A 144,179-nucleotide genomic window follows, 5' to 3' on the forward strand; every position below is an offset into this window, starting at 1 on the left:
TCTTTTATATATATGTCCTTTCTTTTGGTATGGTGATGAATAACATATCATTGGGAGTAATTGTGGTACCTTAGGTATTCGATTCCTTGTCTCCATTGACATAGCTATTTTTATATCTCTCTGTCCCTTGCCTCTCTTCCTTTATGGATGTTGTTGCCCTCTTAGTTGCCCTTACTTATTATGGCTGCCGCTGAGTCGCGCATGCGCAGTGCTGTCCTCGTCCGGCTGCGTCCTGTCGGGCTTCTGTACGCGGGGATTGTGGGTAGTGACGTCATTTTTGTGCGTCGCTGCCCGCGATCTCCCCAGGAAACTGGCCGGATGTGACGCGGTACGGGGGGACATACGTCACTCCGCATGCGCTGCAATTAACAGCGGTGTTATCAAAGGTATTTAATGGCGCCCACCCTCCCCACAGCCACGGCCCCCCGAGGAAGCAACGCGAAACGTGCGTCGGGGCTGCAGTCTGGCTGGGTGGTTACCTGTGTCCCTATGGGTAAGTCTTTTACTGCACTTACTGTCTTGATATGACCGTCTGGACTTCTATTCTTGACACTTAGGCCTCCAGTCCATAATATGTGACTTTCTTGTATTTGCACTATTGATGTGACTTATTGATTGCGCAATTCTTCATGTTAGGCTGGTCAATCCTTACCCTATGGGGGACCCATCCATAATTGCCATTTCTGCATCGTGTTTTCCCTACCCCGTCTGATCTATTGTTATACGTGATATATGTGATTTTAATTTTTCTATTAATAAAGACTATCTTATACACTTACAACTGCTTTTTGAGGGTTTTATACTCCACTTTTTGTAGGTTTAATGTTTGTTAGGGAGTACCCTGACCATTTATTATGTCATTATACTATTGTGTTCGGTCCAATTTTTTTCTATAACACCAATAATCAAGTCTACTATACATTGTTATTCCCAGCCTTGTCCTCTCTTTTCCTCCTACTGTTGCTTGTACCATCATCGTCAGAATGATCCAAAGATGGAATTAAAACCTTGACAATATTGTCTTTTTGCTTCCATGGTCACCAACCTTTCAGCACTAAGTGATGGTTGTGAGACACATTTAACATGCAGAGAAAGCATGGCATCTGGTTTATGGGGTATTTGGGTATACGTTCCTTCCATCACTTTTTGCATACTGTCTTTCAGGATGTTAAAGTAACTGAAGGGGTTATCCACTCTTTGTAAGTGCAGACTTGTGAATCCTCACAGCCCGCGCACTAAGTGCTATGAGGATTCGTCAGTGATTCCCCAGGGTCAGGTCTGGGAGCAGGCGGTATGTGACCACATGTATGTGATCTGCATACTCCCTGCCACATTCCGACTAGACTCTTTCCAGCCTTGTTCACTACACTTGCATTGGGCAAGGCTGCACCCATCTAGTCGGATTGTGGCTGGGAGTATGCTTATCACATGTCACATGAACGCCGCTCCAGACATCGGAGTATCCTCAGGGCGCATAGTGCACACAATGTGAGGATTCCCACATCTGCAGTCACATAGAGTGACTGCAAACTTTTAGTTTAGGATTGGACAACCCCTTTGAAGAAGTTGCCTCATCTGGTACATGTATGGCATATTGACAGGATGTGCCATAAATGTATTACAGCTGTGAGTACCATGGCTATCCTGAAAAGGGTTCCCTCGATGCGCACTGCCAGGGATGGAGAGATATCCATGATTGCGCCGCAGTCTCTATTCATTTCTATGAGAGGTTTAAAACTAAATGGAAAGAGACCCCTATAAGCCCGCCATACAAAATGTAATCCATGGTCACCCAAATTATATAGGGCTGAACTGCAGTACAGATACATATACAGTGCATTGTGAAAGTATTTGGCCCCCTTGAACTTTTCTACATTTTGCCACATTTCTGGCTTCAAACATAAAGATATAAAATGCTAATTTTTGGGGGAAGAATCAACAACAAGTGGGACACAATCATGAAGTGGAACAAAATTTATTGGATATTTTAAACTTTTTTAACAAATTTAAAACTGAAAAGTGGGGCGTGCAATATTATTCAGCCCCCTTGAGTTAATACTTTGTAGCGCCACCTTTTGCTGCGATTACAGCTGCAAGTCGCTTGGGGTATGTCTCTATCAGTTTTGCACATCGAGAGGCTGAAATTCTTGCCCATTCTTCCTTGCAAAACAGCTCGAGCTCAGTGAGGTTGGATGGAGGGCGTTTGTGAACAGCAGTTTTCAGCTCTTTCCACAGATTCTCGATTGGATTTAGGTTTTGACTTTGACTTGGCCATTCTAACACCTGGGTACATTTATTTTTGAACCATTCCATTGTAGATTTTGCTTTATGTTTGGGATCATTGTCTTGCTGGAAGATAAATCTCCGTCCCAGTCTCAGGTCTTTTGCAGACTCCAACAGGTTTTCTTCCAGAATGGTCCTGTATTTGGCTCCGTCCATCTTCCCATCAATTTTAACCATCTTCCCTGTCCCTGCTGAAGAAAAGCAGGCCCAAACCATGATGCTGCCACCACCATGTTTGACAGTGGGGATGGTGTTTTGAGGGTGATGAGTTGTGCTGCTTTTACGCCAAACATATCATTTTGCACTGTGGCCAAAAAGTTCGATTTTGGTTTCATCTGACCAGAGCACCTTATTCCACATGTTTGGTGTGTCTCCCAGGTGGCTTGTGGCAAACTTCAAATGAGACTTTTTATGGATATCTTTGAGAAATGGCTTTCTTCTTGCCACTCTTCCATAAAAGCCAGATTTGTGCAGTGTACGACTGATTGTTGTCCTATGGACAGACTCTCCCACCTCAGCTGTAGATCTCTGCAGTTCATCCAGAGTGATCATGGGCCTTTTGGCTGCATCTCTGATCAGTCTTCTCCTTGTTCGAGATGAAAGTTTAGAGGGACGGCCGGGTCTTGGTAGATCTGCAGTGGTCTGATACTCCTTTCATTTCAATATGATCGCTTGCACAGTGCTCCTTGAGATGTTTAAAACTTGAGAAATCTTTTTGTATCCAAATCTGGCTTTAAACTTCGCCACAACAGTATCTCGGACCTGCGAGTCTTCATGATGCCCTCTGCACTTGAAACAGAACCCTGAGACTATCACAGAGCAGGTGCATTTATACGGAGACTTGACTACACACAGGTGGATTCTATTTATCATTACCAGTCATTTAAGACAACATTGGATCATTCAGAGATCCTCACTGACCTTCTGGAGTGAGTTTGCTGCACTGAAAGTAAAGGGGCCGAATAATATTGCACGCCCCACTTTTCAGATTTTAATTTGTTAAAAAAGTTTAAAATATCCAATAAATTTCGTTCTACTTCATGATTGTGTCCCACTTGTTGTTGATTCTTCCAAAAAAAAATTGAATTTTATATCTTTATGTTTGAAGCCAGAAATGTGGCAAAAGGTAGAAAAGTTCAAGGGGGCCAAATACTTTCACAATGCACTGTAAATAGACAAAAGCAACACTGTTGAATAGAGCAGTAAAGAAGGCCACTTATTTTTATAGAATGCAGGGATACATTTGTCATCTCAGTGCGCAGTACCTATGCAGTGCGCAAGAGCTGATAACAAACTCGTCTGGACTGCTGTGCTCTGCATAGGCAGCAAAGGAGATCACGAAGGCTGAATTCTGCTCTCTCAATGCCTTCACTTGTCTTCTCACTTGTAATTGTGTAAGAGGAGAGACAGAGACCTACTGGTAGAGCTATCCCAAATGCATTCCTATTAGTGATGAGCGAGTATATTCTGTTAACCCTTTCGGCACGCATGCTCGGGTGCTCGCCGAGTATCTTCAGCGTGCTCGGGTGTTATGTTTTAGTCACGCCGTGCGCATGATTTGTGACTGTTTGACAGCTTTAATACATGTGAACAGGCATTCCTCACATGTATTAAAGCTGTCAAACAGTCACAAATCATGCGCACGGCGTGACTAAAACATAACACCCGAGCACGCTGAAGATACTCAGAAAACACCCGAGCATGCTTGTAAATCTTGAGTAACGAGCAAGTTCGTTCATCACTAATTTCTATGACTTCCCAGAGACTGACTTCATGTCTACCTAAAAAGCCCCTGTAGGATCTAAGTAGACAGATCTTGTGATATACATGTAATAAAGTGTCCTGTAAGAGAATTACCTGTATTACCTTTTACCTGCTGTACTATACAAAGGCAAAGATATCCAAGACATACATTTTTAAAATGGGCCAGCTAGTAATAACTTATACATTGAGTTGATCATTTGTATCAAAATGGAAGCCAACGCCCAATACTCATCTGCTGTAGGCTGGTCATGCCCAGAATCTATTACCATACCCATCGTACAGCGCAGTAGAGTAGTGTAAATGCAGAATATAATATCCTTCCCGGATATGCTATTCACTGGTCCTGGTGAGAACACCTTTCGTGAATTAGCTTTTGTTACTGCTCTTCGTGCTTGCACAATGCATTCGAATCAATAATTCTGGGAATGAAGTCTTCAATAAAAATGCTCTTTGGCAAGTCATCTGTTCAACCTAACGATCTCCAGTCTTCAATATACACTGGTCGGTATCTGTTTCAACAGAAATGTGAGTTTCCCAATGCCATCAGCCATTGCTTCATGCAGTTCATAGAATAGCAATGCAATTTATCACTGACTGTATCAAAAAGCCGGAAAAAGGAGAGCGGCAAAATGATAAAGCTGATGATCGAAAACCGACGAATCAATGTGGTGCATCGGGTGCCGCTGTTTCCATGTGACAGATCCGTTATTGCAATGAATGAATTCTATTATTCTGCTCCTATAACGAATAGGATTATGCAGAAGTACAACCGAGCCTAAATTCGGTAAAGCATAAAAATGTCATTTGCCGCTTTTTTTAAATTCGTTGTGCTGGATAACTTAGTTCTGCAAAAAGTAGAGAATAATTAATATATTTATGACCAATCTCTTCAATGTTTTTGAGGTGGTTTAGACACCAATCCCATGTTCTTAAGGGGTAAAATTACCCAACAGGGAGGACACAAATGAATGTCCCTGGATAAAATGCTCTATGTATCAGTAACATGTCCTTGCACTCGTACATAGTGTAACATTTTAGTAACACATATACAGGGCATATATATCTGTACAAGGATAAAAGCGAATCGCCTTCCGCCTCTCCCTCCCCCGCCTGTAGTTATCTATATCAGTCACTCCTATGAAACTGAGACCATCTGTTACATTATATTGGCTGATAAAATTTAGGGTCATTTATTAGTGAAGGAAAAATAGCAACAAATCAAATAAGACAATGAGCCATGTGCTCGTCCTATTCACTAATCATATAAATGTATATTAGTACCAAAGCTTCCCTGGCTCAATGTTTAAAGTGACTCTGTCACCAGGTTTTTGCTACCTAATCTGAGGACAGCATAATGTAGGGGCAGAGACCCTGATTCCAGCGATGTATCACTTACTGGGCTGCATAGTGTCGTTTTGATAAAATAACAGTTTTATCAGCAGGAGATTATCACTAGAGGACTAGTAAAGCTGCATCCAGGTAGTTCTCCATACTCATGAGCTCTGTATAGCCCCGCCCTCACCTCTGATTGGCAGCTTTCTGCCTATGCACAGTGTACAGAAAGCTGCCAATCAGTGGTGTGGGCGGGGTTATACAGAGCTCAGCATTCAGAGACCAGCAGATAAAACAAGGATTTTATCAAAATGACAGCAAGCAGCTCAGTAAGTGATACATCACTGGAATCAGGGTCTCTGTTTCTATATTATTCTGCTCTCAGATGTGGCAGCAAAACCTAGTGAAAGATTCCCTTTAATACATACTTGCCTGTGACCGCATAAATTGACAAAAGTAAGTACATCAGTAATCAAAGTCACTATTTGGATGGCTGAGCGGGGACTTAAAATTCTGATCTTAGAACAATTTTATTTTATTGCTAGTGCGAATTAAAGGGTTTTGAGTGACACTAGGGCTTGTTAGTAAAAAAGCTAAAGAGTGTTCACACTAGAGCGAGAATGATGAGGGAGAAGACCTAGGGACCATAAGGAACAATAATGGCTTGTGCAGATGACCATTTTAATCAGATGAGTACTATCCGTGGTTTTGACGGAAAGCACTCGCACCCATGTTATTCTATGGGGCCGTACACCGATTTTTTTCCTCAGACCGAGTGGTCCAAGGAAAAAGATCGCAGCATGCACGATTTGCCTCAGAGAATCGGATGGCACTCGCCCATTTATATCTATGGGTCTGTGAAAAAAAATCCGACTGCACTCAAATGACATCCGAGAGTTCCGATTTTTACTGACTGACTTATTGACATAATGAAGAAGGTGGAGAAACTTTTTTTCTCTCTCTACCTCTGAAAAAAATTGGATCCCACTCGGATCACACTCTGATCAGAGTCTCATTAGCATAATCAGACTGATTTTTTCGGAAGGAGAGAAAAATGTGTTGTGCACCTGCCCTATCCGTGATAATGGCCCCAAGACAAAGGTGCATGGAAACCAGTGTAAACCCCGTCCCTTATACAGCCAAGCGCTTCCTTCCTCAAACTGCTTCGCTGTCGCCTTTCTTGGTATTATAACGTCAACTGTGTATGAATTCAAATGTACAAGCTCTACATGCGCTCACAGCAGGCCACCGGTTTTATATTTAATTCATGAATTTCTCTTCCATTTTCCATACTTGTACTTGCAATCAGTAATGTCTCATTCATTTTCCATACTTGTACTTGCAATCAGTAATGTCTCATTCAGTTTGATAAGAAAAAAAGACTTTTGTATTGATCAGAGAAATTAATTTGCATTATGTTATACAATAAAATATTACGCAGGTTTTTATACTGTATATGTAGTATTATTCTTCACCTTATTCTAAGAGGAAAATAGTATTAGAAATACACTTTTACCATATAATAAGGCTTGTGCTCTTATAACGTAGGATGGTTTAAGGTGGATAGCCGGTATACTTGGAGTCATAGTGGTTTACACCTAATATTTTATAATTTTTTTAAAGGGCTCAGAGTGGTTGAAAAAAATAAAAGTGGATCCCTGAGAAGTTCCCACTTACTGTGTCCCCGCCAGCCTCGATCAGTAAAGTGAACATCACTTCTTTTCTGTTTAAATCGCTGTTTGCTCTCTGAATTTTTTTTCTATACTGGACAATTAATTTAATGGAAGTGGCCTAGGACAGTAAGGTGTATGTGTGATTTCATTGTATGTAATCTAAAGAGGTGCACAATTTCTACAATGGTTGGAGCGTTTATCAAGCACAGTTCCAGATTTCCAACTATCCACCTAAACATTAAGGGCCTGATTAATGAAGACTGACATTGTTCACACCAGTCTTGATGAGGAGATGTGCTGGAGTCAAACGCTCCTGATTCGTGAAGAAGCAGACATCTCTTAATGAATCAGGAGGGTCGGACGAGTGGCATACATCTCTTGTGCACTTCTCCACAAATCTTACTCTAGCCCCTGCTGGAGTAAGACTTGTGACATAGCGAATGCCACCTCTGAACATGAATTTGAAAGCCAGCCACCATGTCCCTATCGTGCCCCAGCTCCTCCAATTTAGTTGGAGCTGCCCAAAAATGGCATGAGAATGCCAAAAGCCGTATGATTTCAGTGCAGCGTCCAGTTGCTCAAAAATTATTTCAGTTTTCAAAGATTTTTATTCCAGAATACTGGCCTAAAAGCTTTCATGAATCGAGCACTAAATGTTTTTTTGGTTGCAGCTGCCAGTAGAGGACACTTACTTTACAAATTTCTACTGCCCACATTGAACACTTCTATAAATCAGTATGCAGCATGCTGCCTAATTAAAGCGGTTGTCCGGCCTTAGACTCCAAGACTGCAGTCACTTTATATGACTACAGACTTTTGAATCCTCACATTGCACGCACTGAGCGCTGTGAGGATAAATTTGTGCCAGGAGCAGCATGTGCATGACCACATGTATGTGATTTGCATACATGCAATCATGTGCCAACTAGACTTTCATTGAATGAGCCTGGACACAGTCTAGTTGGAATGTGGCCGGATGTATACAAATGTCATCTCATAATCTCAAATCACATGACTGTCCACTCCCAGCACTGGCACCAGAGAATCCTCAGAGCTCGCAGTGCACGCAATGTATATATATATACTTTTTTTTTTTTTTTTAACTAGTGAGAGTTACCAGGTGCTAGGACCCTCCTTTTCCGAATAGAATAATAAACAGAACAGAATAATAAAATTGAGGAATTTCTTTTAGAGGAAAGTCAATAGCAGATGAGTCATTTATCTTCCTGATATTCCGTAAATAACGCAGCCAGTTTAGGTTCAAGCTCATAACTCCCAGTATGGCAGAAGATAATGTATGCTTATTTTTACATTCACATATGCAAATTATTTTCTGCACACAGTACACAGCTTGCATCTAATACCTCCACTGACAACTTATGGATCCGACGTCTTACTTATGAAAGGTTTGAACTTTCCTATTCATGTTTACTAATGACATTTACATATTACACTAATTCATCATTTGTGTTCTGAACCATGACCATCCCAGCCTGGTACAGACATATTACTACTTCTATCACTTATTATTGCTATGTTGCATCAGAAAGGAATTCATGTTTTACATTTTCTGTGCAGATAATGACATGCAAGGAAGCGCGGTTCAGCGAAAAGATCTCTGTGGATTAATGCAAGAAGTGCACCAGCTTACATGTATTGACTACGCCATATGTGTCCTGTTAGAAGATGTCCTGTCATTTCCTCAGTGTCTGGATCGTGCCTGGTGCTTGTCTCTTTCTTGTATTACCAGCAGATTATCTCAACGCTCAGAATGTTTTAACGAACGTTTCCATAAGTAATGTTGTATATTAATGTTGCTTTTAAATAATGTTTTCCTTCATAGCAACATTGGTATTTTTACTATGTTACTCAATCGCAAAATTAATTACCAGTGGTGTAACTTGAATCTCATTGTCCCCAATGGAAAAGCTACAATGGGGCTCCCATGTCTTTAATAGTAATGGTCTTTTCATATGGACCTTTTGGGTACCTTAGGCTTCAGGGCCAGAGTGCGATTGCAACCTCTGCACTTATTATAATTACGCCCCAGTTAATTACACATAGTATTAGTATTGAGCCAGATAGATTTAGTTAAAGGGGTTGTCTAGTGAATACAAGTCATCACCTATCCATTGTTGATAGGTGGGGGGTATGATCATTGGGAGTCTGACCGCTGGAACCTGCGCCGATCGGCAGATCAGGGACTTTTATCTTCGTCAGAATGAAGCGGCAGTGCATGTGCTCAGTCACTGCTCCATTCATTCCCTATGTGGCTGAGGAACCCAGCTTTTATACAAGTGGGCTCACTAGATGAGGTGGATCCTCTAAGCCCAAGGTCCTGGTGGGCACATGGCCACAGACGTCGGTGCAGCAGGTGGGTGTAGCACACGGGAAACAGCTAGCAGAGTTACTGGAAGCCACAGGTGGACACATAGAGGTACACTGAAAGTCTTAAATGGGTCCTGAATGCTGCATGCAGACAGGAGACATCCAGAAAGCAGCAGGCGGACACGTAGAATCAAACTAAAAGTCTTAAAGGTGTCATGGAAGTCACAAGCGGACAGGGGACGTCCTGAAAGCCACAGGTGGAGACATAGAAGCAAACTGAAAGTCTTAATTGGATTCTGGAAGCTCAAACAGACAGAAGACGTTCCGAAAGCCACAGGTGGACAGGTAGAAGCAAACAAAGTCTTAAAGGTGTCCTGGAAGCCACAAGCAGACAGAGGACATCCTGACATGTAGAAGTGTAGCGCCCCGAGGGTTCGGTCGCTACAGAGGTATTGCATCTCACCCAGAGGTGTGATATCTCACTTCCAGGTAAGGATGGAGTGTGGCTCAGGACCCTAACACCCACATGCACTACACCACATTTCCAGGGGGCAGGGCGACAATGCTCCCCAGAGTGAGCACAACTGTCCCTGTCCCTGGCTGGAGTGGGGGGAGGGAACACCTAGAAAGGGGGAACCCGGTAGTGTGTGGGTGGGGAGAGTAGATCCAGGGTGCACTGTATAGGGGAGTATATATGGTGGGCACCATCTTAGAGTCAAGGGAGTAGAAAGAGGGAGCAGAGTGAGAGAAGGAGAGTGGGAGCAGGGGCTCTGTGCGGGCTCTGCTCCGCGGGCAGGCCAAGTCACAAGGCCTGGGCCTGGAAGAGAAGAAAGGAGAGGAGAGGAACGGAGGAGGCTCCAGGAGTGGAGTGAAGGGACCCCAGGGGTGCGGACCGGCCAGCCGCCACCGCACGCCCGCCGCTACCAGAGTAGGGGGGTCAGGCCAAGAAAGGGAACCGGATCCCTCATCTAGTGGAGGAGAGCAACTACCCTCAGCTAGTAACCAGAGGCCGTGGCATTGCACCTGTTACGGTCCCTCACTACACCCGTTAGGAAGGCACCATATAGGACCCAGAGAAACGGAACATACGTTTGCCCGCCAAGGCCCGAGGCAGCTGGACAGAAACATGGTCAATTGTGGGGTACGACAGGCCAGAGAAAGGACACACGAAGGGGGTCCTGAAAAGCATTTCAAAGGTACCTGGGAGTTGGCCGAGCCCCTCACCTGGTGAGCACAGTACGACGTGGACAGCCATTACCTGCAGAAGTGGCTTGGAGTGTAAAATTGTGAGTAAAGACCCTGGACTGCATCACTGGACTCTGAGTCATTACTGTTGCTGCCGCGCACCATCATCCCCACCATCTGCACTCACTGCCCTGAGGCTATACTCCTCCCGTGGGGAGTTATACTACCCCCTGCTGCGCACACAACATCAGCCTCAGCGGTCTGCCCGCAGCGGCGGTTCACAGGGACCGCAATCCACGGGTGGCGTAGTCGGACATTTAAACATTACAAAACCAAATAAACAGATCCGCCACTGGTTTGACCACCCTGAGCCATGGGACCGGGTCGCCGCCACGGAGACTACAACCCCCAGCATTGCACAGAGACCCGGCTCCAGGTATTCCCCAACACACACGGCCCAGGGGGCGCGTCAGAAGCAAACTGAAAGTGTTAAATGGGTCCTGGAAGCTGCAAGCGGACAGGAGATGTTCCGAAAGCCACAGGCGGACACGTAGAAGCAAACAAAGTCTTAAAGATGTCCTGGAAGCCACAAGCAGACAGAGGACGTCCTGACACGTAGAAGCAAACTGAAAGTCTTAAATGGGTCCTGGAAGCTGCAAGCGGACAGGAGACGTTCTGAAAGCTGCAGGTGGACATGTAGAGGCAAACTGAAAGAGTCACTAGAAAATCTTAATACACTATCAAAAGTCAGGTGTGTATCTTGGGAGACTTTATATAAGCCTAGGAAATACAACTCATGGGAGCACGATGGGCTACTTACTAAGCTTGTCATGGAGCACAAAAAAATCTAACGGACCGGGGCAGGTGCGCAACATAAGCTTTCTCCAGCAGCCCAGTACAGAATGAATGGCGTGACTTTCAGGCATTCGACTTGCCATTCCATTCTGACAGGGATAAAAGTCCCCCGTGGATCATAAAATTTCCCATTCTGTTGATCAGTGAAGGTCCCAGTAATGGAAAACTCACCAATCAAAGTTACCACCCATCCCGCAGTTAGGAGATAGCTGGTTTTCAGTTGACAATCCCTTTAATCGGTAGGTTTGCCATTGGTTTAGAATTTTAGTTCATTCGTCAACAGACCCCCTACTCATAAAGGAAGTAATTCTAAAAATACATTATATTCCAATCCTACATAATAGAATAGATTTCAATATAGATTATATTAGGGGATAAATGTATAAGAAATATGTATCACTAAAGCTAAATGGAGACTTTCAATTATGATTGTTGGATAATTGTTTTACTCTATTGAATAAGACTACGTTCACACAGGGTGGATAAGCTGCAGATTTTACAGGTATTTCCACAGCATATTACAATGCTAACCAATACTAACCGAATCTTCGCCCGCATGCTGTCCGAAATAAATATTGACCCACAGTGTGGATTTTATTATGCTGCATTTTGCTGTATTTTGTACCATGAATTTCACCCTTTTAAAAACAGCAGCTGCAAATGCGCAACAAAATGTGCATCAAACCCTTATGTAAGTCATACAGATTTTACCAAAGATTATTTGTTTATTTTATTCGATTTGGACGTACCCTGGGGGTTCATATACCCGATCAATAACTAATAATTGATTGGTGAATTATGAACATTTTACTCCTGTTCTGCAGTATTTCATTGCTAAATATTGTAGAATCTGCAACTCTTAAAATCCCTGAGCAATAAGAAGTTATGGGAGGGATGATCCTTACAGCCACGTCATTTCCGTATAGTGACCACTGCTGTAGAAATGTATTTCAGAAAATAAAACCAACCATTTAATATGCAGGATCTGCTCTTTTTTATTAGCTCTCCATGCAAAGGAGTGTCCTGAGTAGAAGACACCCTGTATACCATCCATATGTCATTTGGTTTTATCGCTTGATAAAGACACTGGTATGGCATTATGAATGAAAAAAAACCTTATTCTCATAATTGTTGAAGAATTGATTTACTCCAGCAGTGCAGCCAACCAAATGTGTTTTATCCAACTGAATCCAATGGTTCCTGGAGGATTTATCCACCAGCCACGGGGCAGCAGCAGTTGTTTTTCTTCATGCCTACATAGGCGTTGTGCCTGTCACATCTCCACCAGGTGAGCGTAACCAAGCACGTACCCACTCTCCTTCCATAGGGTGTCACCCTATTGTGCGCTCTGTTCCCCGCATTTACATTTCTTCACCCATGTGCCATATGAAGACATTTAAGAGGGGTTGAGACAAAACGTGGGTTGATCAGCCTCCAATTTTTGTTGCAAAGAACAGATTGAGTGTTTATTCCAATGGAGCAGGCCACATTACTCCCTCCTTCGTCAGAAAATTAATATTGCATAAAGGAATAGCACATCAAGAATAGGCACATAACCACATTTTTTTTTCAATGCTTTTAGTTTTCTATCCTCATATCCAAAAAATAGTTATGACTCCGCTCAGTGAAGAATAGCAACATTTTAGGTAATGTACCCTTTATCAGGACAATGGTACAACATGCAATGATTATAGTCTCACCACATTACTCTATATCCACTGCATGTTGTACCACCGGTCTGATGAAGGGTACATTACTTGAAACGTTGCTATACTTTCCTGTACGGTGTAATAACTAATTTTAGATATGAGGGTGGAAAACTAAAAGCATTCAGAAAAACATTCCTTTTTGTGCCTATTCCCCGTGTGCTATTCCTTTATATAATGTTAATTTTCTGATGTAAGAGGGGTTGTCTTAAATCTCCTTTTAATTGTATATATAAATATATACAGTACAGACCAAAAGTTTGGACACACCTTCTCATTTTAAGATTTTTCTGTATTTTCATGACTTTGAAAATTGTACATTCACACTGAAGGCATCAAAATTATGAATTAACACATGTGGAATTATATACTTAACAAAAAAGTGTGAAACAACTGAAAATATGTCTTATATTCTAGGTTCTTCAAAGTAGCTACCTTTTGCTTTGATGACCGCTTTGCACACTCTTGGCATTCTCTTGATGATCTTCAAGAGGTAGTCACCGGAAATGGTCTTCCGACAAGCTTGAAGGAGTTCCCAGAGATGCTTAGCACTTGTTGGCCCTTTTGCCTTCACTCTGCGGTCCAGCTCACCCCAAACCTTCTCGATTGGGTTCAGGTCTGGTGACGGTGGAGGCCAGGTCATCTGGCGTAGCACCCCATCACTCTCCTTCTTGGTCAAATAGCCCTTACACAGCCTGGAGGTGTGTTTGGCGTCATTGTCCTGTTGAAAAATAAATGATGGTCCAACTAAACGCAAACCGGATGGAATAGTATGCCCCTGCAAGATGCTGTGGTAGCCATACTTGTTCAGTATGCCTTCATTTTGAATAAATCCCAAACAGTGTCACCAGCAAAGCACCCTCACACCATCACACCTCTTCCTCCATGCTTCTCGGTGGGAACCAGGCATGTAGAGTCCATCCATTCACCTTTTCTGCGTCGCACAAACACACGGTGGTTGGAACCAAAGATCTCAAATTTGGACTCATCAGACCAAAGCACAGATTTCCACTGGTCTAATGTCCATTCCTTGTGTTCTTTAGCCCAGACAAGTCTCTTCTACTTGATGCCTGTCCTTAGCAGTGGTTTCCTAGTAGCTATTTTACCATGAAAGCCTGCTGCACAAAGTCTCCTCTTAACAGTTGTTGAAGAGATGTGTCTGCTGCTAGAACTCTGTGTGGCGTTGACCTGGTCTCTAATCTGAGCTGCTGCTAACCTGCGATTTCTGAGGCTAAACAACCTCAAAAGCAGAGGTGACTCTTGGTCTTCCTTTCCTGGGGCAGTCCTCATGTGAGCCAGTTTCTTTGTAGCGCTTGATGGTTTTTGCAACTGCACTTGGGGACACTTTCAAAGTTTTCCCAATTTTTTGCACTGAGTGACCTTCATTTCTTAAAGTAATGATGGCCACTCGTTTTTCTTTACTTAGCTGCTTTTTTCTTGCCATAATACAAATTCTAACAGTCTGTTCAGTAGGACTATCAGCTGTGTATCCACCTGACTTCTGCACAACACAACTGATGGTCCCAACCCCATTTATAAGGCAAGAAATCCCACTTATTAAACCTGACAGGGCACACCTGTAAAGTGCAAACCATTTCCGGTGACTACCTCTTGAAGCTCATCAAGAGAATGCCAAGAGTGTGCAAAGCAGTCATCAAAGCAAAAGGTGGCTACTTTGAAGAACCTAGAATATAATACATATTTTCAGTTGTTTCACACTTTTTTGTTAACTATGTAATTCCACTTGTGTTAATTCATAGTTTTGATGCCTTCAGTGTGAATGTACAATTTTCATAGTCATGAAAATACAGAAAAATCTTTAAATGAGAAGGTGTGTCCAAACTTTTGGTCTGTACTGTATATATATATATATATATATGTACTGTATATATGCATATACAGGTGCATCTCACTAAATTAGAATATCATCAAAAAGTTAATTTATTTCAGTTCTTCAATACAAAAAGTGAAATTCATATGTTATAAAGAGTCATTACAAACAGAGTGATCTATTTCACGTTTTATTTCTGTGAATGTGGATGATTATGGATTACAGCCAATGAAAACACAAAAGTCATTATCTCAGTGAATTAGAATAATTAACAAAAACACCTGCAAAGACTTCCTAAGTTTTTAAAAAGGTCCCTTAGTCTGTTTCAGTAGGCTTCAAATGAGGAGCTGAAATGTCACACGTTTCTGTGTAAATAAAGTCCACTTTTTTTTACTGATTTCCACTGGAGTGCTGCTTCCAATCTATTTTTTCTACATTCAGAGGCTTCTGGCTGGTTGCTTATGGAAGTATTGCACCCACAACATTAAGACTGTGCTGCTGTTTTTACATGTTATGCTATTAGAATTGTATATATATATATATATATATATATATATATATATATATATATATATACATATATACAGTACAGACCAAAAGTTTGGACACACCTTCTCATTTAAAGATTTTTCTGTATTTTCATGACTATGAAAATTGTACACTGAAGGCATCAAAACTATGAATTGACACATGTGGAATTATATACTTAACAAAAAAGTGTGAAACAACTGAAAATATGTCTTATATTCTAGATTCTTCAAAGTAGCCACCTTTTGCTTTCATGACTGCTTTGCACACTCTTGGCATTCTCTTGATGAGCTTCAAGAGGTAGTCACCGGAAATGGTTTTCACTTCACAGGCGTGCCCTGTCAGGTTTAATAAGTGGGATTTCTTGCCTTATAAATGGGTTGGGACCATCAGTTGTGTTGTGCAGAAGTCTGGTGGATACACAGCTGATAGTCCTACTGAATAGACTGTTAGAATTTGTATTATGGCAAGAAAAAAGCAGCTAAGTAAAGAAAAACGAGTGGCCATCATTACTTTAAGAAATGAAGGTCAGTCAGTCAGAAAAATTGTGCAAACTTTGAAAGTGTCCCCAAGTGCAGTTGCAAAAACCATCAAGTGCTACAAAGAAACTGGCTCACATGAGGACCGCCCCAGGAAAGGAAGACCGAGAGTCACCTCTGCTTCTGAGGATAAGTTTATCCAAGTCACCAGCCTCAGAAATCGCAGGTTAACAGCAGCTCAGATTAGAGACCAGGACAATGCCACACAGAGTTCTAGCAGCATACACATCTCTACAACAAGCAGAAGAGACTTTTTTGGGCTTAAGTACACAAGGAATGGACATTAGACCAGTGGAAATCTGTGCTTTGGTCTGATGAGTCCAAATTTGAGATCTTTGGTTCCAACCACCGTGTCTTTGTGCGACGCAGAAAAGGTGAACGGATGGACTCTACATGCCTGGTTCCCACCGTGAAGCATGGAGGAGGAGGTGTGATGATGTGGGGGTGCATTGCTGGTGACACTGTTGGGGATTTATTCAAAATTGAAGGCATACTGAACCAGCATGGCTACCACAGCATCTTGCAGCGGCATGCTATTCCATCCGGTTTGCGTTTAGTTGGACCATCATTTATTTTTCAACAGGACAATGACCCCAAACACACCTCCAGGCTGTGTAGGGGCTATTTGACCAAGAAGGAGAGTGATGGGGTGCTACGCCAGATGACCTGGCCTCCACAGTCACCAGACCTGAACCCAATCGAGATGGTTTGGGGTGAGCTGCACCGCAGAGTGAAGGCAAAAGGGCCAACAAGTGCTAAGCATCTCTGGGAACTCCTTCAAGATTGTTGGAAGACCATTTCCGGTGACTACCTCTTGAAGCTCATCAAGAGAATGCCAAGAGTGTGGAAAGCAGTCATCAAAGCAAAAGGTGGCTACTTTGAAGAACCTAGAATATAAGACATATTTTCAGTAGTTTCACACTTTTTTGTTAAGTATATAATTCCACATGTGTTAATTCATAGTTTTGATGCCTTCAGTGTGAATGTACAATTTTCATAGTGATGAAAATACAGAAAAATCTTTAAATGAGAAGGTGTGTCCAAACTTTTGGTCTGTACTGTATATATATATACAGTTTTCTTAATTCAAATTAATAAGATCACCTTGTGTTAATCTCATGCACAGTATATCGGTTTATTATAGTTTCTAATGGTTATACTCATTAGCAAAGAGCCTATAATTGCTGTATTTAAATGGCCCCTATCTGATTCCTTTAGTTACCTAAAGCCTTTCATTGAACTACTCTTAATTTCTCTATTTCCTAGTTTGCTTTGTTTTAAGCATAAACCATTCAGACAGGGAAACATGTAATTTGAGGCAACAACATCCCCTATAATCTCCATAAATCAATATACAAAAGTAAATGCAGCAGTGTGTGCTGGGGGTGTTGTAAGAAGCCATAAGGGCTAGTGACAAATTGCTTCCTACTCATAATCTTCTAGGAGCAGAGGAAGAAAACAGATAATGCAATTAGCTGTAAAAAGCCATTATAGAAACCATACATCCTGGTATAAAAGTCTGGATCCAATAATCTGCATTATACTGCAGCTGATCCGTGCAGTGTTAGAACATATATTACAGCGTTACAAAGCATTATTGGGAAAACATGGTTGTAATCTTCTTATTTTGGGGATGCAGTTTTTTTTATTATAAGATTCAGATCCACAGTGTTAATTGAAACAAATCAAAAAAAGCAAATGAAATTTTTAATTTCCCATTGAATCGCCAGAATTACTCCTGTTTTACGCTGTTTCCAGCCAGTGACAGTCCTCAATCACAGTCTGATTAGGCTTGTTGGCTGTTTACGAGTAAACGTCCATACACATAGACACATAGCATCCATCATCCCCAATATACCCAGCTTATGTTATTATCAATGTGCAAACCAGCAATATAATGTTCTGCCTGAGAACTGAGCATGTGCAGGGGTGCAGTCAGCAGCCCAAAGCTGGCAGCCATCAGAGGGATGACAGGCACACAATGCTACACGTTCCAGGGAAAAGACGGCGTCTTTTGTCTTTCCGAAGCCTGCGCCTATTATCTTTACAAGACTTGGCTTTTTGCAGCTTAATTACTGCCTTCCCTCCTGAGACGTTCCACAGAGTGCCGGAAGGGTTAATCACGCCTTTCCACACCAGCTACTGGGCATTGCCAAATGCACTGTAAATTGGTCTCCTGCTGGAAATGCAGAGTGGCAGCCGGGCTGCAAAGTGGAAGGTGGGAATAAAAGGCTCCTCTCCTGCCTGGTGGAGGAGCAGTCAGGCTCTCATTAGTGGTTCTGCACTTACAGGATATAGAAGCATCTGATCATAGAGAAGCTGGAGCTCTATACCGATATGTATCAAACCTCAGTGTTACAGAGGGGCTCTGTGCAGCTTACACTGAGGAGGCACAGGCACTGGTGGCCTTGGTGGAGGGAGCACAGAGCTGGGAGAGCAGCCCTTCAGCACCAAGGACAGAGCAGCCCTGATCCTAAGGTCACCTCTCATGGAGGATGGAGAAGACATCAGCACTGCTGACAGGAGTGTAAATACTGTAAGGAGATGACACAGATCAAGGATACAGTGTATCACTCTGAACTAGATATACACATATACTATATATTATATATACAGTGTATCACTCTGAACTAGATATACACATATAATATATATTATATATACAGTGTATCACTCTGAACTAGATATACACAAACACTATATATTATATATACAGTGTATCACGCTGAACTAGATGTACACATACATATATATATTATAAATATAGGTGGATTATAATGAGGGCAATCTGGGCTACCGCCTGGGGCTCCGGGGTGTCTATGGCCAGATTGCCCTCATTATATGTGCGGCGCCGTGGCACATACCGGCAGACAGTGGCCGGGGGCCCCCGGACCGCTCCCCCAGCAGCAGCGCACGGCCACTACTTCTTCTTCGGCCGGGCCGGCACTGCAGCTGTTAACTTCCCTGTGCTGGCCCGGCCACGTCACAGCTAGGAGACACGGCCCTGTGCGCGGCCGTGTCTCCTAGCTGTGACGTCACGCAGTGCGTGCCCAGCCTGCACTGCTGCACCGGAGAGGAGCAGGAGGACTGGAGTCGGGGGATGGTGAGTGTGTGTGTGTGTGAGTGTGTGTGTGTGTGTGTGATTGAGTGTGTGTGTGTGTGTGCAGGCAGATATCATTGTGTGATGTCTGTTTATATGTATTTTTGTGTTTCAAATGTGTTTATGCGTGTATGTATATGTCTGTATATGTTTGTGTGTGCGTGACTGCGTGCGGCCTCCCGCTGTCTCTGGGGGGGGGCGCCGTGCGGCCTCCCGCTGTGTATAGATGGCGCCATGTGGCCTCCTGCTGTGTATAGATGGCGCCGTGCGGCCTCCCGCTGTGTATAGATGGCGCCGTGCAGCCTCCCGCTGTGTATAGATGGCTACGTGCGGCCTCCTGCTGTGTATAGATAGCTACGTGTGGCCTTCCGCTGTGTATAGATGGCTAAGTGAGGCCTCCTGCTGTGTATAGATGGCTACGTGCGGTCTCCTGCTGTGTATAGATGGCCACGTGCGGCCTCCCGCTGTGTATAGATGGCTATGTGCGACCTCCTGCTGTCTATAGATGGCTACGTGCGGCCTCCTGCTGTGTATTGATGGCACTGTGCGGCCTCCCGCTGTGTATAGATGGCTATGTGCGGCCTCCTGCTGTGTATAGATGGCTACGTGCGGCCTCCCACTGTGTATAGATGGCTACGTGCGGCCTCCTGCTGTGTATTGATGGCTATGTGTGGCCTCCCGCTGTGTATAGGTGGCTACGTGCGGTCTCCTGCTGTCTATAGATGGCTACATGCGGCCTCCTGCTGTGTATTGATGGCACAGTGCGGCCTCCCGCTGTGTATAGATGGCGCCGTGCGGCATCCCGCTGTGTATAGATGGCGCCATGCGTCCTCCCGCCGTGTATAGATGGCTAAGTGTGCTCAATATTGAGCCATACAATTAATGTAAGGCTATGAGCCCACGATGCAGAAATGCTTCGGATTTTTTTTGAGCGTTTCTGCATCTCCCTGGCAGAAAAAACGCATGCGGATTGTACATGCAGATTTTACATGCGTTTTTCCTGCCAGGGACATGCGGATGTGAAGCGTTCTTCACATGCATTTCCACATGCGGGTTGACAAGCGCTTTCCAAGCGATTTTAGCATCACTTGGAAAGTACTTGACAACTTGGTCACACTATATAAATCCATGCAACTGGCATGGATTTATATAGTGTGACCGTAAAAGAATGGTAAAAAATAAAAAATAAATATATACTTACCTTCTGATGGCCTGCTGACGTCAGCGGTCACATGACCCGTCACATGACTAAATTACGTCACGGCAGGTCCTTTAGTCTACCGTGAGCTGCCGGCAAGCCAGGACGCATCGGATAAAGACACCGGGGGCCATCAGAAGGTAAGTATAATATTTATTTTTTATTTTATTCTTTTTTTACAGGTTCTATGGTACTCGGGTCCGGAGGAGAGTCTCCTCTTCTCCAAACCCGGGTACCATCCGCACATTGAAACGCATGGAATCCGCATGTACAGATGCAGTGATGCGGATTCCATGCGTTCCAATGCAAGTGAATGGCGGCGAAAACACCGCGCTTCCGCAAAATAATTGGTATTGCTGCGTTTTTTTCCACAATGATAATCCGTAGCGGAAATTCCGCAGCATGTGCACAGCACATGCGGATTATCATTGGGGAACATGGCAGGTCTTCTACCATGCGTTTTTTAAGCGTTTCTGCAGTGGAATTGCCGCTGCGGAAACGCTTAAAAAACGCATAGTGGGCACACAGCCTAAAAAAAAAAATTATAATTAATATTGTGCCAAATTAATTTCACGTGAACTATCACATGATCTATCACAGGAGATCATGTGACATGTGATACATCAGGTGTGTGTGTGTGTGTGGGGGGGGGGTGGCAAGCCTTCTAAACTGTCCGGGGCCCTTGCTACTCTTAATCCACCCCTGATTATAAATATTATATATACCGTGTATCACTCTGAACCAGATATACACATATATATTAGAAATATTATATGTACAGTGTATCACTCTGAACTAGATGTACACATTTATTATATATATATATATATATATATATACTGTATCACTCTGAACCAGATATGCGAATATATTATATATATCCACTGTATCACTCTGAACTAGATGTACGCATAGATTATACATATATACAGTGTATCACCCTGAACCAGATGTACACATAGATTATATATACACATTGTATCACTCTGAACCAGATGTACACATAGATTATATATATACAGTGTATCACTCTGAACTAGATGTACACATAGATTATATATATGCACTGTATGTAATGCACACGCCCGGACTGACTGGCGTGTGCGTGTATATGTAGTGATTCCACTGGACCGTACCGGAGAGTGAATGCCTGGAGGGGCGTAACTAAGTATCCACCCGATCCGACCAAGGTCGCACAACAGCATACGATGCCAGTGCACCAAGGAGGGACCGAGCAGAGGTACCAGGTGCTACTCCAGGTCAGACCCCGGACACGGCTGTTGACCCACACCGGGGAATACAGGAACAGGCAGGTTAGGCTGGCACACAGACTGGTGGATACAGGCAGACACGGCAGGTATGCAGACGGGTGGATGCTGGCAAGCACGACTGGTACGCAAACAGGGAGGTACTGGCAGGTACGGCCGGTATGCAGGCAGGTGGATGTTGGTAAGCACGACTGGTATGCAGGCAGGGAGGTACTGGCTGGTACGACAGGTTGGAGCACAGAGTGGATAGGAGCCAGTACAAACTGGGACTCAGGAACAGAACCGCAGATGCGGTGGACAAACACAGCAGAGTGAGGCCACCCAGAGCGGCGAGCAGGAGCAGAGCAAGACGAGACCGCCTGGAGTGGTGAGCGAGAATAGAGCAGGACGAGGACGCCTGGAGCAGTGAGCAAAGGGTCACAGCAGAGTGAGACTGCCGGAGCAGCGAGCAAAGGGTCAGACCAGAGAGAGACTGCCGGAGCAGCAAGCAAAGGGTCAGAGCAGAGCAAGACTGCCAGAGCAGCGAGCAAAGGGTCAGAGCAGAGCGAGACTGTCTGGAGTGGTGAGCAAAGGCAGAGCAGGCAAGAACCGCCGGAGCGGTGAGCAAGGCAGAGCAGGCAAGAACCGCCAGAGCGGCAAGCAAGGCAGAGCAGAGGGGACAGGGCTCTGTTCACACGGAACAGACAGGAAGGGAAAGGCAGAACCAGATACCCACAGGATACTTGCAGTGAAGTAGCGAGTGGACCACAAACTCACAAACGGAAGTACAGTGACAACGAGCAGGAGTTAGGTATGAGTTCAGACTCTGCAGAAAAAGGGAACATATGGGCGTAGAGAGAAACGGGAAACAGGCTGGAAGATGGTTAGGGCAGGAACAGACACTGGGAAAGGACACAGACAACAGATCTAGGTATGCGGCCCCTAGAGGGCGGAAGGAACAGGCTAAGAGCGTGTTCACACGGGCCTGGAATTACAGCCTCCAGGAAAGGCAGCTGGCTAGAGTACACAGACAGGACACAGTTCAGACACGGGAATTGATACCGCAAGGCAGGAAACATAGACAGGACCTGGCACATCAGTGACAAGACGCCAACTGATAGAACAAGATGCTCAGGCATGGATTCCAGGGAGAAGCTGGGTTAAATACCAGGTGACAGACAGCAATAGGCTGAGGACACATTAGGGGTGTGTCTGGAGCAGCTACAAGAAACAGGAAGTTCAGCGGGCGTCGCCCTAAGCAGCCAGAGCAGAGCAAAGCAGACCATATGGAAAGAAGCCAAAGAGATAGTCTGGACTGGAAATCAAGTGCGCGCTTTTGCACAGTGGGAGATGGACCACTATGCAAGGACGCCGCCAGGTATGTTACACTGTATCACTCTGAACCAGAAGAACACATACTGTATTACATATATATACACATTGTATCACTCTGAACTAGATGTACACATGTTATATATATATATATATATATATATATATATATATATATATATATATATATATATACAGTACAAACCAAAAGTTTGGACACACCTTCTCATTTAAAAAAATTTCTGTATTTTCATGACTATGAAAATTGTACATTCACACTGAAGGCATCAAAACTATGAATTAACACATGTGGAATTATATACTTAACAAAAAAAGTGTGAAACAACTGAAAATATGTCTTATATTCTAGGTTCTTCAAAGTAGCCACCTTTTGCTTTGATGACTGCTTTGCACACTCTTGGCATTCTCTTGATGAGCTTCAAGAGGTAGTCACCGGAAATGGTTTTCACTTCACAGGTGTGCCCTGTCAGGTTTAATAAGTGGGATTTCTTGCCTTATAAATGGGGTTGGGACCATCATTTGTGTTGTGCAGAAGTCAGGTGGATACACAGCTGATAGTCCTACTGAATAGACTGTTAGAATTTGTATTATGGAAAGAAAAAAGCAGCTAAGTAAAGAAAAACAAGTGGCCATCATTACTTTAAGAAATGAAGGTCAGTCAGTGCGAAAAATTGGGCAAACATTGAAAGTGTCCCCAAGTTCAGTTGCAAAAAGCATCAAGCGCTACAAAAAAACTGGCTCACATGAGGACCGCCCCAGGAAAGGAAGACCAAGAGTCACCTCTGCTTCTGAGGATAAGTTTATCCGAGTCTCCAGCCTCAGAAATCGCAGGTTAACAGCAGCTCAGATTAGCGACCAGGTCAATGCCACACAGAGTTCTAGTAGCAGACACATCTCTACAACAACCGTTAAGAGGAGACTTTGTGCAGCAGGCCTGAAACCACTACTAAGGACAGGCAACAAGCAGAAGAGACTTGTTTGGGCTAAAGAACACAAGGAATAGACATTAGTCCAGTGGAAATCTGTGCTTTGGTCTGATGCGTCCAAATTTGAGATCTTTGGTTCCAACCACCGTGTCTTTGTGCGACGCAGAAAAGGTGAACGGATGGACTCTACATGCCTGGTTCCCACCGTGAAGCATGGAGGAGGAGGTGTGATGGTGTGGGGATGCTTTGCTGGTGACACTGTTGGGGATTTATTCAAAATTGAAGGCATACTGAACCAGCATGGCTACCACAGCATCTTGCAGCGGCATGCTATTCCATCCGGTTTGCGTTTAGTTGGACCATCATTTATTTTTCATCAGAACAATGACCCCAAACACACCTCCAGGCTGTGTAAGGGCTATTTGACCAAGAAGGAGAGTGACGGGGTGCTACGCCAGATGACCTGGCCTCCACAGTCACCAGACCTGAACCCAATCGAGATGGTTTGGGGTGAGCTGCACCGCAGAGTGAAGGCAAAAGGGCCAACAAGTGCTAAGCATCTCTGGGAACTCCTTCAAGATTGTTGGAAGACCATTTCCGGTGACTACCTCTTGAAGCTCGTCAAGAGAATGCCAAGAGTGTGCAAAGCAGTCATCAAAGCAAAAGGTGGCTACTTTGAAGAACCTAGAATATAAGACATATTTTCAGTTGTTTCACACTTTTTTGTTAAGTATATAATTCCACATGTGTTAATTCATAGTTTTGATGCCTTCAGTGTGAATGTACAATTTTCATAGTCATGAAAATACAGAAAAATCTTTAAATGAGAAGGTGTGTCCAAACTTTTGGTCTGTACTGCATATATATATATATAAATATATATATGCATACATATATATATCAAAACAGTGTATATATATTTATTTTTCTGGTCCATACATATCAGCCCTAATATTATGATGAGCTGCACATAATATAGACTGATTTTTTCATTTCAGTTTTGATGCAACTCATTTATATGGAATGTACTAGAAATAAAAGGGGGTGTTTCTAAAATCCTCATGTCAAGCTGCATCATTGTATTTCATCTCTCTGTCGTATTGGCAGATCAATATTTCATGCTCAGAGATTGAAGCTTGAAGTGAGTCATATGAGGGGAGCAGTGGAGCCAATCTGCTGCAGCCTGGCTCTGCTAATTATTCATGGGCTCCTGCCTCTTGCTCTTTCTTCTTCTGCACAGCCCCACAGTGCTGACTCAGTGCCTTATTCAGTCTTTTCTCCCTCTCCACTGCTGTAGCTGGATCTCTGGCAATCACAACCTCTGAGTATCTCTATACATCATCATGGCTAAAACAGCAATAGGTAAGGACAGCAGCCCATTGTATCTTCACTGTGTTATCACTGTGTTAGCACTGTGTTATGTGTTGCCCATCACACAGGTTTATTTTATTACAGTGAGCAACGCTAGACGTATGCAATTTATTGTACGACACATTATACTTATATATATTCATATATACATATACAATAGGTAAGGACATCAGCCCATTGTGTTTTCACTGTGTGTTCGGCCATCATACGGGTTTATTTTATTATAGTGAATACTGCAAGATGTATGCATATGTATGTATTTATGGTACGACACATAATATATAGACATATATCTCTATATATATCTATGTATATAGATATATATGTGTGTGTATATATGTGCAATAGATGGATAGACAATATGGTATCATCATTATTGCGTAGTTATGCCATAATTGAAAAATAATAATAATTGAACGTCATTCAACCAGTTCAATTGTATTGAAAGTCTATTCTGCAGCATGACGAGCCATATATTTTTGGCATAAGGACCGTACTTCTAGAATAAAAGAATATTTTTTATCTCTTGCATCCAGACACGCCCAATACATCAGTTCCTATATAGATGAGATGTGATGAAAGAGGTTTCTTCATTTGAACTCTTTGCTTTCCTCTGCTGTAAGGCTTGTGATCTGATACATGCTCCTTGCTATGGCATTGGTCCTGGCATTAGTCAGTAGGGTGAGACAGCGATATACAAAGGATATCAGGCACCTGCACTTCTCCACGGCCAGCTCTATGGCACAATGCAGACAGACCCCACCCATCTCTCTCCTTTCTTGTTCGCAGGCTGCTCGATGTGGAAGCACTTTGCGATATCTAAATGTGTTTCTGCTGCCCTCTTGCTATTGTAAAAGACATGGAATTTAATCTAAGTAAAATCAACATGTTCCGATTCTACGTAACCTATCCCATGTCCGTTTTCAGCATCGCTGTCATTTATTTTGCTTTTTATTACTATGTCCAGATTAATAGCTGACATCGCCCCGTCATCCCTGATATATACCCCAGGCTGAAAATTACCAAAAGAATAAAGATTTTTATTCTTCATTCTTTTTATGATGAATCCATTTTATGCTGCAAAAATTAATGCAAAAAAAAAATGTTACTTTTTTTAATATATAATTCATGTTATAAATTATATCAATCTGAACCTGAGTAGGTTTAATAAAGTTACGGCTTCCTACATTTTATTTTCCCGTTGCATTCCTAAAGGTCACTGGCTGAATCGTCTACTGTAAGTGCTAGTGGATAGCCAAGGATTCAGGGCAATTAACAAGTCATTTTGACTCTCTAGCACCCCTATAGAGATTTTCAAGGGAGGGGTGAGGCCATAATGACAGTTTTCAATGGAAATGTGTTCAACCTGGATCTATGGGAGTTCGGCCAGCCCTGCGGTACTAAACATGCCACCCCTCCCTATTGCAGCAATATAGTAATCAGTATTGATGATTTTCGGTCACTTGCAGAAGGCCATGAATTCTATGGATATGTCCAGCTGTCATTGGGTGATATATGGGTTCACAGCCCGTCAGTCATAAATGTGTCTCTGGGCATCAAGAAGACGTCTCACATCATTAAAATTGTCCATCAGACTTAATGGTTCGGTTCCATAAGCATGTCCTCTAATTGGATCCCGTCTGGTAAATCGCAAATTTGTGCTTTAAAATATTGTAACAAAGATCGATTTGGTTGTCTATAAGTGATAAAACTGATATTATTGAATCATTTACTTAGAAATGCTTTATTAGCCAATAAGTTCCAGAGTGTCTAAAGACCATATATAAAAGCGATAGAAAATGTTATCTCGTTGCACGTCCCTAAAAACAGAACAATGACTGAGCCATTATCACGGTAATCATATGGAAAACAGCAGATCTAACTAAATGCAATTTCATTGATTTTCCAAAAACTAAGAAGAAACAATAGGCTTCTCCCTCTTCCTCCTGGGAGTGATTCCATGTGATCATTATCAGCAAGACAAGGAAGGAACTGCTGCCCCCTGCTGTGTGGGAGAAAAAAAATGCAATTCTCTTCTTTTTTTATATATATATATATATATATATATATATATATATATATATATATATTTATTTATTTATTTATATATTTAGTAATGTCTACCAGATTTACAGTTCATCCTCCTATCTAAGTTGCACATATTCAATTTTTGTAGTTCTTTTTTGCCATCTATATATCTTGTAGGAAGCTATTCTCTGACACTAAAAATTGGTGAGGTGAGGCCAAGACTATACGGGCTACTTAAATATTATAAAATATTATATATATTATTATATTGATATTATAAATATCGATATATTTTATAGCACTGGTATTTGAAGAATTATTAAATGTAGGCACAGGTAGCTATTTTCAGCAGCTACACTCAGGCCGTGGAGCCTGAAGAGCCCCAAATTTTCCTGTTTCCCATAGGAAGGGACCAGTACTATAAATGATGAATGACAAAGAAGGAGGATGGTCTAGATTTTACATTGGGGCCCAGGAGCTCCAAGTCACACCTCCATTTTAACAGGAACCATATGTCAAAAAGTTGTAAGGTGCGAGCAATAGTATTCTTGATGAGTACCAATGACAGTCTCCATAGGCATAGCACATATAATAAACTGCATGGAGTCAACTTTTTTCTTCCAATTGTTCCCTACCATCACATCTCCCTGAATTTATCCCCAGAGAACGACTTGGCAATGTTGTGTAACACTGCGGGGACTGATAAAGGCGACATCACAAGGAGCCAACATCATCCCAAATGACTCAGAGCTGAAAATAAAGAGATAGCTAATGTCTGCTGGCAGATGATCCCCGGGGGAGTGGTGCGATGCCCGGATCAGGTTACAACGGCAATGCCACATATCTGATCCTATAGACACACTGATTTATTAGGCAGGATAATGAAGGTTGCACATGGACAGACCAGCGAGGAGTGTTTTTCCCATAATTAGCAGCATATTCAGACGATTAATCATCAGATTGCACAGGGGTGGGCACGTGCTGCAGGAAGTCTTCTCCTGTCACTGATTTCCAAGGACGGATGAAGCAGGTGCAATGAATTGTGGCTGGAGAGGTGGATCTACTGTCAGTCTCATCACCTGCACTGTTCTTGTGATGGCTTCTAATCATTACACTTGGGCTGTTTGTTTCAAGGAACTCTGCATAAAACTCATTTTCCTGATTAGATATCATTCAATATGGGGGGTACAAAAGGGGGCAACAACAAAAATCAATATGAGTGCTATATGGTAGTGGTTCTGTGACTAAGGGCAGATTTTTCCTAGGCCACTGTCTCTATAACAGGTCCTCCTGTTTCAGAAATACCCTTTCTTTTGGCTGCAGTTTGTACTAAAAAAATAAACTGTTCTTAACTCAGTCTTCCCAGGTCCACTACTACTACTGAATTTTTGTTGCTGTTACCGGTGTCTGTTATTGTCTGCAGCGCTGACATCATGTCATGACTGTGTATGGCCAACTCGTTCCTTTCCTACCAGCCATCCGATAAGATCCTCTTCCCTCTCCCCATACCTTTCCATTTCTAGTTAATAATACACTTGAGACAGGTTTATTTGGATATAATTGGCCACAGCGGCTATTTATTAACAAACAATAACAATAATATTTAAATGCTGAACATTATGGGGAGGGAAGGTCCTTGAAGCTCCAAGATCTGGCACATTTAAAATCCAAGTGTTTTTCAATCTGATTATCCTTTACCCTTAGCCGCGACCCGAGCTCAAGGGCACCACACCACCATCAGTGGTAAAAGAACGCCTCCACTGGCTCGCAGGATACACCCCGTCCAGAGCCCGATTAAGTGCCAGATCAACCGACCATAATTCCATCCTGAAGGGAATCATTCATATAAATTCCCCCCATAACAAATTCCACCAACTCCAAGGACCCCCCCCCACTGCCAACACAAACGCACTCTGAAACCTCAAGTGCGTGCACCCCCAACCAACTCCAATGCTCATTCCATCCCCTCCTGGATAGCTAGGGCCCACAGATCTATACCCACCGCATTTAAATGAACCCCATCATTTCTCCAAAAATTTCTATCACCCGCTTCCAAATCATAATGACGCACTCCGACACCCCCATTACGCACTACAAAAGCTGAAATAGCTTTGTTCAATTTAACCCTTGCTCTATTGATTCCCTTCTCCGATCTTGCTCCCCGCCAAATTTTTCTGGGCACTATATCCGACCACACTACTATAATTTTTGGAGACACCATCCAAAAATGCAAAAGGTCAAACCGTATATCTTTAATCAGTTCCCTGACTGACCTAACCCCCAAGTCATTGCCTCCCACGTGTAACACTAGAGTGTCAGGCATCCTATCCAAACGCGCCGCCTTATGCAGTTCCAGTAAGACCCTATTCCACACCATACCTCTGAATCCGAGCCATCTAATAATCAAGTTGTCTCTATTGAAGCCTAGTTGTCTTCCTTCGGGTCTGATATCAGCACAGCGAGCCCCCCAATGCACATAGGAGTGGCCAAAAAGCCAGGCTAAATATGGACCTCCATCTGCAATAGATAACCAAATAACAAGATCATCGCAAACCAACCTGTCTAAACTTAAAACCACTACAACCAATTCGCTTTAACGACGTATGTATGACTTATAGCGATTAGAGTTCCACCTCCCTATTCGCTGTATTTCTTCTGGTCTGAAACCCCTGTTCGCGGCCTCCATTGCTGCGCCTATCCTAAAAGAGTGAGTCGCAAAACAAGAAGAGTCCAAGCCCAGTGCGTTCAAACACTTCTGCATCACAGCCATAAACTGATACCTAGAGAGGAAAGAACAATCCTCGTGTCTCAGCAATGGGCCCCTCGTCTCCTTTCCCAACCTTTTATATTCCATGAAACAATGCACCGGGCACATCACCGATCCCGCCACTGACCTCAGCACAACTCTTCTGCCCCCACCAGCCTGATCAGTTTTTGACCTCCTAATCCAAAATACCAAAGAACTATCTGAACAACAAATGTCCTCCCTCAGCAAACCACCCACTCTACTTTTACTTGGCGACACTAATTCTCCTACTCTAATTGCCCAAAGAAAGCCAAAGAAAAGGCTAACTTAAATAAATCTCTTTCAAAAGCTGAAACACAGACTAAAACCAATTGGCCCCCAAGTCTTTCCAAAATTTCAAATAATACCGGACGCCTTTTATCCTTCATTAAATGCCCTTTTCTATAACCTTTTAAACCTTGACTAACGATGAAGTCTTTTGTGACATCGTTCTGACCCTGAACCAAATGCCAATGCCGCTATAAAGCTATTAACCTTTGACACTGACCAGCGTAGCTCAGCAGCTCGACCAACAAAAAGCAACACAGCAAACATTCTGTCCTTATCCGAAGTAACATTGCCCCAATACATTAACCAGCTACACCATACTCGCCACACCGATTCGTACGACTCTCATGTACAGTCAGCCACCGAACCGCGAATCAGCCGTCCTGTTCCAAGATAACCAGTCTCCACAGGTGCCCTGGACATTCCAAACCCAACTCCTGTGCTTCCGGGACCAAGCTCCGAAACCGCTGCCACTGAAACCGAGATAAAGAATCAGCAATAGAATTCTCAATTCCCGGAACATGAACTGCCACAATACTTGCATTTCATTCCAGGCACCGCAAAACTAATACCCTAAGCAATCTTATTACCGTCGGGGATGAAGCCGTAAGACTGTTAATAATGGCTACCACCCCCATATTGTCACAATAAAACCTGATTCTATTGTTCTTGAATTCTTCTCCCCAAATGGATACTGCTACCACTATTGGAAATAACTCCAACAAAACTAAATTCTTTAACAAACCTTGTCTTCCCCATTCCTCCGGCCACTCACCTGCACACCATTGCCCCTTACAATAAGCTCCAAAGCCAGCACTACTCGCAGCATCTGTGTAAATCTCCAGATCAACCTTGTCCTGCACGTCATTTTGAATGATGGACCGACCGTTGTAATTATCCAAAAACCTGCTCCAAACCGCCAAATCCTCCCTATGGTCCTTTTTTAATCGCACATAATTGTGCGGGGCTCTCACTCCCGCTGGTGCAGCCGCCAACCTCCCACTAAAATCCTGCCCATAGGCATAATTCTACATGCAAAATTCAATTTTCCCAATAATGATTGCAATTCCTCCTCCTTGGTACTCCAAAACGTTTTGCAACCCAAAACATGGTTGCTAACAAATTCTTACACATTGACGACTCAGGTGGCCCTATGAATAAAAAGTCATCCAGATAATGAATGACTGACCGGATACTAGATACATCTTTAATTACCCATTCTAAAAATGAGCTAAACGCTTCAAACAATGAACAAGAAATTGCGCAACCCATCAACAAACACCTATCCAGGTAGAAATTCCCTTCCCAAAAACAACCCAATAAACGTATACTCTCTGGGTGAACCGGTAATAGCCGAAAAGCCGCTTCAATGTCCGCCTTAGCCAATAGTGTCCCTGGCCCATATCTCTGTACCCATTTAACCGCCTCATCAAACGATGTGTAAACTACTGAACTTAATTCAGGGTCAGTTCCATCATTCACCGACAGACTCTTCGGATACGAAAGGTGATGAATGAGACAAATTTTATTTGGCTCTTTTTTTGGGTACGACTCCCAATGATGACACAATTAAATTCCCTATTGGAGGAAATTGAAAGGGACCCACCATACGTCCTAACTGTACCTCTTTTTGAAGTTTTTCAGCCACAATCCAAGAGCATGATAAAGCAGACCTTAAATTCTTTTTTGAAAATGGAACCTGATGCTGCGGAGCTGGAATTTTAAAACTTTCCTTAAAACCTTGGAAAATACACTCTGCCCTTACTCTATCTGGGAATCTATTTAGAAAGGGGGCCATCGCGAGAAGACTCACCGGTGTCTCCTCCTTTTTTGCTATTGCAGCCACCCCTTCCCTTTCCTTTCTTGAAACACCTCGCTGCACCATGCGATGACCCATTACAATGGGAGCAGATATGGCTAAATTTACAACTTGCCCCATATTTACATTGCCCCTCATGGAACTGCTAGCATGCAAACGGACAAAACATGGATCCATACTCACCAGGCTGCGCAGTTGTTGAGACCCTGCCAGCCGTAGATCCCGCATTCAGCCGATCTCCCCTGGGTGCTCCTTGTCCCGCTGAGTCTTGACCATTCCTGTCTACCCTTCAATCCTCACCCCTCACCTCAGATGAGGACGGGGGTATTTGTGGTCCGTCTGAATTTTCTTCTTCCAGGCCAGCCGTTTGCTGCCCGCTCCTGCCTCCGTACCATTGCTGCCGACTTCTCCCTCCGGCCCATTTGTTCCCTCCGCTTCTTCCAACCTTCATCTTCTGACCCCACTTCCTGTTGTCCCAAGAAGGCCCTGCCCCTGAAAATTCAGGAACCACCGTTCTCCTGCTCACTGCCTGTCGTCCAGCTGTGCCACCAGCCGTCATTTTGCCTGCAATATCCGCGGCGTCCGCTAGATGTCGCTGTTCTTCCATACAAGCAGGCCCTGCGACAGGAACATCGCTGACTGGGCCCACCGCTGCACCTCTGACTTCCGGCCTTCTAGGAGAAGCAGGCCTTGTGGCCTGCTTCCTCCCGTGGCCCCAGGCTGGCTGGTCGGATTCCACCCAGAACACAGGCGACATCTGGATGGGAGCTTAGGGCGCCCACCTTCCGGAGGTTCCCCGGAGGGGCTCCGGAGCCTACGCCTGGAGCGTGGAGTCACGTCGGGGCTCAATCTCTCGGGCGGCCTGGTCCTTCTAGGCCGCCGACCGGCAATCTCCTGCACTGGCTGTGGCACTACTGCTCCCAGCAGTCCGGACAACTGCTCCTCCCACCACGCCTTACCTCTCAAGCCTGCAGCCATTCTCAGCTGGCCCAGGAGGGCTTCCAGGTTAGCCATCCTGTCCCTAGCAGTTGAGGGTTGATGGGGGATATACTGTTCACAATCGGATAACCCCTGTAATGGCTCCTTTTACCGCACTTTTCCCCTTTATACCCCCTTTCTTTACTCCACCCCCCCTTTTTCCATCCAGTGCCCTAACCGTAGTTCAAAATTCCTATACTCTCCTGGCTCAATCACAGTCATGCGGGCCTTTTCCTACAAGTACGGCTTCGGCCCTTTCTATTGCACTGCAGCCAATCAGTGAGCTCAGCAGCTCTGCCTGAGTATATGTCATGAGCCGCTCAGCTCCCTGATTGGTTAGGTGACATGTGACATCAAAGGAGGCAGGGGAGAGGGGGGAGTTTGGAGCTGATCACACTGGTAGTATAGAAGGATCCATTGCTGTAATTAGAAACCAGTGGGTGCCGTACCTGTAGACATGTGATATCAGCTCTACAGAAAGTAATAAACATCTGGATCAGCAGCAGAGACTCAGTGGTGGACCCGGGGAGGGGGAGTAAATAACAGTATGTTATTTTTAAAACAAACTGAGCCTGGGGACAGAGGTTTTCTAAAACCAGAAAACCTCTTTATTGGACCCCATAATACCTGCAGGGTTTTTTTTATATGATTCTACATGCTGACTATGACTATAGAGATTAAGTTTATGTTATTATACTATAAGGGATAATAATACTAAAACTACTTTTATATTTACAGTTATATGAAAAAGTTTGGGCACCCCTATTAATCTTAAGCTTATTGTTTTATAAAAATTGGTGTTTTTGCAACAGCTATTTCAGTTTGATATATGTAATAACTGTTGGACACAGTAATGTTTCTGCCTTGAAATGAGGTTTATTGTACTAACAGAAAATGTGCAATCTGCATTCAAACAAAATTTGACAGGTGCATAAGTATGGGCACCTCACCAGAAAAGTGACATTAATATTTAGTAGATCCTCCTTTTGCAAAAATAACAGCCTCTAGTCGCTTCCTGTAGCTTTTAATGAGTTCCTGGATCCTGGATGAAGGTATTTTGACCATTCCTCTTTACAAAACAATTCCAGTTCAGTTAAGTTTGATGGTCGCCGAGCATGGACGGCCCTCTTCAAATGATCCCACAGATGTTCAATGATATTCAGGTCTGGGGACTGGGATGGCCATTCCAGAACATTGTAATTGTTCCTCTGCATGAATGCCTGAGTAGATTTGGAGTGGTGTTTTGGATCATTGTCTTGCTGAAAGATCCATCCCCTGCGTAACTTCAACTTTATCACTGATTCTTGAACATTATTGTCAAGAATCTTCTGATACTGAGTGGAATCCATGCGTCCCTCAACTTTAACAAGATTCCCGGTGCTGGCATTGGCCACACAGCCCCAAAGTATGATGGAACCTCCACCAAATTTTACTGTGGGTAGCAAGTGTTTTTCTTGGAATGCTGTGTTTTTTTGCCGCCATGCATAACGCCTTTTTGTATGACCAAACAACTCAATCTTGGTTTCATCAGTCCACAGGACCTTCTTCCAAAAAGAAATTGGCTTCTCCAATTGTGCTTTTGCATACCTCAGCCGACTCTGTTTGTGGCGTGCTTTCAGAAACGGCTTCTTTCGCATCACTCTCCCATACAGCTTCTCCTTGTGCAAAGTGCATTGTATAGTTGACCGATGCACAGTGACACCATCTGCAGCAAGTTGATGCTGCAGCTCTCTGGAGGTGGTCTGAGGATTGTCCTTGACTGATCTCACCATTCTTCTTCTCTGCCTTTCTGATGTTTTTCTTGGCCTGCGACTTCTGGCCTTAACAAGAACTGTCCCTGTGTTCTTCCATTTCCTTACTATGTTCCTCACAGTGGAAACTGACAGGTTAAATCTCTGAGACAGCTTTTTATATCCTTCCCCTGAACAACTATGTTGAATAATCTTTGTTTTCAGATCATTTGACAGTTGTTTTGAGGAGCCCATGATGTCACTCTTCAGAGGAGATTCAAACAGGAGAACAACTTGCAAGTGGCCACTTTAAGTAGCTTTTCTCTTGATTGCATACACCTGGCTATGAAGTTCATAGCTCAATGAGGTTACAAAACCAAAAAAGTGCTTTAGTAAGTCAGTAAAAAGTAGGTAGGAGTATTTAAAACAAGAAAATGATAAGGGTGCCCATACTTATGCACCTGTCAAATTTTGTTTGAATGCAGATTGCACATTTTCTGTTAGTACAATAAACCTCATTTCAAGGCAGAAACATTACTGTGTCCAACAGTTATTACATATATCAAACTGAAATAGCTGTTGCAAAAACACCAATTTTTATAAAACATTAAGCTTAAGATTAATAGGGGTGCCCAAACTTTTTCTTATAACTGTATTTATAACGCAGAAAATATAGATCAAAGTTGGCACTGTTATAGCATTAAAGGAGTATTCCCATCTCCAAGATCCTATCCCAATGTGAAGTAGGTGTAATAATAATAACATCAGCAAATACTTCCAATTAGAAATTTAGTATAGTTCTCCTGATAACCTAGGTCGCTTACCTCATGTGCAGGTTTTTCAGTAACTTAGGTGTCCTTGGTTACAACCACTCATATAGTGGCAGTTAGCTAGTTAGTTGCTAGTGGTCGTAACCATGGATACCTAACCCTGCACATTAGGTAAATGACTTAGGTTATCAGGAGAACTATACTACATTTCTAATTAGAGGTGTTTGCTAATATTATTATTATTACACCTATTGCATATTGTGATAGGATCCTGGAGATGGGAATACCCCTTTAAATGAATGTGTAGGTGCACGTACGCCATGGCCAATATAGACATGAGAACAAACACGATACGTCAGCACTCTGCAATTTACATTATTGGATTCTGCCCAAATTATGGAAAATCAAGTTTAATAAAAAAAAAATCATATTGATGAATCCATCCTGTGCTGCAGAAAAGATATTCTTTGGTGGATCCAGGAACCATCAAGTTGTCTACAAGTCAAATTAATATCAATGTTCGTGCAGGAACTTTCTCAAGGGATTCGAGGTAGACTATGGTACATATAAGGGAAAAGCAAGATTGGAAGCCAGAGATCTACCTAATGCATTCATATTATTTTGGATCACATGTATAAATCTGAAGAGACTTTTCACCCAAACATAAAAAATCCATATAATGATAGATACAATGCTAGGGTAATCAACGATTGATATTTTTATTTTCTTTTTCCTTATAAAGATATTGATATTTTTCAGTTTTGCTACGACATCCATATTTTTACAAGTTATAATCTGAAATGCAGCCATATTGGTTATTGCCTTTTGAATATACTTTTTAGAAATGAATATAATTGTTGTAAATATTAATAAAAGAAAGTCCCTTACTAAGGACCATAATCAATTAGCCGGAGTGAGGAGTGGCTACAAAGAGTTTCTCTTTTTCTGGATGAATCAACATGTCCATGCATTATAGGGGCCGCCCATTGAATTCAATTAGAATTCTGTAATGCTTCATTTCTCCTGTGGGAGCACTGCAGAAAGAATGAATACTTGCTTTTGAGTTTCCTTATAAAGCCTAAGATAAAAAGAAAATGAGCAAATACCCTGTAGTAAGTAAATAAATAGTAACAGTACATGTTAATAACATAAGGTACTTAGTTAACACTATTTTGATCAAAAAATGGTAAAAGTCATTCCACCGCGACAAAGTGTACCCAATTAGGACGATCCTATTTCTGGTATTAAAACCTCACCTTGTGTCAGCCGACCTCATTATAGATAAGGGCACAGAAAGAACCAGGACCGACTGTTCAGACACCTGCCCATGGGAAGCTATATAGATGAAATGCATAGTTCAAAAAAGGAGGAGTTATGTCCTTGTTTGTACAGAGTACACGAAACTACAGCAAAACCAAAGAAATGAGCCGGAACCTAAGTTGGTATAAGTGCAATGTGTAGGAGCACGTTCACACTGTGGCCATGAGTTTCCTTATAGATTGAAGCTGTCCCTTGAAAGTGTCACCTTGTAATCAGCCTATTGGTTAGAGAATCTAATAACAAAAGGGCTCAAATTTTAGCATTACGGTAGATTTCTATAAAGAAAAAATAAAAGACTGTACCTAAAGAAATTAAAATGCAGCACATGTATGTATTGTTTCAAATAAATGGACGCTCGTATAGTGCATGGACAGCGCATCAGGAGCCACTCTTATACAGAGGGGGACTATTCTCTATGATGTCTATATGTTCTTATAGGGCATATAAACAAGGGCATCATAAGACGTAGACGAATGCATTACATGAAGGCCACTCTGTTGTTCTAACCCTAGTTGTTTCTGTTGTGCTGAATCAGCCATGAAATACAAAAAAAACAGCAGAGAACATTTATTTTATCCTGCTGTCAGAAACACAGTCATCATTCCTACTAATGTGTACTGCAATCAGATGTCAGTCTACTGGACGATCTATACTTGTCCTACTCAAAGCTTTTATGGCAGAAATGTCGTCCAGATTCTGCTAAGTCAAGAGCTAACGCTGACAGACAATTACTCCAAGTAATTACAAGCAATTACTCCTGTAGTGTATAATGTAAGTTTCTTAATGTCCACTTATGATAACCCAGCCTGCACTTACAGCTTCAGCCCCAGGTAATAGCAAGTCTGGTCATTGCACTGAATAAATAATGATGACAAACTCTAGTATTTATTAGGGCAGGTGAATAAAAAGCATGAGATATATGAGATATCCATTTAATTGTGTAAAAAAAAAAAGTTCTCCAAACGAATGTAAGAGTTTTGACATAATACATATGTCTCGCTAGGTAAGGGAAGGACCAAGTGTATGACGATGGGAAAAAGGGGAAAGCCCAACAACTAAGGAAAGGGAGAGTGAAGACCCATTAGGCAGATCTTACAACACCCTGACTCCCCTACCGTCCCTAAATAGGTTCCGCACCCATCGCCGAGCAGGATATCTAATCCCTAACTGTCCCTAGAGCTAGGCCCTAGGTAGGGAGGGGACGGAGTGAGCACTAGTCAGCCCCCACTGCAACTAAAGAAAAACAGGGAAAACAGACAAGGGGATACACTTAACTTGACAAGACACCAAAGAGAAGACAACAATAATCCACCAAGAAACTCCACAAAGAAACTAGCGGACTGCTAGTACTCCAGGCCTGAGCAGGGGAACATAGTTCTATCACCGGCGACTCTCTGGAGACACTGAGGGTTTTTAAATATCAAGCAAGGGAGTGTTATTTAGCAGCTGAAGGTAGAGATCATTGCTGGGTCCTATTGAGAGAAGGATACCACTACACTACAGAGATGAAAGGATCAAGAAGGTGTCTGCAAAGCCAAGCGCAGCGACCTTCTACAGCCGGATCCAGAACAACTGTCTGTCAAACCTGATACACTCGTGACAACATATATATTTATATTCAGCAGGAAAAACTTGTCCATTGCCTCCATTGAGCTAAAAAATGAGATGGGTTATAATTCATGTAACATAGCCTGAAATAACTATAGAACTAGAGAGTAACAGCGCCACACCTATCTATTGGTTGTGTCTGGTATTGGAACTTAGTGGTCCATTAGTTCAAAACGCATTGGTTGGATCTGTTCATCTGTGAAGTGGTTTTGCATCCTATGTACCTCTTGAAGAGTTTAATGTACTGACAAATAAACTCTGGATTTTATTCTCACTAAGCTGTGAAGTCAGATTTCTGCAATTGGTATTGCAACTAATCTCCAATGAAATTTATAAAGTTAGTCTGCAATACCACTCCAAAACTGTGGACAAGTATTGAGCTGTTAAAGGAAAGAAAACAACCATGATTTTCTAAAACTGTGCAATCTTTACTTTGATAAATATATTTATTTTTAGAGAAATATAATTAAAAAATGGTTTCTAATATATATAAAATAATAATAATACAACTGGCAATAGTAATAATTTTCAACAACTAATACACATATATTGTGTGTTTTGCCAACGCCTTTTGGAATAGCAAAGATATGTTAAAGAAGCACTCCCATCAAAGTTTTTATCCTTCATATTACAGTTATATGAAAACGTTTGGGCACCCCTATTAATCTTAAGCTTAATGTTTTCTTAAAATTGGTGTTTTTGCAACAGCTATTTCAGTTTGATATATGTAATAACTGTTGGACACAGTAATGTTTCTGCCTTGAAATGAGGTTTATTGTACTAACAGAAAATGTGAAATCTGCATTCAAACAAAATTTGACAGGTGCATAAGTATGGGCACCCTTATCATTTTCTTGTTTTAAATACTCCTACCTGCTTTTTACTGACTTACTAAAGCACTTTTTTTGGTTTTGTAACCTCATTGAGCTTTGAACTTCATAGCCAGGTGTATGCAATCATGAGAAAAGCTACTTAAAGTGGCCACTTGCAAGTTGTTCTCCTGTTTGAATCTCCTCTGAAGAGTGGCATCATGGGCTCCTCAAAACAACTGTCAAATGATCTGAAAACAAAGATTATTCAACATAGTTGTTCAGGGGAAGGATACAAAAAGCTGTCTCAGAGATTTAACCTGTCAGTTTCCACTGTGAGGAACATAGTAAGGAAATGGAAGAACACAGGGACAGTTCTTGTTAAGGCCAGAAGTGGCAGGCCAAGAAAAACATCAGAAAGGCAGAGAAGAAGAATGGTGAGATCAGTCAAGGACAATCCTCAGACCACCTCCAGAGAGCTGCAGCATCAACTTGCTGCAGATGGTGTCACTGTGCATCGGTCAACTATACAACGCACTTTGCACAAGGAGAAGCTGTATGGGAGAGTGATGCGAAAGAAGCCGTTTCTGAAAGCACACCACAAACAGAGTCGGCTCAGGTATGCAAAAGCACATTTGGAGAATTTGGAGAACCTTGCCAATTAAACTAATGAAAGCTAATGTTGTATGTGCTGCTCTGGGTTACCGCTTACGTGAAACTTTCTTTGTAAATCACCACCAGAGGATCAATATTTTCTTGCCCTCTGTGACAATTCTGCCTTCTATGTCATCAAAAATCCTACGGACTGATTAATTAGCAGTTCGGTTTATCTTCCCAAGTGACTTCTAGGGAGAAAGCCAAAAAATTAATTAAAATTTCTAAACAGATGCAAAGCAATTCCACAGAAACAAGTTTATATAACACAAAAGAAATGCAGAATGACAACATTAATCCAACTGGTGAAGATTGAAGTGATAGCGCCTGCTTGGCATTCTCGGGGGCTGTTTAGGTGTAACTGTACCTATTAGTACTAGTGATGTGCGAACGTGCTCTGATAAGTTGTTATTCGAGCACGCTCAAGTCCTAAACGAGTATCTTCGGCGTGCTCGTGAAACATGTTCACGCTGCCGCAGCTGCGTGTCTCGTTAGAACGCCAAAACACATGCAGGGATTGCCTGTTTGTTAGGGAATCCCCACATGTGTTGAGGCTGTCTAACAGCCGCGAGACATGCAGCCGCGGCAACGCGAACATATTTCACAAGCACGCCGAACATGCTTGGTTAGGACTCGAGCATGCTCGGATAACACCTTATACGAGCATGTTCGCGCATCACTAATGTGTACCTCTCCACCTCTACAGTGGTGGCCAAAACTTGCTCAATTTCAATGTCAGTGACAACTGGGATATACACACGTGGTCAAAATTTTTGGTACCCCTCATTTAATGAAAGAAAAACCCACAATGGTCACAGAAATAACTTGAATTTGACAAAAATAATAATAAATGAAAAATCTATGAAAATGAACAAATGAAAGTCAGATATTGCTTTTCAACCCTGCTTCCACAGAATTTAAAAAAAAATTAAACTCATGAAATAGGTCTGGACAGAAATGATGATACCCCTGAAAATAATGTGACAAAAGGGACATGTTAAATCAAGTTGTGTCCACTAATTAGCATCACAGGTGTCTACAATCTTGTAATCAGTCAGTGGGCCTGTATATAGGGCTACAGATACTCACTGTGCTGTTTGGTGACATGGTGTGTGACGCGCCCCCTGTGCCATATTCTTTAGGGGAATACCCGGAGCCGGATCAGATGGGGGTTGTAGTCTCCGAGTGGCTGTGACCCGGTCCGTGCCCAGGGTGTCAAGCTCAGTGTGTGGCAGTCCTTACTGATGTTACTAAAGTTCTTTATGTCGACTACGCCACCCGTTGAATTGCGGTCACTACGGCCGCCGCTGCAGCAGGGTCCGCTGAGGCTGATGGCGTTGGTGCAGCTTAGGTAGTATAACCCCCAACGGGAGGGGTATAGCCTCAGGGGGTCAGGTGCAGAGGATGGTGGTTGTGGAAGTGCAGGGATGATGGTAATGAGAGTCAGAGTCGGGTTGTGCAGTTCAGGGTTCTTTACTTACTGCAGATGTTCCGGTCACTCCGGCCTTGAGTGACCACCCGAGCCGTGCTGCGTCCACCAGGTCCTGGACTCGGCCAACCCCCAAGTAGTTCTGGAGCGTGGTTCTGAGCTCCCTTTCTGTCCTGTCCTCGTCTCTGGCCTTCCCCACCAGGGATCCACCTAAGTCCGGCTCCCTCGGGCCTCTTGTTGGCGAACCCTTGCCTCTGGGTTCCCTGACCCTATGCGTGGTCTGCCTTCCGGGTGGATTTAGTGGGTGGCCGTGGCAGATGCTGCCCACGGCCTCCGGTCTCTGGCTGAGGTATGCTGTAGCCCCCACCAGTTTGGGATCCGGTACCCTGTTGCCAACTATTCACCCTGTGATTGTATTTGGGTTCTCAGAGTTCCCTCTTTCTCCCCCTCTGGGTCTTTCGTTCTCTCCTCTCTCACTCTGGGCCTGGGGCTGCTCTGCTCCTCTGCTTTCTTCCACTGCTCTGCAAAGTCTTCACTACAACAGGCTGACTTCTCACAGACTGACCCTGATCTTAGATGGTGCCCACCTTAAATACTCCCTCTATGTGTGAGCTCAGGTGACCAGCACCCAATGAGCTCCTATCTTTACCCAGGCTGCTCCCCCTATCTGCCCCTACACTACTGGGATGTACCACCCCCCTCCCACTCCAGCCAGGAACAGACTCTGTCGTACCTGCACATTTCTAAGTGGGAGTACCGTTGGTCTGTTCCTCGGAAATGGGATGTGTGTAGTGCATGCAGCTTTCTGAGCTCAGTTCCACACTCCATCCTTACCCGGGAGTGGAATATCACACCTCTGGCTGAGGTGCAATACCCCTGTAGCAGCCGAATCCTCAGGGTGCTACATTCCCCCCTGGTAAATCACAGCACGTCCTCGGGCTGTAAGATATAAAACAACATCCAAAACATACAAATTTTTTTTTTTTTCATAAACATAAACATATAAAACATATAAAACATCATATATATATCAGCATAAACTTTCCATATAAACTTTCTTATCTTCTGGTTCCTCCGGTCACGGTGCAACTTGTGACCGGGTAAAGTGCGACAGTCTCTTGAAGAAAAACCAGTTCTTCTATAAAACCGGTAGGGGGCGCTTTAGGAAGCGCAACTATATACAAAGGGGATATGGCCGCTCTCAGTCCTCGGCCAGGTATTAGGAAAGGGATGACCGCTCTCAGTCCTCGGTCAGTGGGAATAGGGACACACGGGTTAACAGTTCAGTTCGCTGGTCCCAACGGGGACTATAATAGCAGCAACAGTTCACTGTGCCCCGACGGGCAACTATATACAGCTTCTACTCTGCCGTCCTCAACGACGACGTCCTCCTGCTCTTTCTTTGTGATTAACTTTAGCTTCAGACCCGTCCGGGTCCTCTTGCTCCTCCTCACACCGCAGCTCCTCCTCCGTCAGGCGATGCACATGGAGAGCGTAGGGTCCTTTGGCACACTTGTGCCGGGTGAAGGTGACCTCGTCCCCTATATAAAGGTCACGACCTCTGTGTCCCTCCGGTAGGTGGGACTCAACGTCTCTTCTTGTCACGAAGACGTCGCCTGGGGTGCGGTGATCTCGGATGAAGCCCCACCCGTGCTGCATATTAAACTTGATCACAGTCCCGGTGGAAGGGGGACCATGAGCTGCACGGGGACTCCTCCTGGCCCGGCTCTTCTGCTCCGCGCTCTTTATTTGGGCTTGTTGTTCCCGGACCCGCCTCTCTCTCCGCTCCCTCTCGAAGACCTCGAGTTGCTGGCGGCAGCACTCTGCACGCTCCGCTGCAGCTGCCCGGGTCTCCTGAGTGAACCCCATGAGATCTTCTCCGGTGGGGTCCCACTCAAACTGTGCCTCCTCTAGCGGGGGCGAGGTCCTTTTTACGGGCTTTGGAACCGGAATCAGGGGTTCGTCTAGGGGTCTCTCTTTCCGGAGTCGGGGATGGTGAAACTCCGGTGGCCATATAAAGGGCTGCCCATCCGGGCACGTATGTTGGGCGAACAGATCTTCTCCCAGATGCGGCACTCTTGGTTTTATGGGCGCGGTGGTGGTGGCGCCCGGGTTGCCCAGGCCTTGCGGCCAGGCCTGGGGCACCTGGAAAGTGAAGGGCACCGTAAGGACGGCGGCGCCCTGGGCTACTTGGCCCTGCGACCAGGCCGGTGGCTCCGCGGAGGTAGGGGGCACTGTTGGTATTGCGGCGCCCGGGGGTACTAGGCCCTGCGACCAGGCTGGTGGTACTTCCTGCTTGGTCACGCTCGGGGTCGAGGCGTGTGACGTCACAGGGGTCGCGGCTGCGGCTTCCGGTTGAGGCCTAGTCTGTGGCGGTGACGTTGCGGTTACGGGCACGGCAGGGGGTACTTCGGGCTCTGCGACGGGGAGCTGGGGCAGGTACGCGGTTTCCCGGTTTGGGGTAGAGACGTCCCCTTTACCTGCCTCCTTTCGTTCGGCTCCCTTCTCGGCGCCGTCTCCGGCCTTCAGTCCTCCTGCGCCATCCTCAGAGGCGGTCTGTCTCCTCGTCTCGGGTGGCGTGCTCCGCTGACGGGTTCTTGTCTGCTGGGCCATCTCACGGCTCCACTCCGCCAACGTCTCCCGCTGCACCCGGGCCATCCTCCGTGCGAGGCCCTCCAGCGCAGTCTGTGCACACTCCCGATCTTGGGGGAGCTGTGCCAGGACCTCCACTAAGCCTAGTGGGGTCGTTGCTTCTAGCAGGCTCCTGACCAACGGGTCGGTGCTGCTCTGCTCTCCTCTCGTTGTCTCCAGCAGGCCTTCTGGAGTGGCGACCGGCAACAGGCTCCTGACCACTGGGTCGGTGCTGCCTGGAGTGGCGGCCCGCATCAGGCTCCTGACCACTGGGTCGGTGCTGCCTGGCTCTCCCTCCATCTCCGGGTAGGCTCTTTCTGGACTCTGCTCCAGGCTTCTTGTCTCCGGGTGCGCTCTCTCCAGACTGCTCCAGGCGACACCCATCTTTGTTCTCTTCTTCTGTCTCCGCCCACATCGAGGGTGGTCCCGGGGCAACTTTGTGATTGTCAGTTCCAGGGGCAGTTCTTTCACGCTGACAGACACCTCTAGCATCACAGTCTCTGTTGGTGGGGGCGGTTTCCGCTTTTGGCGCCATTCTTCGACCTGGCCCACGATGGGAGGTGGCCTCTTGCCACCCTCTGGCACGCCCATAATGGCGTCCGCTCTTCCAAGGCGGGAAATCTTTGGAAATGGCGGGAATCGTCTCCCAGTGGCGGGAAACTCCATGGATGGCGGGAAAAAGCTGAAAATGGCGGACAACCGGCGGGAAACGACCTGTGATGGGGCCCGATGGCGGGGACCCTCCGGAACCGGCAGGAGACTTCTTTTTAAGGTAACGATGAACTTTTCTTCAGGCACGCAGTACCCGGTTGTTGCGGGCACGTTATCCTGCCGACTACACCAAAGTTGAGGCGCCCCCTGGGCCATATTCTTTAGGGGAATACCCGGAGCCGGATCAGATGGGGGTTGTAGTCTCCGAGTGGCTGTGACCCGGTCCGTGCCCAGGGTGTCAAGCTCAGTGTGTGGCAGTCCTTACTGATGTTACTAAAGTTCTTTATGTCGACTACGCCACCCGTTGAATTGCGGTCACTACGGCCGCCGCTGCAGCAGGGTCCGCTGAGGCTGATGGCGTTGGTGCAGCTTAGGTAGTATAACCCCCAACGGGAGGGGTATAGCCTCAGGGGGTCAGGTGCAGAGGATGGTGGTTGTGGAAGTGCAGGGATGATGGTAATGAGAGTCAGAGTCGGGTTGTGCAGTTCAGGGTTCTTTACTTACTGCAGATGTTCCGGTCACTCCGGCCTTGAGTGACCACCCGAGCCGTGCTGCGTCCACCAGGTCCTGGACTCGGCCAACCCCCAAGTAGTTCTGGAGCGTGGTTCTGAGCTCCCTTTCTGTCCTGTCCTCGTCTCTGGCCTTCCCCACCAGGGATCCACCTAAGTCCGGCTCCCTCGGGCCTCTTGTTGGCGAACCCTTGCCTCTGGGTTCCCTGACCCTATGCGTGGTCTGCCTTCCGGGTGGATTTAGTGGGTGGCCGTGGCAGATGCTGCCCACGGCCTCCGGTCTCTGGCTGAGGTATGCTGTAGCCCCCACCAGTTTGGGATCCGGTACCCTGTTGCCAACTATTCACCCTGTGATTGTATTTGGGTTCTCAGAGTTCCTTCTTTCTCCCCCTCTGGGTCTTTCGTTCTCTCCTCTCTCACTCTGGGCCTGGGGCTGCTCTGCTCCTCTGCTTCCTTCCACTGCTCTGCAAAGTCTTCACTACAACAGGCTGACTTCTCACAGACTGACCCTGATCTTAGATGGTGCCCACCTTAAATACTCCCTCTATGTGTGAGCTCAGGTGACCAGCACCCAATGAGCTCCTATCTTTACCCAGGCTGCTCCCCCTATCTGCCCCTACACTACTGGGATGTACCACCCCCCTCCCACTCCAGCCAGGAACAGACTCTGTCGTACCTGCACATTTCTAAGTGGGAGTACCGTTGGTCTGTTCCTCGGAAATGGGATGTGTGTAGTGCATGCAGCTTTCTGAGCTCAGTTCCACACTCCATCCTTACCCGGGAGTGGAATATCACACCTCTGGCTGAGGTGCAATACCCCTGTAGCAGCCGAATCCTCAGGGTGCTACATGTGTACCACACTCAACATTGGCCAGAGGAAGCAAAGGAAAGAGCTGTCTCAGGAGATTAGAAAGAAAATTATAGACAAGCATGTTAAAGGTAAAGGTTATAAGACCATCTGCAGTCAGCTTGATGTTCCTGTGACTACAGTTGCACATATTATTCAGAAATTTAAGATCCATGGGACTGTAGCCAACCTCCCTGGACGTGGCCGCAGGAGGAAAATTGATAACAAATCATAGAGACGGATAATACGAATGGTAAAAAAGAGCCCAGGATAACTTCTAAAGAGATTAAAGGTGAACTTCGAGCTCAAGGAACATCAGTGTCAGATCGCACCATCTGTTGTTGTTTGATCCAAAGTGGGCTTCGTGGGAGACAACCAAGGAGAACACCATTGTTGAAAAAAAATCATAAAAAAGCCAGATTGGAATTTGCTAAACTACATGTTGACAAGTCACAAAGCTTCTGGGAAAATGTCATATGGACAGATGAGACAAAAATGGAAGTTTTTGGCAAGGCTCATCCACTCTATGTTCACAGACAGAAAAATGAAGCATATCAAGAAAAGAACACTGTCCCTACTGTGAAACATGGAGGAGGCTCTTTTATGTTCTGGGGCTGCCTTGCTGCATCTGGCACAGGGTGTCTTGAATCTGTGCAGGGTGCAATGAAATCTCAAGACTATCAATGGATTCTAGAGAGAAATGTGCTGCCCAGTGTCAGAAAGCTTGGTCTCAGGCGCAGGTCATGGGTCTTGCAACAGGATAATGACCCAAAACACACAGGTAAAAACACCTAAGAATGGCTAAGAGGAAATCATTGGACTATTCTGAAGTGGCCTTCTATGAGCCCTGACCTAAATCCTATTGACCATCTTTGGAAAGAGCTGAAACATGCCTTCTGGAAAAGGCAACCTTCAAACACGAGACAACTGGAGCAGTTTGCTCATGAGCAGTGGGCCAAAATACCCGTCGAGAGGTGCAGAAGTCTCATTGACAGTTACAGGAATCCTTTGATTGCAACAAAATATTAAGTTAAGAGTACCATGATTTCTGTGCAGGCCTATTTCATGAGTTTCATTATTTAAAAATTTCTGTGGAAGCAGGGTTGAAAAGCAATGTCTGACTTTCATTTGTTCATTTTCATAGATTTGTAATTTATTATTACTTTTGTCAGATTCAAGTTATTTCTGTGACCATTGTGGGTTTTATTTTCATTAAACGAGGGGTACCAACAATTTTGACCACGTGTGTACCTCCACATTGATTAGCTGTTATGTTGGGAGGAAGACCTACATCACCATTTTCCCTACAGTCCTTCAGATAAATGGCAAACTACATAACACAGGGATGAGCCAAGTCCACTCGTCTCTGTGGACTATCTATGAGGGCTAGAGAATCAGGATTACTCAGAGACTACTTGACTCAAATTAGAGACTCCCGGTGTAACATCTATATATACATATACACCCACAACTTCATAGGGCATAAGAAGGGGGTTGTCACAGGGGCATACATATCACATCTGCAGCCGGTTCAGCTGCACAGGGGCCCACTTACAGTTTCTCAGATGATACTGTGATCATTATACTTTCTATGTAGATTTTCCTTTGACTAAGTTTATTAGGGAAAGGACCCCAGCTGTTGCTCTCTGTTCAATAGATGCTTTCATATGTAGTTAGTTAATTAATTATTATTTTTTTTAAATGCCATCTGTAGCAGGTATTCAAACTCTCAACCTGCAGCATACAAGGCAGGAGCTTTAACTGTCAGTCACAGATCGCTAAGAATAAAGGATTTCTTTCTGTCTAAAGAGCATTCTTCTTCACAGGAATATTGTACTAGTAGATAGAGTTAGATCTCTATGTACCTGTAATATAGTAATATTTTACAGAAAATTGCTAAAATTAAGTCAATAAGGTTTCTCCTTGTGTGGAGCACCGAGTCAGAGTAAGGAGACTTAGAGGCCATGCAATGCTCCCCTATAAGCAAATAGGCTCTTCAGAGAGGAAGAGGATAGGAACTCTAGTGCCACCTTTTGGAAGTTGCAATGCTAAAAGTCAATATTGGCCCTTTAAAGGGCCATTCCTCTCACCTAGCCAAATCAGATTTCCTGCTTTGCACTGATGAGGAGCAAATACCCCGAAACTGGTGCCTGTAAATGGAGTTTCTGGTTTGGCTTTTATGCTAAGTCATGTAGCATGGTACTTTAAAGGATTAATATTGACTTTTAGGATTGCTACTTCCAATAGGTGGCGCTAGAGTTCCTGTGCTCTCTTCTCCTTTTACACATAAAAAATGAAAAACAAATAATCACATCTATAATATACTTTTAAAAATAACTATCGCAGATCAGTAACAGTTCACTGAAAATAGATCAAAGAGTTCACAAAACAAATTTACAAAAAAATCACTGATTAATTATTAAGGGTTTATTAAAACATAACCTTTACTAATTACAATAATAAGGAAAAAAATGGGTTTAATTTCTGCACTGCCACAAATATCAGTGGGGCACAGGAACATTGTTATTGTCCGTCCCTGGGTAGTTAATAACCCCCTAAAGGGGTTGAGACAATTGATTTAAGTTATAAGACAAATTAAGATATTTCTTATAATATCTTTTATTGATGCTAAATATAAGTCGCATGGATGTAGATTCCAAACATTTAATTGACATAATGTTAAAGCAGTACTTCAATTTATAAGGGAAAATTATAATAACTGCTAAAAATCAATATTTTCTGACCTTTCAAAGGATATTGAAAAAAACATAAATCACAGTAAAAAATGTAAAAGGTGCAAGAAATACACTGCAAAACGATCAAAGACCCACATTGCCGGCAAAGGACTTAGAGTTAAAGGATATGAGAGAAAGACTGAATGTTCCCTAAATATAATGTAAGATGTTCTTGGAACATATAATGGTTGTTATGCACATGCCCGGACTGACTGGCGTGAGCGTGGTTAGTGATCCCACTGGACCATGAACCGAGGAGTGCCTGGAGGGGCGTGACTAAGTATCAACTCGGTCCAACCAAGGTTGCACGGCGGCTCAGTCGACTCCGTGAACCAGGGAGGAACCGAACAGAGGGATCAAGTGCTACTCCAGGTCAGACCCCGGTCACAGCTGTTGACCCACACCGGGGAATGCAGGAACAGGCAGGTTAGGCTGGCATACTGACAGGTGGGTACTGGCAGGCACGGCTGGTATGCAGACAGGTGGGTACTGGCAGGCACGGCTGGTATACAGACGGACGGGCACTGGCAGGCAGGAACGCAGGCAAGATAGGGACCAGTACAGACTGGGATACAAGAACAGAGCTGCAGGTGCGGTAGACAAGCAGAGCAGAGCAAAACCCGCAAGTGCGGTAGACAAGCAGAGCAGAGCAAAACCCGCAAGTGCGGTAGACAAGCAGAGCAGAGCAAAACCCGCAGGTGTGGTATACAAGCAGAGCAGAGCAAAACCCGCAGGTGCGGTAGACAAGCAGAACAGAGCAAAACCCGCAGGTGTTGTAGACAAGCAGAGCAGAGCAAAACCCGCAGGTGCGGTGGACAAGCAGAGCAGAGCAAAACCCGCAGGTGCGGTAGACAAGCAGAGCAGAGCAAAACCCGCAGGTGCGGTGGACAAGCAGAGCAGAGCAAAACCCGCAGGTGCGGTAGACAAGCAGAGCAGAGCAAAACCTCAGATGCGGTAGACAAACAGAGCGGAGCAAAACCCGCAGGTGCGGTAGACAAGCAGAGCAGAGCCAAATCCGCAGGTGTGGTGGACAAGCAGAGCAGAGCAAAACCCGCAAGTGCGGTGGACAAGCAGAGCAGAGCAAAACCCGCAGGTGCGGTAGACAAGCAGAGCAGAGCAAAACCCGCAGGTGCGGTAGACTGGCAGAGCAGAGCACAACAGCAGGTGCGGTAGACAAGCAGAGCAGATACACACAAGGTACTTACAATGAAGTAGCGAGTGGACACTAAACTCACAAACAGAAGTACCGAGACAACGAGTTGGAGTTAGGTGCAGGTTCAGACACTGCAGGAAAAGGGAAGATACGAACATAGAGACAAACAAGTAATGGGCTAGGACTCTGTTCAGACAGGAGCTGAACCAGGAACAAGATACAGGAACGAGCCTGGGAACTCAGCCCCCATGGTGGCTGAAACAGACTAGAAGTCACAGATACAGGTAACGGGCCTGGGTATACAGCCCCCAGGGTGGCGGAAACAGACAAGATACAGGACAGGACCTGGCAACTCAGTTGCACAGAACACACTGATAGAAAATGTTGCTCAGGCACCTCCTACTGGGTGGAGGGGGTTTAAGTATCCAGTGACTCACAGCAATAGGCTGGGGAGGCATTAGGACTGCGCACACTGTAACTATAAGAATCAGGGAGTAACCGCGCCGCCGCCCTAAACAATCAGACAAGAGACATGCACACAGCAGGTACTGGAGCAAAGTGTGCAGCCAGGACTGATAGGTAAGATGGCGGTCTTGCATGGTGGGAGGTGGTAAGCCATGCCAGCACGCTGCCAGGGATGTTACAATGGCTGGAAACTAATAATCTATTACTCTAATAATGAAGTACTAAAAAAAAAATACAGAAATTCACCTTACCTGCCTGCTTAGCGCAATCATTTTAAAGTCCATGAATCTGCCAATTATGGAGATTGAAAAATCCTACCCGATTACTACAGTGACTCCTTTTTTTAGGGCTCTTCCTGCTTACAAGAAGGCAAGAAGTGACGATTAAAGGTAAAATTAATCAATGGGATTCATCAAGCTGCCCAAAATTATTGTTTTTTATTATTATTTTTTTTAATCAGAACTAAACATAAATTAAGGTGTGCTGCATCATAATATGTAATCATCAATTTAAACTTTACTACATCTGTATATTCCCTGTTCAGTAGGTAAGGGTGTACTACACAGTGAAGGAGTAGACGATGCATTATGAGGTTAGTCAGATCTATGGCTGTAGATCTGGATTGGTGAAGATTACAATAGCAGCGAAGCACGAGTCTGAAAAATGTCTTATATTTTCTATGGATTTGTCATTTTTTTCTATGAATTCTCTCCTTATAACCAGTATCACAATTTGTATTGAGGAGGGTGAAATCCCCAGGAAATACATGAAAAAATCAGCACCAACCCCCATGGAATTCTACAAAATTAAAGTTAGATCACTATGGAGTCCTTTGATGATTTAAAGCGTTAATTTTAACTTGTGCATACAGCTGCGCATCGTTCTCCAGACTCTTTCACTTTCATGTTGCTGGGAAAGTAGACTCTCCTCCTTGAGTGACTGTTCTGTTCAGTAGCTTCTGATGAGCTTTTTCTGCTACAGGGACGCATTAATGGTCTCCCAGTTCTTTTTCTGAAATATATATTAACACTATATTTACATATAGAGATAACAGTGTCTTTGAACAAGCCAACTGCTCTGGAAACTGCCAATAGTGTGGGCCATGGGATTGTGTTTTTGCGAGACTGATGGCAGGGAAGAAAGATCAGTATCTAACTACATATAGATCAATAGGCTGGAGAGAGGTGGCTGGTATCTCAGGAGTTAACTCAGCCTGGAATGTAGCTACTACACATACACTGCCAGGTTCTGGTGGTCGATCGCCTTTTCAAGTAGCTGTATACTATGTAAGAGAAAAGCTGTAATAGCAAGAGAATGACAGTAGACCGAAAAAGCAACTCTGCTACAAACTTGTTTATTTTCATCCTGTTTACCCATACCAATTTCATAACATGAGAATACCCGTGTAAGTGCAGTTTATTAAAAGGGTTCTCCACTACTAGGACAACCCCTTCTTGATCGAAATGTTCTGCCCTGATAAAATAAAAAAGCCTATACTCACCTCGTGTGCCGTCACCATTCCAGCGGTGTTGGCACTCACGTTTCCGGAACTCTTATGCGGTTGTTATGACTCATGAGCCTGGTGCTTAGTCAGCGCTGGCATCACTGTCCCCGCTTCGTACGAATTGAACAAGGAGAGGAAGCCCGGGCTGCAGCTGATCTCAGACGTCCTCTTTATGTTTAATTTGTACATTTTTTACTTTTTCAGCACACACAATGCTCAATATAAGATGTTTACTGGATATAGGTGTAGCACCCTGAGGATTCGGCTGCTACAGGGGTATTGCACCTCAACCCAGAGGTGTGATATTCCACTCCCGGGTAAGGATGGAGTGTGGAACTGAGCTCAGATAGACTGCATGCACTACATACATCCCATTCCAGAGGAGCAGGCCGACGGTACTCCCACTTAGAAATGTGCAGGTACAACCGAGCCTGTTCCTGGCTGGAGTGGGAGGGGGGTGGTACATCCCATGTAGTGTAGGGGCAGATAGGGGGAGCAGTCTGGGTAGTGATAGGAGCTCATTGGGTGCTGGTCACCTGAGCTCACACATAGAGGGATATATAAGGAGGGCACCAACTTAGAATCAGGGTCAGATGCAGAGGATCAGATGCAGAGAGGATCAGCTGCAGAAAACAAGTTAGGAGAGGAGAGAAGAAAGAACAAGACCCAGAGTGAGAGAGGAGAAAAGAGAAAGACCCAGAGGGGGAAGACTGAAGGGACCCAAGAACCCAAATTAGAGCACCGGGTGAGGAGTCAGCATCAGGGTACCGGAACCCAAGCTGGTGGGGGCAAAAACAATCCCCAGCCAGAGACCGGAGACCGTGGGCAGTGTCTGTCACGGTCACCCACCACATTCACCCCGAAGGCACACCACATGAAGGGTCAGGGAACCCAGGGCCAAGGGTGTCCCAAAAGAAGGCCCGAGGGAGCTGGACCTAGGTGAATCCCTGGTGGGGACGGCTGAAGAAAGGACAGAGGGAGAGCTCAGGGCCACGCTCCGGACTTGTTTGGGGGTTGGCTGGATCCAGGACCTGGTGGACGCAGCACGGCTCGGGTGGTCACTAGCAGCTGGAGTGACCGAAACATCAGCAGTAAGTAAACTCCCTTAACTGCACAACCCGAGTCTGTCTTCATTGCCGGCTGCACCACACCACCACAACCCCCATCCTCTGCGCCTGTCTCCTCTGAGGCTATACCCCTCCCGTTGGGGGTTATCCCACCAAGCTGCGCATCCACCATCAGCCTCAGCGGACCCTGCTGCAGCGGCGGCCACAGTGACCGCATCACAACGGGTGGCGTAGTCGACACAAAAGAACTTTAGTAACATCTGTAAAGCTGCCACATAACACTGAGCTTGACGCCCTGGGCACGGGGCCGGGTCACAGCCGCTCGGAGACTACAACCCCCCCATCTGATCCGGTGCCGGGTATTCCCCTCAAAAAGGAATATGTCCCAGGGGGCGCGTCAACTTTGGCGTAGTCGGCAGGATTACGTGCCCGCAACACCCGGGTACTGCGTGCCTGAAGAAAAGTGCAAGTTTACCTCAGAAAGAAGTCTCCTGCCGGTTCCGGAGGGTCCACGCCATCGGACTCCATCACCAGTCGTTTCCCGCCGATTGTCCGCCATTTCCAACTTGTTCCCGCCATCTGCAGAGTTTCCCGCCACTGGGCGACGCTTCCCGCCAAAACCGCAGATTTCCCGCCTTGGAAGAGCAGCGGACGCCATTATGGGCGTGCCAAAGGAGGGCAAGAGGCCACCTCCCATCGTGGGCCGGGACAGAAAATGGCGCCAAAAGTGGAAACCGCCCCCACCAACAGAGACTGTGATGCTGGAGGTGTCTGTCAGCGTGAAAGAACTCCCCCTGGAGCTGACAGTCACCGAGTTGCCCCGGGACCGCCCTCGAAGTGGGGGGAGACGAAAGAGAAGAACAAAGATGGGTGTCGCTTGGAGCAGTCTGGAGCGAGCGCACCCGGAGGCAAGAGGTCTAACAAGGAGCAGCGGAGGAGCTCACCCGGAGATGGAGAGAAAGCAGAACAGCACCGGCCCGCTGGCCAGGAGCCTGCCGGAAGCCGAGCAGAGCAGCACCGACCCGATGGTCAGGAGCCTGCTAGAGTCCACAACCCCGCTAGGTCTAGCGGAGATCCTAGCGCAGCTCCCCCGAGACCGGGAGTGTGCACAAACTGCCCTGGAGGGCCTCGCAAGGAGGATGGCCCGGGTACAGCGCGAGATACTGGCGGAGTGGAGCCGGGAGATGGCCCAGCAACCAGAGACCAGTCAACGGAGCACGCTACCCTGGAAGAGGAAGCAGACCGCCTCTGAGGATGGCGCGGGAGGACCCAAGGCCGGAGACGGCGCCGAGGAGGGAGCCGAACGCATGGAGGCAGGTAAAGGGGACGCCTATACCCCAAGCCGTGACACCGCTTACCTGCCCCAGCTCCCCGTCGCAGAGCCCGAAAGTCCCCCTGCTGTGCCCGTAGCCGCCAGGTCACCGCCATGGACTAGGCCCCGACCGGAAGCCGCCGCCGCGACCCCTGTGACGTCACACGCACCGACCCGGAGCGTGACAAAGCAGGAATTACCACCAGCCTGGTCGCAAGGCCTAGTACCCCCGGGCGCCGCACCACCAACAGCGCCCCCTACCTCCGCGGAGCCTCCGGCCTGGCCGCAAGGCCAGGTAGCCCAGGGCGCCGCCGTCCTAACGGTGCCCTTCACCTTCCAGGTGCCCCAGGCCTGGCCGCAAGGCCTGGGCAACCCGGGCGCCATCACCACCGCGCCCGCGCCCGCAATACCAAGGGTGCCACACCTGGGGGAGGACCTCTTCAGCCAGCTCACATGGCCGGACGGGCAGCCCTTCATCTGGCCCGAAGGATACCATGAGCTGGGGCGGCAGCAGAGACGAGGGCCCTTGTGTGAGCCCCTGATCCCGGCTCCGAAGCCCGTGACTCGGGTCTCGCCTCCTTTGGAAGACGCACAGTTTGAGTGGGACCCCACCGGAGAAGATCTAATGGGGTTCACTCAGGAAACTCGGGCAGTCGCCGCTGAGCGGACTGAGTGTTGTCGTCAGCAGCTAGCAGAGTTTACGAGAGAACGGGAGGAGAGGCGGGCCAGAGAACAACAGGCCCAAATCCGGAGCGCGGAGCAGAAGAGCCGGACTAGGAGGAACCCCCGTGCAGCGCATTGTCCCCGCACCATCGGGACAGTGATAAAGTTCAACCCGCAGCATGGGTGGGGCTTTATTCGGGACCGTAACAACCGCGGTGACGTTTTTGTGACTCGCAGAGACGTCGAGTCCCACCTGCCGGAAGGTCACAAAGGCCGTGACCTCTACGTCGGAGACGAGGTCACTTTCACCCGGCACAAGTGTGCCAAAGGACCTTACGCCCTCCACGTACACCGCTTGACGGAGGAGGAGTTGCGGTACGGAGAGGAGGAGCCAGAGGACCCGGACGGGTCTGAAGCAACACCATATCAAGAAAGAGCAGGAGGAAGACGCCGTTGAGTGCGGCCGAGAAGTGATGTAAATAGTTACCCAATCGGGGTATAAAGGAACTGAAACTGGAACTGTTGCTGCTGCTAAAATAGTCCCCGTTGGGACCAGTGAACTGTTTAACCCGTTAACCCCTTCATCCTACAGGCTGAGGACTGTGAGCAGCCATTCCCTTTCCTCTACCTGGCCGAGGACTGAGAGCGGCCAACTTCCAACTTCCCCTGTATATAGTTGCGCTTCCTAAAGCGCCCCCTACCGGTTTTATAGAAAACCAGTTTTTCTAAGAGACTGTCGCACTTTTCCCGGACACACGTTGCACAGTGTCCGGAGGAGGAACCAGAGACAAGAGAAGTCTACGAGAAAGTTTTATCTGATAAGATATGTTATATATATAATGTCTTATATGTTTTATATGTTTATATGAAAAATTTGTGTGTTTTGGTGTTTTATGTCTTACAGCCCGAGGACGTGCTGTGATTTACCAGGGGGGAATGTAGCACCCTGAGGATTCGGCTGCTACAGGGGTATTGCACCTCAACCCAGAGGTGTGATATTCCACTCCCGGGTAAGGATGGAGTGTGGAACTGAGCTCAGATAGACTGCATGCACTACATACATCCCATTCCAGAGGAGCAGGCCGACGGTACTCCCACTTAGAAATGTGCAGGTACAACCGAGCCTGTTCCTGGCTGGAGTGGGAGGGGGGTGGTACATCCCATGTAGTGTAGGGGCAGATAGGGGGAGCAGTCTGGGTAGTGATAGGAGCTCATTGGGTGCTGGTCACCTGAGCTCACACATAGAGGGATATATAAGGAGGGCACCAACTTAGAATCAGGGTCAGATGCAGAGGATCAGATGCAGAGAGGATCAGCTGCAGAAAACAAGTTAGGAGAGGAGAGAAGAAAGAACAAGACCCAGAGTGAGAGAGGAGAAAAGAGAAAGACCCAGAGGGGGAAGACTGAAGGGACCCAAGAACCCAAATTAGAGCACCGGGTGAGGAGTCAGCATCAGGGTACCGGAACCCAAGCTGGTGGGGGCAAAAACAATCCCCAGCCAGAGACCGGAGACCGTGGGCAGTGTCTGTCACGGTCACCCACCACATTCACCCCGAAGGCACACCACATGAAGGGTCAGGGAACCCAGGGCCAAGGGTGTCCCAAAAGAAGGCCCGAGGGAGCTGGACCTAGGTGAATCCCTGGTGGGGACGGCTGAAGAAAGGACAGAGGGAGAGCTCAGGGCCACGCTCCGGACTTGTTTGGGGGTTGGCTGGATCCAGGACCTGGTGGACGCAGCACGGCTCGGGTGGTCACTAGCAGCTGGAGTGACCGAAACATCAGCAGTAAGTAAACTCCCTTAACTGCACAACCCGAGTCTGTCTTCATTGCCGGCTGCACCACACCACCACAACCCCCATCCTCTGCGCCTGTCCCCTCTGAGGCTATACCCCTCCCGTTGGGGGTTATCCCACCAAGCTGCGCATCCACCATCAGCCTCAGCGGACCCTGCTGCAGCGGCGGCCACAGTGACCGCATCACAACGGGTGGCGTAGTCGACACAAAAGAACTTTAGTAACATCTGTAAAGCTGCCACATAACACTGAGCTTGACGCCCTGGGCACGGGGCCGGGTCACAGCCGCTCGGAGACTACAACCCCCCCATCTGATCCGGTGCCGGGTATTCCCCTCAAAAAGGAATATGTCCCAGGGGGCGCGTCATAGGCAGTGGCAGTAAGTGAACTGACCACATCAGCACATTGTGGCCTCTGCCTGTGATTAATGTCACAGTTGACTTCACCTATTACTGGGGCTCCTATATTAACCTAAGACGCTGGTGTTACTGAAAATATACATAGAGCTCCAGTCCTGATAGTCCCTCCTCTGGGAGTCCCCCTTGTAATACTGTATTTTATTATTATAATAGTCTTAACTTTCTCATGTGTCAAGTTAACTATTTATGTAGTGCTTGGTAAGTTAATAAGTATTGTATTTGTTAGTTTTGCAATTTATGTATCCATATTCATATTAGTATGAGATATTTGTTTTCTCCAGTATAATAAATAAATAAGATTGCTGGAGTGTTTCTTTAAATAGGTTTTTGCTGCATCATCTAAGAGCAGCATAAAGTATGGGAAGAGAGCCTGATTCCAACACTGTGTCACTTATGGGGTTTTTAGCTGTAGTTTTGATAAAACACTGTTTTATCTGCTAAAGCTCTGCTAACTCTCGAGATTGGTTTCTGTTCTACAGTCCTCAATATTTATCAGGTCCAGTTATCCTCGCCCCCCCCCCCCCACCACCTCTGATTAGCAGCTTTCTTCCTATGCGCAGTGTAGGTCAAATTCTGTCAATTAATAGTGCAGGTGGGGCTATACAGAGCTTTTCATTGAGAAAATTAGCAGCAAAGTTATATTTTCCAAACTACAGCAAGAAGCACAGTAAGTGACACAGCTCTAGAATCTGGGTCTCTTTCCCTATTTTATGCTTCCTTTAGAGTAGGTGCACCCGACTGTTTTCTCTCCACCTGCGAAAAACGATCCGCTTTTTCTGATCAGAGTCTCTCATTATTCTGTAAAGATCACTACGTGGTTGCCCATTATTCTGTATGGAGGACTATGTGGTGCCCATTATTCTGTATGGTGGACTATGTGGGCCCATAATACTGTATGGAGGACTATGTGGGGCCCATTATTCTGTATGGTGGACTATGTGGGCCCATAATACTGTATGGAGGACTATGTGGGGCCCATTATTCTGTATGGAGGACTATGTGGAGCCCATTATTCTGTATGGAGAACTATGTGGGGCCATTATTCTGTATGGAGGACTATGTGGGGCCCATTATTCTGTATGGAGGACTATGTGGAGCCCATTATTCTGTATGGAGGACTATGTGGGGCCCATTATTCTATATGGAGGACTATGTGGGCCCATTATTCTGTATGGAGGATTATGTGGTGCCCATTATTCTGTATGGAGGATTATGTGGGGCCCATTATTCTGTATGGAGGATTATGTGGGGCCCATTATTCTGTATGGAGGACTATGTGGGGCCCATTATTCTGTATGGAAGACTATATGGGGCCCATTATACTGTATGGAGGACTATGTGGGGCACATTATTCTGTATGGAGGACTATGTGGGGTTCATTATTCTGTATAGAGGAGTATGTGGGGCCATTATTCTGTATGGAGAACTATGTGGGGCCCATTATTCTGTATGGAGGACTATGTGGGGCCCATTATTCTGCATGGAGGACTATGTGGGGTCCAATATTCAGTATGGAGGACTATGTGGGGCCCATTATTCTGTATGGAGAACTATGTGGGGCACATTATTCTGTATGGAGGACTATGTGGGGTTCATTATTCTGTATGGAGGACTATGTGGGGCTCATTATTCTGTATGGGGGACTATGTGGGGCTCAGTATCCTGTATGGAGGACTATATTGGGCCCATTATACTGTATGGAGGACTATGTAGGGCCCATTATACTGTATGGAGGACAATGTGGGGCTCATTATTCTATATGGAGGACTATGTGGGGCCCATTATTCTGTATGGAGGACTATGTGGGGCTCATTATTCTGTATGGAGCACTACATGGGGCCCATTATACTGTATGGAGGACTATGTGGGGCTCATTATTCTGTATGGAGGACTATGTGGGGCTCATTATTCCATATGGAGTACTATGTGGGGCCCATTATTCTGTATGGAGGACTATGTGGGGCTCATTATACTGTATGGAGGACTATGTGGGGTTCATTATACTGTATGAAGGACTATGTGGGGCTCATTATACTGTATGGAGGACTATGTGGGGCTCATTTTTCTGTATGGAGGACTATGTGAGGCTCATTATACAGTATGGAGGACTATGTGGGGCTCATTTTCTGTATGGAGGACTATGTGGGGCCCATTATTCTGTATGGAGGATTATGTGGTGCCCATTATTCTGTATGGAGGATTATGTGTTGCCCATTATTCTGTATGGGGGACTATGTGGGGACCGTTATACTGTATGGAAGACTATATGGGGCCATTATACTGTATGGAGGACTATGTGGGGCCATTATTCTGTATGGAGGACTATGTGGGGCCCATTATTCTGTATGGAGGACTATGTGGGGTCCATTATTCTGTATGGAGGACCATGTGGGGCCCATTATTCAGTATGGAGGACTATGTGGGGCCATTATTCTGTATGGAGAACTATGTGGGGCACATTATTCTGTATGGAGGACTATGTAGGGCTCATTTTTCTGTACGGAGGACTATGTGGGGCTCATTATACTGTATGGAAGACTATGTGGGGCTCATTTTTTTGTATGGAGGACTATGTGGGGCCCATTATTCTGTATGGAGGAGTATGTGGGGCACATTATACTGTTTGGGGGACTATGTGGGGACCATTATATTGTATAGAAGACTATGTGCTGCCCATTATTCTGTATGGAGGACTATGTGGGGCCCATTATTCTGTATGGAGGACTATGTGGGGCACATTATTATGCTTGGAGGACTGTGTGGGGCCCATTATTCTGTATGGAGGACTATGTGGGGTCCATTATTCTGTATGGAGGACTATGTGGGGCCCATTATTCAGTATGGAGGACTATGTGGGGCCATTATTCTTTATGGTGGACTATGTGTGCCCCATTATTCTGTACGGAGGACTATGTGGGGCTCATTATTCTGTATGGAGGACTATGTGAGGCCCATTATTCTGTATGGAGGACTATGTGGGGCCCATTATACTGTATGGTGGACTATGTGGGGCCATTATTCTGTATGTTGGACTATGTGTGCCCCATTATTCTGTACGGAGGACTATGTGGGGCTCATTATTCTGTATGGAGGACTATGTGGGCCCATAATACTGTATGGAGGACTATGTGAGGCCCATTACACTGTATGGAAGACTATGTGAGGCCCATTACACTGTATGGAAGACTATGTGGGGCCCATTATGTTGTATACTGGTTGCCCTGCGACCTTGTCCAAGTTTTTCATGTTGGCCCTCTGTGTGTATGAGTTTGATATCCCTGCCTTAGATTGAAAAGAAAAAAACTAATGGCAGAAAAAAAAAGAAGGTAAAAGAGGTTCATATTTACTTTGCCTTTTATCTGTTATTTCCAGTCTAAAAACACATTGCTAACCTTGCAATAGTGGAATTATAGTCTCATCTAATATACAAGAAGATTGATTTCGATGTTTGAGTTCTTATATTGTGAAGTGTTTAGTATAGTAGCAGGTAATAGTGAAATTGCATCTGGTGAGCATCTTTAGCCCTCCTATATATTATGATGCACTTTTTGCTCGTGATAAATTGCTGCTCCTCATATTACCTTGCATGTTGTGCCGACCCTCAGCACATCGACTTTCTTGCTCCATAACTCAGCTCCAGGTTTCATTTGATTTAGCAATAGGTTGATTTTCACTTCATCTATTTTTCGGGTAGTAAGTGTATTATATTAGTGAGGCTGAGTGCGCAGAGCTCACATTGAAATGATATCTGCCCCTCGCTGCCATCTAATCAGATTCGTGTTGTATCACCAAGAGCACTTTGTGAAAATAATGGGATTCTGCAATTCTATCTAAACTCCTTTCTTAAGATCTTATAAAACATGAAGCCTGGTAAATGACATATCTAGGTTAACCTGAGGGATTGTGGTGCAGCTTCCTCTCACAGTTCTGCCCTAAAATTGATTCCCTGGGTAATTATGAGCCGAGAGCCGCAGTGAGAACTTTTGCTTTTCCCGTTAATAGGGAAAGACAAATGTTCTATAATTCACAACGCTCCTTCAGATCTGTTAGCAGGAACAATTTGCAATAGATCCTGCAATCTTATTTCCTCATTTTATTATTATATAAACTTTAGACAAGCACATTTGTATTCTTTATATTACCTATACATACAGAAATATTTTCTCCAATTTTTTTTTTTTTTTTTTTTTAAATCGATTCATTCTTATATAAAAGATAATCAGAAAATCCCATTTTTTTCATATCTATGGGAAAACAGTAGAACAGATAAAATCCAAGCAGCAAATCTCCTTGCCTCCCTTAGGCTTCATTCACACGTCCGTGTTTAAACACGAACATGAAAAAATGGTACCAGTGTCATCAGTGTTTTGAATCAGTGTGTTATCAGTGTGTCCGTTTTTACAATCAGTGTTTTTTACGGATGAAAAAAATAAAAAAATTACTTACAAAGCTTCCCCTATACTTTGCAATGTTAAACACGGACAGAGGACATGGATACCATTCGTGTGCTGGACGAGTTTTTTCACTGACTGATAGACTTGTATTGGCCCTTGTCATTAGTGCTGTCGGAAAAAACATAGACATGTGAATAGCACCCTAGATAATGGGTATGAGGCGTATCCGTGAAAAAAAAAAACGGATACAACATGGACGTGTGAATGAGGCTTTAGACACAGTGCAGCCACTAGCCGTAGAAAACAGTTTCTCCATTGCCCCAGCAGAAATAGTCCAGACACATAGACTTCTGCAAGAGCTCAGCCATATCCTCCACCATAAAAACAGCTTAAATGGGTTATCTAATAAAAAAAACTATTAAAAACAATTGCAAGTGTTATAAGTGAACAACAATAAACTATACTAAACAGTTATTTATTCAGTGCTGACACTCCTACAGTCTCCATATTTTTGTTTACAAGCATTCAGCATGTGACGGCTGCAGACAATCAGTGTCAGTGGTTACCTGCTGTACTGCTGGCATCACCACTCAGCAATCGGAGCCGTAATACCATTAGTAGGGCTCTGATTGGCTGCCACATGCTGACCATCTGTAGAGAAAGCCCCAGAGGACCACCAAAGCCTCAGAGCCAGATCACCAGGTGAGTATGGGTTGTTTCATTATTTTATACCATTTGATGCTGCTTCAAGGAAAAAACTCGAAAGTTGAATAAAGCCAAAATCGCATGATCCCCGGAAGCAACTCACAATCCCAGTAGAAAATATTAGCCAATAGAAATTCATTTTGATTGCAATTTAGAACATGTTCTACTTATGTATGTAAAAAATTGCATTGGTTGATGTTCATAAAGACCTTGTAATAAAAATATTTTAATTCTAAAAATAATTAATCTGTAGGTCTGAATATGGTGGTGACATACAACACTTGGAAGACTCCCATAGACAATCTGTGGTGGAATTATAACAATGTGGTCGTGCATATACAGTACAGATCAAAAGTTTGGACACACCTAATTTAAAGATTTTTCTGTATTTTCATGACTTTGAAAATTGTACATTCACACTGAAGGCATCAAAGCTATGAATTAACACATGTGGAATTATATATTTAACAAAAAAGTGTGAAACAACTGAAAATATGTCTTATATTCTAGGTTCTTCAAAGTAGCCACCTTTTGCTTTGATGACTGCTTTGCACACTCTTGGCATTCTCTTGATGAGCTTCAAGAGGTAGTCACCGGAAATGGTTTTCAGTTCACAGGTGTGCCCTGTTAGGTTTAATAAGTGGGATTTCTTGCCTTATAAATGGGGTTGGGACCATCAGTTGTGTTGTGCAGAAGTCAGGTGGATACACAGCTGATAGTCCTACTGAATAGACTGTTAGAATTTGAATTATGGCAAGAAAAAGCAGCTAAGTAAAGAAAAACGAGTGGCCATCATTACTTTAAGAAATGAAGGTCAGTCAGTCAGAAAAGTTGGGAAAACTTTGAAAGTGTCCCCAAGTGCAGTTGCAAAAACCATCAAGCAAAAGAAACTGGCTCACATGAGGACCGCCCCAGGAAAGGAAGACCAAGAGTCTCCTCTGCTTCTGAGGATAAGTTTATCCGAGTCACCAGCCTCAGAAATCGCAGGTTAACAGCAGCTCAGATTAGAGACCAGGTCAATGCCACACAGAGTTCTAGCAGCAGACACATCTCTACAACAACTGTTAAGAGGAGACTTTGTGCAGCTGGCCTTCATGGTAAAATAGCTGCTAGGAAACCACTGCTAAGGACAGGCAACAAGCAGAAGAGACAAGTTTGGGCTAAAGAACACAAGAAATGGACATTAGACCAGTGGAAATCTGTGCTTTGGCCTGATGAGTCCAAATTTGAGATCTTTGGTTCCAACCACCGTGTCTTTATGCGACGCAGAAAAGGTGAACGGATGGACTCTACATGCCTGGTTCCCACCGTGAAGCATGGAGGAGGAGGTGTGATGGTGTGGGGGTGCTTTGCTGGTGATACTGTTGGGGATTTATTCAAAATTGAAGGCATACTGAACCAGCATGGCTACCACAGCATCTTGCAGCGGCATACTATTCCATCCGGTTTGCGTTTAGTTGGACCATCATTTATTTTTCAACAGGACAATGACCCCAAACACACCTCCAGGCTGTGTAAGGGCTATTTGAACAAGAAGGAGAGTGATGGGGTGCTACGCCAGATGACCTGGCCTCCACAGTCACCAGACCTGAACCAAATCGAGATGGTTTGGGGTGAGCTGGACCGCAGAGTGAAGGCAAAAGGGCCAACAAGTGCTAAGCATCTCTGGGAACTCCTTCAAGATTGTTGGAACACCATTTCCGGTGACTACCTCTTGAAGCTCATCAAGAGAATGCCAAGAGTGTGCAAAGCAGTCATCAAAGCAAAAGGTGGCTACTTTGAAGAACCTAGAATATAAGACATATTTTCAGTTGTTTCACGCTTTTTTGTTAAGTATATAATTCCACATGTGTTAAATCATAGTATTGATGCCTTCAATGTGAATGTACAATTTTCATAGTCATGAAAATACAGAAAAATCTGTAAATGAGAAGGTGTGTCCAAACTTTTGGTCTGTACTGTACATCGTGTGTAGACTCAGCCAACTAAACTTGAGAGATTTATCTCCAGAGCAGTGAAAACTACTGATATGTCATTATATAAAAGGAACAAGCTGCGCTAAAACTTATGTCTGCTGCACTAACAACATTTTTAGATTTTCCTCTAGACAGCAGTTTTAGGCAAGGGAAAGGCTGACTGCATTGTTCTTACTGCCAAGAACTGCAGAGATTAATGCTGATACATCATATATATGGTATATGGTATACGGTTGTGGGACCCTCTGAAAATATTCATATATCTATTTCAGAACAGTAATGGTTTACGTTTCTGTTCAGAAGTTCAGTTCATAAAGAAAGTGAGAAATTACAGTAATAACACAACCACCCAACTAGCATCAGTATGGAGCTAAAGAAAAATTAGAAATGCAGAAATCCAGGTAAAAATGATATTCTGTCTCATCGATATAAGGCAGGAGTTTACTTTAATGGATTTAGTGAATTTAGGCTACTACTGATTACCTGAATAAAGGAGCTACAGTAATTAGAAAGCATTTCTAAAGGAACCAATGATCTTTTTACTAATGGAATTTTCTGATCGATCTCCACTGATGAGCAATGTCGATGGGACGAAGGAGTTGTATGATTTTTATAACTGGTAAAGGTATAACGGCGTTGTCCACTACTCAGACAACCCATTCGTAATAATAACTATGTTTGCCACCAGTAAAATAATAACACTTATACTCACCTCTGGTTCCGGTGCCATTCCAGCAGTTTAGCCACTGGCGCTCCTGTGGATTGTGTGACATTATTATGTCATTAAATCCCTGCGGCCAATCAGGGCCAGCTTCACTCTGCCCGCCTTTGGACATATCACATACAGTACAGACCAAAAGTTTGGACACACCTTCTCATTTAAAGATTTTTCTGTATTTTCATGACTATGAAAATTGTACATTCACACTGAAGGCATCAAGACTATGAATTAACACATGTGGAATTATATACTTAACAAAAAAGTGTGAAACAACTGAAAATATGTCTTATATTCTAGGTTCTTCAAAGTAGCCACCTTTTGCTTTGATGACTGCTTTGCACACTCTTGGCATTCTCTTGATGAGCTTCAAGAGGTAGTCACCGGAAATGGTCTTCCAACAATCTTGAAGGAGTTCTCAGAGATGTTTAGCACTTGTTGGCCCGTTTGCCTTCACTCTGCGGTCCAGCTCACCCCAAACCATCTCGATTGGGTTCAGGTCTGGTGACTGTGGAGGCCAGGTCATCTGGCGTAGCACCCTATCACTTTCCACCTTGGTCAAATAGCCCTTACACAGCCTGGAGGTGTGTTTGGGGTCATTGTCCTGTTGAAAAATAAATGATGGTCCAACTAAACGCAAACCGGATGGAATAGCATGCCGCTGCAAGATGCTGTGGTAACCATGCTGGCTCAGTATGCCTTCAATTTTGAATAAATCCCCAACAGTGTCACCAGCAAAGCACCCCCACACCATCACACCTCCTCCTCCATGCTTCACGGTGGGAACCAGGCATGTAGAGTTCATCCGTTCACCTTTTCTGCGTCGCACAAAGATACGGTGGTTGGAACCAAAGATCTCAAATTTGGACTCATCAGACCAAAGCACAGATTTCCACTGGTCTAATGTCCATTCCTTGTGTTCTTTAGCCCAAACAAGTCTCTTCTGCTTGTTGCCTGTCCTTAGCAGTGGTTTCCTAGCAGATATTTTACCATGAAGGCCTGCTGCACAAAGTCTCCTCTTCACAGTTGTTGAAGAGATGTGTCTGCTGCTAGAACTCTGCGTGGCATTGACCTGGTCTCTAATCTGAGCTGCTGTTAACCTGCGATTTCTGAGGCTGGTGACTCGGATAAACTTATCCTCAGAAGCAGAGGTGACTCTTGGTCTTCCTTTCCTGGGCGGTCCTCATGTGAACCAGTTTCTTTGTAGCGCTTGATGGTTTTTGCAACTGCACTTGGGGACACTTTCAAAGTTTTCCCAATTTTTCTGACTGACTGACCTTCATTTCTTAAAGTAATGATGGCCACTCGTTTTTCTTTACTTAGCTGCTTTTTTCTTGCCATAATACAAATTCTAACAGTCTATTCAGTAGGACTATCAGCTGTGTATCCACCAGACTTCTGCACAACACAAATGATGGTCCCAACTCCATTCATAAGGCAAGAAATCCCACTTATTAAACCTGACAGGACACACCTGTGAAGTGAAAACCATTTCCGGTGACTACCTCTTGAAGCTCATCAAGAGAATGCCAAAAGTGCAAAGTAGTCATCAAAGCAAAAGGTGGCTACTTTGAAGAACCTAGAATATAAGACATATTTTCAGTTGTTTCATACTTTTTTGTTACGTGTATAATTCCACATGTGTTAATTCATAGTTTTGATGCCTTCAATGTGAATGTACAATTTTCATAGTCATGAAAATACAGAAAAATCTTTAAATGAGAAGGTGTGTCCAAACTTTTGGTCTGTACTGTACATCCAGATTAAGTGAGAGAGCTGCAGCTCTCACTTCCTCTTCCTCTAGATGCATGTGATTTGTCAGAAGACGGGGAGACTGAAGTGGTCAATGATTGGATGCAGGTATCACATGACGTATCATTGTCATACGATCCCCGGGAAAGTGAGCACCAACACTGCTGGAAAGGCGCCGGCCCCAGAGGTGAGTATAGGTGTTATTATATTATTAGGGACAAATATACGGATTGAGACGGGGATGTCCAAATAGTAGACAACCCTTTAAAAGTGACAGAATCTACCAATTTATTTGCTTGTGTGGCTCTATATTGTACTTCACAAGATAGGTAAGTAAATCAGGGCTAATATTTAAAGTCCGGCTGCTTTGCTAACAAGCTGATGTTTAAAGAGAATCTTTCACTGGATTTTTTAATTTAAACTTGGTTACCTCCTTTAATTGGTGCTGCTCCATTAATGTTTGGAACAGTTTTTTTTATCTTGTTCTTCCTCCATTCTAACGTTATGCCCCCCTGATAAAAGGGTTGACATTTTCCTTTTACCAATTGGGCGTTTACTACAGAACATCTCTGTGAACATTTGCTTTTTCTCTTCTGATGTTGACCAATCAAAATATAGCTTTTTCCCAGAGAAGTTCTGTGGTATACGCCCATCTGGTTGAAAGGAAAATCTATATCATTATTAGGCCACGGCCCCACTATCAGTATTTGGTCAGTATTCGGTCAGTATTTTTTCTCAGGAGTGGGAGCCAAAACCAGGTGAGGAACAATCAGAGAAAAGGTATAATAGAAACAAGTCACCAATTCTGTATTTATCACCCACTCCTGGTTTTGGCTCCCACTCCTGAGAAAAAATACTGACTGAATACTGACCAAATACTGATAGTGGGGCTGTGGCCTTGGGGTGTATAAAATGAGAGATAAAATCCAAACGTACTGTTGCCCCTTTATAACTCACTTGTAAGGCCACATCTAAAATATGGGATCCAGTTTTGCTCTCCACATTTTAAAATAGTTATTGGGAAGTTAGAGTCGGTTTAAAGGCGGCAACTAGATTATTACGAGGGATGGAGGCCTCTCATATGATAAGAGGATGGAAAAGTTGATCTTGTTTAGCTTAGAAAAAAGATGTCTCAGAGGAGATCTCATTTATATGTACAAATATATGTGTGATCAGTACAAAGGACTAACACATAACTTATTCTTTCCAAAGACTTTACAATGTACCAGGGCACATTTATTACGGGTTTAGGTAAACGTGATTCTGGGGTCCAAATAGGAAAGGGTTCTTTACAGTCAGAGCAGTTGGACTGTCGAATGCCCTTCCACAAGAGGTAGTAATGGCCAACACTATAACAGCATTTATATAAGGGCTGGATGCTTTTCTCACAAGAAATAGCATCATGGGTTATAAATAATCTAGTGATAACTGGTGGAGAAAGGTGGAACTTGATGGACCTGTGTCTTTCTTCAACGTATCTATAACTATATGTAACTCTGTATAATTTTGGAATGGAGGGGCACAAAAAAATTAAGAACATTTTCCAGAATGAGTGGAGCAGCGCTCTACCAGACACCAGGCTCTATGAAACCATTGGGTGTAGCTACCTACAGGGCTGCAGAGGTTGCAGTCAAACTGTGCCCTGGATTTAAAAGCAGCTCATTGGTGCCTCTGCTTATCTGAGAAGTCAGGTACTAGGAATATCTGTGATTTGGGAGCTTATCTAGAAATTTTGCATTCGGGGCCTAAAAGCTTCAGGTTATCCCCCTCTATAGAACTGCTAATTTAAATTAACTCTTTAGTCAATATTTTTTAACATCTCTGATATAAAAGAAGAAGAAGAAGAAAAGAAGCAATAGTCACCTGAACCAATCTCCTGCCACTACTGAGTCCTTGCTGGGCTCCACTTCGTGGCCTTTTCTTGGCACCAGAGAAGTAACAGGAAATGCCAGCTCAGCCAATCACTGACCTCAGGAGTGACCATCTTCAGCCTGTGATTGGCTGAGGAGGCATTTCCTGTGTAATGATAGTATCAGAAAGTAGTGACCGGTAATGCCAGGATTGGTGGGACATTTAGGAAGGGGAGTATTGCTTCTTTTCTTTTTATACACCCCGGTTTAAAAAAAATTGATCAGGCAGACAAACCCTTTAAGGGATTTATTCCGGCTAAAATATGTCTTCTTATAATCATTTGATTGTTACTATAAATAATGGGAGAGTTTATTAAAAGCAATGTTTAATATGCAGGCCTTAATAAAAAAATAAACTTGCTGGAGTAAAATATTCCTAATTTATTAAGAGGAGCACAGCAAGACATTAGGCTAATTTATTAACTGGCAGTAGCCTCTTAATAAATTAGCCTCATCTCTTGTTGTGCGGACACCAAAAAAGCAAATCTTTATCTAATTTGCTTTGAAGATTTCGCTAATTTTCTCTTTTTATATAAAAGAATTTATACTACCAATCAGTGTCGGACTTGGGTGCCAAGGGCCCACCGGTAACCAACTCCAGGGCCCCACTTTTCAGCTTCATGCAAATGTGACATTATCCTCAATCACAACTGTATATAACAATGAATTGGGTAGATTGGTAAATGAATAAGATGCTGCCTTTGTCTGTACATAGAGATTCAAGTATATTGTGTCAAGTACTGCTCATATAAGAGGGTGGTGGCCCACCAGAGGATTCTCCTGTTCTCCTGTGGGCCAGTCCAAGCCTGCCACCAATGTTGGTCCATCAATAACCACCCTTAAAATTCACAAAAAACATCCTTTAATTCTACCAAAGGGAAAGAAAATCCAATTTCTTAAATTATCACTTTCAACTACTGCACAATAAAAACTTGTGATGGAAGATTTTACCAGATGATGATCCACCTTGTAAACGGAAGGGAGCATATGGACGTCTGTAGGTGTCCACCCATACTGTGATAAGTACTTCATCAGATTAGTACAAGCCTTCTGTCACTCACAGCCCTCGTTCTGTGGCTTATCAGGGTCAAGGAGTCTTTTTCGCTACCTTAATTAGTAGGACAGTTTAAGTGGTAATTATTTCAGCCAGAAAAAATATTCCTTGTCTTTATGTGCCTGTACTTTGTTTTTAACATTCTTACTTCTCTTGTTAGTCTTTGGTCATGTTTCCTATTATAGGCGCCGAAGAACGGTCCTATAAAAATAAACAGATAAGCTGATCATAGAGAAAAAACAACCTGTATCCCCTAGCAGTAGTTGTAATCAGTGTTTAATCCTCCTACAGCTCCTCTGCAGGACAAAATGTAGTATTACTCAGCTCCTATTGAAATTAATGAGCTGTTTGCATAATACACAGATGTTCTGGGTCCTCCAGAGGGAGTTTTTGGTAATTTTTCCTATTAAAGGCACTGAAGAATGGTCTTGTAAAGATAAGCTGATCATAGAGAATAAATGTGCTGGATCCCCCAGCAATAGTTGTGATTATAAGTCTTCAATCCACATACAGCTCCGCTACAGGAAAAATGTAGTATTACTCAGTTCCTATTGAAATTAATAAGCTGTCTATGTAATGCACAGATGTCTTGTGTCCTCCAGAAGGAATATTTGGTAATTTTTCCTATTAAAAGCACTGAAGAATAGTCCTAAAAATACAAGTTGATCATAGAGAACAAGTGTGCTGGATCCCCAGCAATAGTTACAATTATCAGTGTTCAATCTACCTACAGCTCCTCTTCAGGAAAAATGTAGTATTACACAGTTAATATTGAAATTAATGAGCTGTCTACATAATACTCAGATGTCCTGGGTCCTTCAGAGTGGGAAAACTTATTAGCAGCAATTCTGTGCTCTGGTCAGTACAAAGAGTTCTGAATACTTCTTTTCTATTCACTAGTGATGAGTGAGCGTGCTCGTTTAACCCTTTCACCGAGTACGCACAGGTGCTTTCCGAATATCTTCAGCGCGCTGATTTATGACTGTTAGTCAACCTCAACACATGCAGAGATTGCCTGTTTATTAGGGAATCCTCACATGTGTTGAGGCTGACTAACAGCCATAAATCATGCTGACGCATGGACTCGAACGATACGATATACGAGCATGCCGAAGATACTCGGAAAGCACCCGAGACGTGCTCGGCGAAAGGGTTAAACGAGCATGCTCGCTCATCACTACTATTAACCCTTAATAATTTAATAGGGTATTTGAAAATGTTTTTAGCTAATCACAGAACCCCTTTAAAAGGAGGGTATGCCCAAATTAGTGATGATAATTTCTGATTGGGGGGGGGTCCAACTGCCTGTACTATTACAATCTCCAGAATAGAAAACCTACTGTATATTTAAAGAAGACCTGTCACCGGGTCTTTATTTCCACTGCTCTCTTGAGTATTCTGTTTTGTTTTGTATTTTTCATTTAAATTCACCACACAGTTCCAGAGATATGGACCTTTTCATTTGTTGCTAATTTTTATGATCTTTGTCAATGAGGCGTGGCTGAAATGTTAATAATGTAGAGGACCCTTAAGACATACCCCCAAAGAATCCTGTAGGCACCGACCCATTGGATAGACCATAAAAATTAGCTTATAGTAAATAAAAATCCCATATCCCTGGAACTGTTAGGGCAGGTGCAGACAACTGAATGTTCTCCATCCGAGAAAAACAGTCTGATTAAGCTAATCACACTCTGATCAGAGTTCAATCAGTGTGATCTGATTTTCTCGGATGTGGAGAATTAAGAAAAAAAATTCTCTATCTGCTCAGTTCAGTCTGTCCACGAAAATCAGACCGCACTTGGATATTATCCAAGGGAGGCCAGATATTTTCCATGGACCCATAGACATGAATGGGCATGTACAATCTGATTATTAGAGGCAAATCGTGCATGCTGCAATTTTTTTCCTCGTACCTCTCAGTCTGAGGAAAAAATCGGACATGTGCACTGCCTGATTGAATAACATTGGTCTGAGTCCGATCGGATGTTTTGACGGACCACTATTGGACCTAAACTACTGTCATCTGCACAAGCCCCTATGCAGATTTTAAAAAAAAACTGCATACTCAGGGGAGCAGCAGAAATGAAATACAAGCAAAAATTGGCCACTTTTGACACAGTAACTAGTCCTCTTTAAGGTCTGCTTCCCTATGACAGCAGGTGAACTACAATATGGCCCCATTCACTTGGTGCAGTTTCCTGTAGAGTAGGTGACCGGTAGCTCCACTGCTCAGTAAACAAACCAAGGGGATCTTGCTTCTCATGATTGTCAAGGGTTCTTGAGCTTGGAGCCCCACCTAACAAAATGTTATGGTGTATCCTATATTCCAAACCTTGGAATACTCTTTTAACTAATCTCATTTTTTCGGAGGATGAGAGTGCTCATTCACACACATCGCACCATTATGAAAGTTAATGAGGTCGTGGTGCAATAGTGGCAGCTACTCGTAAGTTACAAGTAGTTCAGGTCTAGTCGACCACATTCATTATGTTGTGATGTATCATCGCCGTATTGCAGCTTTGGCTGTGCTACATCCATCATTGCCAAAGTTACAGTGTTGTCCTTGCCTTAATTTTTTCATCCATAGGGGATACTTTTTGTGTCTTCCACCTATTCGCTAAGGCCTGTAAAAAAAAAATGCCCCTTTATTCACCAAAGTCATGAAAAATGTGGAATAAAGCTCCTTGCCATGACAATGATACAGGGTTTATCCTCACTGGACACTAAGAATTCAGGCTTCTCTTCGCCATTGAACAGTAAATGGACATGACATTTGTTAATATCATTTTCATTGACTTTTTCAGAATTATTCATTTCAGCAAATGCCACGTCAATGTATTTCACTAAAAGGGTAATGTCTCTTGTTGTAACTTGTGTTGGATGTGTCCGCTGTTCAATGCCACTGTCCCAGTAATTACATTTTCCATCTATTATCTTCAATGTTTCCTGATGAGTTTATGGAGTACGGCACTGGAATAAATGTACTGAAATAAAGAAAATATAAAACTAAGCAGAGCGCTCCTTAGAGGGAAGTGCGGGTAATGCGGTCTCATCATGCTCCACAGCGCCGGTGTATCATTAGCAATGTTTGGAGCTTGACGGATGACCTTCAGTATCAGTTACCTGTCATCAGTGATGGGCTCCATTAGTTGGAGGTTACATTGACGGCTCCTCTGTAAAGAATGCATCCAGCACTGCAACAAAAGAGCCTAATACAATCAACGCTCGCAAGGAACGGTAGAAGCTTTTAGGGTCAATAAGCACCAAGTCTTGCACCCACTCAGGGTCTAACAAAAGAAGAGAAAACCAATATTCTATTTAAGAACTAAAAAAGTTTACAAAAAGTAAAGTGTGATTATTCTATTTTCCATATTCCTTATGTAAGCATGTGCAAATCTTTATCAATACAAGATAAGTATCGCATTTAGTATTTTCCCAGTATAGCATAATTATTTTCTCCAGTAATTGAATACTAAGCGTTCATCACTGAGTACTATCATTTAATACTCAATTCAGTAACAATCTATGGCGTGAAAATTCATGTACATTAGAACACTCTGGCCGTGATTCATCATTATCTTTGAACCTTTTCTGCAGAGTAAAAATGGCTTTAAAAGTGACTTTTTTATTTGCAAATTATTCATTATTTAATTTGCATCTTTTTTTAAGTTAACTTTACTTGGATTCACATTTTATTTGTTGGGCATTATGGCCATGGTTTTCTTTATCCAGATGGTTTAGCCTAATTCTTCATTTGCAACTTTTCGAAATGGTAATAAATATTTGCGCAGTTGGACTCCAGTATTCTACTGAGGCACAAAATCTGTCTGGTTTTATTTCTGAACAGTTGATGAGTTACAGGTGAGATTTTAAAGGATCAGACAACTTTTTGCTCTAAAAAGGAGCAAAAAAAAGGCAAGAGACAAAACAGAGTATTTTTTTACTATGCATGAAAGTTATTAACCAGCGTGCAAATTTTTGAGCAAAAAAACTGTAGTAAACATCACAAGACAAAAATAATCATGATCATGAATCGGGGTCAATGTTCATACAACTGTAGATATTAGATGTATGTAATTAAAAAAAAACTGCTATGAAAAGGGGTTTTCCTGACCTCAAGGGCTTGTGCAGATGAATTATCGGTCCGAGTGTGATCTGACAAAACATCAGATCGCACTCAGACCATTATTATTAAATGAGGCCATGCACATGTCCGATTCTTTCCTCGGACAGAGTCTGTCTTAGGAAGCAATCACAGCCTGACCGAAGTTTGATCCGATATTCATAATGCACTCGGCCATGCAAGACAATGAGTCAGTGGAAACCATCAGACTGCCCTACGGTGACATCTGAGTGCAGATTTCAACAGACTGACACAATGGAGAAGATGGAAAAAATGTCTCCATCTTCTCCTCATCAGAGCACACTGTGTTCACGTGGTGATCAGAGTTTGATCAGAGTGTCATTTGCATAATCGGCCCAATGCTCTCAGATGTGCAACAAAAGAGCTCATCTGTTATGAGCGCCAACCGCTGGGTGGCGCTCATATCTAATCAGCTATGACAACCGCAGGGGTCTCCTGCAGACCTCAGATTGTCATGCTAACCCATCGGCGGCCCGCAATCATGTGATGGGCGTGCCGATGGGTGTGTCTTGTGACGTGTTTCCGGCGCGGCTATGTTAAATGCCACTGTCGGAGTTTGACAGCGGCAGTTAACATGTTAATAGCACAATCCACCCGCGCCTGTTAAGGGCACATGACAGCTGATCAGATCAGCTATCATGGGCCTGAAAAGATGCGGGCTCATCGCTGGAACACACATCAAAGGGAGGGAGACAACCTTGGATGGACCTATACATCCAAGGTCGTAAAGGGGTTAAAGACAGATTGTTATATTACTGAGATAGGAGATGGCAGTCGCTAATGTTAAGACTCTATGATGATGGGAGGTCAGAAACTAGAGGCAGGGCTCCTTTCCTCTCATTCCCCTCTCTTCTACACAGAATCTTTTCAGTAGTAACTGTCATCTCCTATCTCAGTAATGGGAAAATTTGTCTTGAAAAAAAGGAAGAAAGGTTGCGTTCCAGCTCCAGAATAATTGTAAAAAATGTTCTTTATTTGTAAAATTTATTTGAAAATCTGTCTTCACTGAACACAGATTTTATCTATGAACTGAGAGTTGTGATAATGAATGATCAGTCCTGGCGGCGAAAGAAGTAGATTTCTCTGATGAGATATATTATAAAGTTGCTTATTTTCACATGTATTTTATGAAATAAAAATTAAAACAACGGTTACTCTTAAATGCTTTGTGAAAAAAAAAGTTAATCCTTTAAAGGTGTCTGACGGATCCCTGGAATAGAGATTTATATATTTACCATTGGAATTCACTCTTCCTATAACCCTTCTCCTATAATAGTTATACATTTAGTATAAAGTATCATGTGTTTGCCTAAAGTAATATGGTCTTTATAAAACTTCACTTTGTAGAAAAACTAATATACAATGAGAAGGATATCCAGTGGCAGAGGAGTTAAATCCTAATCAGCGTGGGGCTGAGAATAAAGGGATGCTTTGACCCTGGTTCCCAGACTTAGTGTGTGACGTCACTTTGCTACGGTGGACACAGTGGCCTGTGAGAGCCAAATTTCAGAAAAGTCCTTTTTCCATTGTCAGGGCATGGCGCAGAGGCCATTTAGCTTTCCAAGGTCACTATACTCCGTAGTGACTTCAAATGAGTCTTCCACTGGATGGACTTGTCCCAGCTGAACATCCGACAATATGGCATGACCACTTAGCATGATCTGTACCTTCACCACCTCTCAGAACTTCACTTTTCCATGATATTGATAATTCCACAGGTGAGGTACGTCTGTTTTTCCTATAGGCACTATTTTTACCGCCTACTTCTATTGAACGCGGAGATTATCATTTATTTTTTGGCCAGTCTAAGTTTTGAGATTCAGTAATAATTATTTATGTATTCATTTATTTCCTGTTATCTAGAGTCAACATATTCCATAGCGCAGCACACTTGTTCTTATCAGTTATCGGTTCCCATTGAGGTTCGCACAAAAATTTCTCTATCTCAAACACTAAAACAGATTTTTTTTAGGACTCCATAGTATTTTTTTTTTTTAAATAGGAAAAAAAAAACAGGAAATACCCACACAATCACTGGAAGAACATGCACCGGGAACAAAATTTATCACCGAAAAAAAATCTTAAATATATGAAAAAAACAAATTTATTAAAGATACTACATTAAAACATTATTTTGAAAAGAATCATAAACACTAGAGGTACATATGAATCTGACGCGTTATTCATAGGTCTAGTGCCAGTCTGAAACGCGTCAGTTTCATATGTACCTCTAGTGTTTATGACTCTTTTCAAAATAATGTTTTAATGGAGTATGTTTAATGAATTTGTTTGTTACTTATTGAAGATTTTTTTCGGTGCTGGATATTGTTTCCCTCCCTTTTCCCGTTGCCTGCATGTACATTCAACAAGTTACTCCATTGCCTCCATTACAGATTCCATAAAAAATACGTACTAGACAAAATAACACAGTCCAACACCGTGATGGAGATCCAATGGCGCCCTTTATAGTCAATGTTGTCCATTGGGCGCTGCCACTTTCCACCATGTCACAGATCTGCTCTTAATCTTGTTGTTCAATCCACATGATGGAGCGAAATGATGTAATTAACAAATGTAAGTGTGAACCTCGTTTAGCATATCCTGGGGTAAACTAAGAGTGTTCTTGGCTTACGGGCAAAAGTAGTCATGGACCACTTACCAACCACCATAGTTATGATGCTTATTTGTTTAAGGTCTCATGTCCTACACTATTTTTTCTGTTTATTGTCATTTTGGCAAGTAAAATTACGGGAAAAAAAAGTCTGTTCGTGAAGTTGATTGGTCCATTTACCCACTTGCAATTTTTGTTTTTTCTAAGGCCATTTAAGTTAATCTGTACATAGGATGAGATAAAGACTTGTGAGAAATGATTAATTAGTAGAGAAACAATCTGTCAGTAGGTAGGTAACATGTATAACGTCGCCATACAGATGGAGTACCGAGCAGCGCTGTTTTTGGACTGATAATTATGGGAAAAAAGGCAGTGTGCCAAATACTGCACTGATACATACTCCATCTGTCTACTGCTCGCAGCTTCCCCCATCAGGCTCTCATTTATATGCTGCCTTTTTCTGTCATCTTTCCTAGCCAATATTAGAATTATATTTAGGGCACGATATATTTCTGCTGTTTTCCGCTGATTAAAGGAATCGCAACAGCTAAATATTCATCATTTTATGGAAGCGTCTGCATTTCATTTCTTAACCTCCCTTCCCATATACGCACTTTAAAAATCAGTAATCACCGAAGGCTTAGAAATCTAAAATTATAAAATAATATAAAAAAACAATATAATATAAAAAAAATATCCTGGTAAAACTGTTATCACATATACATGTACTTAGAATTTTTACATGGTATTGGACGGCTTACGAGCACATTTCTAACGTCCGAATTAGAACCTTCTGATCTTTTTACAGACATTCATTATTTATTTTTAATTACTACGTAATAATATAATGAAAGCGACTTGTACATGTTTTGATGTTCATCAACTTTAAAATGTCGACTCATCTTTTCAATGACTGGTTTGTGGAATATGCAGGTTGTAAGGCTCCACGGAAAGGCTCCACGGACTAAATGTGTTATGTATTTGTAATGACCGGAGGTCCGAGAGAGATCCAGTGAGTCACAAACTGAGACAGAGACAGAAATAAACAACACTTTCTTTACTAAAACAGGGATTAGACTAAAATTCAGTATTGCACGAATCAGTCTCAGGTTCTACCTGGGACACTGTCCCTACTAAATACACACAGTCAGCAAAAGCTGAAATCAATGTGCCAATCTCAAGGTTTCCAGCTTATGTGAATTATTCTAAGGATCTGGAACAATTTTACCTAAACACAGTGTCAGTCTAGTGAGGGCGGTCTATAGGGACCCCCTGAGATGGCACACTGAGTACAATCCTACCACTATTAACAATAACAATGCATGAAACTATACCAATTGCTCTTATACCCCTATTATAAGGATACCCGGGTATCTTAAAGTTACGGTACCGTTATCCTCAGATGTAGTCTATCACAGGCCTGTGAATTGCGGTGGCTGCAGCTAGTCCCAGAAAACTTTGGTGCCAAAACAAAAGCAATGTTCACAAAAACAGCAAAGGTTCCTTGTCTTGTCGGCCGATGCCGAGCCCACACGCCGTGGACTTTAGTCCTGTAGCCTCAGGTTAAGGTCTGGGAAGATCTCTTCACCAGGCTTGTCAGTATCCTCTCAATGTGAATGGCAACGGACCCTTTCTCTCCTATCGCAGTCAATCACTCTTTTCCAGACCACCGACCATGTGCTCCGTCACAGAGATGGATTCCTCAGTCTCTTTGCCTTCTCAGTTGACACTTGGCTCCTTCAGCACAAAGTCTCTAGTCCACAAGTCTCTAGTCCACTCAGCATGGACTTCCACAACACTCCAAAGAGCCACACAGCTTTCCCCAGCTCAGCACTTGTTCTTAAGCAGGGACACAGCTTCACCAGGGACAGGGGTTAGCAATCTCCACAGGGAAGCTTGTAGAGACAGCGTCTTGTTCCAGCTCAGTTCTCACAGACTTCCTGTCTAGCCCCTCACACAGCAGACACCCTCAGAACACACAGGGTTTCCTGGTCTGCCCATGCTCTGAGCTCAGCCAGGCAAAAGTCACAGGGTCCTAATGCTCTCCTGCTGCTATCACAGTTCACGCTCTCACATGCCACCCCACTAGAGGTTGGCGTCCTCGACACACCTCCCCCCTCAAAGTCGCTTTTTTGCATAGCGCTGTGGAGGCATACCCACCATAGCTCGAGTAGTTCTCCTGGGACCCACCCCAACAGGCTCGGCTCCCGAGGGGGCAGAAGTCTCTTCAACGGGAGCCAATGAGGCTGCTCCCTCCTGAGGTGTGGTGCCCTGTGCCACATCATACGGATCAGGTAACTGACCTGATTCCCCATTCTCTGAAGGACATACCACATTCTCAATACTCTCTCCACACGGGGACAGATTGATCACAGGGGGCAAGTAAGCAGGCACGGAGGCAGACCCAACATCAGATTCAAGAGCATTAGGGATGCCCACCCCTCGGGACACGGCCTGTGGTTCCATGGAAACGGGGACGGCATCTCTAAACCAGCACCATTGTAGCATGTTACGATGAAGATTACGAGATCGTCCCCCTGTCCCCACCCGCTCGACCTCGTAGACTGGAATCTCAGGGCTCACCCATTTTTTTACCAGGTACGGAGTCGCCTCCCACCGTTCACTCAGCTTTCCAAACCGTCGTTTGATTCTCACCAGCACTCTATCCCCCGGGGAGAAAGGCTCGGTTTGAACGGGACGCGTGTCCCTATGGGTCACCTGACTGAGTCGATCACCCACCACCTGATACACTACCCTCAATCACCGCCGGTGTTCCCGAACCCATTCTGATGTGGTCCGAGGGGGATTGGAGGAGGGATCTGGCATGCTCAAATCCTCAATGTTCTGCCCTGGCCTCCCGAGCATCAACATGTGTGGTGAGTAGCCAGTAGTGCTGTGCACTCTATTATTGTAGGCCCACATCAATTCGGGGAGATACTCAGGCCAGCATACCTGTTGTTTACCCTCTAATGTCCTCAACATCTGCAACAGAGTCCGATTAAAGCGCACAGAAGCTCCGTTACCTTGGGGATGGTAAGGTGTCGTTCTCGACTGTGCGACACCATACAGCTGGTACAGCTCCTTCATCAATACCCCCTGAAAACATGCCCCCTGATCCGAGTGTATTCTTTGCAGACACCCAAACAGCTGGATGAAATGTCGACACACGGCTTCAGCCGCCGACTCCGCTGTCTGATCTCTTGTTGGCACTGCTACAGCATACTTGGTGAAGTGGTCTGTCATTATCAAGCAATAGGAATACCCAGACGTTGAGTATCCTATCAAGACATAGTCAATCATGAACAGCACTAAAGGAGTGGAAGTCTTAATAGATTGCGTGGGCGCCCGCTGCTCAGGGCTCTTACTGAGCCCACAGACCCGACTCTGCCGACACTCCTCTGTCACCATCCCCCCCAATTCAGGACAATAGAGGACTCGCTGTAGCCACTGGAGTGTCTTTTCACTCCCAAAGTGGGCCCCCTTCTCATGCGCCTCGCGAGCGACCACTGGACCCATCCCCATAGGGATTACTACCTAGTACCGGTGCTGCAGCTCAGATGGCAGGTACACCTTACGGTACAAGAAGCCCTGTTCCACACACAACTTATCCCACTGTCTCAGTAGTTTCATTCCTTCCACGGACAGTTGGGCCTTTTCCTCTGCACGCGGCCAGACCGCTTTTTTAAGCCAATTGCGCACTAGTGCAATGTCAGGGCAATCGTTCTGGTCCTTCGCCCAATCCGAGGGTGTTTTTCCCAGAACACATGGCATCCCTGACGCCACCCCACTTGAATGTACCACACTTTGGAAGATAGGTACCTGCCCAAAATCAGGGGTTTCAGTGTCCTCAAGCTGGTCATCAACATTTTCCCCCGAGGACCCAAGGGGCACCCTTGAGAGTGCATCCGCATTTCCGTTTTCCCACCCAGAGCGAAACTTAATTCGATAGTTAAACTTAGCAAGGCGATCGACCCACCACTGCTCCAATGCTCCCAGCTTTGCGTTTTCTAGGTGAGCCAGAGGGTTATTATCAGTCATGACTAGCACCTCAGCTCCCATTAAATACTCGGCAAAGCGTTCTGTCATCGCCCACACCAGGGCCAGTAGCTCTAGGCGAAACGAGCTGTAGTTAGCTTGGTTGCGTTCAGTGTCTCTTAAAGACCTGCTGCCATAGGCGATTACTCGCTCCTGACCATCCTGCACTTGTGCTAGTACCGCCCCCAGCCCATGCAAGGGGAATCAAACCGGGCATACGCTAACAACGGAGCACTCGTTAGGGCGGCCTTCATCTCCTCAAATCCCTTTTGCTGCTGGGGTCCCCATGGGATGGGGCGATTTTGGGGGCCTTGTGCCGTCCCTCTTAAGAGCTCATTCAGGGGACTCACTACTTGTGAAAACTTAGGTACAAAACGCTGATAGTACCCCGCTAAACCTAAGAAGGCCCAAACCTCTCGCAGGGTACGGGGGGGTGGCCACTCCTGCACAACCATGACCTTACTGGTTGTGGGCAGAACCCCGTCCGGAGTCACCACGTGACCTAAATACTCAATCTGACTCTGTAACAGTTGGCACTTCTTTGGTTTTATTTTTAGGCCATAACAACTGAGCCGCCGGAGATTTTGACGGAACTTCTCAAGATGGTCTTCAAATGAGGTCCCGAACACCACAAATTCATCTAGGTATATCAGGACTGATTCAAAATTCAGATCGCCTAAGCAATGTTCCATCAGGCGTTGAAAAGTTCCCGGGGCGTTAGTGAGCCCGAAGGGCATCCGGTTGAATTCATAGAGCCCCATTGGTAGGACAAACGCCGTCTTGGCCCGATCTTTTTCGGCCATTGGTACCTGTCAATAGCCACTTGCTAAATCCAACGTCGAGAAATATTTGGCCCGACCCAATGCCGACAGAGACTCTTCTATGCGAGGTAATGGATATGCGTCCCTCACCGTGTGAGCATTCAATTTGCGATAGTCCACACAAAACCGAAGGGTCCCATCCTTCTTCCGCACCAAGACCACAGGGGCCGCCCAGGGGCTCTGGCTCTCTCGGATCACTTGGTTGTCAAGCATACTGGCCACCATGTGCTTCACCTCTTGATAGAGCGTTGGGGGGATTTGACGATAACGTTCCCTAATAGGAGTATCCCCCGTGGGAATCTCATGCTCAATCGTCCGGGAACAACCGAAATCCTCCGCGTGTCGCGAAAAGGTCTCTTGATGTTCCCACAAGACCTTCTCCAGCTGCTCCAATTGCACGGGGGTCAGTTCTTCCCGATCCAATCCCATCTGGTCCATGATCACACGACCATTCCATTCTTCGGTAGGAGATTCGGTCCGGCCTACTTCGACCGCGAACGTCCAGGAAGACTGTTCATCTGGGCGAAGTTAGAACACTGTCTTGTCAGGCACCTTCCCTGCTGGCACGAACAGTTCAGCCAGAATGGTCCCAGCAGGAATTGTAACAGCCTCACCTAAAACGTTGATACATCTGACTGGCACCCGTCTATTCTTCACAATCACAAGAGACCAGGCCACACGCGCCTTGGCGAATGAGGACTTCTCTGGGGCTGGCTCGATGAGTACTTCAAGTCCATTCAGTCTCTGCACAGCCCCCACCGGTAGCATTAAGAGTTCTTCATGCTGGGGCGCTAGCAAGATCGTGGTCCGCGATGGAACTCGGACCAGGCCCACCTGACTCCCAGGGACCGCACTCTTCAGGAGATCACAACTCAGCACTAGACGGTGTAACATTCTCTCGGTGGGTCGATGGTGAGTAGCACGCGCCCAGTATCGGGGTCCCTCACTGGCATACATTTGATGATTTAAATCTCGCAGAATGTTCATTCCGAGCGTCATCTCCATCCCTCTTCTAGGAGGGTGGTCCACCAGCACTATCCCTTTCTGACCCAGCTCTTGACCAAACATTTTCAGTTGCATCCACACGATCCCCTTCACCGTCAGTTGGCCATTGTTAGCGGCTGTAAGCCTTATCACTCGGCCGTCCTCGGGAACCACGAGTTGACTGAAGTGCCTTTCGTACACCTCTAAGTGCATTATGGTACATTCGGATCCTGTGTCAACCAAGCATCTCATCTTCTGCCCTTCCAACTCTACTTCCAGCACTGGACTGCATGCGAACAAATCTTGTTCTTCCCATCGAGGGCTTTGTGGGGGGTGGGCCGCTGCTGCTCGCCCTCTCATGGCAGCGGCTGGGAGTTTAACGCCGGCAAAGGAGGCACCGGGGCTGCAGACATCCGGCAGTACCGGGAGATGTGTCCCGGACGCCCACACCTCCAGCAGGTGACCGCTCCTCGTGGACGAGAACTTGGATCATTCGAGGAGGGCGACCTGGCAGACTGTGGAACCACCATTCCAGAGGATGGGGCGGGTGGCCCTTCCGTAGGAGTAGGGACCGGCCCAGCTCTGAGTTTAGACACCTCCAGCTTTAGCTCCTTCAGTTCGGCACGCAGAGCCTGTACGACGTTTACCAGTCCTCCCCCTCCTGAAACTGGCGCCGGACCTCCCTCCAGCTGTGCACTGTCAACTGCCCCCTTGACCACCAGAGTAGACTCCTCCTCCCTTTCCACCACGGCCCGATAAATCTGCCAGAAGGATAATTCCGGGGTAGCTCGGGACATCTCCATCAGTTTGTCTCGAAGGAGTCTATTGGCTAACCCCGTTATGAATTGATCCCGGAGCAAGCTTTCTACCTCTCGGAATGCCCCCCTGGCCCCTGGCTCTAGTCGCTGCACCTCATTCAACGTTTCCTGTAAAGTGTTCGAGTACTGCATCAAAGTTTCACATTCCCTTTGGGGCCGATTGAAAAACAAGGAACGAAGCTGGGCCACACGGGCCCAGCCTCCTGAACTCCCCTCTAACAGCTCCAAGATTTTCTCTAACGTGCTCCTTTCTGACTCTGGACATACCATCACCATCCACCTAGTGTCGCCCTCTAGTGCATTTAATGCCAACTCTGCTCGTAATGCGGGGGCCAGATTACACATCCGCAGAACACTCCGGACCCTCTCAGCCCAATCCTGCAACGGCATGTTACGCCCGTCATATTTTGGCATGTGCTGGAGTAAAGCTCCTACTGACACATATCCTCCCACAGTCATCGCGGCTGCCAGGGGTTACGCTACCAGCGGGGGGGCTGCTGGTGCGGCAGAGTCATTTCTTCCCTCGCCTCCGTCCATGACAAGCACTGGATCCTGCCGACTACGCCAAAAATGTAATGACCGGAGGTCCGAGAGAGATCCAGTGAGTGACAAACTGAGACAGAGACAGAAATAAACAACACTTTCTTTACTAAAGCAGGGATTAGACTAAAATTCAGTATTGCATGAATCAGTCTCAGGTTCTACCTGGGACACTGTCCCTACTAAATACACACAGTCAGCAAAAGCTGAAATCAATGTGCTATAGGGACCCCCTGAGATGGCACACTGAGTACAATCCTACCACTATTAACAATAACAATGCATGAAACTATACCATTTGCTCTTATACCCCTATTATAAGGATACCTGGGTATCTTAAAGTTACGGTACCGTTAACATCAGATGTAGTCTATCACAGGCCTGTGAATCGTGGTGGCTGCAGCTAGTCCTAGAAAACTTTGGCGCCAAAACAAAAGCAACGTTCACAAAAACTGCAAAGTTTCCTTGTCTTGTCGGCCGATGTGAATGGCACCGGACCCTTTCTCTCCTCTCGCAGTCACTCACTCTTTTCCAGACCACCGACCATGTGCTCCGTCACAGAGATGGATTCCTCAGTCTCTTTGCCTTCTCAGTCGACACTTGGCTCCTTCAGCACAAAGTCTCTAGTCCACAAGTCTCTAGTCCACTCAGCATGGACTTCCACAAAACTCCAAAGAGCCACACAGCTTTCCCCAGCTCAGCACTTGTTCTTAAGCAGGGACACAGCTTCACCAGGGACAGGGGTTAACAATCTCCACAGGGAAGCTTGTTGAGACAGCGTCTTGTTCCAACTCAGTTCTCACAGACTTCCTGTCTAGCCCCTCACACAGCAGACACCCTCAGAACACACAGGGTTTCCTGGTCTGCCCCTGCTCTGAGCTCAGCCAGGCAAAAGTCACAGGGTCCTAATGCTCTCCTGCTGCTATCACAGTTCATACTCTCACATATTCCAGAAAATAAAGATACCATTAAGGGTATGTTCCCACATGGAATATCCTCCCTGTTATTTCTGTAGCGTAAAACCTGCGAAGATATCTGCAGCAATAAATGTTGGGAAAAAGAAAAATAGAAAAGACAGCAGATTCTATGCACATTTTACCAATGCATTGCAGAAGGTGAAATCCGCATTGACACCCGCAGGTTAAATCGAGATGATGCTGATTTCAATTTTTTTGCAACACAGATCAATTTCTACAGCAGATTTTACTTTTACTTTATGCAGTGTGGAAATGAGATTTAGTTAAATCTGATGATCTAATGAGCTCCGCCAGCGATTGTCAACTTGATAAATGCCGCTGTCAATTTCTGTCAACGGCATTTAACACGCGCTGGCATGGGGGCGGATCATTCCATGTTCCCATTGGCACGTCCGTGACTTCATCGCCGGGTCGCCGATGGGTCTGTTGAAAACCTTCATACTTGTCATTACAGAGCTCCTTTGGAACCCAGCCTGCGTCCGGACTTCAAAGGAGACCATGATTTCTGCTATATACAGTGATAGTATATAGTGCAAGCGAACAGATTATCGCAGCTTTAAGTCCCCTAAGGGGACTATTAAGGACAGTGAAAAGTAAAAGAAAATGTTTTAGAAAATATGAAAAAATAAATAAAAGTTCAAATCACCCCCCTTTTCCCTTATTAAAAATAAACATAATACAAAAATTTCAAAAATATACATATGTAGTATCGCCACGTTCAGTACAGTCTGATCTATCAAAATATTAAAATAATTAACCTAATTGGTAAGCACCATAAGCGAAAAAAAAATTCAAAAACAACAAAATTACGGGGTTTTTTGGTCGTTGCAATTCCCCAAAAAATGCTGTAACAAACAATCAAAATGTCCTATTTATCCCAAAATGGTATTAATAAAAAACATTGTCTCTCCCCTCAAAAGATTAGCCATCACACAGCTCCATCAACCGAAAAATAAAAACGTTACAGGTCTCGGAAAGTGGCGACACAACCCCAAACATTTTTTTTGCAAACTTCTGATTTTTTTTCACGACTAATATAATAAACTGAACATGTTTGTTATCGCCGTAACCAAATTAGATTTGGGTACTAATGAGCGGAATCATATTGCAAGGTCATTTTTACCATAAAATGTACAACCTAAAACAATTTCCAATCAACAATGTCAGAATTGCAGAATTACTGTGCTAAAGTGAATAGTGTCATTCAAAAGTACAACTCATCCTGCAAAACACAAGCCCTCATATGTCTATGTGGACAGAAAAATAAAAGAGTTTTGGCTCTGAAAAGAAGGGGAAGAAAAAAAAGAAAATGCAAAAATGGAAATCGGTCCCTTTGTAAAGGGGTTAAAAAAAGAAAAAGGTTCGGATTTTTCCCTTATCCTAATTATATATATATGTATATGTGGCACCCTGCTATTACACGTACCACAGGACCCAAAAGGGTGCATGGACGTACTTCTCCACAAGAGGCCCTCATTACATCACAGACACCTCCACCCTTCCACCTCATACCACCAGAGGGAGCCCTGTTAGGGATATATATACTGGAGGGTGGAGTTAGGCAGAGAGTGTGCTGACACTGTAGAGCAGTGAAGAAGCAGCACATCTGATGCTGAGTTGAGGGCCCTGAGTGTGGCCGAGGCAAGGAGAGAGGAGAGAGGAGTTAAGGGGGCAGAGGAGCATCTGAAGCTCACCCCAGGACACAAGCCAGACACCGGGTCCGCGCCTACAGGGTCCTCTACACCGAGTAGGGACAACCGCCATACCAGGAGGATTCCAGACCCCTGGTTCACCTGAAGCTACCATCATTTTACAGAACTAGGAACCACGAAGGCCCCAGCTTTCAGGGATAGTGGTAGCCAAAGAAATGTTCTACTACAAGCAGACAGGTGAGAGAGTGAAACAGCATGAAAGCTAGGCCTAGTTCCAGGCTGGCCAGAAGCTTTAGAGAAAGGAAGAAAAGGATCAGGAGGCCTTATACCCGCTCACTGGGGAGAGTTCAGAAGTGCATCCTTCCTATCAAAGTACCCTGGACTGTACCTGCCGTCTACACCAGTAAAGGTACTGAAGCGAACCCCCTGTGTGCGTGTCCGTCATTCCCCCTGACCCGACCGGGCCACCTCTCACCTGCATCTCTTCCATCAACCCTGCCCCGGGGGCCCGCTCCGCTTGTGGGGAGCAGAAACATCCCAGCTGCCATCCCATCAGCCCCGGAGGTCTGCAGCAGCGCCGGTACTCATTACCGGGAACCACAGGTGGCGTCACGAGACGAAACTGTTAACAAAACCCCTTTTAAAGAGAGACCCCAGGGTACGGTCCCGGGAGCCGACTGCCGTGACATCCCACAGAAGGTCAAGGCCCGGGTACCGAGTCTCCCCCATATCCCCCTGGACGAGTCATATATATATATATATATATATATATATATATATATATATATATATATATATATATATATATATATATATACACACATACATACATACATTCATTGGTAATCTTGCAATTTTTGGGAAAAGTTTTCAGCAGGCTCCTTATCAGCAGAGGAAGGATTACAAACACAGCTGATAACACAGGATCCACCAATTACAATAAATGATGTCACAGCTGATCCTGCTCCCCTTCGCTTCACAATGACCCTTAGACACGCTCATTAGACACTTCAATACAAAAGAAAGGGTCGGGTCTGACCAATGTGGCTATGTACATATGTTGTTTCCTGAAGCAATTATAGTCTGAAAATCCCCAGTGACCGGTGTGAAAATTACAATTTTATTTTTTCCATTCTTAACATTATGATTGTGCTATGTAAAAAAAAATTCAAAAATATTTATAAAATACATTTAACGCAAAAACTTTATTTAAACAATAAATCGATTTCTGGTTATAGCTTCCCTTTAAGCTACATGAAAACTTATCCCAAGGCTTCAAATTTGTGACACATGTTGCCTGTGTAGAGTCCCATGTTACATATTCTTGGTACTCCATGTGTCATTATGTATTGCCTCCATGACCAATGACTTTGTAATATGGCACCCTATGCTGCATGTGTGCATCCATAACTAAGTAAATTAATTTAGATTTATGTACAATAAATATGAGATGATGGTGCAATATGGACCCATAGATTTCTACAGATGCCACATTTGATATCCTTGGTTTAGTTAACGAATACAGTCATGTGTATGAGCCCCAAACACTGCAATAGTTATAGGTATACTCTTAGCAAGTTTGAATTTTCCTAATATTGAACCCCTCAATGACCACCAATTTTTACTGACTTGAGAAGTAAGAGAATAGCATCCCGCGAAGAGGGAAAATGAATCGGGAGTCAGCTGTATACTATGGCTGGGGTTAAACAAAATAAAATCTTTATGTAATATGTCTTATATACTGCATGTACATACCATGCCTAGTATGATCTGATTTAATATATTTTTTATTTTTTTCCAGCCTACAAAGAAAAAATGAAGGAGCTGTCTATGCTCTCTTTAATCTGCTCATGCTTCCATTCTGAGCCCCGAAATATTAACGCATACACATTTGATGGTGAGTAGTAACTGGCGGATATTGCATTTATATGCTTGTGTATATGTCTCTATAATTATAATAACACATCCATAAACTTATTGATTTAGCTTATATTGCAGTCTGATAGAGAACATTTATTCTATTACTTGACTGATGGGTTACTGAGTACAAAGTATCAGAAACACATCCATTTGTCCATTTGTTGCACACAATGTTCTCGAATGCTTATAGCCATAGAATTCTTTCAATCATTTTCCATTACAGATCTCTCCATTGAGTATATACTATGTGGAAACGTGGAGGAAATGTTACCAGTCTTCAGTCCATTGCATGTTTAATGCTAGCGGAAATGACAAATTCATATCTCAGAGATCTTTCTTCACATGTTACTTTCCAGAGGAGACTTGTCCTCTGAAAAATATTTTTTGGGGAAAATCTAGTTTTATGTGTAGTGGAGTTTAAAGAGAACCTGTCATGTCATAAAATGCTATTAACCTGCAAATATGGGGTTAATCAGCAGGTTACTAGCGTTTTAAAGCCGTGTGGCTACTGGAAGGAAATTAACTTTATTCTTTTTGAAAGCCTCCAGCTTTCAGTCATAGAGATGCAGTCGGCGCGTCTTCACTCACCCGTCAGTACATAGTGAGCTACAGCTGTAACCACACCCCAGCACTAACTGACAGCCGGCTCAGCAGTGCATCAGTAGAGAGCCAACTGTTAGTCAGTGCTGGGGCGCGGTTACAGATTCCTCTCACTGTGCCCTGAACAGTGATTGAAGCCACACCTCTATGACTGAAAGCCAGAGGCTGCCAGAGCGAAGAAAGTTAATTTCCTCCTGGGTGCCTCACGGCTTTAGAACGCTATTAACCTCCAGATTAACCCTGTATCTGCAAGTTAATGACATTTGGGGACATGACAGGTTCCCGTTAAAGAAGACTTCTCATGTTTGCTTTAGTAAATAATTATATTCCCCATGAAATAACATTCCTGGAACATGTTTTCAGAGCTGTATGTTGTGCCATTCCTTTGTTATTCCTCCTGAATATTTATTGATAGATTGACAACTGGTTCCCCTTGTAAAAGGGGTGTGTGTCCCTACACTGTGCGCACTGATTGGATCCTGTCACATATGGACCAGCCCCCAACTGGTAACACACAGTGGTCAATTTATTCAAAAAGTTATGGGAGGAATAACAGAGGAACGGCACAACATAGAACCCTGTGAAAACATACTCCAGAAATGTTATTGTATGACCTACACAGACATGTCAAGAGAGATTATGAATAGTGTTGAGCGAGTATGTTCTGTCCGAGTATGCTCGGGCCGAGCTCCGAGTATTTACAGCTGCTCGGTGATATGGTTGAATCGCTCCCGTGTGCATGATTTGCAACTGTTTGACAGCTTTATTACATGTGAGGAATGTGTAAGAAATAGACATTCCTCACATGTAATAAAACTGTCAAACAGTTGCAAATCATGCACACGGCAGCGATTCAACCATATCACCGAGCAGCTGTAAATACTCGGAGCTCGGCCCGAGCATACTCGGCGAAAGGGTTAATAGAACATACTCGCTCAACACTAATTATGAATACTCTTTAAAATGATTACACTTTGTAATACTTTTACATAAACTCACTTATTTTCTAACTATATACTCATAGTGAACCAACCACCTGTCTGGGATTCAGTGAGAGGGTCCATATTCCTGGCAGCAGGTCACAATATAACATACTGTATCTCTATGTACTGGCACTAATATTTGCTTACACATTGTCATAGGTAAAACACTGTTGTTATGAAAACCAAACAAACCGTGTTTTACTCACCTTTCCTTTGTTCGCCCTTTGTTTCTTTGTCCACCGCTGAGTCTCAGCTGATGCTCCTGGTGTCTGATAGTGGCTGCTGACTTTGCATTGCATTGACATTGCAGTGCTGACCTCACATTGAGCTTAGCAGAGCTGGGCCATTTATCCTGTCTACACTGGCAGAGCTGCTGAGCTCACTCATTGGCTGCCACATTGATGTGATGTCAGCATTGCAGGCTAATATCAAACAGCAGAAGCAGTGGTGGGGACTCAGTGCTGGACCTGGGAAGGGTGAGAAAGGTTCATTTTGTTTGTATTTTTTACAAGAAATTGAATCCGTGAATTTTCTGATAGGATACAACCCCTGTAAAGAGCTATAAGGTGGTCATCACTCAGTAGGTATTATATGGCCAGTCCTATCATGGGTATAGTCTGTTGTGAGCATTCATGAATATTCTACCTGATACTCACTCTGTGCACTGAATGCAGAATTGCCTTGAGGCTTTAGCTGCAATTTGTTTTGATGATGTTACACAATAGTAGAGTCTTGGGTTAGGATGGGCCAAAGAAGATAGCTAGCATGAAAATTTGAGAGGGACTACTTTTGTGGCTATTCAGGACTATCTCTTATGCAGCATGTGCCATGTTGACATTAGTTTTAGGTATAGTGAGAAGTTTAGAATCAGATCCCTTGCACTATGAAGCAATGGTGGTTTAGTGGAGAAAAGTTTCAGACAGGTTCCCTTTTAGCAAAAGTTCTAAATGATTAAATGACTCTAAGTCTCGTCAAGCCATAATTGCCCTAATACTTCATCCTCCTTTGGTACAGTGCATTTATTAGCGCAGGTGGCAGGGGTATATAGATAAATGTCATTTTCATATTAAAATTGTTTCATGTTCTTTCAACAGACTTTGCATGAATCAATCGAACAGATGAATATAACAAATTTTGTAGTATATCTTATCAGAGAAATTTGACTCTTTCTCCACTTATGAGTTACTTTTTCACCTCCCCTCTGCCTCCTGAAATCACCATCCACTCTGGAAAAAAACTGCTCAAATCCATCTTGATCAAGAAAAGATGGACTAACAGCATAGTACGGTGTCAGGTTACAGCTTATATTAAATTCTATGGAGATTAGAGGGGGGGGAGTACTGAACAGCACTCAACCAAATGAGATATCAGGCAGACAAGCAGATACAAACAGATCATGCTGCAAATGTATTTCACTTCAGTGCTGGATTTACAGCCACACTGCTCAGTACTGCAGTATATGCTCTCCATACTGCTGCTGTCTGTGTTCTGCAATGAAAAAAAGAACAGGAATCCATCTCTCAATATCTGTTGTGTATGGGGTTATAATAGCAGCCAGTCTGGGTCAGAGACAACTAAAAATTAGAGATAGACCCTGCACGGGTGAAAATAATGCAAACTACAAGTCATGTAATGAACATAAATGGTGTTATTTCTCATGTAAAAACATATGAAAGCTTATTATGAAAAGGTATCTAAAATGACCAGTATACTTTAAAGCAGGAATGTCAAACTCAAACACACAGAGGGTCAAAATAATAATCTTGGACAAAGTCATAGGCCAACCAGTATACAGAATAATGGGCCCCACATAGTCCTTCATACAGTATAATGGGCCCGACATAATCCTCCATACAGAATAATGGCCCCACATAGTCCTCCATGCAGTATAATGAGTCCCACATAGTCCTCCATACAGTATAATGGGCCCCACATAGTCCCCCACACAGTATAATGGGCCCGCAAAGTCCTCCATACAGTATAATGGGCCCCACATAGTCCTCCATACAGTATAATGGACCCCATATAGTCCTTCATACAGCATAATGGGCCCACATAGTCCTCCATACAGTATAATGAGCCCCACATAGTCCTCCATACAGTATAATGGACCCCATATAGTCCTTCATACAGTATAATGGGCCCACATAGTCCTCCATACAGTATAATGGGCCCACATAGTCCTCCATACAGTATAATGGGCCCACATAGTCCTCCATACAGTATAATGGGCCCCACATAGTCCTCCATACAGTATAATGGACCCCATATAGTCCTTCATACAGTATAATGGGCCCACATAGTCCTCCATACAGTATAATGAGCCCCACATAGTCCTCCATACAGTATAATGGCCCCACATAGTCCTTCATACAGAATAATGGCCCCACATAGTCCTCCATACAGTATAATGGGCCCACATAGTCCTCCATACAGTATAATGGACCCCATATAGTCCTCCATACAGTATAATGGCCCCACATAGTCCTCAATACAGAATAATGGCCCCACATAGTCCTCCATACAGAATAATGGCCCCACATAGTCCTCAATACAGAATAATGGCCCCACATAGTCCTCCATACAGTATAATGGGCCCACATAGTCCTCCATACAGTATAATGGGCCCACATAGTGCTACATACAGTATAATGAGCCCACATAGTCCTCCATACCATATAATGGCCCCACATAGTCCTCCATACAGAATAATGGCCCCACATAGTCCTCCATACAGTATAATGGGCCCACATAGTCCTCCATACAGTATAATGGGCCCCACATAGTCTTGCATGCAGTATAATGGGACCCACATAAAAAAAAACCTCTACCCCGGTCCTCTGCTGCTCCGGTCTCTACAGCGTGTCTTCTGAAGCTCTTCTCTGTACGACACAGTGGGCATGAAATCCAGGGTGCCGATACAGTTGAAGGTGTAATGCTCGGCGGAGGCAGTGCCAGCTTCGCGGGCCCAATATAATCACCCTGCGGGCCAAATTTGTCTCACGGGCCAGAGTTTGACATGTATGGTGTAAAGGCAATGCACGTGGTCCGCTGGTCATCACATTTCTATTGCCTTGTTTATTATAGCTCGTATCCCAGTTTTACATGGGTGGACATAACATTGGTGCAACCTGTGCAACTGCACAGCGGCCTGAGTGGTAAGAGGGCCACTTCCACCTACAAAGCTGCAAACAGCTGCTGTCACACACACATAAAGGAGTGCACTATGATGATTGGACTGCAAATGTCCCACCTACAGTTCTTCCTCAGGGTCCTCTTCTGCCTGTGTCCGCCCCTGCATTATTATTATAGTGTTGTGAAATCATATTTTATATTGTAGTTGACATTTAGAAATTTCAGGAAATAAATGACCCAAAAACAATGTCATACATGTTGTTTCTCACGTAAATATTATTTATATGTCAGTTGTATGATATATTACATTTTTAATATTATTGTTAGGATATTTGTTATCCTGCCTAACAAAGAAACGTCTTCTGACAAACTGACACAGCTATTTTTGTAAAGCGTTTGCCTTTTTTTAAGTATCAGACATCTACGGTTTGTTGTGTTTAACTTGGTGCAAAATTCTTTTTGCTAAATAGATATGGAAGTGAAACAGATTAATAAGCGCACGTCTGGCCAGGCGTTTGAGCTGATACTAAAGCCCCCGTCTCCTGTTTCTGAGGCTCCACGAACATTGGCCTCTCCAAAGAAAAAGGATCTTTCTCTAGAAGAAATACAGGCAAAACTGGAGGCTGCAGAAGAGAGAAGAAAGGTAAGTCTGGAAATGTAAATGGGTATAAAACGATGAATGTAGAAATGGGGCAACAGATCTGTCTACCGTATAAAAAGTCTTTGTGCAGGTGTGGTATTAGATCTTATAGGACCCCATTGCAAAGTAAGGAATGGCCCCAACTTTGGAAAAAGTGAAATGAACTGTAGTAATGCAGCATCAAGAGAATGATATTTACCAATCAAAGGATGAAGTGTTCTGAGACATATCATCAGATCTTCTGCACAAAGAAGAAACCATATAATAGTCAGGAAGTAAAAAACACCAACATGTTTATTTCCCACTAGCACCCGAGAATTCCTCATTAGCCTCAGGTAAAATCCTGAGTTAAAGTGGTTTTCCAGTGAAAACAAGTTATCACTGTCGCTTCCGTATCTGAACAGACTGCTGCAACCCCTGACGTGGTCACTTGGCAGTGACGAGCCCCCTGGGGCCGTGGGGTACTCAGTAGCCGGGCCGGTCCTTTTCTATTGGGGTTGTCACGGTGGCAGTGACCCGGTCCCTGGCCCAGGGCGGTCAAATAAAGAAAAGGGAAAGTCAATTTGGCAATAAAGAAAAGGGGAATAAAGTTTGTGACGCCACCCATGGTATGCAGCTATAGGGGGCTGCCGCTGCGGTGCAGGTCCACTGGGGCTGATGGTGACGCAGCAAAGATAGAGCAGCTCTCCACGGGCAGAGCTAAGCCCCAGGGCAGAATATAGTGATTGATGGAGTAGATGTTGCTGGTGTAGTGCAAGGCAGGTGGCGCAGCAATTAGTTAAGGACACAGTGGGGTGCAGTCTTCAAGTTTTTACTCACAGTTATCAAGCTGCTCCAGGTTACAACTGCCAAATTATAACCGCCCACGTTGTCCTGTGTCCTCCGACGAAGTGATCCAGCCAACTCTCAGTTAATTTGGGTGCACTTGAATTGGACCCCTTTCTGTGTACCTCTCCAGGTCGTCTCTCTCTCTCCGCTGGCTCTCGCCCTCCTGCCCTGCGTCTCACACACAGTGTCCCGAGCCAGTGGCCGCAGGCCTTGTCAGGCGACGTCCGGTCTGTTCCCTTGGTCCTATATGGCCACCTTTTCAGCGATTATGTGTGGATTGCGGCTACGGCACATGAAGATGCCGCACCTCCGGTTTGCTAGCTGAGCCTTAAAGTACTCCACTAGTCTGGGGCCGGTCCCCTCCTGCGGCCTTGATCCCTCCACGGTCAGCGTGAACTCGGGCGCACGGGTGGCATCCCGCACTCGCCGTGGCCCTAGGATCCCTTCTCTGTCTGGAGCCTTTCCCACTGCTCCGGTGTTCTCTCCTCACTCTCCTTCTGAGCCTTTCTGACTGGGCCCTACTCCTCCACGGTCCTCCCTTGCTCCCCTGAGCAGAACTGACAGAACTCCTGCTCCAAGGACTGGAAGCAAGAATCAACAACTGCACTGCGCTCCTGAGCTGGACTAACTGAACTCCTTCTAGATGTTTCTACCCTTGCTTATATACTGTTCTCTCAGTGCTCCCCTTAACTACTTCCTCCACCCACCCCCTCTACTTAGTTTCACCCTCCTGACAGGGACAGGGACTGTGCTCTCCCTCAGGAGCAATCCCGCCCTTCCTTACTGGAGTGGTGTAGTGTTGGATGTGAGTGGTTGGGTCCCGGGTAGTGCTCCCTCCTTACCTGAGAGTGGGGTACCACACCCTGGCTGAGATGCAGTAGCTCTGTGGCAACTGGACCCACAGGAGCGCCACAGCAGCGCCACACTAGTACCACTGTTACTATGGGACGCCGGCAGTGTGTGGGTGTTTAGCTTTGAGATTGCTGAGACTAATTATCCTTTTCCTGTCCACATGTGTTTTGCTGCAGTGAGCTGGTATATAACTTAGCTCTCTGCTGGGAGCCATGGAGAGCTCCCTACTATATAAACCCCAGCAGACAGTCTCTAGCTGCCAGTTTATTAGTTAGTTTCAGCTAGACCTGGTCACTCTGATCCTTTGCTCCTTTGTGGTAGTTTGTATACTCTGTTGTCTGACTTTGACTTGTATTTTGATTACACGCTTGCCTTCTGATTTTGTCCCTAATGTGGCTCCTTGCTTTTACCCCATGTGACGAGTCAACCCCTCTTGACTCTGGTTAGTTCCACCACCCAGCAGTCCTTCTGTGGAAGTAATCCAGTGGACCCTGTTGTAAAACCATATTCCTGTACAATGGTTAAAGGGTGATGGTCAAGGTTCCTCTGAAAAATGCCAGGTGGAGTGGCTTGTGCCAAATCTGTCAGAGGTAGCCTTTTTGAGCCTGTAGCCACTGACAAATGTAACAACCACCTATCCGCATAATAACTGATAATTTGTTGAATGGTGGGGGTCTTACTTCTTGGACCCACACCAATAGGCAGAGCTGTGAACTTCTGTCCTTGTTAGAGTAGAGCGGTAGGTCTCATGCACAACTGCTGCTCCATTCATTCTCTATGCGGCTTCTGAACATTGAGCTTGGCTGTTTCTGGCAGCTCCATAGAGAATGAATAAAATGGCGGATGGACGTCCAACCCACCACTACATTTTGTAACAGGAATAAAAATTCCCCATTCTGCCAACGGATGCAGGGGCCAGCATGTAAGCATAGCTCCCAAATGTACCGAATTCAGCGGGACTGTCCTGATTTTAGGGCTCAGTCCCAGATTCTAATACTCGCCTTTCTCTGACACATATCTTCATTGCTTCGTAGCTCCTTCTCCTTGGTGGTGGCCGCATCTCTGCTCAGTGCATAAATCAAATTATTTCCTTTGTCTTGTGATCTGCTCTCCCCGAGGCTCAAACCAACAATCTCATGTTTGCAGGTAGCAGCTCTAGCAATGAGCCACAGCCCACAATGATGTAGATAGGAGAATTTGGTAATCTTAAACTGTATTGCAGTCAGTGGACACAGAAGCAGATTATACATGTACATAGAGATACATTGTATACCGCAGTGTATTTCTATTTATTTGTATTCTACAGGTGAAGAAAAAGTCAGATTTTTTTGTTCCTGTAATACTACTAAAAATAATGAAAATCAATTACAAAAAAGTCATTTTCTCTTTTTTATGAGTCTCCCAGGGACAAGAACCACCAAGCTCTATAATTTCAGGCAGGACCTAAAGCTATTGAGCAACAAGTTCTGGTGATGTCAGTGGAGAATTTTGTATACTTGATCTGTATTGCATCCACTAACCCCACAGGCAGATTATATTGAAAAATAGAGATAAGTTTTATATAACAGTGTATTTTTATGTTTTTGTATTCTAAAATGGAGAATAAAATAATTATTTTTTTCTTCCTATAAAATTACTAAAAAAATAATGAAAAACAATTACATAAATGTCACTTTTACTGCATTTAAAAAAATAAATAAATAAACATTACAAATCAACAAATAACATGGAAATATTTGGTGCCCCTGTAATCGTAACGACCCGCACAACACAGTGATCAGAGTATTCACGGGGATCGGTAAATGGAATAAAAGAATGTCTTGATTTCTCTATTAAACCCATAAAAAATGTAATAAAAATGTAACGCCGAGGCCGTATTCACACGTAGTGTAATGCTACACTTTATCTGTGTTTTTTCTGTAGGTGTCTGTACCACATACAATAACAATCTTCTCCTATTATTGCGTGTTTGCCGTGTTTCTATTATGTGTGTTCCCCCTTCTTTAATGAATTTTCAGTGCAGATGTGAATCTGTGTTTTTAATGCTTTTTTAATAGTGCAGAAAAGCTTTGTTTGATTCTGCTCTAAAAATGCAACTGCGTTTTTTTTCTTTTACATGTGTTTTTTTCAGGCTCTACATAGAAGTCTACAGAGAAAAAAAAAAGCACCAAAACCACACACTTCAGCAGCGTCTTGACGCCAGGAGATTTCATTAAAACACATCCACTTTGCTTAGATATTTAGGCCATGTTCACATGTAGCTTAAATGCTGCGTATTTACTGCTGCTTTTTTGCAAATAAATTTTGCTGTGTTGAACCGTCCAAGCAAAGTGGATGTGATTTCATGAAAACTGCGCCCCCTGAACTGTGCGATGTTGGTGTTTTTTTGTTCTGGTGGCTTCTATGCGGAGCCTGAAAAAAAACATATATAAAAACTGCAGTTACTTTTTAAAGTGCAGTATAAAAGCTTTTATGTACTATAAAAAACATATTAAATACACAGCTTCACATCTGCACTAAAAATGCATCAAATAAGGGGGAGAATGCATAAAAAATGCAGCACAAATGCGATAACAAGAGAAGATTGTTATTGTGTAGTTTGGTGAGGACATCTGCAGAAAACAAAGAGCACAGTATTTATGCTACGTGTGAACACGGCTTAACAGACACCAAAAAGCCAGATGTCATATAGTGAAGCTGCATAAAGATGAGAAAGTTCTGGTGGCTCCGACTGTGATTGAATGAACAAAAAATAAATCTATAGTTCCAAACTAGAGATGAGCAGGACGCACAGATGATGTTGCGCCAGCTCTGGGTGATCAAGAGCTGCGTAGGAATGCCGGAAGATAAGAGATTCACAGCCTCTTTCCAGCCACCGGGTACCTCTGACCTGCTCGCTGAACCGGAGTCCAGTGAATCGATCCGCTCATCTCTAGGCCCAAAAGTCCTGCAGTCTCAGGCATCTTGCTAAGGCCACCGCCCCACTATCAGTATTCGGTCAGTATTTTTTCTCAGGAGTGGGAGCCAAAACCAGGAGTGGGTGATAAATGCAGAATTGGTGACTTGTTTCTATTATACCTTTTCTCTGATTGTTCCTCACCTGGTTTCGTTTCCCACTCCTGAAAAAAAATACTGACCGAATACTGACCACATACTGATAGTGGGGCCAAGGCCTACCTCTGACATCTACTCCTGCCGAGGTAGAAAGAAATGGTAAATGGGCGTGGATCGGGATGTGGCCAGGGGCGTATTTGTCCATCTTTCTGTTCTTAAAAAATTGAGAGGTATGATATAGGTGATAACTTGTTTTAAAATCTTTAAGCCTCCTATACAAATTAGATAAAAGCTGTCAGAATAGGACAACTATTTAATGTACAGATATGTATATGTATATATATATATATATATATATATATATATATATATATACACTGTAAATATATATGGATATATAAATGGATATATGGAGGTCTATTGACAGATGATGTTGGGAGACAGAAAGAATGAGCATGATGAATTTCATCAACCAATTATTTTGTTCACCTAGAAGTTAAACCGCCACCATTGATGTCCAGCAGGAGTTTGCTACGCTCTCCCCTTTGAAAACACATGCATGCTTGGCTAAACTGAGCATGCATGTGTTTGTAGGGAACAGAGATGATTGCTAGAAGAAAGTTAGTAGAAATAAACAGCCATGATTTTCTAACCCTAGACAGCTCTTTTTAAATGCCTTTGATTCAGTCTCCGACTGGGTTAAGCCACAAGAGATATTGGTCTGCACTATGTTTAGATGTTAATGATACATAGGTATTCAGGATCCGACATAAGGCATGAGGATGGTTAAGTGAGAATTATGGGATGTTTTGTAAAGAGACAATACTGAAAAATATCATTATTTTTGATGCCCACATGTATAGCGGAAGAGTTCTGTTTACTCTGTGCCAAATCCTATTTTGTTCTACAGACTCAGGAAGCCCAAATCCTGAAGCAATTGGCAGAGAAACGAGAGCATGAAAGGGAAGTTCTCCAAAAGGCTCTGGAGGAAAACAATAACTTCAGCCGAATGGCAGAGGAAAAGCTGATATTTAAAATGGAACAGATTAAAGAAAACCGTGAAGCCAATTTAGCTTCCCTTATGGAGCGCCTTCAGGAGAAGGTAAGGAATACATGGATATAAAGTATGTTGAGGCAAGGAATACAGGAGCATAACTTGAAGTTCCTGAACCTTATTGCAAAAGCAGTAACACTTACCCATCTAGCATATGCTATTGAAAGAGGTGTTCATTCTTTAGTAGGTCGGTGGAAGTTCAGGTAGTGAAACACTCAAAAGATCAGAGAGAAGCAATCAGGTAATCGTGGGATTGCAAAGGCCGCCATACATATTAAATTAAAGGCTGCTGAATCTGCTGATTTCTGATGGATTGGCTGACCATCTGATGTGTATGGAAGCCTCCAAATTTTTCCCTGACAAATGATTTTGGGAGAGAGAAGGATTGGACATTTGGAATTTCAATGACTGATGGTTTAGGTTTTAGGGGAGAAAAGTCACTCCTGGAGCTGTCTGGCAGCAACTTTCTCTTCTCTCTATATTGAAAACATGTGAATGCTCTGCTGAGCCAAGTACTCATCTGTATGGGGTTGTCCGGAGAGAGGTTTCTGCTTAACGAACATTCGGCTGAGAGCTCTCCTACGTGTATGGCCGTGGATTCATAGACTTTCTGCTTGTGGTCACGAATAAGCTGAGAGCATGTGCCTCTTCCTTTAAGCAATTGTTGTGGGCTCAGGACCCTGACATTTATTGATTAAAACTACTAAACACTGGCTACAACATATCAAAAATACTGCTGTCTTTTAAGTGACCGAGGAGTCTTTTGACACCCCCTCAGGTATCAGGGCGAGAGTAAAATAGGTATTTTGTTGTTTCAATGTGGAGAGCAGAGAAAACTGCTGGCAGACACTTCTGGCAGCGGCTTATTTTGAATTTCAGTGACCCATTCTCTTGTTTTCAGTGGAAATGTCGATCCTTCTGTCATCATCGTTTGGGGGAGGCTCCAACACACATCAGATAATTTGACCATTTTACCAAAATTCTGGAGATTTGTTTGACTTTAATCTAATGTGTATGGCTGTCTATAGGCTGTCTCTCTCCAGGGGCCTTGACCTGCCATGTCAAGTCAAGTCTCTCCATGAATGCCAATTACATTATTTAGAGTTAGCTTACCTGGATCATGATTATCTAAAAGTTATTTTCAGAAGTTTCTACTTGTAATGGAGTGTAAAAAGTTGCCTTTCATGACCAAACACATACTTACATGTCTTATGGTTTGTTTTTTTTCCCAGGAGAGGCATGCTGCTGAGGTCCGTAGGAACAAGGAACTCCAGGAAGAACTGTCAGGCTGAAAATATACCACCGTTAGTCACTTATTTGCCTATATTTACGGATCATGCGATAACAACATGGAAAATGTATGACATCACGAAATCAAAACAAAGAAATAAAAATGATAAGAACTCATGATGAACAAAAAAAAATCAAAGAAAAAAAAACTAAAAAAAAAATGTCGTCTCTTTGCAGAATGATTTGCTTCATGTTAAAAAAAAATAAAAAAAAAATGTGGGTCTTATTTTGTAAATACTTACATTTTTGTTAAAAAATTACAAGTATTGCATTATGCAAGTTATTTCATAATCTTACATGTCCTGTAACAGGCTTTAGGTGTTGTCTGTTTCTTCTAAAAATGAATTTGCAGAATCTTTCCAAAATACCCATGTCTAACTTCATTCTCTGCCGACTTTCTTTTGGTGCACTACATACAATAATCACTAGGCCGGTGGTGGTGAGGATCGCCATACTGGATATTTTGTAAGCTTTCCACTTTGTTAATTCAGTCTTTATAACCCAAGTAGAATGATGTTATTACATGTCAGTGTCCAGAGAGATTCTTATTGTCAAAAAATGGAAATGCTCCCTCCTTGTGTGTCATGGTAAGACGTTTACAGTGATTTCCAGTGTAGGCTAAACTGCTATTCCATTAGTTTGATAGTTTGTAACACCTGGGGAATAGATGTCACTGTTTTTTGGTGAATTACACTACATATAACAGGCACATAGGGTCTGATAACAAACACTTGTAGCAATAGTGTAACACAATTTAGCAACCGATTTGCACAAAGACCTATAATGAGCAAATCTGGCCCTAGTTCTCCCAGCGTTAGCTCCCTGTACTCTCTTTGCTATACTGCAATGGTCAATGAGGACTATTTTATACAACATAATTATGTATTAACCCTGTAAGATTATTATTTTTGTTGAACTTGGAGAACTTTCCCTTTGTTCAGCAGTAGGAGGGGTTCCTTCATTAGCAAATTCCTGAATGCTATCAGCAAATCTACAGGGATCATTAGACAGGGTGCACGTGCCAAGTGTGGAGTTGCCTAACAGCCGCCAAGTGTCGAACATAGTTGCGATTTCGAAATTGTTCCTGCCCCATGGAAGTTGCTGCCTGCATATTCTACTCTTCATTAGTGCTATTTCCTGTATGTTATTGTGAGCAAGCTGTGGTTAATAAAGAACTGGGGTTCTGAGAACTTACATATGGCTGTCTTTATTTACTTGAAGAAAACTTCGGAAATATCTGTTTTAATATATGCTTGTATGGCTCATAAAATAACAATGGTGAATCATCATTTCTGAGTACTCTGGGGTCGATTCATCAAAGCTTTTCAAAGCTTTGAAAAGTTGCAAAATTTTTCACAACTCTGCGTTGTGCAAGAATTTTGTGACTTTTGGCATTTTCACACCACTTTGGAGCCGCTCAGCCAAAATAGGCGGAACTAGATGGGAGTTAGGACAGAGTGTGTCTACGCCCTTCCTCCCCACCGCCATTGAATTTATCAAACCTGCCTATACTTTCTACATCAGAAACGCTACACCATTATCTTACTGGTGCAGCAAATGGAGGGGTACACCACTCACTAGAGACACCAAATTAATTAAGTGACATGCGCTTCTTAATGAATCCGGCGCCGTGTGCTCTTTCAAGGCTGACATATCATAAGCCGTGTGCTTGTTTTACAGTTAGATCCAGAAATTTTTGGACACTGACACAAGTTTTGGTATTTTAGCTGTTTACCAAAACATATTCAAGATACAGTTATATAATCAATGGGCTTAAAGTGCTGACTGTCCCCTTTAATTTGAGGGTATTCATATCCTAATTGGGGTAAGGGTTTAGGAATTACAGCACTTTAATATGTAGCTGACTCTTTTTAAGAGGACCAATGGTAAGTGGACAAATATCCCAAAAGTGCTTTAATGGGCTGCATGAGCTATTCCCTCATTAACCCATCATCAATTAAGCAGGTAAAAGGTCAGGAACTGATTCCAGGTGTGGTATTTGCATTTGGAGGCTGTTACTGTGAACCCACAACACGCAGTCAAAGGAACTCTCAATGGAAGAGAAACAGAAATCAGTAGGCTGAAGAGAAAAAAATGAAGAAACACATCAGAAAGATAGCAGAAATGTTAGGAGCGGCCAAATCAACAGTTTAGTACATTCTGCAAAAAAAGGGCGCACTGGTGAGCTTGGGAAATCAAAAAGGCCTGGACGCCCACGAAAGACAACATTCGTGGATGATCGCAGAATTCTTTCCATAATGAAGAAAAAGCCTTTCACAACATCCATCCAAATGAAGAACACTCTTCAGGAAGCAAATACAGAGGGTTCATCACAAGGTGCAAACCATTAATCAGCATTAAAATTAGAAAGGCCAGATCAGACTTTGCCAAAAAACATCTAAAGATGCCGCCCAGTTCTTGAAGAAGCATTCTTTGGACAAATGAAACTAAGATCAACCTGGTTGATTAGACAGGGTTTCACAGGACAGATGGACAATAACCCAAAACATGCTGTGAAAGCAACCTAGGAGTTTTTATGACAAAGAAGTGGAATATTCTGCAATAGCCTAGTCAATCACCAAATCTCAACCCCATCTGGCATGCATTTCACATGCTTAAGACAAAACTTAAGGCAGAAAGACCCAAAAAAAGCAACCACTGACGTCAGCAGCAGTAAAGATCTGGTAAAGCATCACAAAGGAGGAAACCCAGTGTTTGGTGACATCCATGGCTTTCAGAATTCAGGCAGTCATTTCCTGCTGAGGATTCTCTGCAAAGTATTACAAATGAACATTTTATTTATGGTAAAGTTAACTTGTCCAATTATTTTCAAGCCCATGAAATGAGGAGGCTTTGTAGAAAAATGGTTGCAATTCCTAAACGTTTCACAGGATGTTTTTGTCCATCCCCTTTAATTAAACCTGAAAGTCTACACTTCAATTGCATCTTAGTTGTTTCATTTTAAATAAAAAATAGTGGCCTGCAGAGCTGAAATCACAAAGATTCAGTCACTGTCCAAATATAACTGTATATATTTGGTATAGTTTTTAGTAAATAATGCAAAATTAATGAACAAAAGAGAAGTCTAAATCAGATCAATATTTGCTATGATCACTCTTGGCCTTCAAAACAACATCAATTCTTCTGGGTACACAAGCTCAAAGTAAGGGATTTTGCAGAATTATAGTCAGATGTATGAGTAACTAATTATATCAAACTAGTGATAATGATCATCATTTTCATATTCAGGTTGAAACATAGTCATTAACTGAAACAGAAACAGTGGTGTGGGAGGTTTAAAACTTGGTGAAGAACAGTCAAACTCTGCTGCACATGTGAAGTTGTGGAAGACAGTTTCATGTCACAGGTCACACAGCATGACAAGATCAAGCACAGCAACAAGACACAAGTTTGTTATACAGCATCAGTAACGTGTCTCCCAGGAAAAGATTTCAAAGCAGACGGAGTTTTCAAGATGTGCTGTTCAAGTTTTGTAGAAACAACAAGAAATGGGCAATACCATAGACGCAATGATCAGCCAAAGAAACAACAGAAGAAAGACATATCATGCTTTTCTTCAAAATTAAAAGATGGCCAGCAGTGACATCAGCTCATAATTTGCAGCAACCAGTAGGACTCAGCTACACCAATCTACTGCTCAGAAAAGCCTGGCCATAAGTGGTTTTCATGTAAGAATTTCGGCTAAAAAGTCATACTTTCAAAATGGAAACAAGGCCAAGTGACTTAACTATGCAAGAAAACATAGGAACTGGGGACAGCAAAATGAAAGAAGGTGCTCTGGACTAATGAGTCAAAATGTGAAATATATGGATGTAACAGAAGGCTGTTTGTTTGTGAAGGAGAGCGGTACAATAATGAGGGTCTGCAGGCAACAGTGAAGAATGGTAGAGGTTCCTTGAAAGTTTGGGTCTGCTGTTTAGCAAATGGAAATAGTTTTTGGGATTTTGCTAGAATTAATAGTGTCCTAATAATCCATAATGCAATGCCATCAGAGAGGGGTCTGATTGCCTCCAAATGCATTCTTCAGTAAGCCAATGACCACAAACATACAGCCAATGTAATTAAAATGAACCTGTCAGCAGGATTTATCACTAGAAAGTAAAGGTATGGCCATAATGGCGCTATTACACTGATTAAATTGATACATTTGTTGAAGGAATCCGATCAGTGGTTCTTTTTTAATCAAGGCTTGAAGTTTTCTTTTGATGGCATCTTCTGTGCATCGGGGTGGACCTGGGGGGTTGGGTCTTTTTCTGTTCTGGTGCTCTGGTCCCTCTACCTACCTCCTATGTTTTTACAGTCACTGTTTAGAAATTTCGTGCCGCCGCTATCATTGGGTGGACAGCGCGTTCGCAGTGTGAGAATCCACGTCTGGTCTTCGAGTCTTCAATAAAATGCCACCGGAGTCGGTGCATGCGTAGATCGAAATCTTGGCTCCTGCAAAATTTCAAAACTGCAGCAGGTCACTGAGTTTACTGTTTACATCTGAGATTCTTCTGGGATCCTGACAAACTTGTCCAAGAGGGGAAATACAATAACATAATAAAATAACGTATATTTAATAGTGAATTTCACCTGCTCCTTTGGTTATTCCCATTGGTCACTGTTGACTGCACAAATGACATGCTGACAACCACATATGACTGCTGCAGCCAATCTCTGCTCTCAGTAGTACATGAATGTATTGGAATTTGTATCTATTCAAGCTGAAATTTCTCGTATGATAAACCTATAGTAATCCCATAATTTACCATTATCGTGATAAGGGTGCACAGAGGTAGCAGAGGGCTGCTCTGTAAGAACAGTAAATTGGCCCTTGCTTTTTAATTACTAATTTGCCAGGAATGGGCTGATTGCTGTTTGTCACAGATCAACATTATCACAACCCTCCGAAAATCCCTCACCATTGAATCGCAGCCTGCACTAGTTTCTTTCGTACGTTAGATGAGACTCAGCTATTCAAGTCATGAATGGGTGCATGAAAAAAATCTGAGACAAAATATACAGTTAGCTGCAAAATAAAAGCAGTGTTTAAAACAACTGAGAAAAAGCTCAATCCTTATAATGGCTGGGAGTTGCACATTCAATTCCAAATGAAAACATGAACAAAATATCAATTTTTAAATTGAAAATTAAGAAAATTAAGAAAAATAAATAATACGCTGCTCAAAAGAATAGCAGTGTCTGCATTTTCATTTACAAACTCGAATATTTACAGTATAAAAATATATTAATAAATATATTTACAGTATGAAATTTGCTTCCAGACTCAGTTTTTCTGTTAATCACTGAACTAATATTTAGTTATATAACCTTTATTTCTGATAACTGCTTTACTTCTGTGTGGCATGGAATTAACTAACATCTTACCCCTGAGCACAGATAATCCAGCCTAAGCTGACTGGACTACGTTCCACAGTTCTTCTATATTGTTAGGTTTTATATCAGAAACAGCATTTTTTATGTCACTCCACCAATTCTCAGTCAGATTGAAGTCTGAGCATTGGGCTGTCCAGTTTATAACATCAATTTTGTTGTTCTGGAACCAGGATGTTGTGGACTTGTTGGTGTTTTTGGGGGTCGTTGTCTTGCACAAACCCATTTCAAGGGCATTTCTTTTTCATCATAAGGCAGCATGACCTTTTCCAGTATTTTGATATATTCAAACTGGTCCATGGTGCTTGGTATGCGATAAATGGGCTCAACTCCATAGTATGAGAAACATCCCCAAACCATTATGCTTGCACCTGTTACGCCTGTGTAGCAACTCACTCGGAAAAATAAGTTATACACTAAAAAGCTGCAATTAACCCTGTACAAACTAGATATCCTGAATCCACAGTCCCTAGTGGTGCCTGTGGGTGCAGACATTGGCCTAACCACAGAACTAAAAGAGGGCAACTCAGACCTAAAATGACTAAATGGCCATCGAGTTGCTTCATGTTCCTCATAAAGAACTGAAGGGCAAAGCAGAGTGTGAATTACCTACAAGAGTAGAAATGTGCTGAACAAAAGAAAGATCCAAGAGTGAGAAAAGTAAATAGCAAAATGCCAAACAAAGAATAAAGCAATTACTGTTAACAAATATACTGCCTACTTCCTAATGATAGACAGAAGATAGGTGCAAAGTATAGCAAAGAAACAGTAAAGCAGAAACCCTTAGCTGGAATCTTGCAGACTGGCTCCAAACCTCAATAGAATGTCAGAAAATCCAAATGAATCGATCACCAGCAGAAAACACAACCAGGAGGGAGGTTTAAATAGAAGCACCTGCAGTGTGATAGGACAGGCTAGATAGCAAATGGAAAACACCATGCTGTCAGAAAGGAATGGACGAAAGGCAAAAGATGATCAGCACCCAGACAGCGACAGGATCTGCTGTGGCTCAGCGGACAGAGAAGCTGACAAAAGGGCACAGGACTGCTGGATCGAATCCCGAGGCATGAGAGCACCTCCATGTTTTCCAGACTTCACAGTGTACTGTGGCTTGGATTCAGTGTTTATGGGTCGTCTCACAACCCTGCAGACCTAATAAGAACAATCCTCTCATCTGTCCATAGGATGTTGCACCACTTCTCTTTAGGCCAGTCAATTTGTTCCTTGGCAAACTGTAGCCTTTTCAACACGTCTTTTTTCGGCAATGCTACTTTACAAGGGTTTTTTGCAAACAGTTTGGCTGCTCATAGGCTTCTTCTGATGGTTGCAGGACACACAGGTAACTAAAGATCTTCATTGATCTCCCTGCAGCTGATCATTGGATGGATGCTTCTTTGCCATTCTTGTGATTCTACGATCTATGCAGATGATAGTATTTCTTTTCCTACCATCGTGTTTTGGGTTTTGTTTGTCATTTTAAAGCATTGGAGATCTTTTATAACTGAGCAGCCAATTATTTTCTGCACTTCTTTATGTTTTCCCCTCTCCAATCTCCTTCTTGATCAAAGTTCTTTCTCCTTCAGTACAATGTATATTTTTTGCTTACTGGATCAATTTCAAATAGATGATGAATACTTGAAAATTCACATGTCCAGTGATTATTATTAAATATTTATTTTTCCACCTCCAGTAAGCAAAAAATGGATCCTTTTCAAATAGGACAACAACTGACGGCTATTTAACTGATCAGTTTCCCATAGACGGATCCAGTTGAAATCAGTTTCTTTTCGGGCGGACAAAAAAGTTGTGTCTGCACAACTTTTTTGTCAAACGATTGCTGCTGGATCAGTTCTAAAGGATTATTACTGGACATGTGAACTTAGCCTAACTGTAACTAGCATGAAAAGATCTGTGCTTACATTTATGGTTCTTTCCCCAACAGCTTTTCTATTGAAATTACCTTTTTTGCCCAGTTAGCTTCACGTAGAGATTGTCTGCTTCAGTTTTGTCTGGATACAAAGCAGGCGGTAAAGTGTGTTATTTTGTGTCACAAAGGCAATTAAACAACAGTCGGCTGGTTATTATTTGGATGATCAGGCAGCTTCTTTTCATCTCGGAGAAAAGGAAACTGTGTACCAGCTCTCCCTGACCCACAATAGGACTCCGCTGTGCAATCTCTAACACTATAAAATAACCAGCAGTACAATAATTTAGCCTTTTTTCTTATGTAGACAATGCACACACGGAGAGCTGCATTTAATTAGACATCACTTCCAAAATTTAGACTTTGTTAGCAAAATGTCTGAAATTTCGCCATATTCTGGGAACAGTTTTCTGACCTAAATGAAACAAACGCTATTAATTACAGAGCTATCGGAGTCCTTCTTGTATTGTACTCATGAATCCAGCTTTGCTTGGTGATGATAATTGCAGCTTTTATTTTAGGAATGTATTTATCTTACCATTTATATTACCATGTTTTTTATGGCTTCCAACAATCCTAATTCCAATTCTTGAATTAACCTGACCGCAGGTTTTATGATCTGAACTAACAGTATCAGAAAGATCGGTGATGTTGCTAGTTTGGGTCAGAAAGCTCACATTTATTACTGGATTTGCAGCTCTAATACAGATGCTTAAAGTGGTTGTCTTGGATTTTTATATTAATGGCTTATCATTAGGTCTCATGCAAATGACCATATAACTCGATTGAGTGCTATCTGTTGTTTTGATGGAAAGAACTTTACCCCATGTCCATATTATTCTATGGGGCTATGCACATGTCTGATTTTTTCTTCAGACAGAATCTAGAAGTGGAGATGGGGCACCGAAAAAGAGACCATATCTGTACATGGATCGACAAAGTTTTCTGGCGACCATCATGGAGCTTAGACCGTAAGTTCAATTGTGTTGTTGTTTCCAATTGTGCTATTTTGTCTAGTATTTGTATTTATCATGTAAATGTTAAATTTCAAAACTGAGAGGAACTTACGTGACCGAGACACAACATCTGAGGCCGAGGTGGTGGAGACGCAAGATGAGAAGCAAGGACCATCATCTACCACAGCAGTGGAGGCCAACCAGGAGGACAAGCGTGGAGCAGCAGCAGCCGCACCTTGCCACTTGATACCTCCCCTCTAGCAGCTACCGTACTTCACCGAGCCGGGCAAAAAAGGAACCACCTCCACAACACCACACGTCACGAGGTAGATAGTCGAGTAATTTACTATCTCACATGGTGAATGACGATGGGGATGAGGAATTTAGCCGCAGCATGGCGCGTCATTTTAAAAAAAAAGGTCCCAGAAGACTTTCGAACAAATCTGCCATGTTACTCCTGGAATCTGCCATTCCACCAAATTATCCCAATGATGTGTTTCAGATACTGGAGCAGAAACAGCTCCATACACAAAGAAGACCCCGAGCGTCCAGCACTGAGGCCTCCCAGCCACCACCACCTCCACTGCCACTACCAGCAGCAGCATCCCCTGGATCCCCAGGGGAAGGATGGCACTATGCAACAAAATACTATCCGTACCATAGGGGGTACATGTCCCAAAAGCATTTCCGGACTTACCACCAGGAGGCAGCATCTGCTTCAACTGTTCATGGGAGCTACATACCACTACAGCCAAACCCATATCAACCCCCTTACAACACACGACCATTCACCTCTTCTTATGTTCCATGCATTTGTAAGTGCATTGAGCTGTAGGTTGGATTGCTGCTAAAGGGGAAAAAAAAAAAACTCTTTAAATATTCTTCCTTAGCGAGTGTGAAAGAGCTGAGTGTAACTGGAGTGTAAGTGCAAATGGAAGTAAGTGTGTGACTTGTGATTCAGTGACTTTGGATTCAGGGAGTTTGGAAGGGAGGAATTTGGACTGAATTGATGTCTGTATTTTATTAATTCTTTACATTTCATTTTACTTAACATTTCTGTCTAGTGTAATTCCCATTAGGAAATGAGCTCCATTATTGGCAATGCTATCCAGTGTACATCTTGCCACATGTATGCGATCCTTGAACAGCCAGTCGTGGGGCATACTGCTGTGCGAGATGTGTGCACGTTGTGCGTTTGGAAGCCCAGGTACTGTATCTAAATGAGCAGCTGGCAACACTGAGATCCATAAACAATATGGAAAGGAGTCTGCTGCTCACTGATCAGCTGCTCACTGGGGTAGATGTGGGGGAGGATGGCAGTATGGAGCGGCAGGACAGTGAGGCAGCTAGCTGGGTGACAGTTAGAAGGCAGGGTAGAGGGAAGAGTGCCAGGGAGGTTAGTCCTGATCTGGCACACCCCAATAAGTTTGCAAAGTTGGCAGATGAGGGGGGTGTCAGTACAGGGGTAGCACTGCTTCAGCAAGGCATGTCCCCTGAAAGCCGGAGGAGTGTCAGCTCCAGTAAGGGGGGAAATAGGAGAGCAGGGCTGGCCAGGCAGGTGCTGGTAGTGGGGGACTCAATTATTAGGGGAACAGATAGGGCAATCTGGAAAGACAGGGATCGTCGAACAGTGTGCTGCCTACCTGGCGCTCGAGTCCGGCACATCGCTGATCGGGTTGACAGATTACTGGGAGGGGCTGGTGAGGACCCAGCGGTCATGGTGCACATTGGCACAAATGACAAAGTTAGAGGTAGGTGGAAGGTCCTTAAAGATGATTTCAGGGAATTAGGCTGCAAGCTTAAAGCAAGGACCTCCAAGGTGGTATTCTCTGACATACTGCCTGTACCACGTGCCACGCCAGAGAGGCAACGGGAGATTAGTGTGATAATTAAGTGGCTCAGGAATTGGTGTAGGAAGGAGGGGTTTGGGTTCCTGGAGAACTGGGCCGACTTCTCAGTTGGCTACGGGTCTACGCTAGGGACGGACTGCTCCTCAATGGGGAGGGTGCAGCTGTGCTGGGGGAGAAAATGGCTAGAAGGTTGGAGGAGTGTTTAAACTAGGGATAGGGGGGGAGGGTATTCATTTTATAGGTGGGGAAGATAGTGCAGATAGTGACCTGTGCACAAATAAAGAAATTGGGGTTGGGGTTAGAACAGTCAATATAGTAAGAAGGAATACAGGTACAGAGAGATACATAAAATGCATGTACACTAATGCCAGAAGCCTCATCAACAAAATGGAGGAATTAGAATTAATTTTGTTGGAAAATAATTATGACATGGTGGGGATATCTGGGACATGGCTGGACAAGAGCCATGACTGGGCATTTAATTTACAGGGCTATAGTCTGTTCAGAAATGACCATACAAACAAGCGAGGGGGGGTGTGTTTATATGTAAAATCATCCTTAAAACCCATCTTGTGTGAGAATATATGTGAATCTAATGAAAATGTAGAGTCCCTGTGGGACTGGAGATAAGGGGAGGGGGAAAAAATAATAAATTACTGATAGGGGTTTGTTATAAGTCTCCAAAAATAATGGAAGCAGTGGAGAATATCCTCATAAAGCAAATAGATGAAGCAGCGACTCAAGGAGAAGTCATTATTATGGGGGACTTCAACTACCGTGAAATACATTGGGTAACAGAAACCTGTAGTTCCAGAAAAGGTAATAGGTTTTTGACAACTATGAAAGACAATTACCTTTCACAACTGGTTCAGGACCCAACAAGAAGGGGGGCACTGCTAGACCTAATATTAACCAACAGGCCAGACCGCATATCAAATATACGAGTTGGGGGTCACTTGGGTAATAGTGATCACAAAATATTAAGCTTTCATGTATCCTTTAATAAGATGTGTAGTAGAGGGGTTACAAGGACACTAAACTTCAGGAAGGCAAATTTCCAACGGTTGAGAGATGATCTTAGTGCAATAAACCGGGACGATATCCTGAGAAATATAACTACACAAAGTAAATGGAAGACATTTATTAGCATCCTGAATAGGACCTGTGCACAATATATACCCTATGGGAATAAACATACTAGAAATAGAAGAAAACCACTATAGCTAAATAGAGCTGTAAGGGGCACAATAAGTGACAAAAAGAAAGCATTTAGAAAACTAAAGCAAGTAGGTAGTGATGAGGCATTAAATAAATACAGAAAATTAAATAAATTCTGTAAATAACAAATCAAGGCAGCAAAGATTGAGGCAGAGAGAATCATTGCCAGAGAAAGTAAAAATAATCCCAAAATATTCTTTAACTACATAAATAGTAAGAAACTAAAAAATGATAGTGTTGGCCCCCTTAAAAATAGTCTGGGTGAAATGGTGGATGAGGATGAGGAAAAAGCCAATATGCTAAATGATTTTTTTTCAACATTATTTACACAAGAAAATCGCATGACAGAAAACATGATCAGTGATAACAAAAATTCTCCATTAAATGTCACTTGCTTAATCCAGCAGGAAAGTTGACAAATCCCCGGGCCCGGATGGGATACACCCGCGAGTACTGCAGGAATTAAGTAACGTCATAGATAGACCATTATTTTTAATCTTTAAAGATTCCATAATAACAGGGTCGGTACCACAGGACTGGCGTATAGCAAATGTGGTGCCAATATTCAAAAAGGGGACAAAAACTGAACTTGGAAATTATAGGCCAGTAAGCTTAACCTCTACTGTGGGTAAAATCCTGGAGGGTTTTCTAAGAGATACTATACAAGAGTATCTGAAGAAGAATAACCTCATGACCCAATATCAACATGGGTTTACGAGGGACCGTTCCTGTCAAACTAATCTAATCAGCTTTTATGAGGAGGCAAGTTCCGGACTGGACCAAGGAAATGCAGTGGATGTTGTGTATATGGACTTTTCAAAAGCTTTTTGCGGCTCCACACAAAAGTTTGATGCATAAAATGAGAACAATGGGGATAGGGGAAAATATATGTAAGTAGGTTAAGAACTGGCTCAGTGATAGGAAACAAAGGATGGTTATTAATGGAACACACTCAGACTGGGTCACAGTTAACAGTGGGGTCAGTATTGGGCCTGCTTCTTTTTAACATATTTATTAATGACCTTGTAGGGGGCATACAGAGTAGTATTTCAATATTTGCAGATGACACTAAACTCTGCAGGGTAATCAATACAGGAGGACAATTTTATATTACCGGAGGATCTATGTAAACTAGAAGCTTGGGCTAATAAATGGCAAATGAGCTTTAATGGGGATAAATGTAAGGTAATACACTTGGGCAGAGGAAATAAAATGTATAATTATGTGCTTAATTGTAAAACACTGGGCAAAACTGTCACTGAAAAAACCTGGGTGTATTGGTGGACGACAAGCTCACGTTTGGTGGCCAGTGTCAGGCAGCTGCTGCAAAGGCAAATAAAATAATGGGATGCATTAAAAGAGGCATAGATGCTCATGAGGGGAACATAATTTTACCTCTATACAAGTCACTAGTGCGACCACACTTAGAATACTGTGTACAGTTCTGGTTTCCGGTGTATAAGAAAGACATAGCTGAACTAGAGAGGGTGCAGAGAAGAGCGACCAAGGTTATTAGAGGACTGGGGGGTCTGCAATACCAAGACAGGTTATTACACATGGGGTTATTTAGTTTGGAAAAACGAAGGCTTAGGGGTGATCTTATTATTATGTACAAATATATGAGGGGACAGTACAAAGACCTTTCTACTGATCTTTTTACTCTGATGCCTGAGGCGGAGACAAGGGGGCATCTTCTACGTCTGGAGGAAAGAAGGATTAATCATAATCACAGACGCGGATCTCTCTGCCGCATGATGTTGTAATGAGTGATTCACTACTAAAATTTAAGAAAGGCCTGGATGCCTGTCTTGAAAAGTATAATATTACAGGTTATTTATTCTAGATTCCTTGATAGGGCATTGATCCAGGGAACTAGTCTGATTGTCGTATGGATTCGGGAAGGAATTTTTTTCCCCAATGTGGAGCTTAGTGTTTGCCACATGGGTTTTTTTTGCCTTCCTCTGGATCAACATGTTAGGCTATGGGTTGAACTAGATGGACTTAATCTTCCTTCAACCTTAAAAACTATGTTACTATGTTACCTCCTTGTTCTACTCATCCTTACCCTACCGCCAGTCCCCCCCTCTTCCAATTCTCCATCCTCATATAATGATTTCTAAAAAAAAAAATTGTATTTCCTAGAAGAAAGAAGGCATTTCTTCTTTGTATTTTGCTGTTTGGACTTATTTTTGTTTTGTTAAAGGTGGATAAACACATTTCACAGTTAAATTTGACTTTTGATTTGGGGTGTTTTATTATTTTGGTTTTGAGTGCGGTTTAAAGATATTACACAACTCATGAATGCTGTATTTTTGTGGTGCTATAGTCACCCAAAAAAATTTACAAACATCATAAAACATAATTTTCCTGACAGGGTATTGACCCATCTGGCATCAGAAAAGAATCACAAAAAATTTCCCGCACTCTCAGGCCAGATGGGTCTGGTAAGAGCCTGTATTACAGGAGTAATATAGGGGACACATACTCCATCTGCATCCACAGACACAGGTGAATCATGGAGGCATTAATGACACCATTGATATTTTGCTTGCTTAATTGGAGAGCACTATGCAACACTCTATATTTAGCACACAAAATGCCAAAGGTGCATTCCACCAGACGATTAAATATAAGCCGTCGCCAGTCCAAACCACGATGGGGATAAGGCCTCATTACATGGCTGGTGAGTTGAAAGGCCTCATCCCCAGGACAAATGGTTCAGCCTCAGGACAGGATCCACGTAGAATCCGTAGGGGAAGAACACCCATTTCATTGCTCTGAAGCTGCAGACCCATTAAGGAAGAATACAAAAAGAACAGAGGGGAATATGGGGTAAAGGAATAGTCAGCTCACCAAATGTTGATTAGCAGTCTTCATGTGTTAGGCAGCACACGGAGCCATCCCAGTCTCGGACGTGGAGACAAATAGCAGAAAAACAAGAAAATCCTCCAGCGGTAGCCAAAAATATAAAAGGTGAAATTTATTGATCACATTAAAAACTGTAGTAGCGGGTCACCAAATGAGATCGATAGGAGAAACAGACCAGCTAGTTTTGGCTTAACGCCTTAATAAATTTCACTTTTTATATTTTTGGCTACCGCTGGAGGATTTTCTTGTTTTTCTGCTATTAAGGAAGAATGGAAGATTCTTGAATCTCCAGTTCTTTCATAGGCCCCAATATCTACAATTACAAACAACTAGTTGCTGTCAGCTGCAGATAACAGTGCAACCGAAAAATATTGCATGTAATTATAGTATTGGCACCCTGAGTTCAGCGGCTTCTTAACACGGATATGCTTCCCGTCGACTGCTCCAATACAATTGAGGAGTTGGCATTTGTTATACATTCCCCGGGCAATGTGGACCCAAGTCTTCTGGGGTTGGCTCAGGCATCACTTTGGGCTGACGTCGGACCCAGATTTGCTCACACATTGCTGGCATGATGCATGAGATTGTCGACTTGCCGAGGAGAAATTCCAAATGCAGCGCAGCAAAAGACAGGACAGTAAACAGGAGTCTAAAGGGACCAATGAAAAAAAATAGGTGCAGAAGAAACCACACTATAAAAAATTATATAAACCAAATATGGGCCATAAGCACTATGCTACATGTCACATACATGCAAAACCACAATTAGAGGATCAGAAACAGAGCCTGAAGACATGGCACCTGTAATTTTATTAATTAATAGTAAATATGTGATTTAGTCAAAAGGTTGTAAACTGTAATATGACCATAAAAGCTGTCTAGCAAACTGAAAAGTCAGGATTTAAATCCACAAAGTTTTAAGAATAGGGCTAAAGAATAACGCTCAAATACTCTATCGATCTCATGCTGGGCCTCTATTATTCTACTATGAACATCATATGTACACAAAAGAAAAAATAAGTCCACAAAAGCAAATAAAGGAAAGCAAAAGACTACCACACGAATGTAATATCATTGTTTACTCGAACAAACAAGTTCAAATACAGCAGATTGGTAAATTACCTCAGGATCTGCAACTGTCACTCTTCAGCAGATATCCAAGCCTCTAACGGGTGGTCTGGAAAGTGTTAGCCGGACGAAGCTCTCCAAAAGCCGGTGGTGATAGACATTCGGCAGTACGCATAAAAATTCTCTAGGTGGTTGCGTAGGTCCATGAACAAATGGGAAAAATGGCCTTGTCTACCATGTTGGCTGAGTATAGGATGGACCCAGAATCTACACCGTCTCCTCCGAACTGCCAGAGACGGGTATCTTGTTCCAAATGCAAGGGACAGCACCCAATTATAAAGGACCAGTTCGGTAGTGTTGAAGGACAAATTTGTTATGATATGTGGATCTACCAAACAATATGGATGTTCTTGTCGAGCCCAGGGGATGGGGATGACTCGGCGCCCGGGCCTTGTTGCCTGATTTTGGGGGATGTTGCGGTAGTCGGCTCCCGGGCCCGTACCCTGGGCCTCTCTTTAAAAGGGTGGATAATTATATGAAAGTTCGTGACGCCACCTGTGGTGTCTGGTGAGGATCACCAGCGCTGCGGCAGCCCACTGAGGCCGGTGTTAAGGCAGCTTGCGTGGTATAGCTCCCCACAGGTGGAGCTAGGCCTCAGGGCAGCAGGGAAGAAAGGATGCAGGACAGATGGGACCCAGCCGGGTCAGAGCAAGAACAGGGACAGACACAATAGTCACTTCAGTACCTTTTACTGATGTTATTCAAGGCACAATCCGGAGCACTGTAGGGTGAAGGGTGCATATCAGGATCCTCCCCAGTGAGCGGGTATAGGGCCTCCTGTTTCTTGCCTTTGTGTAGTAAGTTTCTGACCTGCCTGGAGCTAGGCCTAACTTTGTCTCTGTCCTGCACCGGCTGACTTTGTGGTAGGGCCTTTTCTTGGAGTACGCGCTCCCAGCTTGCGGGGCCTCCGTGACTCCTGGCTCTGGTAAGTATCAGCTCTTGGGTGATCCTGGGACCTGAAGTCTTCCAGGGGTGTCCGGTTGTCTCTACAGGGGGGTATACGACCCTGTAGATGCGGACCCGGTGTCCGGTATATGTTTTATGGGGTGAGCTTGTACAGCTCCTCTGCCCCCGATGCTACTCACTCCTCTAGCCTTCGGCCTCGCTCGAAGCCCTCACTAGGCTATACACACTAGCGGCAGCTTGCCGCGCTTCACCGCTCTTATGGCGTCAGCACGCCTTAAGCTCACGATTCTGAGCTACAACTGAGTGTGGACTGTGCTCCACTGCAGGCTGACCTCTCTCAGGCTTAACTACTGCAGGAACTCTCTCAACAGACTAGACTGAGCTCGACTCTGTATTCAGATCTGCACTTGCTGAACTCTCCAGAGGAACTGCTAGACTCCCTGCCTAGCTCCACCTTCCCTACTTATATCCCTATCCGGGCTCCCTCTGGTGGTCTGAGGTGGAAGGTGGAGGTGTATGTATGTGCTGTGGGGGCCTCTTGTGGAGGAATCCGTTCATGCACCCCTCTAGGATCTGTGGCACTCATGCGTAGCAGGGGCCCACATTCTCAGCATCTGACATTTGGTAGGGTCTTTTTATAGGGTTAGCAATAGAGATAAGCGAACCTTTTAAGGTTTGGTATTGTTTGAAACTTCCTGATGTTCACCGAACAGTTCGTTGAACATATCCGAACCCCATTGAATTCAATGGGAGGCACAAACAAACGCATAGACCACACCTTCAGGGGGGCCCAAAAACTGCCAAAACAGCTCAAAAGAAGGGCAGACACCAGGAAAACTGGTATCAATTGACCCAGGGTACAATTAGTATAACAGCGCAGCATGAATGCATGAGACAGGGCCTGGGACAGGGCTTGGACCAGCATTTTTAGCTTAAACATTAATCAGTAACAGGTTTTTGAGTGACAGGTGTAAGCCTGGTGCTCTGAGAGCTCTGGCAAATTCAGGCAACACACATAAAGGAGACCCAACTTGGAGTCAAAACATTTCCAAAAGTTAGGGGCTTACACCAGGAAAACTGGCATCAATTGATCCACAGTAGAAATTGTATAATGGCACAACAGCAGTCAGGCATGGGCCATGCACGAGACAGTGTCTGAGCCAGCATTTACAGCTTTGAATTTAAGTTCAAATTAAGAGGTGGGTGTAGTTACTCCTAGCAACTAGCAGGCAGTCGCAGATAGAGAAGTTTAGGACTCTCATCAGCCTGGTGAAGAGATCTGCATCCTTCAAGGTTGCTCTCCAGCTCAGCACTGACTCTATGCAGTCTAACTCGGGCAGGCCTGACCACTCCCCTTAGCTGCACCCTGTTAACCCCTTTAGTTGCTGGATGCTTATAAACATCTATACAGTATCTACCCATCACACTATTGTTAGAAAAATTTAAGGATAATAATACAGGTAGTTGACAGAAAGTAAGTGCAGGCCTGCCGGTCTGGAAGCCCTACTGATACAGGCAACAAACATGAAGGAAACGCAAATTGGAGTCCAAACATTTCCAAAAATTAGGGGCAGACACCACTAAAGTGACATCAATTTCCCCAGGGGCTCTGACACCCCTTCCACTACAGGCAACCCACCAGATAGAGACCCAACTTGGAGTCTCCACATTTCAAAAAATTGTTAGTAACATCAGCAGCAGGAGCAACAGCAGGCACAGAAGCCACGAGAAAGGTGTCCCAGACTGCAATAATGCAAGATCAATTCAGCACACTAAAAACTACACCATCGTCTAGTCTGCTCAGTCTGCGACTGGGGTGTGAAAGTCTTTGGAGATCCATGACTTGTTCATCTTGATGAAAGTTAGGTGACCTACACTTTCAGGGGACAGCTGGATGCGCTTATCCATCAGAACACCACCAACAGAGTTGAAGACACATTGTGAGAGAAAGCTGGCTGCTGGGCATGACAAAACCTCCGAGGCCTGACAGGCGAGCTCAGGACACCCTTCTTTTTATGAAGACCAAAATGCAAAAGAATCCAAAATCCCCCTGATGGCATTGATATTGAGCTCGAGATACTCCTGCACCATCCTCTCCAGTAGTTCACTATGTGTCACTATGTGCTGGAGCATGGGCTGGTCTAAAAAATGTGTGAAACCACTCACAGAAATTGCTTCTGCCACTTACACTGCTGCTGCTAATGTTTTTGCATTGACGACTCGACGTTCCCAGAGTTAGAAGTCTAGAACTGCAATGCACACTGTGTGCCTCACTGCTGTCTTGGGAAAAAACACCCTTAAGGTTGTCTACAAGCGTGTTTCAATACTCCAGCATGTAAAATTACATACTGCACCAGGGCTCATCGCTGCTGCCACAGTCACTGCAACATGTGCAGAGTGGAATTCTACCGTGTCTGCATATACCATAGCAAGCGGTAAACCAGTAGGCCGAAAGACATCTGTAGCGATGCAAGTCGATGACCCACGGGTGCAAACGGCATGAGTACAGAGTGACCGTGCTTTTTTCAGCAGCGCATCCAGGCCGGGATAGTGGTGTCGAAATTGCTGAACCACCAGGTTGAGGACGTGAGCCATGCAAGGCACGTGTGTAAGGTTGCACCGGCGTAGGGCCGCCACTAGATTCGCACCGTTATCGCACGTGGCCTTCCCTGGCTCCAGGTTCAGTGGAGACAGTCATTGCTCAAACTCAGCTTGGATAGCTGTCCACAACTCTTTAACTGTGTGACTGCGATCTCCAAAGCATATTAATTTAAACACTGACTGATTTTGGTGAACCTTGACTGCACAGTACAGAGGTGGGGGATTCTCTCTGCATTAAGGGAGAGGTTGAGGGTGCAGATTGAGGCCCTAGAGTAGGTGGAGGAGGCAGAAGCAGTGGAGGAAGTGACTCACCCAGGGTGATATGAGGGGGGGACTCGGTACCTGGGCCTTTACCTCCTTTGGGTGTCACGGCAGTCGGCTCCCGGGCCCGTACTCTGGGCTCACTCTTTAAAAGGGAGGTTTTTGTTAATAGTTTGTCTCGTGACGCCACCTGTGGCTCCTGGTAATGGGTACTAGCGCTGCTGCAGACCTCCGGGGGTGATGGGATGGCAGCTGGGATGTTTCTGCTCCCCACAGGTGGAGCAGGCCCCCGAGGCAGGGTTGATGGAAGGGAGGCAGGTGAGAGAAGTAGTGTAGGAGGGATGATGGCGCAGCGGCAATAACCGACAGAGACAGTGAAGTGCAGTCCTCCGATTTTACTCACAGTTGACAAGTTCCTCAGGTTACACTTCACAGGTTACCGCTTCCCGTGTTCACCAAGCAGGGGTTCAGAAGTTCCTCTGGCAATTAGAGAGTACTTATCGGGACCCTCTTCTATATGTTCCTTTCCTCAGCCGACTTCCCGTGCTGGGTCTCTGCCTCCTGCCCTGCGCCTCACAAACTGAGTCCCAAGATGGCGTCCTCAGATCCTTCAGGGTCACCTGGAATTCCTTGATCCTACATGGCTACCTTTCTTGGCTACTCGAATGTGAGTATGGCAACTGCACCATAAAGGTCAGAAGTCTCCGGTTTCCTAGCCGAGACTTGAAGTGACACGACTAGCCCAGGGACCGGTTCCCTTCTTGCGGCCTGGTCCCTCTGACACTTGGCAGATTAGGGTGTACGGGTGGCTTCCTGCTCCTTCCATACCCCTGGGACCCCTTCAGTTACCGGAGCCTTCCTCCTCTGCTCCCCTCTTCTTCTCTCCTCAGCTGGGCCTCATTCACTAGGCCCATTCTAGAGCAGAGCTCCTGAAGAGACTCTGCTCCTCTCTTGCTTACTGCACACACACTCTCTCTTCTAACTAAGATGGATCCTCTTTTTATGCTCCTAACAAATGCTCCCCTAAACTCCTTCCTCCACCCACACCCACTACTTGGTTTCCCCTTGCTCTGGTTCCCCTCACTCCAGCCAGGGACAGGGCTCAGCAGAACACAGCGCATCTTGTCCTTCCAGCCGGCCTGGAGCAGTGTAGTGTTGGATGCAGGTGTTAGGGTCCCGGGCTGTACTCCTTTCCTTACCAGAGAGTGAGGCACCACCAGTTGTAGTACCTCTGTGGCGACTGAACCCTCAGGGGCACCACACTCCCCCTTGGTAAAACACAGCACGTCCGCGGGCTGGAACAGAGAAAAGACAGGGTATTTTAGACATACAAAAATTTTAGAATGCATTCACATAGAAGACTGTAAACAAACTCGTCCCGTTATGGGAGGCACATTTTCTTAAACGTTTCTGGTTACTTTTATCAAACATTATCTAATATATATAATTGTTTTATCCCGTCTGTCTGTCTGTCTGTCTATCTGTCTGTCTGTCCAGGAAATCCCACGTCGCTGATTGGTCAGGCCGCGGCCAATCAGCGACGTGGGATTTCAGAAAAATATGGCGGCCGTTAGCGGCTCACCCTCACCCGCTCACCCGCACACGCTCACCCTCACCTGCTCACCCTCACACGCTCACCCTCACACGCTCACCCTCACACCCTCAGACGCTCACCCTCAGACGCTCACCCTCAGACGCTAACCCTCAAGCTCTGACGCTCACGCTCTGACGCTCACGCTCGGACGCTCACGCTCTCACGCTCTGACGCTGACGCTCACGCTCTGACGCTCACACGCTCTGACGCTGACGCTCACGCTCTGACGCTCACACGCTCTGACGCTCACGCTCACGCTCTGACGCTCACGCTCGGACGCTCACGCTCGGACGCTCACGCTCTGACGCTCAGGCTCTGACGCTCACGCTCGGACGCTCACGCTCGGACGCTCACGCTCAGACGCTCACGCTCGCACTCTGACGCTCACGCTCGGACGCTCACGCTCTGACGCTCACACGCTCTGACGCTCACGCTCGGACGCTCTGATGCTCACGCTCTGACGCTCACGCTCGGACGCTCACGCTCAGACGCTCACGCTCGGACGCTCGGACGCTCACGCTCTGACGCTGACGCTCGACGCTCACGCTCTGACGCTCATGCTCATGCTCTGACGCTCATGCTCACGCTCTGACGCTCATGCTCTGACGCTCATGCTCATGCTCGGACGCTCACGCTCGGACGCTCACGCTCTGATGCTCATGCTCAGACGCTCACGCTCTGACGCTCACGCTCGGACGCTCACGCTCTGACGCTCACGCTCGGACGCTCACGCTCTGACGCTCATGCTCAGGCTCTGACGCTCACGCTCGGATGCTCACGCTCGGACGCTCACGCTCGGATGCTTACGCTCACGCTCGGACGCTCACGCTCGGACGCTCGCGCTGACACTCTGACGCTCACGCTCGGACGCTCACGCTCGGAAGCTCATGCTCACGCTCTGACGCTCACGCTCAGACGCTCACGCTCAGACGCTCACGCTCTGACGCTCACTCTCGGATGCTCACGCTCAGATGCTCATGCTCTGATGCTCACGCTCTGATGCTCACACTCGGACGCTCACGCTCAGACGCTCACGCTCGGACGCTCACGCTCAGACGCTCACGCTCAGACGATCACGCTCAGACGATCACACTCTGACGTTCACGCTCTGACGCTCACGCTCGACGCTCACGCTCTAACGCTTATGCTCAGGCTCTGACGCACACGCTCTGACGCTCACGCTCTGATTCTCACGCTCGGACGCTCACGCTCACGCTCTGACGCTCACGCTCAGACGCTCACGCTCTGACGCTCACGCTCAGACGCTCACGCTCTGACGCTCATGCTCGGACGCTCACGCTCTGACGCTCAGGCTCTGACGCTCACGCTCACACTCGGACGCTCACGCTCGGACGCTCATGCTCTGATGCTCATGCTCACTCTCTGACGCTCACGCTCGGACGCTCAGACGCTCACGCTCAGACGCTCACGCTCACGCTCAGACGCTCACGCTCATGCTCTGACGCTCATGCTCGGACGCTCACGCTCGGACGCTCATGCTCACGCTCGGACGCTCACGCTCGGACGCTCACGCTCAGACGCTCACGCTCACGCTCGGACGCTCACGCTCGGACGCTCACGCTCACGCTCTGACGCTCACACGCTCTGACGCTCACGCTCGGACGCTCTGACGCTCACGCTCTGACGCTCACGCTCGGACGCTCACGCTCAGACGCTCACGCTCGGACGCTCTGACGCTCACGCTCGGACGCTCACGCTCTGACGCTGACGCTCGACGCTCACGCTCTGACGCTCATGCTCATGCTCTGATGCTCATGCTCACGCTCTGACGCTCATGCTCTGACGCTCATGCTCACGCTCGGACGCTCACGCTCGGACGCTCACGCTCTGATGCTCATGCTCAGACGCTCACGCTCTGATGCTCACGCTCGGACGCTCACGCTCTGACGCTCACGCTCGGACGCTCACGCTCTGATGCTCAGGCTCTGACGCTCACGCTCTGACGCTCCCGCTCACGCTCGGATGCTCACGCTCGGACGCTCACGCTTGGACGCTTACACTCACGCTCGGACGCTCACGCTCGGACGCTCGCGCTCACACTCTGACGCTCACGCTCGGTGGCTCACGCTCATGCTCTGACGCTCACGCTCTGACGCTCACACTCGGACGCTCACGCTCAGATGCTCATGCTCTGATGCTCACGCTCTGACGCTCACACTCGGACGCACACGCTCAGACGCGCACGCTCAGACGCTCACGCTCAGACGATCACGCTCAGACGCTCACACTCTGACGTTCACGCTCTGACGCTCACGCTCGACGCTCACGCTCTGACGCTTATGCTCAGGCTCTGACGCTCACGCTCTGACGCTCACGCTCTGATTCTCACGCTCACGCTCTGACGCTCACGCTCTAATTCTCACGCTCACGCTCTCACGCTCACGCTCTGACGCTCACACTCGGACACTCACGCTCTGACGCTCACGCTCGGACGCTCACGCTCTGACGCTCAGGCTCTGACGCTCACGCTCACACTCGGATGCTCACGCTCGGACGCTCATGCTCTGACGCTCATGATCACTCTCTGACGCTCACGCTCGGACGCTCAGACGCTCACGCTCTGACGCTCACGCTCAGATGCTCACGCTCTGACGCTCACGGTCTGACGCTCACGCTCATGCTCTGACGCTCACGCTCGGATGCTCACGCTCTGACGCTCACGCTCACGCTCTGAGACGCTCACGCTCAGACGCTCACGCTCTGACACTCACGCTCGGACACTCACGCTCGGGCGCTCACGCTTGGATGCTCACGCTCAGACGCTCGGACGCTCACGCTCTGACGCTCACGCTCATGCTCTGACGCTCACGCTCACGCTCTGACGCTCACGCTCGGACGCTCATGCTCTGACGCTCACGCTCGGACGCTCACGCTCGGACACTCACGCTCTGACGCTCACGCTCGGACGCTCACGCTCAGACGCTCATGCTCTGAGGCTCACACTCTGATGCTCAGGCTGTGACACCCACGCTCACGCACTGACGCTCACGCTCGGATGCTCAGGCTCTGACGCTCACGCTCACTCTCGGATGCTCACGCTCTGACGCTCACGCTCACGCTGTGATGCTCATGCTCTGACGCTCACGCTCTGGCTCTGACTCTGACGCTCACGCTCTGACGCTCACGCTCGGACGCTCACGCTTGGACACTCACGCTTGGACGCTCACGCTCTGACGCTCACGCTTTGACGCTCACCCTCGGACACTCACACGCTCACCCTCACACGCTCACATTCTCACGCTCACATTCTCACGGTTCCATGCTCACCCTCACACGCTCCCACGCTCACCCTCACACGCGCCTACGCTCACCCTCACACTCTCACCCTCACTCACTCCCACGCTCACCCTGTGCTAGCCGGTCATCTCCCGGCTGCTCGCAGCAGAAGTTCCCCGACTGGCGGCCTCGCTTCCCGGTCCTCCAAAATTCATTAGGGGCCCCGGGAGGATACATTGGGGGGTTAATTTAAAGTAGTGCACAACCCATTTAAACACAGCTTCGCTGATTAGTCGCGCCCGGTTGGCCGCATACATATTCTAGAATACCCGATGCGTTAGAATCGGGCCACCATCTAGTAAAACTAAAACATTTCTTGTATAAAACATTTTCAGCTGGCTACAGCGCGATCTGCAACCAGGTGTCCATTCTTTTTCAACAAGGTGCAATATCAGCAGCATGAGTGACCCGTCCAAAGCCCTCAATGTAGGCCCTGGGAGTGGCTGCAGGGCATAGGCGATCCACGTGTTAGACCACGTCTTCGGCCACGCCAAACGGGGTTTTTTTCTGAGGTCTGTGGTTGTATATATAAAACCGATAAAGAGCACTTTAAGAAGCGCAAACTATTTACAGGTGTAAGTCTTTGGCTGCTCACAGTCCTCAGCCTGTCAGTCTTTTTACCCTGACGGGTAACTGGGTAAACGCATAAAACTTGTGCACACTAAACTTTTTCTTTTTGTACCCTCCCGGGCAACTATATATACTTCAAGCTCAGTTCAGTTCCATCTTCAACTCTCAGTAGTGGTGCTCCCTCCGGGGAAGTTCCTGTCCATCATAGGCTGGCCCAGCCGGGTCGTCAGCGCTATAGAGTGAGGGGTTGCTTCGCTTCTCCACACTGTGGACACTTTTTTTTTTTATCAAATAGGTTTTTATTGAACATATTTCAAATATACAAAAATTTCAAAAGCATCATATTTTTTAAACAAAAAGGTAATGTAAATAGGAAACACAAACCCCTTTATAATCCCTTCCCCCCCCCACCCTTTTCCGACAGCAACCCTTCCCTTATGCTGTATTATATTGAAAGGTAAAGAGAAATATAAAGAAGTCCCATGCCACTAAAGAACTCTCCTATTAGACTGTTATGATAAAAAAAGACAAAACTCAAAGGTATATTCCTGAAATGTCAGTTTATACTTCCTTATTCATGTTTGAACTCTGTATTCTTAGATTCCTTTGTATTGTATCCAAGGTTCCCATACTTTTTCAAATGTTTTTTGCTTTCCTCTTTTCCCATATATTCTTCTTTCCATTTGTATGGTGAATTCTATTTGTCTAAAAAATTCTTCCTCGGAGGGAGGATCAGCCCCAATCCAGTTTCTCGCTATAACTTTCCTAGCACAATAAAGTATTCTAGCAATAGCTATTTTTATATTTTTGTCAGCTAATATTTCTTCTACATAACCCAGCAAGCATGTTATAGGGTCTCCTGGGACTTCGCAACTATACGCCCCATCAATTGCAGCAAGGACCCCAGACCAAAACCTTAATAGTCTAGGGCATTCCCACATCATGTGAAATATGCCCGCCTCCCCTCCCCCACATCTTGGGCATTTTGAGTCGCCCCTTAGTCCCATTTTATGCATAATTAGCGGAGATCTATAGACTCTATGGATTACATAAATATGAGACAATCTTGCAGGTTCGCTCATTGAGAGTATAGGTATGTATTCCAGTATGTTTTCCCAAATGTCGTCCCTTATTATACCAATTTCTTTTTCCCATTTACTTTTAGATCTTATTGGAAACTCCAGTAAACACGTATGCATCAAGTCCCTATACGTGTTCGAAATTACTCACCTAGTTGTTCCCTCCTGACAATTATATTCCAAAACTAGATCTGTTTCCACTATCATACGTTTTTTAGTTCCTTGGGACTTGATTGCATGATTCATTTGTCCATAATGATACCATTCTGAGTTTGGCAGCAAAAACTCACTCTGTAGCTGCGAGAAGGGTTTGACACTTTCCCCCTCCATAATTTGATGCATATATTTAATTCCTTTATCTATCCATTCTCTCATGACATCAATCTTTTGCATTTCTGGGAGGTTATTGTTATTCCATATAGGGGGAAATTTAGTTAGGCCCTTTATTCCTCTCACTCTCTTTACCATATTCCAGATTTTATATATAAGTTCCACTGTAGGCTCCCCCCCCAATCTATTCATGTCTCCTCCCTCCAAACCCTCTAGTATTTGTCTTTGGCGATAAATTAATGTTGAGATAATCTGATATCGGTATAGATATTTGTATTCCTAAGTATTTAAACTCTTTTTTAACCTGAAAATTATCAACTTCCCTTTTCCCATTTGTCAGATCCGCTTCTTGGTCTGCTTTAAACAATACTGATTTGGACCAGTTAATCTTCAGCCCCGATATCTTCCCAAACCTTTCAATTATCAGCATGGCTCAATGAATCATCTGGATCGCTCAAAAATAGCAAAATATCATCTGCATACGGAGCAATTTCCCTCACACTGTGGAGACTTAGGGCATACCAACCCCTCTCTCCTCGATGCCTGGTATAGGATACATAGTCACCAGGGTATAGGTCCCGATCCGGGTGTCCTTCTTTTAGGTGCGACTCCACGTCTCTCCTATTGACGAACAGGTCCATCTCGGCCTGGGAATCCCGGATGAACCCCCATCCTGCATCCAGGTTGAACTTTACCACGGTACCTTCAACTCTGGGACCGTAGGTCTGTCTGTCCTTGTGGGCCTGGGCCTTCTCCTCCATGTTCTGAGCCTCTAGCCGCTCCCAGTGCACCAGCCAGATATGCTGCTCCTTCTCTAGCTGCGCTAGCTCTCTCCTGCAGTGTTCCACTTTGAGTGCAGCTTCTGCTCTTGTCTCCTGGGAGAACCCCATGAGGTCTCCCCCAGGGTTTTCCCACACAATCTGATCTTCATCGCTTCGTGAGATGGCGGAAGGTTCAGGAGCGGGTAATAGAGGGGGCCTTTGGTCCTCCACCTCTGCGGACCAATCCCATGGCCGGCGACCGTACACCCACTCGGGTGTCGAGGGGAGGCGGTTCTTTTAAGGGGCCCAGGAGCGGGCCAATGCTACTGTCACCCGGAGCTGACGGTTCGGGACTCTGGAGTGCATCTAGGGCGTGCGCGCCCGGGGATCAGTAACTGGGAAGGAGGGCCCGGAACGGGTCCAGGTCCTCCATGCTCGGGGGCGGAGGGCCTTGAAGGGATGTCAGGAGCGGGCCTGCGTCAGTAGCGCCCGGGGTTGACGGTTCAGCCAGGGGGCCCAGGGCTAGGCCAGCGCTTTCAGCGCCCAGGACAGGGAGACTGCTCCTACCTGCTCCCGCGGCCGCTCCTGTGCTGCATCCTGCCTCCTGGTGCTGGTCCGCCTCCGCCAAGGCTGGGGCGCTGCCTGAACCTTGCAGCGCTGGTTGCCACCTGACCGCCAGAATCTCCATCATCTCCTTCTTCCAGCCGGCGATGGCATCTTGCTGGGCCCTCTCCATCCTCCGGCTCAGGTCCTCCATCCCAGTGTAGAGGAACTCCGAATCCTCCCGGGACAGCTGGGAGACCATCTCCTCCAGGGTGAGGGATGCCTCATGTCACAGCAGGCCTCCAGCAGGGACTCCTGGTGCACTTCCCTCCATGTTGCCCGCCGGGTGTGGTCTGTCTAGACTGGTTAAGACCACACCCTGTCTCCACTGTTTTTCTCCTCCTCTCTCCTTTCTGGGGCAGTCCCATGTTTGCTTGCTGTTAGTCACACCTGGGGGCGTCTTCCTCACCTTGATGGGCACATCTATGTGTATGACCACAGTTGCAGGGGGCGGGTTGCGCTTTTGGCGCCACTCTGGGACCCGGCCCATGATGGGAGGCTCTGTATTATTGTCCTTAATCATGCCCATAATGGCGCCCGTTTTTCTGGGGCGGGCGCCGCATTCAGTATTAAACACAGTTCAATTATGGCACACAGTACCCGGTGGCAACGGGCACGAAATCCTGTTCATGATGCCAGGAAGAGTGTGACTCGCCCAGGGGGATATGAGGGGGGAACTCGGTACCCGGGCCTTTACCTCCTTGGGGTGTCACGGCAGTCGTCTCCCGGGCCTGTACTCTGGGCTCACTCTTTAAAAGGGGGGTTTTTGTTAAGAGTTTGTCTCGTGACGCCACCTGTGGCTCCTGGTAATGGGTACCAGCGCTGCTCCAGACCTCCGGGGGTGATGGGATGGCAGCTGGGATGTTTCTGCTCCCCACAGGTGGAGCGGGCCCCCGGGGCAGGGTTGATGGAAGGGAGGCAGGTGAGAGATGTAGTGTAGGAGGGATGATGGCGCAGCGGCAATAACCGACAGAGACAGTGAAGTGCAGTCCTCCAATTTTACTCACAGTTGACAAGTTCCTCAGGTTACACTGTACAGGTTACCGCTTCCCATGTCGCGCTGCATTCACCAAGCAGTTGTTCAGAAGTCCTTCTGGCAATTCGAGAGTACTTATCGGGACCCCTTTCTATATGTTCCTTTCCTCAGCCGACTTCCCGCGCTGGGTCTCTCCCTCCTGCGCCTCACAAACTGAGTCCCAAGATGGCGTCCTCGGATCCTTCAGGGTCACCTGGAATTCCTTGATCCTACACGGCTACCTTTCTTGGCTACTCGAATGTGAGTATGGCAACTGCACCATAAAGGTCAGAAGCCTCCGGTTTCCTAGCCGAGACTTGAAGTGACACGATTAGCCCAGGGACCGGTTCCCTTCTTGCGACCTGGTCCCTCTGACACTTGGCAGATTAGGGTGTACGGGTGGCTTCCTGCTCCTTCCGTACCCCTGGGACCCCTTCAGTTACTGGAGCCTTCCTCCTCTGCTCCCCTCTTCTTCTCTCCTCTGCTGGGCCTCATTCACTAGGCCCACTCTGGAGCAGAGCTCCTGAAGAGACTCTGCTCCTCTCTTGCTTACTGCACACACACTCTCTCTTCTAACTAAAATGGATCCTCTTTTTATACTCCTAACAAATGCTCCCCTAAACTCCTTCCTCCACCGACACCCACTACTTGGTTCCCCCTCGCTCTGGTTCCCCCCACTCCAGCGAGGGACAGGGCTCAGCAGAACACAGCGCATCTTGCCCTTCCAGCCGGCCTGGAGCAGTGTAGTGTTGGATGCAGGTGTTAGGGTCCCGGGCTGTACTCCTTTACTTACCAGAGAGTGAGGCACCACCAGTTGTAGTACCTCTGTCGCGACTGAACCCTCAGGGGCGCCACAGAAGCGTTAGGGCAGAAACACACTGCCGTATTTCTCGTCCGAGGATTGCATGGTAAACCTCGTACTGGACGGTACCTCTCCTTAGCTGAGCTTGACAGCTGCATAGAAATCCATCATCCTGTCACGCTCAGGTCAGGAGAGGTGCCGGCCAGTCCGTTCAGTGAGATGCGATCATCGCATGATTTATACGGCAGTGTGTCCCTGCCCTTAGATACACTGTTAGATACAGAGGTTTGTCCCGCAAGTGGTGGTGGTTGGCGATTTCCGCTAGTCTGCATTTTAGTGAGATTCCCAGACAAACGCATGTTGATAGCGTTTGTGCTGGTTCATGCATGTAGTAGTCAAATTATTGAAATTTTTGCCTCTACTGAGTCGTAACCAATCTCAGTGATGATCCAAGACCAGATCCAATAGTTCCCAAGGCCAGGAGGCTCCATGCTGCTCCGCGCCAGGTGCCAGCTCCCGGAACCGCCCCCAATGAAAACGAGATAGAGCGTCCACTATGGAATTAGTGACCCCAGGTACATGTGTAGCACCCTGAGGATTCGGCTGCTACAGGGGTATTACACCTCAAGCCAGAGGTGTGGTATTCCACTCCCGGGTAAGGATGGAGTGTGGAACTGAGCTCAGTAGGCTGCATACACTACATACATCCCATTTCCGGGGGACAGATCAACGGTACTCCCACCAGTTTATGTGCAGGTACGATAGTGTCTGTCTCTGGCTGGAGTGGGAGGGGGGTGGAACATCCCAGTAGTGTAGGGGCAGATAGGGGGAGCAGTCTGGGTAAAGCTAGGAGCTCATTGGGTGCTGGTCACCTGAGCTCACACATAGAGGGAGTATATAAGGTGGGAACCATCTTAGATCAGGGTCAGACAGGCAGACAGCTACTAGTCAGTCTGTTGTAGAGGGTCAAGCAGTCCTGAAAGAAGAGAGAGAGGAGTCAGAAGGACCCAGAGGGGAAGAAGAGGGAACCCCAAGAGCCCAAATACAAGCAACAGGGTGAAGGGTTGGCACAAGGGTACCGGATCCCAAGCTGGTGGAGGGCACTAATCCTCAGCCAGAGACCGGAGGTTGTGGGCAGGATCTGCCACGACCCCCCACTAAATCCACCCGAAAGGCAGACCAAGTATAGGGTCAGGGAACCCAGAAGAGGTGTACCCACCAAGAGACCCGAGGGAGCCGGACATAGGTGGATCCCTGGTGGGGAAGGCCAGAGAAAAGGAACGTCAGAAAGGGAGCTCAGGATCACGCTCCAGAATTACCTGGGGGTTGGCCGAGTCCAGGACCTGGTGGACGCAGCACGGCTCGGGCGGTCACTCAAGGCCGGAGTGACCAGAACAACAGCAGTAAGTAAAAACCCTGAACTGCACAGCCCGACTCTGAGTCTTATTGCTATCCTCACTGCACCACCACAACCACCACCCTCTACAACTGACCCCCTGAGGCTATACCCCTCCCGTTGGGGGTTATACTACCAGAAGCTGCACACACACCACCAGCCTCAGCGGACCCTGCTGCAGCGGCGGCCGTATTGACCGCAAATCAACGGGTGGCGTAGTCGACACTAAAGAACATCCAGCAACATCTGTAGGACTGCCACACACTGAGCTTGACACCCTGGGCACGGACCGGGTCACCGCCACTCGGAGACTACAACCCCCATCTGATCCGGCTCCGGGTATCCCCCAAACAACACTGGCCCAGGGGGCGCGTCACATGAACCGCACGCAACCACACGTTTAGCTCCAGGCAGCGTAGCACCAAATGCCACATCAGACTCACCACGGGGTGAGATTGGGCTGACAGATTGTTAATACTCTGCACCACTGCCATGTTGTCACATAGAATCCTCACTTTCTTGTTTCTTAAGCATTGTCCCCAAATCTCAACCGCCATCACTATTGGAAACAATTCCAGCACAGTTAAGTTTTTTATCATGCCATTCTGTCTCCATGCCTACGGCCATTCCCCCGTGCACCACTTTCCTCTGAAATATGCTCCAAAACCGTGTAACCCCGTTGCATCTGTTACCAACTCTAAATCCACATTGGAGATCACCTCGTCCATCCACACCAAGCGACCATTGTAATTTGATAAAAATTGTGCCCACATGCGTAAATCAGCTTTCTGACTAACCTTCAATCGTATAAAGTGCATTGGGCGGGTCATTGAGGAGGTTGCCCACGCTAATCTTTGACAGAAAATCCGCCCCATTGGCAGCAACCTGCATGCAAAATTCAACTTCCCTAACAATGATTGTAACTGTCGTAAGCAAATTTTCTTAGTTCTAAGAGCCTCTTGGATACAACTCAGCAAATCATCCAGCTTGTCTCTTGATTATTAGATTGTGCAAAGGGGAATCACTGATCTTTCTAAGAGGACTGTCCTAGGACCGCCCCTGGTGCTCTATATATCATAGGGGTACAGCAACCAATCAGGTATGTGTCTGACCCCCCCTGACCTGCACTCCCCCCCAGTGTGGTACTCATCCTTTGTTTCTTCAGCTCATCCCTGCCCCCTCACCACATGCCAAACTCCATCTTGCATAATGTCCCCTTTTACCTAAAATGTCCCCCACCTAGCAGAGTGCCCTGGCAGGCATCCCAGTCATGGGTCCCTCTTTTTTATCCCCTTTGGGTCCCCAGTCCGGGCCTACTGTACAGTCCATGTCCGCCTCAAGTATCTGAGTCTCATCAGGATCACCTCCACCCCCGAGGGTTGAGATCGGACTGACTGACCTTCATTTGTTAAAGTAATGATGGTCACTCGTTTTTCTTAACTTAGCTGCTTTTTACTTGCCATAATACAAATTCTAACAGTCTATTCAGTAGGACTATCAACTGTGTATCCACCAGACTTCTGCGCAACACAACTGATGGTCCCAACCCCATTTATAAGGCAAGAAATCCCACTTATTAAACCTGACAGGGCACACCTGTGAAGTGAAAACCATTTCCGGTGACTACCTCTTGAAGCTCATCAAGAGAATGCCAAGAGTGTGCAAAGCAGTCATCAAAGCAAAAGGTGGCTACTTTGAAGAACCTAGAATATAAGACATATTTTCAGTTGTTTCACACTTTTTTGTTAAGTATATAATTCCACATGTGTTAATTCATAGTTTTGATGCATTCAGTGTGAATGTACAATTCAACTTCAAAAAAATCTCGGACACCTTCAATTTTTTTGGACAAGGGACAAAGTGCCATATTTTTACAGACCGTTAAGGATAGGCCGGAGTACCCCCTCCCCCCCCCGCAGGCTTGGACGTAGGCCTGCATGACAATGGGTTGGAGGGAGTGGCTATGGATTAAGGGTAATGGGGAGTGGTTTAATGGGGGCTTTTAAGAACTAGTGAAGTGAGGGGAGGGGTTACTCACATTCCCGCTCACAGGGGTAGTGTTTTGTCTTCCCCATACCGTCCTGCGAATACCTTATGGCGTCCACAGCGCAGCTCTTGGAAGCCCTGAGGACGGCTGCAGAGTTGCACCCAGTGGGATGGCTTGAGGAGCAGGTAGCGGTGATCATCGGAGTGGGAGTGGGGACGGTGGCTGTGACAGCACGGCCAGAGCGGCGTTCTGGTCGGGCACGGCCTCCTGATAGGCTGTCGCCGGGCAGGAAGCACAGCAGCAGGACCCGGTCTGGGAGGAATCCTCCCGCCGGCACGTGTCATGCGGCGGTTAGTAGGCCGCAGCCCGGGTCCGGGGTGGGGTCTGCACGCGTCAGGGCTAATGGTATCAGTGATGTCATGGGGGGTCGCCACGGCGATGCTTTAGTCAGGCGGCCCGCCTCCTCAGACATAGAAGACAGCAGAATCATCCAGGATGGGCAGCAATCAGGTGGTGATAACAGGCAAGTATTATTACCGGCCCTCACAGGCAGTCGGTGGGCTGCTTTAAATTCAGGACCGGACACACGGGCCACTAGCACACCGACCTTGCAGGCAGGGGTCAGAGCGGGCAGGGGGCTTGGGGACAATAATGTGACCTCACACACACAGCCCTCTGGTCCTTTTTCAACATCAGTGCATGGCAGTGACTTTCGGCCTTACAGGGCTGCGTCGGCGGGATCCATTTCATCGGCGGTGTTCGGGCCACAAGAGGCGGAGGGTCCAACGGGAAGAATCGGAAGACGGGACGGACGGCTGGATTCAGGAATGTCGGGTGGGGGGACCACAGCTCCTCTGCAGCCTGGTGAGTTGTGTTTTATGTCTTGTTCATTACTCCAGAATTTTCTATCCCCAGGTTTAAGTGTTAATCAGAGGTCGGTGGTTGGGGGTACAAGTCAAGGACAGGCGGGGGTGGTTGGCGAAGGGGTGAGTGAGGTGTTAGAAAATGTGAGGGAGTTATTGTGTCGACTGGAAAGGGGTAGTAGTGCCGCTCCGGGCCATTTAGCCGCATGGGTGAGCCTGCAATTGGGCGGGCTGAGCAGTGTGGGTAATAGACTTGGGGGTGAGAGTCAATTGCCTGAGCCCGTTTCGGTGTCGGTGCAGACAGAGAAAGAAAAGGAGTGTAGAATTCATTTGGACGATAGGGCTCATGGGGAGGTGTATGTGTGTTTTGAAGGTCCGTTAGGGGCACACCTCAAGAAAGAGGTGAGGGAAAAAAATTGGAAAGACGAATACGTAGAAATTTTTACTCTTCTGCCTCTGGTGAAATTTAATCTGGATAGAAGTAAAAAGGATGATAGTAGGAAGGAGGATGAGGAAAAGAAAAGGTGGCGTTTAATCCCGCAGACTTTTACTAATTGGTTGCAAGCATTCGCCATTTTGGCAAGCGTGATAGGTGGAAAAGCACCGGAGAACTGCTCTCCCTTGTTTTGCTATATGGATGCTATTGGGGAGGCCCATAGGACTTACAGGGGACAGACATGGCTTCGGTATGACAAGCAGTTTCGTCAGAGGAAAGCTATTCGTCCTACCATAAGGTGGGATCAGAAGGACATTGGTCTTTGGTTACGGGTGATGGCTCCTTCTAGACTGGGGCATTCCTTTCACGGAGGGGCCGGTTTTGCCGGCCATTCCGCTGGTCAATCAAGTACGCCGGGGAGTGGAGGCACATCCGGGCAGTCAGGAAGTCAAAAACCAGGCTTATGCTGGCAGTTCAACGACAGCCAGTGTAAATTTGGGGCCAACTGCAGGATCAAGCATCCTTGCTGCCAGGTGTTTCAAAAAGAAAGCCAAGTCAGGGGCAAACAATTCTCAAGGGGGAGACAACGGTGAACTTAACCGCGATGCTCCCTTATCTAAATAGGTTTCCTGATAGGGAAAAAGTGGCAGTGTTATCAGGTTTTGCTGACGGTTTTAAAATTCCTCCACCTCCATTCGATATTCCCCGGGTGCTGAAAAATCTTAGATCAGCAGAGCAGTATGCGGAGGTGGTTTCTGTAAAGTTACAAAAAGAGGTGGCTTTGGGGCATATGGCTGGTCCTTTTGCCGATCCTCCTTTTTCAAATTTGGTAGTATCTCCATTGGGGGTAGTGCCCAAAAAGGAGCCTAATAAGTTTAGGCTCATTCACCATCTTTCTTACCCGCGGGGAAGGTCAATTAATGATGGGATTGATCCGGAAATGTGTTCCGTGGTTTATACATCATTCGATGAGACAGCACGGTGGGTTAGGCGGTGTGGTGAAGGGGCATTGCGGGCTAAGATGGATGTGGAATCAGCGTTTCGGTTGTTGCCTGTTCATCCTGAAAGTGTTAGGTTGTTGGGTTGTTACTGGGGGGGGGGTGAGTTTTTTGTGGATAGATGTTTGACCATGGGCTGTTCTTTGAAAAAGGAGGTTGCGCGGGCTAGGAAGTTAAAAAAAATGACTTTGAGGGAAATACAGTCTCTTCTTGGGAAACTTAATTTTGCACGCTGCATTATTCCCATGGGTAGAATTTTTTCTCGTCGGTTAGCCACAGATGATTTGGTAGTGTGGGAAAAATTTCTGGAGCAATATAACGGATGTTCATTGCTCATGGAGGAAGTACAGGACAATTGTACGTTGGAGTTGTACACAGATGCTGTAAAGGGGAAGACCGGGGTGTAAGTACTTTCCAAACAAGGGATCCGGAACTGCTGGGGCCGTGCCTCTTGTTGCAGGGGGGAGACAGACTGCGAGACAGGAGTCAGGTGACCGGGAAGCTGGGGGTGTGTCCAGGGAGAGAGCTGAGGAGTCAGGTGACGAGGGAGCTGAGCTCGTGTCTAGGAAGAGGGTGGAAAAGGAGTTTTTGTGCGGGAAAAGCGGCAGTGGACAGTGGGAGTCAAGCCCGACTAGAGGGAGAAGAGACACAGGATCACTGGAGCTGAGCAAGTGAGGTGCACTGTTATGGACTAGGGCAGGGCCGGCTCCAGGTTTTTCTGGGCCCCGGGCGAAAGAGTCTCAGTGGGCCCCTTTAACACATACCACGATTCATGATGCAGAGATACGGCGGAGAAATATATATATATATATATATATATATATATATATATATATATATAGTACAATGCAAAGATTTCACTTCTTACATTACATGAGTGATATCTATTGTAAATTCCACAATAGCTCAGAAACCGGTGAATCGCTCCACACAGAATACTGGCCCCCATATAAGGCTCCATACGGAATACTGGCCCCCATATAGCGCTTCATACGGAATACTGGCCCCCACATAAGGCCCCATACGGAATACTGGCCCCCATATAAGGCCCCATAAGGAATACTGGCCCCCATATAAGGCCCCATACGGAATACTGGCCCCCATATAAGGCTCCATGCGGAATACTGACCCCCATATAAGGCTCCATGCGGAATACTGGCCCCCATATAAGGCTCCATACAGAATACTGGCCCCCATATAACGCTCCATACAGGATACTGGTCCCCTTATAAAACTCCATACAGGATACTGGCCCCCATATAATGCTCCATACAGGATACCGGTCCCCTTATAACGCTCCATACAGGATACTAGCCCCCATATAACGCTCCATACAGGATACTGGTCCCCTTATAAAACTCCATACAGGATACTGGCCCCCATATAATGCTCCATACAGGATACTGGTCCCCTTATAAAACTCCATACAGGATACTGGCCCCCATATAACGCTCCATACAGGATACCGGTCCCCTTATAACGCTCCATACAGGATACCGGTTCCCTTATAACGCTCCATACAGGATACTGGCCCCCATATAATGCTGCATGCAGGCTGTTACCCCCCACATAATGCCCCATACAGGCTGTCCCCCCCTTATAATGCTCCATGCAGGCTGTTACCCCCCACATAATGCCCCATACAGACCCCCCCTTTTAATGCTCCATGCAGGCTGTTACCCCCCACATAATGCCCCATACAGACTGCCCCCCCCCTTATAATGCCCCATGCAGGCTGTTCCCCACCTTATAATGCCCCATGCAGGATGTCACCCCCCCTCTTTATAATGCCCCATGCAGGATGCCCCCCCCCTCTTTATAATGCCCCATGCAGGATGTCCCCCCCTCTCTTTATAATGCCCCATGCAGGATGCCCCCCCCCTTCTCTTTATACTGCCCCATGCCTCCATACATTAAAAAAAAAAATCAAATACTCACCTCCCTTCTGCTACCTGCTGCCCGCTGCTCGGGTCCGAACTCCAATGTTGTCAGCGTCTTCCCGCTCAGCGCTCCCTGTGACGGCTCAGGGGAGGGCGCGGTGTAAAGACGTCACCGCGCCCTCTGACCTGAGACGTCACAGGGAGCGCAGAGCAGGAAGACAGCTGATCTGCGGAGGCACGGGGAGAGGTAAGTATCCGGCTGCCGGGGCCCTGAGCAAGTGGCGGAGAAGGGCGGGCGCTAACATCGCTCTCCTCCGCCCATAGCCCAGCGGGGTGCGCGACCGCCAGTGGGCCCCTCTGCCTGCTCAGGGCCCCGGCATTTGCCCGGGTGCGCCGGGTGCTGACGCCGGCCCTGGACTAGGGGCTCAGCGGGTCAAACCGGAGACCGCCCGCTACCGCCAGAAGACGGACATTGTTTAGGCGGGGAAGCTGGAAGAAAGCAACACGGACATCAGCCGGCAACTGCCTTGTGAGGAGCAAGAGGCAGCTAAGTGAAAAAACTGCCGATTACAACCGGGTTGACTTTGCTACATCTAGCCCAACTGTGGATTGTCAGTTATAGCATATTACCTGCTACTTCCCTTGTTGTCCCCATATATTCCCTGTTACTCCCTGCGTGGAGATTGACCCTGTTACAATAAATCCCCCTGTTCATTAACCCTGTACTGGCTGCTCTGTGTTTCTGTGTCACTGCATCTAAAGTACCTGTGTTACATTTGGCGCAGTCGGCAGGATCCAGTCTTCAGACACAGACACTGCAGATCAGTCCATCCTGGGAGCCCCTAGATCTAGCTTGCCGCTGGGGGCCATGCTCAGCAATCTCCCAAAGTCCACCGGGGACAATATGATGCTGTGGGATTGGGTTGAGAGAGTTAGGAGTATGTTACGTATGCATCCGATGACCCCAGCTATGCAAGCCAAAATAGCCTTACTGGCCCTGGACGGCGAGGCCCGACAATCCGTGATGTACCGCCCTCCCCATGACTGTAGAAAAAGTGGTGCAGATATTGGAAGAGATGCATGGGGATCCCACCAATGCAGGAGAGCTGAGGATATGGCTGTTCCACGAAGTGCAGCAGGAGGGGGAGACTGTGACGCAATATGTTAATGCATTACAGAGGGTGCATGCCTATATCACTAGAAAAGACAACATGAGGAATTTGGGAATGGGCCCCCCTGACGTGATCTTAAGGGACCAATTTGTGGCAGGCCTCAGGGATGTGCAGCTGACGCAGGCCTTGCGGGAGCGCCTGCGTGCTAACCCACGTCTGACTTTTCTAGAAGTAGGGGCGGAGGCGCGTGTGAGAGAGCAGGAGATGGGGGTGACGGCCCTGGCAGGGATGGTCCGGAGTAACGAGGTACCCACCCCGCCTGCAGCTGAACCGGAATGGGCTCGAGAGATGTGAAAGGAGATACAGGAGATGCGGGGTGAATGGTCCAGGCTCAAGAAGACCCCTGCACCGACACCAGAGATACCCGGATCGATTGCCCCAGTTAGGGAAAGAATTTAATTCAGGCCCCGCCCTGCAGGAGAGTTCCGTAGAGAAGTGAGGCAGCCCTACACAGACAGAGACACGACCTGCTAGAAGTGTGGAGGCACAGGACATTATGCCAGGGGCTGTGATAGCCGAGGGCGGCCCCTGTCGCGGCAGCCGTTAAACTAGTGGGGTCCGTGTTTGGGGGACACAGCCCGGAGCCTAAGGAAGGGGGAAAGAAAAAGAGGAAGTCCCAAGGACCTAGTTTCCACCAGCCCGACTGTCTTGGCCGAAATGAGTGGTTGGGCTGTTCACTGCCTGATTGACAAGGGATCCCAGGTGACTATGATGACAGAAGCCTACTTTCAACAGCGATTTCCAGAGATAGCGCGGCCTGAATGGGGACCAGTAATTAGACTTACGGCAGCTAATCAATTACCCATCCCGGTTGCAGGGGTGGTGTGGATGAAGATCCGAGTGTGTAAAAAAGATGTGGAAAAAAAAAGGGGTCGTCTTGGTCGCAGGGGGAACCAGAAGTGGACCCTCGGTGACCCTCGTAATGAATGTGCTGAAAGAGATCGGGCAAATCCTGATTAGTGAGCTGAAGGAGATTCCTCTAGACCGGTGGGACCCACGAATCCCCCAAAGGAGGGGTTTTCAAAAATTAATCCGAGCCGCCCTAGCTCAGGAGACGTCGAGTGAAGGGAAGGTCCTGGGGAAAGTAATAGTACCAGCAGCTATGGCGCTCACCTTACCGCCAGGACAAACTGTACTCACATTACCCGCACGGGCCTGCACACCTCTTGAGGGGGTCGAAGTACAGATAGAACCAACATCGATGGACAAAGTACCTCCCAGACTCCTGGTGGCTCGGACACTGGCCACCGTCCAGGGTGGCAATGTTATAGTGCGGTGCGTTAATCTGGGCGATGGTGATCTCACACTCCCCCCCAGGGCGGAAATAGCCCAGATTCTGGGAATGCCAGAGAAGTTGGTGCGACCTGATGCGGTACAGCTGTCCGCTGTACAAGGAGACCCCTGGAGTCTGGCGGTCACTGTGTCGCCGGAATCCCACCGTGCTGGTGCGAAGGGTGGACGAAGAATCCTAGAATGAATACAGGCTGAATTGACGGGACTTTCACCTCGACAGGTGCAGCAGGTTGAGGAGGTACTGGAGCGGTACCAGGGAGTCTTTGCTCGCCATGAGGATGATTTTGGTTGCACCAAAGCCATTACCCACGAGATTCCCACGGGGAGCGCTGCCCCAGTGCGGGAGAGATACCGGCAGATACCTCCCCAGATGTATAAGGAGGTTAAGGAGATGCTAGCCCATATGTTACAAAATGGTGTGATACGGGAGAGTCAGAGTCCGTGGACAGCCCCGATTGTCCTGGTCTGGAAGAAAGATGGGACCCTGCGGTTCTGTGTGGACTATAGACGACTGAATGCCTGTACAGTACGAGACTCTTACCCACTACCCCGAATCAAAGAGTCTCTGTCGGCCTTAGGGAAGGCAAGATACTTCTCCTCCTTGGATCTGGCCAGCGGGTACTGGCAGGTGCCCGTGGCCGAACATGACCGTGCGAAGACAGCGTTCATATTACCCATGGGACTGTTCGAGTTCAATCGGATACCCTTCGGCCTGACTAAGGCCCACGGGACATTCCAGCGTCTGATGGAGAGGTGCGTGGGCGATTTGAACTTCGAGGCGACACTGATTTATCTTGACGACATAATTGTCTATGCCGCCACCTTCGAGGAGCACCTCCAGCGACTGGAGCAAGTACTGAGCTGCCTACAGAGTCATTGTCTAAAGTTGAAGCCCCAGAAGTGCCACCTGTTCCGCAAACAGATCGAATATATCGGTCATACTGTGTCTGGTGAAGGAGTCAGGCCCACCCGGGAAAAGGTAGCTGCCATACAAGAGTGGCCTACCCCGAAGACAGTGAAGGACGTTCGGGCCTTCCTGGGACTTGCCAGGTACTACCGAAGATTCGTGAAGAACTTCACCCGCATACCCAACCCATTGCTGGAGCTACTTAAGGGAGTGCAGGCGGGCTCCAAGAATCGGGCGATTCGGTGGGAAAGCAGCCAGGAAGAGGCCTTCCGTGCCCTAAAAATGGCCCTGACCGAGGCCCCAATACTTGCCTATGCAGATTTCTCCCAACCATTCATACTCCACACTGATGGAAGCCTACATGGTGTGGGAGCCGTGTTATCCCAAGTACAGGAGGAGAAAGAGCGCGTGATTGCGTACGCCAGTCGCTCCCGTCACGACTCCGAGAGGAACCCAGATAATTATAGGCCTTTCAAATTAGAGTTGCTGGCTCTGGTTTGGGCAATGACCGAGAAGTTTGCAGAGTATTTGTCCGGGTCCGAAGTACTGGTGAGAACAGATAACAACCCGTTGGCTCACCTGGAGAATGCGAAGTTGGGGGCCCTGGAGCAGCGGTGGCCAGGTACCTGGCAGCGGTGGCCAGGTACCGGTATAAAATCGCCTACCAGTCTAAGGCAGAGAATACTCACGCCGACGCCCTCTCCAGAGTGACATATGAACGGCCTGATCATGACTGCGATGAAGATTTGGAGCCATATGAGATCCCTAGCTTCCGAAGTTTCGTGGGACCGCTGGTCGCGGCGCAGGGACAGATCGGAGAGATGTCGGAAGAACAAGTGCTAGGGAGGCCAAGAGATGACTGGGTCCAACTTCAACAGACTGACAGAGAAGTTGCTCAATTACTTCAATGGGTGGCTTTGAGGCAGGTCTCCAGTCGAGAGGAGAGGAGTACCCTGTCCCCGGGAGCGCTGAAAATGCTGGGACAATGGGAGAGACTGTGTTTGCGAGACGGGCTGCTGTACCGACGGGTACAGCTTCTGCGAGAGTTCGGGACCACCTGGCAAGTGGTGATCACAGAGAAGTTGGTCGGAGTAGTGGCTAAGGAGGCTCATGAACGAGGGGCTCACTTCAGACCAGAGAAGATATTTCAGTGGTTGCAGAGGCTGGTGTATCACCCCCGACTGCGGCAACAATAGAAGACACTTGTCGAAGATGCCGTAGCTGTTAGCTGGTTAAGCCCCCGGAGCAGCGGGTCCCCATACAAACCATTGTGACTTCTGCCCCCTTGGAGGTGCTGATGATCGACTATTTGACTGTTGGACCGGCGCATCTCAGTTATGAACATTGCCTGGTAATGACAGACCACTTCACAAAGTTTGCGGTGGTGACCCCTACCAGAGATCAGACCGCCGAATCAGCTGCGCAGGCCATCTGCCAAGACTTCATTCGGGTGTACGGCTGCCCAAAGAGGATCCATTCCGATCAAGGCGCCAGTTTCCAGGGCCGGGTGATGGAAGAGCTGCACCAGTTGTACAGGATTGAGAAGTCATAGACTACTCCTTATCACCCTCAAGGAAATCGGGCCTATGAATGCTTTAATCGGATACTGATCCAAATGCTCCGCACATTGGAGGAAGATCGGAAGGTGCGATGGCCTGAGTTTGTAGCCGACCTGGTGTGGATCTACAACAACCGAGTGAATAGTACGACAGGGTTCACTCCTTATACCTTACTGTTCGGGCGAAAGAGGCGAGAGATTACCGAGTTAGAGCTGGACCCTGAGGAGGACTACCCACGGACGGGGATGTCTTCCTGGGTCCGAGAACACCGGCATCGACTGCAGACCCTCCGACGGTTGGTACAACAAAAGTTTCGGGAGCTCAAACATCATGAGACATTGCCTCTTCGAGGGACAGCTCTGAGGCCCGGGGAGCGGGTGTTGGTTCGAGACAGGCAGCCCCGGGGCAAATTGAGTAGGCGGTGGGAACGGACCCCGCACCGAGTGAAGCGGAGGTTTGGTGCTGAAGGACCTGTGTATGAAGTTCAACCCGAGGGGGCTGAAGGAGCCCCTACCAGAGTGGTTCATCATAGCATGCTGCGGCCCTGTCTGTCTAAAGATGATGAGGATGAAGAAGAATCACCTGGTTCTAGAGAGGGTTCTGTCACAGTTGCCCCAAGCCACGATGTGGATGAAGAAGAATTGTTGATTCTTCCTCCGAGCCCCAGTACTTGATTACCTGCAGTCCCCAGTGCAGGCGGCGAGGGAACATCATCGGTTGAAGCCACCGGGCAGGCGGAGATTGGGAATCTAAGTGACCCTGCACCCCCGAATCGGTCAAACTGAGTTACGCCGGTCAGAACGGACAACAGCAGGAGAGCCTCCTCACCGTTATGAACAAGATGAATTTATATGGCAACGTATCATCCAGGAAGTCCAAGAATGTGAATGTTTGGTGAAGGAACTCTTGCCCGTGGAATGGCGAGTTAAAGGAAAGCGGGAGTGTAAGGGGGAAGACCGGGGTGTAAGTACTTTTAAAACAAGGGATCCGGAACTGCCGGGGCCGTGCCTCTTGTTGCAGGGGGAAGACAGACTGCGAGACAGGAGTCAGGTGACCGGGAAGCTGAGGGTGTGTCCAGGGAGAGAGATGAGGAGTCAGGTGACGAGGGAGCTGAGCTCGTGTCTAGGAAGAGGGTGGAAAAAGGAGTTTTTGCGCGGGAAACACGGCAGTGGACAGTAGGAGTCAAGCCCTCCTAGAGGGAGAGGAAACGCTGGATCCCTGGAGCAAAGCAAGTGAGGTGCACTGTTATGGACTAGGGGCTCAGCGGTTCAAAACGGAGACCGCCCGCTACCGCCAGAAGACGGACATTGTTTAGACGGGGAAGCTGGAAGAAAGCAACACCGGCATCAGCTGGCAACTGCCTTGTGAGGAGCAAGAGTCAGCTAAGTGAAAAAACTGCCGATTACAACCATGTTGACTTTGCTACATCTAGACCAACTGTGGATTGTCAGTTATAGCATATTACCTGCTACTTCCCTTGTTGTCCCCATATATTCCCTGTTACTCCCTGCATGGAGATTGACCCTGTTACAATAAATCCCCCCTGTTTATTAACCCTGTACTGGCTGCTCTGTGTTTCTGTGTCACTGCATCTAAAGTACCTGTGTTACAATGCTGCGGGGAGTTCAGGTTTTGGGGCGTACTTTAGAGGTCAATGGTGCGCATCCGGTTGGCCTGAAGATTGGGTAGCATCAGGATTGGTGAAAAACATAGCCCTATTAGAAATTTTTCCCATTTTGGTTGCAGTATATTTGTGGAGGGGGGAACTTCAGAATAAGAGGGTGCGGTTTAACTGCGACAACATGGGGGTCGTGTGTGCAATTAATAACATT

At 45.6% G+C, this 144,179-nt stretch overlaps 1 protein-coding gene across 1 annotated transcript; it reads left to right on the forward strand.

The window, feature by feature from the left end:
• The first annotated feature begins 24,971 nt into the window (after positions 1 to 24,971).
• Positions 24,972 to 101,890, forward strand: STMN2 (stathmin 2). The gene is made up of 5 exons (XM_073679478.1): positions 24,972 to 25,210; positions 88,142 to 88,237; positions 93,449 to 93,621; positions 99,263 to 99,454; positions 100,639 to 101,890. The coding sequence occupies exons 1-5, from the start codon at positions 25,192 to 25,194 to the stop codon at positions 100,696 to 100,698; spliced, it is 540 nt and encodes a 179-aa protein (XP_073535579.1). The 5' UTR covers positions 24,972 to 25,191; the 3' UTR covers positions 100,699 to 101,890.
• The last annotated feature ends 42,289 nt before the right edge of the window (positions 101,891 to 144,179 follow it).

This window comes from Phyllobates terribilis, unplaced genomic scaffold (assembly GCF_046119375.1).
Source record: "Phyllobates terribilis strain yellow unplaced genomic scaffold, ASM4611937v1 Scaffold_4__5_contigs__length_816908805, whole genome shotgun sequence".
Lineage (NCBI taxonomy): Eukaryota > Metazoa > Chordata > Amphibia > Anura > Dendrobatidae > Phyllobates > Phyllobates terribilis.

What these genes read in the sequence shown, in the direction of transcription:
- STMN2 (XM_073679478.1), top strand. An exon ending in TAACGCATACACATTTGATG is followed by an intron (nt 88,238 to 93,448) that starts GTGAGTAGTAAC and finishes TTTGCTAAATAG; the next exon opens with ATATGGAAGTGAAACAGATT. An exon ending in CTGCAGAAGAGAGAAGAAAG is followed by an intron (nt 93,622 to 99,262) that starts GTAAGTCTGGAA and finishes TTTGTTCTACAG; the next exon opens with ACTCAGGAAGCCCAAATCCT.